Source organism: Neltuma alba, unplaced genomic scaffold (genome assembly GCF_004799145.2).
Source record: "Neltuma alba isolate B1F8T4 unplaced genomic scaffold, ASM479914v2 tig00012343_pilon, whole genome shotgun sequence".
Taxonomy (NCBI): domain Eukaryota; kingdom Viridiplantae; phylum Streptophyta; class Magnoliopsida; order Fabales; family Fabaceae; genus Neltuma; species Neltuma alba.
Genome location: NW_021636852.1, coordinates 77,386 through 221,564, shown reverse-complemented (window position 1 = coordinate 221,564; position 144,179 = coordinate 77,386). Strand labels below are relative to the sequence as shown.

Genomic DNA, 144,179 nt, shown 5'->3' with positions numbered 1-144,179 from the left:
TGGTATGTTAAAAGTGTAATCTCTTTTGATAGACACCAGAAGATAACCATTGAATTAAATGTGCATAATCTTTCATTTGTTTTTTTATTTAAGAAAAAGTTGGTACTTACTCAAGACAAGGCATCTGAAAAGGGCAAATGATAATAGAGCATTTTGACTAATACAAAGTACCTACGAAATCAGAGTATCGACTAAATTGTTAAGTACTTCCAGATACATCCTATTGAAGGTCGTATCAGTAAGTAGCATTTCCATCCTTATCGACATTTAAGCATTCCATAGAGGTACAATGAGTCTGATATAGTTTGAAATAGCTCACTTTCTGATTAGTTTAGCTCCATGCAAGGATGCACCTGAATTTGAATCCGATATAAGTATGAAGATAAGAATATGAAGAGACACATCAGATCGACGTATACAGATGAGATTGGCTGATTCACAAACATAACTCATGATCATTGTTGATAACATGCAATGAATTGAAGAGACTTGTATATAGAAAGAGACTAGCATATAAATATCATGAATTGATGTCCTATGGTGATCAGCTAGAAGCCCATAGGCCTCACTGCTTCTATGTTTCATTTAGCTTTGAGAGGGGAAGAGAGAGCTGCAGAAAGCAAATGGGTAAGGGTGGTGAAACTCATGGAGGAGAAGAAAATAGGGCGCTTGGCTTGTTGGCATAAACACCCTCAAGATTCAACCTTCAAGCTTCCTACTCTGGATATCTATTCTCCCTCACTTGAGCAAGTCTTTATTTTCTTTTGAGATTAATAATATAGCCGATCTTTACTTGTCAGTGAAATTTCATTAACTTACTTCTTTTTGCATGTCGGAAGGTCCCCATGATGTCAGAATTCGAATGAAAGCTGTTGGCATCTGTGCCAGTAATGTTCGCTACCTTAAGGTAAACATTTTTCTGCTGCATCTGAATCATGTCACATAAAAGTATACAAGAAATAATTATTCTATAAATTATCCCCTTCATATATCCAGGTTCTTTCCATTAACAAGTTTTGATTTTATTTATTTTTAGACAATGATAATAGCAGATATTGTAGTGAAAGAACCAATGGTGATTAGCCATGAGTGTGCAGGGATCATAGAAGAAGTTGGTAGTGAGGTTAAGAATCTTATGCCCGGTGATCGTGCGGCAATTGAGCCTGGAATCAGTTGCGCACATTGTGGCCCCTACAAACAAGGTCGATATAATTTATGCCCTGATATAAAGTTCTTTGCTACTCCAAGGTTCCCTTGCTAACCAGGTTTGAAAGAATTCATAGCTCCTCATATTTCCCTAAATAATGTTAATATGGCTCATCATTTATGATGATAGAAAGACATACATGGATGATTATATGCTTAGCAAAGCACAAAATACAATATGTACAATTATCCATTTGATCATATTTTAATATATTCTGGTCCTATTTTCGTATTAATAGAAGTAGTTTGTCATTTGATTCTTAACAGTTTTATGTAAGTGCAAATTAGAGAAATCAAAGGTGTCCCTATTCAGAATAGAGTTGACAATGATACATTTTTCCGATTTAATAGATACAACATAGAGAAGATGGCTTCAAAAAATTTAATTAACTGCCCATGTGTGAATTGTAGCTTGTGTATGATTTGTTGAGGAGTAATAATGAGATTGTTTACTGACATAATTTAGGGACAAAAAACATACTCCTGTATTTACTTACCATTGATCCAGGAAAGCATCAACTGATTCAGTGGTTAGAGTGTCAAATGTGTTCATTTTGGGCCTTTTTAGTTGTGACAGTAATTTTGCTTTTATCTAAGAAGTTATACAAAGGTATAACAAGCAGGGCAAAGTGCCTAGGAGTCAGAACAACATGCTATTGCTGACAGGGTTAAAACCGTCCAACAGTTTAGAAGTGCATATACTGGTTACAAAGGATAAAAATTACTATCTAAAATATTTACGAATAAAAAGTCGAGATTATGCTTTAAGTCCTTACTATAACCTATTTGTGAGGTGTTACTTTATGTGTCTATCCATGCCTGTGGTTAAGTGTGTAAATTTACTCAAATCAAAACCAATGTTTGAGCTAAACTATTCTTTTGGCAGATAGTGTAACCTGCAGACAGTATATATTTCCACCGAATTTAGTTAGGATTTTCCCTTAAAAAATAATGTAACTTGTAAAGATTAAATAACTATTATTTTCATTTTTCTTTGCAATCGCGCTTCTTTCCCTTGTTCATTCATTCGTTTTTTTTTTCCTTTTTAGATTGGAATAAAAAAATTTTAGACATATGTTTGTTCAAGATAGCAAATTTAACTTTGTTAATTTTTATCTTAATTTTAGATTTTTGGAAAATAACTTATATGAAAACAGAATGAATTGTGAAATCATTATTATTTATATTTTAAAAAATATTATTTTATTTTTTTTATATTTTTGCAAGATAATTTTTAAAGATAAGATGCGATTGTGAGACTTTTTTTTGTCGAAAATTTTCAACATAATTTTTATTTTCTAATAAATTCAATAACTTAATCATGACTTCTTCATTTTAGTGAAGTGATTGGAGATGCCTTATAATAGAGAGCCATATATAACATGCTCTGATGTGAGGACAAACTGTAAGGTTAACACTTTATTGTTAAATCAACCAAGAAATAAAAAACCGAACCGAATACTAAACTGGTTGCAATAGTAGTTTATGAATGAGTTGATTAAATAGGGGTCAACTCGGAGTTAAACATGTCATATTAAAATAATATAATTCAGATGAAAATAACAAAATACAACAATATTAATAATCACTACTAACAATTAAGATACAGGAAAATATAACAATAGTTTGATTGTAACAATAATAAAGTATAATAACACTGAGAATTTTAATCCTTAAAATTCATTAATAACTAAAATTAATAATCATTGATACTAAAATCATTATTAAAATTCATTCAAATATATAGTGACTGAGATATTAGAAGCTGAATGGGAAAATATATGACTGATAACAACATAAGTATCAAAACCAATTTATCACCATTCACCCGGATTTGACTTATTCAATACCGGTTTAACTCCTGGTCGGTTCAAAACCTAAACCAAACCAAACCAAATTACTGGTCGATTCACTAGTTTTTCAATTAAATCAGCCGGTTCAGTTTGATTTTTTCCCCCTTGAAATCATCCCAATTAAAGGAGGCAATAGCATGACTCGGAAAGAAAAGTATACTGAAAGTCACAAAATTATTGAAAATACAAAGAAGTGTAATGCCAAAACTGTCCCTGTATCCATTAGAAAGTTTGTAGGCCTTCCATGAATAATTTAATAATAGAATAAGACTTTTTCAGTTGAGATGATGAAGGGAACCGAAAGATCCAACTAAACACCAGAAGCATAAGTGAAAGGCAAGAAACCAATGCAACTCCGCAAGAAAATAGAGATGGGAATATATTTTTTGGGCCCAACAGGTAACATGCATTGATCGTGTGGGTCCTATTTATCGATCGAAACACCGGCCCATTTGGAAGTGAGCCTAACTTGCAGCATGCGGAGGGTGGACCTTTTTTTCCCCCTTAACAATTTTATTTATTTATAATAAAAAATTTATTATTTTACACTTAATTTCAAATATAATCTTATTTTATGTTAGAAATTTTTTTGCTGAGTGCAGATGTCTTCGATGAAAATCCTATTTAAGGCGTTATTGAATGTTAAATGTATACACACTACTAGAGCCTTAAGTAACACTTTCGTGACGTAGGTGCTACCTAAGGTTATAACAAGTGGTGGCGCTTATAATTCCAAGTGCTACCACCGTGTCCTTTTTTTTTTTTTAAATTAAAAAAGAAAGAAGTATTTTTTTTGTTGCGCTTCTGAAGCGCTACCTAATTATTAGGTAGTACTAGTATACGTAGCACTTGAAAAATGCTAGCTATTTGAAATTTTAAATGCTACTATTTAACTTTTATGTAGTAGTGACACCTCGCGAAAATTCAGAGATTAATTCACAATGTTATGAAGAATTAGAATTTTTACCCTTTTTTTTTTGGCCTACAGAACCGTATTATCAAACTTTATGAGAAATTATATTCTTCTTTAGTCCTTCTAAACTACTTTTTTAGTCCTTAATATAAGACTTATTTAACTAATTTGATTAGACTAAAGATGTTAGATAAGTTAGTTAATTATAAGAAATATAATATTTTTTTTCTAAAATACCATAATCATCCTTCTTATTATCCTTCCTCCCTCTTCTTCTTGATTATGATTGAGAGAATATTAGTAGAGGTAATTTAGAAAGAAATTGATAAATATGAGAGATAAATTTTACATTTAGAACTAAGATTGACTTAATAATTAGGTTATGCATTAAGTGCCGGAGGAGTATTACATAGGATTTCCCCTGAGAAATCTGAGTTTCCATTCATTATTGACAACATCAAATTACAATTGCAGACAAGTTCATCAGCAGCAACTTTCACACAAAATTACCCTAAGGATTTCAATAGATTTTAAAGCTCGTCGAAAGAATACATTCTGACACACTGATGTACGTTAATAACCACATATCATGATGTTCAAAATGGATCCTTAGCTTCTCCAAATGAGTAAATAATATCAGTGACCAAGTATGTACGTTTAAGTTATATATACAAACACCTTAAACAATTGACTGCCAACGAGTAGCTTAGCTTGAAAGCGTTGTTAGACACACACACACAATAATTGTGTGGTCATGGTATTTTATTACGATTAGTTACTGGTTATATATACTAACATACATTAGTAAAAATATTATCATAAGCACAATCACCATGCAAAATCACATTAAGAATCTAGCTATAAACATGGCTAGTTACATTAACGTTGGGATTAATCCAGAAGGGAAAAAAGTTAAGCACAATCACCATGCAAAATCACATTATCGAGGCTTTGCAATCAGGATGTCTCTTTGCAGGGGTATTTTTTTTGATAAGGTGGGATTCAAACTCAATTCGTGCCCCTTTGGAATTCAAGCAACATGTACTTTTGCAAGGTAATAATAATGCAACCGAATTTTACATACAACGTATACTGTTAAAGCTCAATTTTTAATCCAATAGAGGATCAACGATGTTAATTCTTCTCATATATATTGTTCGCGGTGCATATGCATCTATATATATATATATATGCAGTTTAATTACATGAAGGTTTGCACGTCTCATGATCATAAATCCCATAATTATGTTTATCTATCTGTTCCTATTCCTTTTACAGCCTTTCAACACAGGATGATATTGAAGCCTCCCGGGGAAGTAGTATGATGTTTGATGTGAGTGGATTCACTTTTGTAAGATAAATTACGCATATATTTTTATTGGGTATAAACAGCTTCAAGTTCATACTTCCATGCATGTAGTTAGTTATGTGACTGTGTGCAGTACATGATATATTTTGGACATTCATATATTTATTATTTGAATAAAAAGATGGCAACTTTTTTTTTTGGGTATAACTCAGATTATCCTGAAGTCATTTTGAATTTAAGACTAATTTCTGTCAGGTAGGAAGCATTCATATTTAAGTTTTTCCAGCAATTGTGCTTTCTAGGATAAAAGATGGCAACTTAAAACTCATACATACATACACACACAGAGAAAGAGGGGGAGGGAGACACACACAAACATGGCATTATGTTTTGGATTCTGTGTCTTGTGGATCTCGTCTTTGATCTCTTTACTTTTCCTCTTTAATTTAACTATTACTTCAATTTCAATTTTGCTGACGTTTGAAGAAATCAAATAGTAGTATAATAAGAGAGGCCAAATTCTCTAGAGTCTCAAGTTTCTTACTGTAAAGTTTTTGTAGAGTTTACAGGAGGAAGTAGAGATCAATACATGAGAATTGGGTAGGAGAAAAGACAAGTAAACTATCTTTTGTATATTCTTACATGTACTTTCACTACAAAAAAATAGATTTTCAGTGATGACAAAATGAGTCATCACTGAAAGTATAGTTTCAGCGGCAATAAAAGTCCCCGTTGATTTTCAAAACCTGTTCCAGACTTTGGAGGTTAAATCAAAACTTTTATACAAGGATTGCATTATAGGATGCAACCTCAGGTCGTCTCACTTAAACAGAGCCTTAGCGTAATGGACCTAAGTTAGCTTAAATGTCATGCAATGCAAACTTGAATATAAACAAGGGGTTTTGGTTTTTCGAAATCATTAAGTAAATTGAATGAATGGTAAACAAAATATTTTTGGATTTTAGAAAAATAAGTGATGAATGCAGGTAGACAATAACCAAATAATGATGAAATTCCTCTTGAAAGTGTGATCAGGCTATCATAGTTCAAAATAAATTGATATAGGAGTAGAAATCACTAAGTTTCAAAATGATAAGCCTTAAAGTACTCTTTAAGTCCATAATCTTAATAAATGAACTCCATTCCTTAAGATTCTGTTAAGTGCTCTTAGTGTGTGTAGAAAGACTGATTAATGCAACAGGTCAAATGCAATCAAAATCACTCAATATCAAAACACAACCATGTTAGAGTAGAGAGAATCAAAAGATTACAACTGACATATATGAAACTTCATATATTTAAGCTTAAGGTTCTACAGAAACCAATCCACTACACAAATGAAAATCCAAAGCTGATTACAACTATAATCAAATAGTTTAACTACAAAATACAAATCCTAAACCTAGAAACTCATAAATTCATAGCTGAACTAGGATTAAACTACTCTCCTTCTTAGCTCATTGAACTCCAGCCATTGCTACACCTTCAAGAGGAAAGAAAACACTTAGCCACTCATAAAAGTCTGAAGCATCTCAACTAGGAATGCATCTGAGCTTCCCATGGTGGAGGTTTGACAGTGAAAATGGAAGAAATTAGGGTTAGATGAGAGAGAACGGAGATGGGGGCTGTGGTATGAATGAATGATGTCACTTACACGAAAATAGGGTTTCTAAACTAGTAATGGGATGTATTGGGTCGGTTTATAAGAGTGGGTAGGTAAAATTTCTGAAAATGGTTCGGGTCTGGGTTGCTAATTCGAGGGGTTCACCGCAACAAACCTTGGGTGAGAGGACTTTTGTTGATGTGGTGTCTTCGCCGCAGCGAAGATAGAAGTTGGCCGCGGCGAACCTTGGCAGAGGCGTCATTGCGTCTTGTGTGTTGGACTTCCTTGATCTTCACTCTTGGCTCTTCTTCTTGAGTGTCCTGAAATAAAAAGAAATGGTTTGAGGTATCGATTATCCCAGTAATTAATTGAATGCAATTAATGAATAAATATGACAATTTTACCCTCAAATAACACTAACTTAGAACAAAGACTCTCAATCTCAATTAAGCACAAATATCATTAAAATGAGCCAAAAAGTGTGACAAAAACATAGAAAATGTCATCAAATAGTATAAACAATTTGAGCTCAATCACCCGTTAAAATACCATTCGGCACTTTGAACACCTTTTTATCACTACTAAAAGTGTCACTGGAGAAAAATAGGACCAACGTTGGCTGCTTGCCTGCTACCACATCATCGCCGACCGTTGCAACATCACCGCCATGTCACTCACCACCTTGCTTATGCCATGTGTCCCCTCCTCATATATCACGTTACTAACTAGATATTATCACCTTAAATATAGTTTTTTCGTGATTCAAAATCCTGGCCTCCTCCTTTTGTGTTCTTTCTTCTTGTCATTGAGTCGAAATGATTTAGTGATAATTATTGTAAAATCAAATTATATAATGGTAATAAGATATTGAAATAGACTTTCGGCGGCAATAAAAAGTCACTGTTAAAGGCTATTATATTAAATATTATTAAATAATAATAATATTGTTAAATATTTATATTTGATTTTCTTATTTGATTAAAATATTTATTTATAATATCAATTTTGTATAAAAAATATAATTCATACAAAATTATTTGTGTTATGTTTTTTTTAATTTCTAATTATTTAAGCTATTATATTATTTATTTTAATATTTATATTTATAATTATAAGATAGGAAAATAGTATATAAAAAAATAAAATTTAATTATAAATTTTATCGTAATTATTTAACTCTCGCACATACTTAATTATAATATCTTACTTTTATACACACACTCATTACTTCCTTCTTCCCTCTCTCTTACTCTTACACACACCATATTATCTTTCTCTCTCTCTAACACAACAACATGTGAAAATACTTTATTTTGTCAGAACAAATTATATTAATGAACAAAATTATTGTCTAAATATGATAGCTTTTTCAAAAAAATTAAAATAAAAAAAAAAATAAAAATAGACTTTCTGAGGTGATATTCAATGTTGTTGTTGAAAGGTGCCCTCAGTGGCGACATGTTGACTCGCCATTGAAAGCTTCATTCAGCAGCAACATAATTAGTCACTGTTAAAAGTCTTACTTTGAAAATTAATATCCAGTGGTGACTCTAAAAGTCGCTACTAAAAGTATACTTTCAATGGTAATATTTGTGGTTAAGATTTTTAGCAACAAATCTTAATATCGCCGCTGAAAGTTTTTTGTTGTTGTAGTGTTTGCTACTCTTTAATCTGTATCACTTTCTTTTCGAATATTACAAAAATATCTATATATATAATCTATGTAAAAAAGGATTAATATTATTGTCAGTTATTGTAATGTGATAATTTTAGTCTTGATCCCTACAGTTTCGTAGTTTTTTTAGATTTGAGTTTAACGAATGGCCCATGTATTTTTATTAAGTTTTGGTTTTGATTCTTCTTATATTTAAACTAAGATTAAGTCCTTATAAAACTACAGAAACCAAAACCAAAATTAAATTAAGCTGTAAGGTTCAGCAACGATATTAACCCTAAAAAAAATAACAAAAGCACGCGTCTAATTTATATACAAGACCCAAAGGTAATGCAACTTATATATATATATTGGACTCAAAATATAATGTACAAGACCTACACATTAGTTTTTTTTTTGGGCCAGAGAACCACACACTAATAGTTGGTTGAGATAGAATTTTGAAAAATTCATCTACAGTCAATACAAAATAAAAATTTAGAGTAGAAAAAATAGTTATTGAAATTGCATTGTCTCCACTTACTTCCTTGTCCACTTCACCACTACAGGAAAAAAATAATATATACTCTTTCGATTCTTAATATAAGATCTATATAACTAATTTGATTAGATTAAAAAAGTTAGGTAAGTTAGTTAATTATAAGAAATATGACATGTTTTTCCTAAAACACCATAATTATTTTTTTAATATCCTTAATTTAGGAAAAATTGGTAAATATAAGAAATAGGTTTTATATTTAGGATTAAAATTAACTTAACAATCATGTCCTATATTAAGGACTGGAGGAGTACTACGTTAATTTTAACTAGCGTATCAACATAGAGGTTTGTGGCAAATAAAAAGACATTGAGGTTTTTTTCCCGATATAAATTTAGGACATATTACAATATTCTTATAAAATGAGTACCTTTTATAAACTCATGGGAAAAATGGTCTAACCGCCGTATTAAATAATGCTTGAAATATAATAAGAAATAAATGATATTTGTAAATTTTAGAGAGCCCCACTCACACATAAGTTAGTGAAAATAAATGATATTTTTTCTAATGTTATTCACGTATATTCTCTTTTTTCTTTAATTTATTTATTGCATCTTTTATTTATTCTCTTTATTAATAATAACATATTTGGACAAAAAAAATGTCTTACATATTTTAAACTGATTTTAACTAATTTTTTAATAAACATAAATGCATAAATTTATTTTACATTTTGAACTGTTCCTCAATTTTCAGAAGACAAGATAATCCTCAGAATGGATTAATATCGGAGATTGCTACAACCATTCCCAGCAAGCGAATCGTCTTCATGTGTTCATGTATTGATGGTCCAACCCTTTACAGCTCACCGACACCTAGACACAATGGGCCACCTTACTTTTCAGAAATATTACATCTTATTTTTAATATATGAACTATTTGACTAGTTTGAAAAAATTTAATAATAACTTAAGTATAGTGTATATTACATGATTTTTTAAAAATACTTATACGTATCAATTATTATATATTGGTTTATAATTAAGTCAGGTAAATTAATTTAAAAAATGATAAATATAAATATTTAAAGTAATTTATTTAATTTTTTTAATCTTTTCAAATTAATCAATCAGCTTTTATATTAACCACCCAACGTAATATATCATAATACAGCCAACCGTTGTGTACTATATGGTAGAAAGGATTGGAGCCCAACAATACATGTCCTAACAATAACAAACTATCATAGTAGAATAGGAAATGAATTAACTTAATAGTACTATGATGTAAAAGAATCTGCCAGTAGGAAAGTAACAAACCCATGTTCATGAAATGCAAAATGGAGAGAGATTTCGTTTAAAGATTTGTGAATAATAACTTGCAACCACCACTATTTAAACCCAAATAATCTTCAAAGAATGCTTATGAAATGATTAAGACTCAATTTGCTCAAAATAGCGAATCAAATACGCAAAAAGGAAAACTTTTGCATTTGTACATTGCTTGCTCTCTAGTGCAGAATTGGCTTAGATTGGTAAGAAATACCTTTCTAAACGCGACATAAGAGCGGCTTGGAAAGTCAGTTAGCTTTTTAGACCGATTGCACAATCAATTTGAAAAAAATTATTTTCTAGACTAGCTGTTACTTCAACTAACCTAAAAAAATGGATACACACATATGCTTTTCTTTCCAAAACTCCGTTTTTAAACACCTATAATATAAATTTGATAGATAATCCAGAAATTCCGATTGTAATCAATATAATGCAATATAAAGTTTGAAAGATTTATGCATTCAGTTCCGATTTCTCAACAATTTAAATATTATATATTCTAAAATCAGAAAACTATGGCTGATTTTGAAAATTGAAAGCACCTTCCGAGTTGGAGTTATTTTGATGTTCCTTTTCCGTCTTCCTCCATTAAATTATTCAATTAATTCTTTTAGCTGCAAACAATTTTTTGTACCCACTACAGAGTTCGAGTTCAATTCCCCGCCATTTCATGGGTGTCAACTCTCAACTCTTTGATGGTAGTTTTCTGAAAACCATCAAATTGCTATAAATTTTTATAATTTTTTAATATAAAAGAAACAATTTGATGCGTTTTTGGCCATACTCAAATATTTACTCACACGTAGCTTATTCGATGATTGAAAAAATAACTATTAAATAAGTCATTGCTCAACCATCACCTTAGGATACTTGAAGCTTTTTTGTTCAATTGATGACAAATATAAAACGTCAAATAAGTCTAATTCCGTAATAGCAAAATTTATTATTCTTCATTGTCACTTTACCACGACATTTTACCATTCACCAATTGCTTTTTATTTTTAACTTAACTATAGTCTATACCCTGTCCTGTTTCAATCACACGTGCTTAATTATTTTTATGATGGAATTTGTATTAATTATTTAAATTCAATTTAAATAGTTTCCTTCAAAAAAGTAAACGCTATAAATTTTTTTCAAATTCCGTATTTATTAATCCCGAAAATATTAAGAATATAAAAGTAAAATAAAATAAATGTGGATAGTCAATTTGGACGATAGAATAAGATGAAGACGCTACGCCCAAAAAAGAAAAAAAAAAAGAAAAGAAAAAGATAATGAAGACCACACTGGAAATCATTTTCATATGCAACTAACATTGCAAAGGTTGGTGTAACATTAATTTCGAAGCACGAAGAGATTCCTTTCTGTGAAGAAAAAGGGGTACATATATCTGTGTGTGTGAATGCTCCACTTTCCGAAGAGAAAACGAAGCTGAAATGGGTTGGAGGTTTCTGCAATTTATTTGGCCATTTCTTACTGGAAGCCTCTTGTTCTTTAATGCCTTCTCTTACTCCGAAAAGGGTACGTCTGTCTATGTATTTTCAGCGAGAGTGATGAATTTTATTCAGTTCGTACTTCTTCATTTTCTCCCATACATCCCTTTCTTTGTTGATTGAGTTTTAATTTATATTTGGATTGAATCTCTTTCCTTAAAGCGCGCGCGTGCACACACACACATATTTATGTATGTATGTATTGTCATCTTTTCAAACTCTTACAGGTTTAAGATAAGATTGAAACACTTTGTATGCACACACACATTGACTTCTAACTTTTAAGATGAGATTGAAATTGAACTTTCTCTTCATACAATGAAATTGGATTGATTGTTCTTCTTGTATAATCATACGATGTTCAGTCATATTTCAATATTATTCGGTTGAATTAAAAGTAGTTCTTCCAGCACGTATGATTATACTTCTTTGCTGATATTTATATCCACCCCCTTATCCTAGTTCAGCTTGTCCCATCTTTTTGTTAGGTTTTGTAATTCAACTGATACTACAAAAGAAAAAAACCGATTAGCAATGGAATTAGTCCCGCAAATTAAAATTACCAGCACACTTTCTGCAGAAAGGTACTACCAACGGAATTTCCAACAGAAATATATTCTGTCTCCAATTTTTTCATTGCTAATTTTATTTGTGATAGAATTTGAAATTCTGTGAGTAACATCCGACGGACATTTCATCATAATTCATTGATGGCTTTTTGATGGAAAGTTTTCGAGATGATTAATTTATTGAAAACTAGACATGTTATAATTCAAAAGTATAGTCTAAACATAGGCCCTGGATACTTTAAATTTCAAATGTCAACAAAAGTCACAAATATTAATAACTCAATTGTCTAATAATAACTCTCATTTCTAAACTTTTACTGCTATTAGAGGACTCAGATAATCTGAACTTGTTGAAAATTTTGTCATTAATTTTTCGACGGAGTTTGCCATGGATTTCCAATAAAAAAATTTTGTGACTAACTTTGTCAGAAAATAAAATTATCGACGAAATTTTTGACAAAATATTTTTGTCAATAATTTCCGTCAGAAGTTCGGTTGGTAATTTTACCAATGGAATTCACCGTGTGTTTTCAGTGAATTTTTCCGACAGAAATTATTCCGCCGGTCATTTAGTGTTTTTTTTTTTTTTTTACAGTAGCGTGACACCAAGAACTTGTGATAAAAGTCTTTTAGGATGAGATTGTGAGTTTGAATTCTCTATAAAAGATACGATGGGTGTGTGAGCTATGGAAAAAATAAACTGATCGGATCTCTTTCTTTCTGACTGTGTAATTTATACAGCCCCATATTTGACGTTCATTAAAGAAGCAAAGTCTGCACCAGAAGTATCAATATATGACTACATAGTGATCGGCGGAGGAACATGTGGGTGTCCCTTGGCAGCAACACTCTCAGAAGGAGCCACTGTCCTTGTTCTTGAACGAGGAGGCTCACCCTACACCCAACCTGACAAAGTCAACCTTAAAAACTTCCTCAATTCCCTCACAGACACCACCCCATCTTCCTTCGCCCAGCAGTTCATATCCACCGACGGTGTTCTCAATGCCAGAGCCCGGGCCCTAGGCGGCGGGTCGGTAATAAATGCTGGGTTTTATTCGCGGGCGGAGCCCGGGTTTGTGAGGGAAGCCGGCTGGGATGAGGGGCTGGTGGAGGAGTCGTATGAGTGGGTGGAGAAGGTGGTGGCGTTTGAGCCGACGGTGAGGCAGTGGCAGTCGGCGCTGAGAGATGGGCTGAAGGAAGTGGGCGTGTTGCCTTACAATGGTTTTAGTTATGATCATTTGATTGGGACTAAGGTTGGAGGCTCTATATTTGATGACAGTGGCAGTAGGCATACTGCTGCTGATTTGTTGACTTATGCTGATCCCGACGCCATTTCTGTCTACCTTCATGCCACTGTGCAAAAGATTTTGTTTCGGGACAGTCCAGGTAACTGATCACAATTACTCCTCCTAATTAACTAATTAAATTAGTTAATATGATTTTTTTTTTTAAAACATTCAAATTATTTTTCTTAATTCCCCCATTAATTATTATTGAGAGAATATAAATAGAGTTAATTTGAAAAAAAATGATAAACACATGAAATAAGTTTTACATATAGAACTAATATTAACTTTTAAGTTAAGTGTTATATTAAGAACAGAAGGAGTATGTTCTTTTTCAAGTTGTGTTTTGTTCTACTCCCTCTAGTTGAATCTTTTGTTCGATATATAAGATTATTTGATATTTTTAATTAGCATTAAATATTTTATACATATGTTATTATTTAACAAGAATAGTGGGAGAGCAGGAATTGATATAATGTTAGAATTTAATGTAGCTAAGAAGAGTAATATTAAAAATTACTTAAATTTTATCATAAATATAATACTTTTAATTGTTTTTATTGGTACATGTGAATAATAAGTAGTAGAGAGAGTAACTTGTTTTGATATGATATGGTGACACGTACGTGCAACAGAACACTTTCAAGTGTCAATGTTTCGTGGCTTACGAGATAATTATGTGGATTTAGACATTTTCCTCTTTACTTTTCTTTTTAAAATCTCTTCTCCATGTTTTAATTTAGATTTAATATTTTGTAAAACTACAATTATAAAAAAATGACATAAAAAGAAATCAAAAATTATAATATTTCAATTTAGGTATCTAAGACTTCAAAATTTAAAGGAAGGAAGTAATGCCTAATTGATTATTTTACAAATATAGTTAAATGACAAAAATACCCTTAAAAAAATTTATTTATAAGTTGAGAACTGGTAATGAGAAATGTTGAATAACAAATACAAGAAATATATTGGAACTGACAAATTTAATAGTTTTTTTTCCCCAAATTTGATATAAGGGCATTTTAATCATTTGATTACATTTACAAAATACCAGATCAGATACCACTTCCTTCTTTGAGATTTTGAATTCTTAGGTATCTGAATTGGAATATTGCAGTTAATTGCCAGCTTCTTTTTTCATCATTTTCCCTTATAAAAATAAGTAAATAAATTGGAACTGTAAATTTGACTTGCACAATTTATATTTTATAAATAGAACAACAATCACTCGTTGGGGCTAAAGTAGTGTAGAAAAATTTAATTTTATAAATATTATAATCATAGTTTTATAAAATATTAAATACAAACTATTCATTCTTTTTATTTAAAGGTGGAGATAATTTTGAAAAGAAAAGTTAAAAATCAATATCCGTTGGTATTGATTGACGAGCTTAATTAGTGTCAAAAAATGGGGATGGAAAATTAATATGTCAGGTTTTCTTGAAAGCCCTTCTATTTATAAAAAAGTGTCAATTTTGCCCGAGATTATGAAGAATTTTGATAATTTTATCCTTTCTTATTTAAAATATTTTAATTCGTAGATTTTTAAAAACGACCATTATTTTTTATATATGTTTAACTGCTAATTCTCTTAAAAATATTAGCCTTCCAGTTTATATCAAGATAGCGTTCATGATTTTGAAAACTCAACTTGGGTCATCTGATTTAGTCACTTTAATTTATTTCTTTCATTTCTTGCTTGTTTTCTATCCAACCTTAAATGGAAAAAAAAAATATTATGATTTGTTCCTGCCTATAATTATCAAACAAATTTAGTCTGAAAATGACCTTTCCATTTTCAGCCAAAATAAAAAATAAAAATAAAATTCCCTTTCCATGATGGTCCGCTCACTCTCCCTCTCCCTTTCCATTTTACATTTTACTCAAAAGTAATCTTAGTCTCTGATATTTAAACAGTATTTTGATATAGTTAAACACACACCAGTAGTGGGGGAAAAAAGCAATTTGAGGATAGTTTTATCATTAACATGACAAACAAAAGTTGAAGTTCCAGGCACAAAAAGTGGGAGGCAACAAGCGTATGGAGTAACATTTAAAGACGAGGATGGAATCACACACCAAGCATACTTGAAAGGGAAGGGAGAGATAATATTGTCAGCAGGTGCGATTGGAAGCCCACAAATACTGATGCTGAGTGGGATTGGGCCAGCCCAACATCTTCAGGCCCATGGTATTAGAGTGGTGTTGGATCAGGCCATGGTGGGGCAAGGCATGGCTGATAACCCAATGAATGCTTTGGTTGTGCCTTCTCCTCTGCCTGTAGAACTCTCTTTTGTCCAAATTGTGGGCATCACGAAGTTTGGGAGCTACATTGAAGGTGGCAGTGGATTGGGCTTGAGGGTTACTTGGGCTCTTGCACTTCAAAGGATACTTGAGACTTTATCCAATAAGGTTAGTATTATGCAATACTCACCAAGTTAGTTCACATACCTTATCTTTAATAATAAATCTAAGTTCTATACAATATGACAAACTAATGTTTACCTTTTCATTAAAAGAGGAAGTCACATTTAGTACTTAATGATATCTCAAATAGATTCTAATAGAAAGATACTTGTGCAGTCAAACAGAAAAAGTCTTAGTCAAAACAAATTTTCATGAATACAAAACCCTAACAAATCAACATAGCATGACCATGCATACATCTTTGAATGGATTCATATATTTTGAAATAGCTTAAGAAGTAAATTTAATAACATGCAATATAATGTATAATTGAATTGCATACAGTTTAATTATGTTTGAAGAAACTAATGGCCTTATAGTTTAGTGACATAAAAGTTCTCTTATAAGTGGGAGGTCATAGGTTCAATTATCCTTGTAACTTTAAACTTACAGTGTCTCCTAAGAAAAAAATTTATCAATTTGAAGTGATAACCTAAGTGGTTCTTATTTGAAGACGGGCCAACCCTCCATGTTTTCCCCTCAAGCAAATGAGACTATGTGGATAAAAACTTTTGGACCCCTTGGGAGTGTAAATCTTAGAGGGGGGTTCATAGTGGAAAAAGTCACGGGACCGCTCTCAAAAGGCCATCTTGAGCTGCATACCATTGATCCAAACGACAATCCGTTAGTCACATTCAACTACTTCAAGGAACCCGAAGACCTTAGGATCTGTGTTGAAGGCATGAAAACCATCATTGATGTGATAAACTCCAAAGCTTTCTCAAAGTTCCGATATAAGAATATGCCAGTGCAAGCCCTAATTGACTTGGTCTTGAGCTTACCAGTGAACTTGAGGCCAAAACATCCAAGTGCTGCTTTCTCTTTGGAACAGTATTGTATAGACACAGTCTTAACAATCTATCACTATCATGGAGGCTGTCTTGTTGATAAGGTTGTGGATCGAGATTATAAAGTTATGGGTGTGGATTCTTTGAGAGTTATTGATACTTCACCTTCTTTAGCGCACCCGGGACCAATCCTCAAGCTACTGTAATGATGCTCGGAAGGTAAAGTACATTATTAACATATATATTCATAGACTTGTGAATCTGCTAGAATGTTTAGGTGTTTATTATTCAATTAAAACATCATATATAGGATGATTTTCTTTCTTTATTTCTTTCTTTCTCTGGGTTTTAGTCATAGCTGAGGATCATCTAATTAAGTTTTTCGAAGTTGCTTTTCATGTAGAATCAGTGAATAAAATGTCTAGTAATTGAGGAACATCTAAATTTAGTCCATAAAATTGTCGTAATTGGAGCTTATTAAATGACTTTTTATTTTTACCACAACTTTGACGCAGGTACATGGGGCAGAAGATTTTAAGAGAAGGATAGCGAAGAGGTTACTTGAGTCCTTGTTTAATGTTTGTCTTTCACTTTGCAATATCTTTCGTATGTGTGTCCAATCAAAGCAATCAGAAATCAATGATATTTAATTCACACTTACTTCACTACAAAAAAACATGGATTTTGTAGCGGTTAAAATATGACGTTTCTAGTGGTTTTAACCGCAATAAATAACATTTGTAGCGGTTAGACAAACTGCTAGAAAACCAAGTGCAAAAATCAGATTTCTAGTGGTTATGAAAACTACTACATAATATGGTCAAAATGCCAGAAACTTTCTAGCGGTTAAAATAACCACTAAAAAAAAAAAGAAGTTGAATGGCAATGAGACGAAATTTGTAGCAGTTACAAACCACTAAAAAGTTCTGGGCAAAATTTCATTTTGCCCTGAAACAAAAAGTTTTATTATGACGCCAAAAATTTCTAGCGGTTAATAATCGCTAGAAATTTTGGAGGAAATTAAATTTTGCCGGGAAACCAAATTTTGGAATTGGCGCCAATAATTTTTAGCGGTTAAGAACCGCTAGAAATATGGTGGCAAATTTAAATTTTACGAAATTTTTCACTCTTTTTTTTTCCAATTTTCTAGCGATTTGGGAACCACTAGAAAGTTTATTCCAGGCAAAAAAAATAAATTGAGATATTTGATTATTAAAAAATATAATATTATAAATTTAAAAACCATTAAGTAGATTATATTATAGAATTTTTGTTAATATGTATATTGACCAATGTATTACATGTTATACATTTAAATTTTGTAATAAATAATAAGTAATTAAATCATGATTGTGTCAAATGAAGTGAATTTAATTTAATAAAATAATTGAATTGAAGATGAGATAGTTTATAATATTGAACCTAAACTGTTATGTTGAGAAGTGCCTGAATCAGTTGAGGAGGGCATGACAAATGTGAAGAAGAAAAATCTGAACGAAAAAGAGAAATAAATATGTTAGTAAATTATAAATAAAGACAAATAAAAGATATTAAGACTTATAAAATGAAAATCACCTTACCATATAATGAAGAAAAAAAACTACCATATCAGAGAGTAAGAAAAAAAGAGAGAATTATAAAGAAGAAAAGGAGAGGAAGGAAAAGAGATGGGGTAAATGAATGAAGAGGTGATATGGTATTTATAGAGATCAGTGAGATATTTGTAGCAGTTTTTTTGCAGAGTTTTAATTCATTTTGTAGCGGCTTTGCATTTTCTAGCGTATAATATAACCGCTAGTATTTGTAGCGGTTTTACATTTTGTAGCAATTATATAACTGCTACAAATTGTAATTTTTTACTTTTTGAAAAACTGAACCAATTTTAATTTATACATATTTATTTATGAAAGACAAATTTTTTGAATGATAAAAGTTTTTGAAACTGTTATTATTGATCATCATCTGGCCTGAAAGGAGATATTAAGAAAAATTATGTTAGAATTATAATATATTTAAAAAAATTAATAATTAGTAGTTAATTATTTAAATAATTTAAGAAAAGACATATACCTGATAATTGTCAAATTATCGTTTCCTTGAAGAAAGAAGTTTTCAAAATTCAGGGGTTGGAAGGGTTCGCTGTCGTAAATAATGTCACCATCACTCATATCATAAAGATCTCGTGGCTTGAGGTGAATGACTATATTCCAGTTTTTATGTTTCTCATCCTCGACATAGTAAACTTGGTGTGCCTTGGAAACAAAAATATATGGCTCATCATCTTCAGATTCCCCTATATGAATAAGTCTAGAGAAATTAACAGAGGTGATGCCCAAGTGGTCAGTAGCGAGGCTCCGTAAAGTTGTCATATTTTCCCAGGAGCACTTGAACAGAGTTACGGTGAAAAGCTAGTAACTTAACTCAATGATGTCAATTAGCTTTTCATAGTAAGTGATGCCTCCAAAGCGCATATCGTCGTCACTGCTACTAGAATAACATCTCGTCCCGAATGTCCCACAAACTCCAGAGTTTTGTGTGAGCAATCCTTGATCACGTCCAACCGTACAGAACTTGAAGCCGTTGACATTATACGCGGTAAACCTTCGTGCATGGTCTAACGAACCAAGGGAAAGAGCTTTGAATTCATCTCTGTATGAGCTGTTGTCATTACGTATTCGACGTGTAAACTAACCAGGAAACTCTCTATGGACTCTTTTATCAATGTCAGCAAAATGCGCACACCCCCGTAGCTGCCGCCTGAGGTAACTTCTAAACTCATTACAGTAAAGTGTAATTTGTTAGAAGAGTCAGTGAGAAATAAATATAAAGTGTAAAAGTTAGTGAGCTTATATAATGCTTACTGCAGCCAAACATGTCTGTGTGCCTGGATAAAGTGTAAAAGTTAGTGAGCTTATATAATTCCATTAATAATTGCGAGCAAATGAAATAACAATGTGAAATTTAAAGAGGCGAGGATAAAAGATAATCTAGTACCTCTCTATAGGGTACATCCATCGATAGTGAACTGGGCCATTAACCTTTGCTTCTCGAACAAGGTGGATAGTCAAGTGAACCATAACAGTGAAGAATGATGGAGGAAATATCATCTCCAAGTGACAAAGTGTAAGAATTATTTTATTTTGTAGCTGATCAAGCTTTTCTGCTATCAAGATCTTCGCACACAACTTCTTAAAAAATGAACACAATTCCACCAAAACCACTGATACATAAGAAGGAAGTGTGTTTTTCAAGGCTAATGGAAGTAACTATTGCATAAGAACATGGGAGTCATGACTTTGTAACCCAATAACCTTTCGAGTCTGCAAATCAATACACCTTAAGATGTTGCTAGAATATCCATCAGGTACTTTTATGTTCTTCAGCGTTGAAAGGAAGATATCCTTGTTATGCTTCATTAAGGTGAATTTAGCTGGTTGAAACTTGTCGTTTTTATCAGGCCAAGCCTCTTCACGAATTCCCCAGGCTCATAAATCTTTTCTAGTTGTGAGATGGTCTTTGGACTTTCTAGCTTCGTTGAGCAACGTATATAACACATTATCGCACACATTTTTTTAATGTGCATAACATCCAAACTGTGTTGTATCAAATTAGATTCCCAACAAGGAAGAGTAAAAAATATGCTTCTCTTTCACCATTGCATAGGTTGCGCATTAGATGTCCCACGAGATCGTCGTCCTAGTCATTCGGGATCTATATTCTTGCCAAACTCGACATTAACATCTTCTAACTACCACAAAATATCCACATCAGACAAAGTAACATGAGGATCTCTCTTCTCCTGTTTCCCATCAAAGCGAATCCGTTGCAATCTAAATCTGTGCTTGGAATCGAGGAACTGTCGATGTCCTATGAAGTACCACTTGGGACTGTGTGGAAGACGACATGGCACGGCATCAAAATTGCACTCAAGATAGGCCAACCCAGTATGCACGTTCCAGTCCGACAAAGTTCTCAAACTGGGAAAATCACTTATTGTCCACATCAAGGCTGCACGGAGATTGAATAGTTGCTTGTCATATGAGTCATATGTCTCAACACTATTCGTCCACAGGTCGATTAATTTGTGTATCAACGGTTGTAGGTATACGTCTATATCATTTCTCGGTGCTTTCTTGCTAGGAATGATCATGGAAAGCAAAAAGGAGCTCTGCTTCATGCACATCCAAGGTGGTAGATTGTATGGAATTAACACCACTGGCCAGATATTGTAACTTGTGCTCATATTTTCGAAGGGATTAAAACCATTGGTTGCCAACACAAGACGTATATTTCTAGGATCACTAGCAAAGTCTAGAAATTTCACATCAAATGTTTTCTATGCCTCCGAATCTCGTGGGTGCCTTAACTTGCCATCTGGATTTTCCTTAATCACATGCCACCTTATGTGCTGAGCCATTTTTGATGACATATACATTCTTTGCAACCGCGGTTTCAAAGGAAAGTATCTAAGGAAATAATGTATTAAAAATTTCATATATCGAACATTTAAAGACTGAACAAGTAACATATTATAATCAATTGTATTGAGAATTTCAAATATCAAATATCTAGAGACGGAACAAGTAACACATTATAATGATTAATGAATTATACCTGAGAATTTTGGCTGGTTTTTTCTTTTGCTTTTTCCCCTTCCGTACCGACTTATAGCGAGACATCTTACATTTCCTACAAATCTTCTTGTTTGCATCATCTCCCCAATACAACATACAGTCGTTTGGGCATGCATCTATCTTCTTGTAGTTCAAGCCAAGCTTGTTAATAATCTTCTTTGCTTCATAAAAAGATGGAGAGAATTCAGCTTGAGGGAAAGCATTTCCCAGTAATTCCAATAGCATGGACATCGCCTTATTAGTCATACCACACAAGCATTTGATATGATACAACCTCACCAAGAATGACAACTTAGAATACTTTGTGCACCTAGAATAAAGAGGCTTATCAGCTTCGCTCATGAGGTCAAAAAATTCCCGAGCAGTTTCATTTCTAAGAAACTTCGGTTAAGGCCCCTCTACTTCATCTTCGTTAGGATCCTCACTTTTGTGAAAGCCAAAAGCATCACGCACAGCATCGTTCATGACATCGGCTTCTTCCACTTAAACTCCCATCCGTGAAACTATTGGAACTGACTCAGCAACTATATCTGGTCGTTCCCATGTAGTTGCCAAAATACATACTCTCGCAAGAAGGGCTTAAAGATCAAATGTTCTCTAACAATATCTCTGGGATGCCACTTCTTGAAATTACATTTAGTACATAGACACTGAATCTTACCGTTTACGGTGGCATTAACGAAAGTAAAATCCAAGAAATAGTTTAGACCAGCCAAGTATTGCAGAGTCGACCGATGCAAGTTGATCCACGACCTATCCATCACTAATGTTGCTCAAATTTCATGAACATATGACATGGGAAGCTCAAAGAGAGGTTAAAATGAAATTTAGATGGAGTTCTTCAGCTTATAAAGGAGGCTACCAACGGATAGATAACAGTCAAATTTTTGTAGCAGTTCTGAACCGCTAGAAATTTTTAACGGTTTTAACAGCTAGAAATTTGAATTCAAAAGGATTTTCTAGTGGTTACAGACTTTCTAGCGGTTTATAATCGCTAGAAGTTTGGAGCCATGAGAGAAATTTGAATTTGCCAACGGTTATCCATTTTCTAGCGGTTTCTGACTACTAGAAATTTTTTTGCCAACAGTTATTTATGTTTTAGCGGTTTACAACCACTATAAAGTTTGAGGGAGGAGGAAAATTTGAATTTAACTATAACGAGTGACTTTTCTAGTGGTTATTAACAGCTAGAAATTGTTAACATTTTCCAGGTTTTGTAGCAGTTTATAACCGCTAGAAAGTATCAGTTAGAATAAATTGATATTTATTAAATTAAATTTTACAAAAATTATAAAATAATAAATAGGTATTAAAAGGCGTCAATAATATGTGTATGCATAAAATTAAAAAAATTCCATGATATGTTAAATACTAAAATACATATTCCAAGAAATAATTTTAATGTTAAAAGGATATATGTTTAGCATGTTTTATATAGTGCAACAATATATTAATTAATACTTGATATAAATAAAATTATAGAAATAAATAATAAAAGTAAACAAATAAACATAAAATTTAAATAAATATCCACATAAAATATAAGATAATAAAATCTAAATCCAAATAAAATCCTACACAAGGAAAACAGGGGAAATTAGGGGTGAGGGGCAGAAGCAGCATCATCGTGATCGTCGGGCGCTGGATCCTCCTGCTGATCATGCTGGGGCTAGACTGGCTGCTGATCATGCTGGGGCTAGACTGGCTGCTGATCGTGCTGGGCTAGACTGGCTGCTGGTCATGTAGGGGCTGGACTGGTGGCAGGCGTACATCAGGGATCTCAGGAATCGAGATGTTTAGAGCGATAGTGATCACCACATCACGCATGGCCATAGCAGCTACCTTTAACTGGTCAAGCTGCAACTAGAACTGACGATCATGCTCCTCCATCCTGGCTTGATCTCCTGTCGTAGCTCGTCTGAGGATGAGGAACCTGGCTACTTCGCTCTTGCGCTTGCCTGAGAGCTCCCCGTAGTGTATGAAGGGCCAGCGCAACCTGAGCAGGCCAACCTAGTCAATGTGGGTCCAAGACCGAGCCTGTTAACTTGACCAAGGTGCTACGCTCAGCCACGACCCGCTAAAAGTGAGGCGGTCAGATTCAAGACAGATCCCTGAGACTTACGCAACTCGGTATTGACCTGAGTCATCCGCGCCTATCAAAATTAATATAAAGATATTAATTAGTATGAAATAATATTTATACTGTGATATGATATTAATATTTAATTAATTACTTACCGCCATCTACTCAACCTCATCTGACGCAGGCCTGTCTCAAGGCCTGTACAGAATCTGCCACATCTCGCCATAGGTGGGCGTGTATCCCGGCTTCTGTCGCGTCTTTTTCCTCTGTAAATAAAATGAAAGAAATTATTAATTACAAATTAAATACATATACACATTTAACAAATTCTTTTCAAGTACTTACAATCTCATCATAGGTGATAGCAAAGCTCCTGGATCCAGCCCTATGATGTATTGTCTGCCACTTGACACTCCCAGTATTTCTCTAGGAAAGAGCCTGAAACAAAATGTAAAAAAATTAAATTAAATTAGTCAAATTGGACACAAAAAAAAAAATTATAATTAATGCAATACTATTATACCATCTGGTCAGTCGACATCCTAAAATAAATATAACTCGACCAGTCTTGCTCTGGGACTCCACTAGGTATATTTGCCAGTATCTCCTGCAGGGGCCTCATCTCGTTACCTTTCTTCTCCTCTCACAGGTCAACCTTCCATGCCACCCCAAGTCTCTTGATCGTATCCGCCCTCAATTCATCTCTTAGTATAAATTTACTCTATAATTAAAAAATAAAAAATTATATTCATTTCGCTAATATAAATAAAAATAAATTAAATAAATAACAAATTATAATCAAACAATTAAGAAATGTAAATAAAAAATATATTTATTTAACTAATTTAAAAATATTCTAAATAAAAAATAAATTACATCAATAACAAATCATAATCAAACAATTAAGTAATTTAAATAAAAATATATTTTCATTCAACTGATTTAAATTATTATAAGTAATAAATTAATGAAATAAATAACAAATTATAATCAAACAATTAAGTAATTTAAATAAAAAATATTCATTTAACTAATTTCAAAATATTATAAATAAAAATAAATTATAGCAATAACAAATCACAATCAAATAATTAAGTAATTTAAATAAAAATATATTTTCATTCAACTAATTTAAAAATATTATAAGCAATAAATTAATTAAATAAATAAAAATATTATACAGTTGACCACCTTTCTTGGTCGGCTGGCCCAATTCATTTAGCAGTACAACCACCTGTCCGCTCGTCGTCATAGACAGCTCTCTGGCTGTGAGCCTCCTATAGGATCTGTTCCCCTCAAAGTCTATAAAATTTAATTAAGAAATTAATTATATATTAATTAATTAAAACAATTTCTATATAAATTAAATAGTTGTCAAATTTAAAAAAGTTAAATAAATACTTACCCTCAAATTCTACTTCAAAACCGGTCTGGTGTCTGGGAGTGTAAAAAACCTTAACCCACAAAACATTATAAACTCGTCATAAAATCACTACTATGGTAGAAAAGGAAGGCTGTTATAACAAACTACCATAGTAGAAAGAAATTTGCATAATTTTTGAAATTAACATTTAAACTCGGTTCAAACTCAAACTCTGTTGCATGCAACTAAAATCATTCATTACAAAAGACATCAAAATCAGCTCATCCAATTAGTTTTCAACCATGTATATTAAAGTTTCACAAAGCACTAGAAATGGCCTCCGGCCAACCAAAATAAGGAGATAACATTTCCTCCAATTTACAATAAGATCAACAATCAAAATATTTCAAAAGGACCCTAAATGTGGCAATATACAGCTAGCCATACATATACAAGGGCTAGAGGCCTAAAGCTAACCAAGCTCAAGCCTCTGCGTCTCTTCCCGATGGCACTTGCCTAGAACCTTCACCTGAAAACATTGTAAACCACGGGGTGAGACAAACGTCCCAGTAACCAACCTTTCCAATTCAAGGTACTACTAAATAGGTGCTCGTGAGGTGTCAAGTGGGGCAGTTCACAAGTCATGTTATAAATGATAGCCACAACAAGTCATGCAAGTGCAATGATGCAATCCCATCAACTATATCCCTCACTTTGGGGGATTTTCAAGAGCCGAACCCGGCCTGTCCCTCACTATGGGGGACGTAAGGAGCCATAAAGGCCTATCCCTCACTCTGGGGGACGTAGGGAGCCAAAAGGCTTATCCCTCACTATGGGGGACGTAGGGAGCCAACCATCATGCATTAATGGAGGCCTTACCACGTGGTAGTAACAATCAAAACTCTCACCAATTCCCAATTCATGCATCATGCTCAAACCATAATCAAAGAGTAAATAATCATTTCACAATTAACTTCTTTCAGTGGCCTATCTTTCACAAGTTACAATTCAATCAATATCAATTTAAACCCCACGAGACGGTTTCCTTTTCAATATACAATATACACTTTGAACACAGTTACTACTCGAAGCACAAAGCATAAATCCACTCACAGTACCACAAAAGCATGTACAAAGGATTGGAAAGTGGTTATCTCTCACCTGAGCAAGGAAAAACAAACCAACAACACGGCCCCGTGCACCAACAAGGCTCACAACTGGTCTACACAAGTACACAACCAACATGTATTAGCTTTCAACTAATAATGTGGCCAAAACAACACTTGGGGACACAAAAATTCCTAATTTCAACCAAACTCTACCAAACTCAAAGGGTATAACCATCAAGGCAACACTCCAAGGTCATAAAAAATCCATTAAAGCCTTAATTCTTTTCTAAATATCAATTAAAACTCATAACCTCAAGGACCCAATATAGGAATTCAACACCCAAACATCCCATTAGAACAATTGAAGTCCTAATAACATTCTAAACCGATTAAACATCCAATTTAACCCTCCTTAACATAACCCAAATCACAAAACTCAAAATCAACCTCTATATTATCATCCTCAATCACAAACCTCCCATTTCCATAAACCCTAGCTTCAAAAACTTAAAGTTCTTTAAATCCAAGAAAACTACATCGATTAAATACTTAGACTAACCCAAAGCAATCAATTAAACTTAAAACAATCGGTCAAAAACCTCAATTCCATAACAACCTAGAAAACTCTAGGGTTTCACCATAAATCCTTAGAAATTCCAAGAAAGAAAGTAGATTAGAGGTTAAAATCACTTACTTGAGGTAATGGATCCTTAGAAATGCCCCCTCCAAGCCAAAAATCCGAAACCCTAGCAAAGCCTCTCTCTCTTCCTTCAGATTTTCTAATTTTTGCACCAACAGACCCTCCCCCGACTATATAGATTCGGCACCTTTCACCGTGGCGAACTAATCCCGAGAGGGATTACTCGCCTGAAAACCTGACTTCGCCGCGGCGAACTCAAATCTTCGCCGTGGCGAAAGCTCCCAGAGAGGAAACTCTCGCTCGCCCAGAAAACCTTCGCCACGGCAAAACCTTCCCGAGAGGGAAACCTCGCTCACCTGAACAACTTCGCCGCGGCGTCCCTATGACTTCGCCGCGGCTAAACCTTCCTGAAAAGACAATCCCCCTGGAACTCCCGGTTCGCCGCGGCGAACATACCCTGAGAGGGGTCTGTTCACCTATTCCTCCAACATACCTCAATTCCAACCCAAACACCAAGATCAACATTAAATCACTATTCTATCCTCAAAATCAACCAAAAGAGGTTATTAAAACCCGATAAAACTTAGGATGTTACAGGGAGCAGGACGCTGCTCACTATGGGGAGTCTCATTCCCCTAAACTTGCTCCTCCTCGTCCTCCTCCTCACCAGCATCACCATGGGGTTGTTCATCCCTCGAGAAATGAGCCTCCTCAGTCCACTGGATATCATCATGCTCCATGAAGCTCAGGATATCCTCCTCGTTCATATTGTAGTCATGAATGCTCAAGAATGGCTCATCAGCATCATGACCCCCACCACCACAATCCTCACTGGGTCCTGCTCTCTCAGGATCAATCGGCTCCTTCCCTGCTTGACGACTCATCCTAATAATAGCAAATAACAATTATAATGAAAAGTATATTTTACAACTAACAATTATTAAAAATAAATAATTATATCAAATAATAATTATTTGTATTAACTCTAAATAATAATATCAAATAATATTAATTGAAAAACATATATTCTTATATTTAAATTTACCGTTAACTCATAAAAAAAATAACTACTTCTATTAACTCCATAAAAACTAGCATATTATTAAAAAAAAATTTCTATTAACTCTAACTAAATTAAGCTACTCTATCAAACTTAATATAAAAAAATATAATAAAATAAATAAAATAAAAATATAAACAAAAATTATTTATAAATAAATTACTATTATTACCTGAAAATATGGATCTGGATCTGGATCTGGATCTGGATATACTTCATGGAAAGAATTCGGCAGAGCTTCGCTTCAAAATTTGCCAAAACAGTGAAAATGACACGGTGGTGGGGTATATATAGGCCGCAATTTTCTAGCGGTTTTCGTGGAACAGCTAGAATTTTCTAGCAGTTTAAATTAAACCGCTAGAAAATTCTAGCTGTTACACTCCGCCACCACTTGCATTCAGCCACGTGTCACGACTCCTCAGGAAAAATAAAAAATTTCTAGCTGTTTCAAGAGAAACCGTTAGAAAGTTGGTTGCATTAGTAGCAGTTTAGAAACCACTAGAAAATGCAACGATGATTTGCATTCTCTAGCAGTTCTAGCAGCAAAACCGCTAGAAATGAAACGCTGGAAATATGGCGCCAACTTTGCACCAAAACGCACGAACAGTTGTTGCGGTTACTTTCTAGCAGTTTACTCCTAACCGCTAAAAATATGTGGGGCCCACTAGCTTTCTGGTCAAAGGGCTACTGATTTCTTACGGTTTGTGTGAAAACCGCTAGAAATGTCTGAATTTGTAGCGGTTTTGTTTAACCACTAGAAATGTACCGCTACTAAATCATCTTTTTTTTGTAGTGCTTGAAAATCAATAAATTGAAATTAAAATAAGCATAAATTATATTGACTAATTAAATATTTCTAACTATTAAGTAAATTACAAGATTATGATGTTAAAAATGCCTTCTTCCTTCTTCTTTTTTGTTTTTCGTTTTTGGACGAACTTTCTTCTTTACACACGCCCGTTTCATAATCCTCTCGTGTATATATATATAAAGGGGCGACACACACATATCAGAGTTACATACCAAGCCCTCGTCTTCTTTTTGCAATAATGCATATTGCATTACCGTACCTTTATTAACAATCAGTCTTTCCATAGTGGTCGGATGATTCTAGTACTCCTCCGATACTTATTATAGGATCTAATTAGAGAGTTGATATTTTTTCTGTATATGAGACTTATTTCACATGTTTATCAATTTTTTTTTCAAAATTAACTCTCTTAATATTCCCTCAACAATGACTAAGTAGGGGAGGGAGGGAACTAATTTAACTAAGATTTTTAATCTATTTAAATTAATTAATTAGTCTTTATATTAAGCACCAGAGATATAATATAAAAGAGCCACATGCATCTATTGAATCCATGTGTTTTGAACTCAAGGATACATAACATATCATAAAAACATCTGATTTACCGTCAGAGCCTAAAACCTAATGGGCACCTGTTATTAACTGGGAGCAATGCAAAAAAAAAAAAACCCTTAGTCCGGCTCGACAGTTCCCAATTAATCCAGAACAAAAACGGAAAAGAAAATAGGTGAACACGGGAAAAAGTAGTGAAAAACCATTGAGTTGGGTGGGTCGTTGGTTTTTTTTTTGGGAGAATTAGAGAGAGACCTGATATCGATGATATTTATTAGAAAGGATCATAAAAATTATAATTGTTTAGGAGGACCAAATACTAAAATATAAATTTAGAAATATTGTTTTGCCCCTAACTAAAACTCCTATATTCTCTCTCACCATATCCAATAATTATCCTTTTTTAAATGAAATAATAATAACTTATTCATATTAATTCAAACTAATTAGAATTACAAAGTCAAAACCAATTCTAATTAATCAAATTAAATTAATGACCAACACTAATTAATTTATTTTTCTATCATTTTTAATCAATAAAACTTTGTTTAAGCTTTCTGAATGATGAACTTATCAAAGTTATACACATCAACCACATTTTTATTTATTTATTTCATAGTCTTTTTTTTTTTACCAAAGTACTCTTATTTTATTTCAGGACATTAATTATAAATTTATAAATCCAACCCTTAGAAATAAATTGAATCATATTGGTTAATAAAATTACAAATTTCAAATAAAAAATAACATATAAAAGTCATTATATCAACAGGTATTTATCATAATAAAAGTGACAATAATAGTTTGAGTGTCAAAATTCAAATTTGAGTCTACCTAAATATAAAAGATAAAATTGAAAGAGCTATCTCTAGTCAGACTTGATAAAATTTGACCTAATGACACCAAATATCAAATATTGAATAAAAAAGCTTTTTATTTGGGTTCAATGTTTATTGTATCTTTTCTCTCTATATTTTTTCTTAATAAATTCTCAGCATTCAATTTCGTATATAAAAAGACTTGAACTTGTATTATATTAATGATATCAAAGTCTAAGAAAAGCATACATGACATGGCAAAATTTACCAAATATATGAAGTGGTAACATTCATTAAAAAAAATTGCTACAATATTTTTTATTTTTATAAGTTATGAATAAGTTGTTTATTATTTAGTATTATATTATTTTTTAAATTTGTAATTGTATTATTTAAGAGGATTCAATTTAATCCTAAATTGGGATTATAACGCATGAGATAAAATAACAGTATGAAATAAATAAATAACCATTAAACTTTATAACTTTAATAGGCTCATTATTCCAAAAATCCAAAAAAAGAGTTTTGTTAATTAAAAAATGATGGACAAATAAATTAATTAGTGTTGATTGTTAATTTAATTTTACTAATTAGAATTGCTTCCTGACTTTGTAATTCCGCTCAGTTTGAATTCTCCATTATTTCATTTAAAAATAAGATAATAATAGGATGAGGTGAGAGAGAATATAGGAGATTCGGTTAAGAGTATATTAGTATTTTTAAATTTATATTTTGGTAGTTGGTCTTTCTAAATAATTATAGTTTTTAAAATCCTTTTCAATAAATATTATCCACAGTAGGTCCCTCTCTCTAATTCTCAAGGTACTGAAAACCGGACCGGCAATTGAACCGGTCAAGGCAATGGGTCAAGGGTCAGTGGGTCAGACCGGAGTCAAACCGGGGGTCAAACCGGTGAGAAATAAAAAAATAAAAAATAATTTAAATGTTCACTAAGAATTAGATATCAATTTCATATCTTGAATTACTAGTAAAATAATTACATTCTTACAATTTCTTATAATATCATACTACTAAAATCACTAAATATTCATCCTAACAAAATATCAAAATGGATATATGATAATAAAATATTTCTCCTTATAATTACTCAATCACTAAGTCCTAATTATCAACAGCTTTTTAAAAAAATCATCAAAATATTTTTTTTTTAAAAAAAAGGGAGACCGGGTTGATCCACCAAACCGGCGGGTCACCCCGGTTCAGTCCGAGTCACCCCGGTTCAAGCCGGGTCACACCGGGTCGCACAGTAACCCGGTTCACAGCTGAACCGGACCGGTTCCCTGGCCGGTTCACCGGTTTCCGGTCTGAACCGGCCGGTCCGGTCCAGTTTTCAATACAATGCTAATTCTTCCCTTTTTTTTTTCATTAAGTTCTTTTTCACTCTCACCTTCTCACTTTTTGCCAGAGAAGCCATGGACACTACTGAGACAAGTGGTAGAAGCAGAGAAAATAATGGAAAGGAAGATCCATTGGAAGTCTGTTATGTGCTGTTTCGAAGCCGATATGCTCATGGAAGAGTCAAAGGCAAGGAGGAAGATAAGTAATAGAGTAGAATGGATGTACGGAGAAGAAAAATAGTTATTGTTTATCGCCTCTGTTTGAAAAAGAAAGAAGGAACTAATTTGAATAAAAGAAAGAGAAGAGACGTGTGTTTTAAGGAGCAAATCTGAATCTGCCATGCTCATTATTCAAGGAAGAGGAGAAGAAGAAAAAGCTAACCTCGTGATATGTGTCATGAAAAATGTTACCGATGGAAGAGAGAAGAAAGAGATAAAATAATAAAAAGAAAGGGAAATTACAATGAAGTCCAATATGAGAAAAAAAAAATTACAAAACAAGTCTCAGAAGTTGTTATTTTCCGTTTTAAAACTTGTAATTATAGGCTGCTCATATTGTTATTAGACCTTTTAGTAGTTATTTCTCTGGCATGGGACTTGATTATAATTCTCTCTAAAAAGAAAAATATTTCATTGGGTAAGAGGGGGATAAAAAGGAGAAAATAGAAATAAAAATAAGCAAAAAGTTTTATATAGATAAATATTTTGTAATATCCTGACAAATATTTTGTAATATGAGCAGCCAGTCGAAAAAATAAATATTGTTTTTTATAATTAAAATATGAATATTTTTACTCATTTTAATTAAATTATATTACTTTCAATGTTACCAATCTAACTCTGATTTGACCCACTAATCTTGAATCACTATTTTGACTAGTTTAGCATCTGATCTAGTTTTTTGTTACTTGATTATGAGGCATTGTACCCATTTGACGTCCAAAGATGCTTACTAGACCCTTCTTTGAAAATATATCTAAAAATTATTATATAATCATATTATCATAAACGACAAAAAAATATTTTAATGAATTAATTAAATTTGAGATTAATACACTATAGCCAAGGGGAAAAAAAACTTGTTTACTTTAAAAATTAAACTAATCAAAAAATACTAGACCATTTATTTTGTAATCTACAACTACTTTCTCAGCCCTAATTTTTGTTGATGGTGGTTTTAAGAACCACCAACAATTGAACACCTAACAATATTGTTCGTGCCATAGTGATAAGACATTAAATGATATGTTAAAAGTGTAATTTCTTTTGATAGACACCAGAAGATAACCATTGAATTAAATGTGCATAATCTTTCATTTGTCTTTTTATTTTAAAAAAGTCAGTACTTACTCGAAACGAGGCATCTAAAAAGGGCAAATGATAATAGAGTGTTATCACTGATACAAAGTATTTACGAGATCAAACTATCGACTAAATTGTTGAGTACTTCCAGATACATCCTATTGAAGGTCATATCAGCATTTCTATCCTTATCAACATTTAATCATTCCATAGAGGTACAATGAGCCTAATATAGTTTGAAATAGCTCACTTCTTGATTAATTGAGCTCCACGCAAGGATGCATCTGAATTTGAAGAGACATATCAGATCGACATATATGGATGAGAATGGCTGATTCATTCACAAACATAGCCCATGATCATTTTTGATAACATGCAATGAATTGAAGAGACTTGTATATAGAAAGAGACCAGCATATAAATATCATGAATTGATGTCCTGTGGTGATTAGCTAGAAGCCCCGTAGGCCTCACTGTTTCTGTGTTTCATTTAGTTGAGAGAGGGGAAGAGAGAGTCGCAGAAAGCCAATGGGCAAGGGTGGTGAAGCTCATGGAGAAGAAAATATGGCCGCTTGGCTTGTTGGCATAAACACCCTCAAGATTCAACCTTTCAAGCTTCCTACTCTGGGTATCTATTCTCCCTCACTTGAGCGAGTCTTTATTTCCTTTTGACATTAATATAGCCAATCTTTACTTGTCAGTGAAATCTTGCTCAATTTCATTGACTTACTTCTTTTTACATATCGAAAGGTCCCTATCATGTCAGAATTCGAATGAAAGCTGTTGGCATCTGTGCCAGTGATGTTCACTACCTCAAGGTAAACATTCTTCTGCTGCATCAGAATCATGTCACATAAAGTATACAAGAAATAATTATTCTATAAATTATCCCCTTCATATCTCCAGGTTCTTTCCACTATCAAGTTTTGATTTTATCTATGTGCAGACAATGAGAATAGCAGATTTTGTAGTAAAAGAACCAATGGTGATTGGCCATGAGTGTGCAGGGATCATAGAAGAAGTTGGTAGTGAGGTTAAAAATCTCATACCCGGTGACCACGTGGCAATTGAGCCTGGAATCAGTTGCGCACATTGTGGCCCCTGCAAATAAGGTCAATATAATTTATGCCCTGATATGAAGTTCTTTGCTACTCCACCAGTTCACGGTTCCCTTGCTAACCAGGTTTAAAAGAATTCATAGCTCCTCAAAGTTCTCTAAATAATGTTAATATGGCTTATCATTTCTGATGATAGAAAGACATACATGGATGATTATATGCTTAGCAAAGCACAAAACACAATATGTACACTTATCCATTCGATCATATTTTAATATGTTCTGGTCCTACTTTCGTATTAATGGAAACAGTTTGTCATTTGATTCTTAACAGTTCTACGTAAGAGAAATCAAAGGTGACCCTATCCAGAATAGAGTTGACAATGATAAATTTTGTCGATTTAGTAGAAACAACATGGAGAAGATGGGCTTCAAAAAATTTAACTGCCCAAGTGTGAATTGTAGCTTGTCCATGATTTATTGAGGAGTAATAATGACACTGTTTACTGACATAATTTAGGGACAGAAAACACACTCCTGTATTTACTTATCATTGATCCAGGAAAGCATCAACTCATTCAATGGTTAGTGTGTCAAAATGTGTTCATTTTGGGCCTTTTTGGTCGTGACAATAATTTTACTTTTACCTAAGAAGGCATGCGAAGGTATAACAAGTCGGGTAAAGTGCCTAATAGTCATAACAACATGCTGACAGGGTTGAAAGCGTCCAACAGTTTGGAAGTGCATATACTGGTTACATAGGACAAAAATTACTGTCTAAAATATTTACGAATAAAAAGTTGAGATTATGCTTTAAGTCCTTACTCTAACCCATTTCTGAGGTGTTACTCTATGTGTCTGTCTATGCCTGTGGTTAAGTGTGTAAATCTACTCAAATCAAAACTAATGTTTGAGCTGAACTTTTCTTTTGGTAGATAGTGTATCCTGCAGACCTCTATTTTAAACTACCAGACAATTTGAGCTTAGAGGAGGGGGCACTGTGTGAACCCCTAAGTGTTGGTGTTCATGCTTGCCGCCGAGCTAGCGTTGGACCAGAAACAAATGTACTGATCATGGGAGCAGGACCCATTGGACTTGTCACAATGCTGTCAGCTCATGCTTTCGGGGCACCCAGGATTATCATTGTAGATGTGGATGAGCATCGTTTGTCTGTTGCAAAAACACTTGGGGCTGATGAGATTATTAAAGTTTCAACAAAAATTGAGGTACAACTGTTATTAATAATCTGCATGACATTTAGTATCTGCTGGTGTGTCGATTGGCAAATAAATTTTGAATATGAATGAAGAAAGATGACTAATCTAACATGCAACTCGATTACTTTGATACGTTTTGCCTTTTTACTCCCAGAAATCTATGTTTTAAAATAGTTACTAACCTTTGCATTAGCAGAGCAAGTAGTGTTGTTTTCACTCGTTTTTTATTCCTTTTGCTTGTACTCGTAACTCCCAATTTTAATATGCCTCTCCACAGTCCAACAACTTGTCATACCATGTCATTAAACACTGATGAAACAAGTAAATGCGCAACCTTGCAGGATGTGAATGAATAAGTTGCACAGATTCATAAGGCTATGAGAGTTAGGGTGGATGTTAGCTTTGAATGTGCAGGTTTCAACAAAACTATGACTACTGCATTGAATGCCACTCATGCAGGTAGCAAAGTGTGCCTAGTGGGAATGGGTCATAGTGAAATGACTATTCCACTCATGCACGCTACCACAACAAGGTATGATTCTTGGTCTGAGTATACATGAGTGAGAGATCAACTTTTTTGCATGAAAAAGCTTCCTTCGGACATGAATGTTTATTACATTGGAACTAAATTTTAACATTGAAGATTGCATATTTTGTTTTAGGAACACTCATTAGAAATGATATTATACTTTAAAAAGCACTTGAATTTCAAGATTTTCTTCTATCTCCTAGCTCATGCTTCTTTAGTACTATCCTTGAAGCTTGTACTTGTAGACTTGCCATTCTAACCAACAATGCTATATGCAGTAGTGATGCCCAACATTTTCTGTTTCAATGATTTTGAGAACATGAGAACAGTAATTCTCAACATTCATTTGGAATGAGGGCAAAGAGTTGTGAGGATCAAAAGTAAAGAGATTACATAGGCATGAAGAAATGAAATCAACAAATGCCATGTAACAATATTGTAAAGTTTTGGTAAACATAGATATCCTTAAATACCAGTATGTCCTTAGCTGTCTAAACTTTGTTTTAACTTTTCTACACACACACACACACATTATAATATTCAAAACTATTAACATTGTTTCGTCCCAAATACAGGGAAGTTGATGTAATTGGAATTTTCTGTTACAAGAACACATGGCGTCTTTGCCTGGAGTTTTTGAGGAGAGGGAAGATAGACGTGAAACCCCTTATCACTCATAGGTTTGGGTTCTCTCAGAAGGAGGTGGAAGAAGCTTTTGAAACTAGTGCTCGTGGTGGCAATGCTATTAAGGTTATGTTCAATCTATAGATGTGTATAGGGCGTACAGGGTACGTACGTATGTTCAATCTGGGAATAACTTAAATATATGTTCATGAACATGTATACTGTCACCAGAGATAACTTGAGCATAGTGTTGTGCCATGAATGTGCCTGGCAGTGATGTAAATAAATAAAACATGGGTAATATATGCTATGTTATGCATTGCTAATTCCTATTATACATGGTTGGTTGATCATGAAAGTTTATAAACTTAATGTGGACTATATGGCATCCCTATATTGCAGCGTCATGCTTACCAGAACATGATCCCCATCACAAATTATGGGAACTTTGGTTCTACAGATAAATAAACAAAGGCAAATCCATCCGTGAATTAATCATTTGACATCACTATTGATCTATCAGAAAAGAAAGCAAGTCAGAGAGTGCAAACCCATACCTGTACGGCTGGTTCATAAAACTCAAATGACAAATATTGCTCTAGGGACATTTGCAATTCACGCTATTTAATCAGCTTCTTCAGTACTTTCTGTTACTCTCGTACATTCGATCCTCGTTATTTGCTTCTCTTCTTCACCCTCTTTATCTTCTCGTTCTCAACCATTATACCTCTCAGTCTTTCGATCTCCTCAGTTGTTCTCTTCTTCTCACTCGACCTCTTGATCAAACTCTCTCAAAAACAACTCTCTCTCTCTCTCTCTATAGGCTTTCAATGTTCAGTTATCTATTCAGTCGATCAATTACCCTGCTTGCTCTGCATTTCAAGAGATTTCACGACGAGATTGAGGAGGCTCTGCACTATGCATCGTGTATGACGGAGAAGGGACTGATTTTTAACTTTGACAAATTATTCGGACCAAATTTATAAAAAAATTTACATTATAAGGATGATATTGAAAGGGATTAGATTTTTTTTAGAGAGAATGACAAAAAAAAAAATTAAAAATTTGTAAATGTCAAATAAGAAATATTAACAAAAATTTGTTGTTATTTAGAAATTTAGTATTGTTATTAAACCTAATTTGAAATTTAGTAATTTTTAACTTTTTTTTTTTTGTTATTCTCCCATTTTTTTACTTCTCCATGTTGAAAAACCTTTAAGGGATTTTTTTTTTGGGACTGAAAAACCTTTAAGGGATTGAAAAACTTTTAAGGGGTGTTTACTACTTCATTTTTTGAAAAAAAAACTTTCTTAAAAGTGTTTTTTCACATTCTTAATATCTCGTAAAATTATTTTTAAAATTATAGTTTAATTTTCACCCATCGTTTTGGCATCTCTAATTTCTTTTCTTTCCTACTTCACCTTCATATCGTAAATTTTCTGCCTTAATTTCAAGTTTTAAAATAATTTGACGATGATTCCAATCTATGAAAGCCATAATCCCAGTGATTGTGATGAAAATACGATTTTTACAAGTTTCCTAATATACAGTCTTATCTTTTTCATATTCTTAAAAATCTATGGATTTTACTATAGTTTCTGTGATGAGAAATTTGTTCTCCACTCTTTCGGCTTCTAAATGGATAAATTTAGGCTCAACTTCAATTTCTTTTAAAATGGTTTTAGAGAGTCGTAGTTTGTCTTCATTTCTTTAATCTCAGGAGCCAAAGTTAACTCATTGTTTTCACACATTGTTTTACTAGGAATTACCTTAAGAACAATCACAAATCTCGACACGTGTGTGTAATCAGGCTTTTTTGGGACAGAGGGAGCGTCTAGGCAAGAGAAAAGAATGAGGGGGAAAAAAGGACCAGAAAGGAAGGGCAGGAAAGAGAAGGAAGACTGAGTGAGGGAAAAAAAAAGGTAAAAAAGAAAAAGAAAAAGAGAGTACTAATTTCTGCTTTTAGTATAAGACCTAATTGATTAATTTAAAAAAATTAAAAAAGTTATTAAATTATTTTAAATTATTTATATTTATCTTTTTTTCCAAATTTATTTGTGTTATTTATAAATTGATATATAGCCTAACGATATGCATAAATATTTTTAAAAGATCATATAATATATGTATAATTAAATAAGAAAAAATTGGTAAAAAAATCCCTGGTTGAAATTTTAATTGGCCAAAAAGATCTGAATTTAAGTAAGTGTAACTATGATTTGTAAGTGTAAGATATCTTTTGTTGTGTGCAATATATCATCAATAATGTGCAACAATGATCAATACGGAAGTTATTTGCACCCAACAGAAGACATGTTGCACATAGCGATAGACATGTTGCCTCACGGATCATAGTTGCACTTACTCAAATTCAGATCTTTTTGGCCAATTAAAATTTCAACCAAGGATTTTTTTTTTACCAATTTTCCCATTAAATAATTTAGTAACTTTAATTGCATAATTTCTATCAATTATTTAACTTACTTTTATATTAAGAAGCCAAGGTGGTATAAAATATAAATAAAAGAGGTTAATGTCTGTATGAGGAAGTGAAGAATGTTGCTAACAATATATTATGGGGGGTATATTAAAAGTGTAGACTTGAACTTAAATTTTAGCATCTATTTCCTCCGGATTTAATTAGGATCTTTTTTAAAAAAAATAATGTAACTTGTAAGGATTAAATAACTATTTTTTTTCATTTTTCTTTGTAATCGCCCTTCCTTCCCTTGTTCATTCATTCGTTTTTTTTTTTTTTTTGAGATTGGAATAAAAAATTTTAGACATATGTTTGTTCAAAATAGAAGATTTAACTTTGTTAATTTTTATCTTAATTTTAGATTTTTGGAAAATAACTTATATGAAAACAGAATGAATTGTGAAATCATTATTATTCATTTTTAAAAATATTATTTTATTTTTTTCTATTTTTGCAAGATAATTTTAAAAGATTACATGAGATTGTGAGACTTGTTTTTTTTCTTTTCCGAAAATTTTCAACATAAGTTTTATTTTCAAATAAATTCAATAACTTAATCATGACTTCTTCATTTTAGTAAAGTGATTGGAGATGCCTTATAATAGAGAGCCATATATAATATGCTCTGATATGAGGACAAATTGCAAGGTTACCACCTTATTGTTAAATCCACCAAAAAGTAAAAAACCAAATTGAATACTAAACTGGTTGAAATAGTGGTTTAATAGCGAGTTGGTTAGACTGGGTCAATTCGGAGTTAAACATGTCATATTAAAATAATATAATTTAGGTGAAAATAAAAAAATACAACAATATTAATAATCACTACTAACAATTAAGATATAAGGAAATATAACAATAGTTTGATTTTAACAATAATAAAGTATAACAACATTAAGAATTTTAATCTTTAAAATTCATCAATAACTAAAATTAATAATCATTGATACTAAAATCATTATTAAAATCATTCAAATCTATAGTGACTGCAATATTAGAAGTTGAATAAGAAAAAATAAGATCAATATCAATATAATCATCAAAACCAATTTATTACTGGTTCACCCTAGCCGATTTGACCTATTTGATACTGATTCAACTTCTGGTGGGTTCAATACCCAAACCAAACTGAATTACTGGTCAGTTCACACCATTTTTTAAGTTAAATTAGCCAGTTCGGTCGGATTTTTCCACCCCTTGAAATCATCCCAATTAAAGGAGGCAATACCATGACTCGGAAAGAAAAGTATACTGAAAGTCATGAAATTATTGAAAATGCAAAGAAGTGTAATGCCAAAACCGTCCCTGTATCCATTAGAAAGTTTCTTGGCCTTCTATGAATAATTTAATAATAGAATAAAGACCTTTTCAGTTGGGATGATGAAGGGAGCCAAAAGAACCAACCAAACACTAAAAGCATGAATGAAAGGCGAGAAACCAATGCAACACCGCAAGAAAACAGAGAAGGTAATTTTTTTTTTTTTTGGGCCCAGCAGATAACATGCATTGAGCGTGTGGGTCCTATTTATCGATCGAAACACTAGCCCATTTTGAAGTGAGCCTAACTTGCAGCACGCGGAGGCTGGGCTCCCCCCCCCCCCCCAAAAAAAACAATTTTATCTATTTTTAATAAAAAAATTTATTATTTTACACTTAATTTCAAATATAATCTTATTTTATGTTAGAAATTTTTTTGCTAAGTGCAGATATCTTCCAATTGATGGAAATCCTATTTAAGTTACTATCGAGTGCTAAATGTATACACCTCTCAAGAATTCGAATATTAGTTCACCACATTATAGAGAATTAACATCTTTACCCTTTTTTTTTTGCCTAAAGAACCGTATTACCAACTTTACAAGAAATTATATGTTTCTTTAGTCCTTATAAACTACTCTTTCGATCATTAATATAAGACTAATTTGACTAATTTGATTAGGTTAAGAACATTAAATAAATTAGTTAATTATAAGAAATATAATTTTTTTTTTTGCTAAAATACCATATTCATTTTCTTTATTATCCTTCCTCCCTCTTTTACCTGATTATGGTTGAGAAAATATCAGTAAGGGTAATTTAGAAAAAATTAATAAATGTGATAGGTAAGTTTTACATTTAGAACCAAGATTAACTCAATAATTAAGTCTTGCATTAAGTGCCGGAGGAGTATTACATAGGATTTCCCCTAAGAAATCTGAGTTTCTATTCATTATAAACAACATCAAATTACAATTGCAGACAAGTTCATCAGCAGCAACTTTCACGCAAAATTACCCTAAGGATTTCAATAGATTTTAAAGCTTGTCGAAAGAATACATTCTGATATACTGATGTACGTTAATAACCACATATCATGATGTTCAAAATGGATACTTAACTTCTCCAAATGAGTAAATAATATCAGTAACCAAATATATCAGTGTAAGTTATATATACAAACACCTTAAACAATTGACTGCCAACTAGTAGCCTAGCTTGAAAGAGTTGTTAGACACACACAATAATTGTGCGGTTATGGTATTTTATTATGATTAGTTATTGGTTATAATCCTCCGATCCTTAATATAGGATCTAATTGTTGAATTGGTTTTGGTCCTAAATATAAGACTCATTTCTCATATTTATCAATTTTCTCTAAATTACCCCAATAGATACTCCCCCAACCATAACCAAATAAAAGAGGGAAGGGAGGTATTAAAAAAGATGAATATGGTATTTTAGGAAAAATGTGTCATATTTCTTATAATTAACTAACTTACCTAACTTTCTTAATCTAATCAAATTAGTTAAATGGGTCTTATATTGAGGACCGGAGTGCTTAAGTTAGTTAATTATAAGAAATATGACACGTTTTTCTTAAAATATCATAATCATCTTTCTTAATACCCCCTCTTTTTCTTCTACTTGATTACGGTTGAAGGGGTATCCATAGGGATAATTTAGAGAAAATTAATAAATATGAGAAATGAGTCTTATATTTAGGACCAAAACTAACTTACCAATTGGGTCCTATATTAAGGACCGGAGGAGTACATTAGTAAACATATTATCATAAGCACAATCACCAAGCAAAATCACATTAAGAATCTAGCTATAAACATGGCTAGTTACGTTAACGTGACTCAAGAACCTAAAATATGTTTCCCATGCTTGGGTTTGGTTAAACTGAAAAGCCAGCCTATAGAAAAGCTATGGGCTAAAGGAGGTAAAAGAAATAAGACAAAAGCATATTCTGTTTAACAGAAAATGGAGAGATTAACTTTTATCCCTTTTGAATTAACCCCACAAGCATATGAACAAAAGTGGACCGAAAGATGCATGAATCAATTTATTTTCTGAGAAATCAAGGGGACACTTCCGGTCATGGATGAGCAAGCCAGACCATGCATGGATAGTGACCACTCGATGCCATAACAGTATAAAGATCACTCTACAACTCAAACCCTAGTATATCCTCGTGCATGCTTAAGTTGATGTGAAAGTGCAGAAGCAAATAGAAGAGATAAGGAGAATAAGCAAAGTAGACATAGGGCTTCTCTTTGCTGGCAGGAAATATAATGACGATAATGATCAGTTCATGAAGCTTTCATGGAATTTCTTGCCAAAGGAGAGCTGCCCTATGACTGCTTTATAGCTTAATGTGCATATATTTTTTCTACAACCCTTTAGGACACCTGGTGTCCGGCACTTTTCCTAGATTTTATTATCAGGTATTCGAGTAACTGTTTAATTCGAATCGAGGCTTTGCAATTAGGATGTCTCTTTGCAGGAGTATTTTTTTTGATAAGGTGGGATTCAAACTCCATTTGTGCCACTTTGGAATTCAAGCAACATATATTTTTGCAAGGTAATAATAATGCAACTGAATTTTACATACGACATATACTGTTAAAGCTGAATTTTTAATCAAATAGAGGATCAACGATGTTAATTCTTCTCATATATATTGTTCGCGGTGCATATGCATCTGTTTAATTACATGGAGGTCTGCACGTCTCGTGATCATAAATCCCATAATTATGTTTATTTATCTGTTCCTCTTCCTTTTGTAGCTTTTCAATGCATGATGATATTGAAGCCTCCCGCGGAAGTAGTATGATGTCTGATGTGTGTGGATTCACTTTTGTAAGATAAATTACTCATATGTTTTTATTGGGTATAGACAGCTTCAAGTTCATACTTCCATGCATGCAGTTAGTTATGTGACTGTGTGCAGTACATAATAAATTTTGGACATTCATATATTTATTATTTGAATAAAAAGATGGCAACTTTTTTTGGGTATAACTCAGATGATCCTCAAGTCATTTTGGATTTAAAACTATTCTCTATCAGGTAGGGAGTATTCATATTTAAGCTTTTCCAACAAGTATGCTTTCTAGGATAAAAGATGGCAACTTACAACTCATATACATACATACACACACACAGAAAGAGGGGGAGGAAGGGACACACACAACATGGCATTATGTTTTGGATTCTCTGTCTTGTGGATCTCGTCTTTGATCTCTTTACTTTTCCTCTTTAATTTAACTATTACTTCAATTTCAATTTTGCTGATGTTTGAAGAAATCAAATAGTAGTATAATAAGAGAGGGCAAATTCTCTAGAGTCTCAAATTTCTTATTGTAAAGTTTTTGTAGAGTTTATAAGAGAAATTAGAGATCAATACATGAGAACTGGGCAAGACAAAAGATAAGTAAACTGTCTTTTGTATATTCTTACATATACTTTCACTACAAAAAAAAATTGATTTTCAGTAGTAACAAGGTGAGTCATCGAAAGTATAGTTTGAGCAGCGAGAAAAGTTCCCACTAAAATACCATTCCGCCCTTTGAAGACCTTTTTCTCACTGCTGAAAGTGTCACCGGAGAAAAATAGGACCAACATTGCTGCTACCACATTATTGCCGACCATCGCCATGTCACTCACCACCTCGCTTATGCCATATGTCCCCTCCTCGATGTGTCACGTCGCCAATTAGATATTATCACTTTAAATACAGTTCTTTTGTGATTCAAAATCCTAACCTCCTCCTTTTGTGTCCTTTCTTCTTGTCATTGAGCCGAAATGAATCTAATGATAATTATTGTAAAATTAAATATATATATATAATAGTGATATATAAGATATTGAAATAGACTTTCAACGGCGATAAAAAGTCAATATTAAAGGATAATATATTAAACATTGTTAAATAATAATATTATTATTAGATATTTATATTTTATTTTCTTATTTGATTAAAATATTTATTTATAATATCAATTTTGTATAAAAAAATATAATTCATACAATATTATTTGTGTTATGTTTTTTTATTTCTAATTATTTAAGCTATTATATTATTTATTTTAATATTTATATTTATATTTATCAAACATGAAAATAGTATTAAAAAACAATAAAATTTAATTATAAATTTTATCATAATTATTTAACTCTCTCACACACCTAATTATAATATCTTGCTTTTATACACACACTTATTCCTTCCTTTTTCCCTCTCTTTTACTCTTACACACACTGTATTATCTTTCTCTCTCTCTCTTTCTAACACAATAACATGTGAAAATGCTTTATTTTGTCATAACAAATTATATATATATTTTTTGATATGATAACAAGTTATATTAATGAACAAAATTATTGTCTAAATAAGATAGCTTTTTCAAAAAACTTAAAATAATAATAAAAAGTTACAAATAGACTTTCTTAGCTGATATTTAGTGTCGTTGCTGAAAGGTGCTTTTAGTGGCGACATGTTGACTTGCCGCACATAACTAATCACTGCTAAAAGTCTCACTTTTGAAAATTATGTTCAGCGGCGACTCTAAAAAGTCGCTACTAAAAGTACACTTTCAACGGTAACATTTATAGTCAAGATTTTTAGCAACAAATCTTAATGTTGCCGCTAAAAGTTCTTTTTTTTTTGTAGTGTTTGCTACTCTTTACTCTGTATCACTTTCTTTTTGAATATTAAAAAAATCTATATATATAATCTATGTAAAAAAAATATTAATACTATTGTCAGTTATTGTAATGTGATAATTTTAGTCTTGATCCTTATAGTTTCATAGTTTTTTTAATTTGAGTTTAACAAATGGCCCATGTACTTTTATTAAGTTTTGGTTTTGATTCTTCTTATATTTAAACTCAGATTAAGTCCTTATAAAACTACAGAGACCAAAACAAAAATTAAATTAAGTTGTAAGGTTTAGCAACGATATTAACCCTTAAAAAAAGCAAAAACAAAAACACACGTCTAGTTAAACGAATTTCCAAAATAAAAAAAAAAGAAGAAGAAGAAGAGAAGAGAAAAAAAGGAAATTGGGCATGGTGTACATGTTGAAGTTACAGCGGCCAGCAATTGATAATGTGAAGTGGAATGGGAATGATGTTGGTGGTGGTGGAACATGACATGGCTATTTATCGTCCACTTTTAGTGAAGATACTTGATGATGATACGGTCACCATTATAGCAAGTGCGATATTCTAATTAACCCCTTTATCACACAAAAATCATAAGAATGTGTATCAACGTGCAAATTTATGAATGATAATAATTTTGGTCCAATTTGAATGCCCTTATTATGTTTTTATCTTGTTTCCATCCAAAATGCTTTACTTTTTTCTTGCCCATAAAGTTCATGTTTAATTTATTTGAAATTTATATACAAGACCCAAAGGTAGTGCAACTTATATAAATATATATATTGGACTCAAAATATAATGTACAGGACCTACACATTAGTGTGTATTGAAGCAAAGGGAGCTAGATTCACATGGTGCAGCCAACGGGTTGAAAGTGACCATGTCAAAGAAAGGTTAGATCGAGTGTTGTAATGTTGAGTTTAAAGAACTTTTCCGAAAGCTCTCGCTATTTACTTGGAACCAATTGCTTCTGACCATCATATGTTTTTGGTGGTTCTTCATTATGATGATGTTAAAACTCCTAGGACTTTCAAGTTTGAAGCGATTTGGCTTTCTCATCCCAATTTCTTAAATAATATTAGGAAGCGTTTGTAGATTGAAGTGGACAAAGGATCCAATGAAATTATATCCTTTGTTAACTGCCTTGACAGATGCAGATCTAGTTTGATCAAATGAAGTAAAGAAGTGTTTCCAATAATAGGAGACTAATTGCTAGTATGACGTCAAAGATTGAAGAGCTAAAAGCTGATATTTATACGCTTGAATCAACGTGTAACATTGAAAGAATTAGTGCTGAATTAGAGGAGGTCTAGAAAACAGAAGAAATCTACTGGTGGCAACGGGCAGGAAAAATTTGTTGCAAGTTGGTGATTTAAGTACAAAATTCTTTCATCGGTCTATAATGGTATGAAGGCAGCATAACCTTGTAGTTAAGTTGAAGGATTAGTCCAATAACTGGGTGGATAAGGAAGATGAAATAGTAAGCTTCATCTCTAATGTTTACTCTTTACTATTCACTAGTAACCCCAAAGACCACCCTGACATAGTTTTTTATTACATTCAACCAAAGATCCTAGATGTCCATAATCAAATCCTAACTTAACCCATCTATGAGATTGAAATCAAGGAAGCTAAATTTCAACTTGCAGCTTTCAAGGCACCAGGCCCCAATGGATTCAATGGTTATTTCTATCATGTTTCTTGGAATGAGGTTAGATTCTCTCTTATCAGAATGGTTAGTAGTTTCTTTGATAATGGTGATTTATTGGGCCCTCTAAATGAAACAAACTTGATCTTAATCCCAAAAGTTGATGTTCCTGAAACTGTTTCCCAGTTTAGGTCGATTAGCTCATGCAATTTTGCTTATAAAATTATAGCAAAGGTTTTAGCAAATAAATTGAAAGTGGTTCTTGATGATTGTGCCTCTGAACATCAAAGGGCCTTTATGCCTAACCAACTTATTCAGGATAATAGTATAATAAGACGTGAAGCTTTTCATTATCTGAAAAACAAAACCTCAAGGGACAAAGTTGAGCTAGCCTTCAAGATGGACATGAACAAAGCCTATGATAGACTAGAGTGGAAGTTTATTAAAGGAGTCACGTTGAAAATGAATTTTTGTTCTAAGTGGATAAGCTAGATTATGAGTTGTATTCAAATTGTGGAATTCAATATTCAATTGTTTGGACGAAAGATAGCTTCTATTACACCCCCAAAGAGGTGTTACATAAGGAGATCTTTTGTCCCCCTATTTGTTTATCCTAACTTCCAAAGCTCTCTCCTCAATGATTTCCTTTAATGCAAATCATGGAACTTTGGCTAGTATTAAAATCACTAACAGGGGTGCTAATGATAACTCAGTCTCTTTGTTGATGATACTACTGTTTTCTTAAATGCAAATCTGGATAACTGTAGTCTTTTTATAAAACTGTTGCAGGATTATTGTAATGTGCCTAGGTAGAGGGTGAATTATGATAAATCAAGCCTCTTTTTCTCAAAAGATACCCTGGATGGAGTAAGATCAGATTTAGTGGAATGTATGAATATTGCTGAAGTAGACAACCCATAGAAATACTTAGGTCTCCCTATCCTCTGGGGTAGATCGAAAAATTCTGCTCTAGCTTATGTTCATGATAAAATGGGAAGGAAAGTACAAGGTTGGAAGAAAAAATGTCTCGTTTTTACTGGCCGAGAGACTATAATTAAAGCTATGGTTAGTGCTATCCTCACTTACCCTATATCCTGCTTTAAATTCCCTAAAAATACTTGTGTAATATCCTAAATTAATTTTTAGGATTTATGTAAAAATATATATAATAATATTTTATTATAAAAAAAATTCAAAAAAAATATTTTATTATTATAATAAAATAATAATATTTTAATATATTATAATTAAAAAAAAAAAAAAAGGTCACAGCTTTCCACCGAATTTGGTGGAAAGCTGAAACGTTGAAAAGGGAAGGAAGAAAATGGGAGGAGAGGAATTTAATGAGGGAAGAAAAAAATGAAAGGTAGTTGGGGGAATGAAGAATAAAAGAAAGAGAGGGAAGCTGAAAATGTGAGTGCGCACTACGCAGGAGAGAAAGAGAGAAAGAGAGCTTAGTGTGTGTGTGCAAGAACGAAAGGAGCATACCGGTGAGGGAAATAATGAGTTTTGAAGATATTTTAGGTACATAAAATTCCTTCTTTTCATCAAACTTTCTTTACAAATATTTCCTGTATATTTTAAGCTTCTTATTTACATTATTACTATAGTGATTAGAGAAAATTTTGAAACTTATATATGATATAAGTATTGAGTTTTGATAAAAGATAACTATAGAAATTTAGAAGTGAATTAGTTGTTAATTTTAATCGGTTAGATTTGTCCATTTGTTGGTTTTTAGTATTTAAATTAATTTCTCTAGTTGAAAAAAATCTGTTATATATGATTTATATTATGTTTTTACCGATTAAATTCAAGTTAAGCAATTTATTTGGATTGTTTGACATATTATTAAGATTTTAATCGGTCTAGTTTTATTTATTGGGTGACTGGAAGTTTTAAAATAATTATTGTAGCTAAAAAATTTATTATTTATGAAAAAATATATATATATATGGTAGTTATACCATTAAAGTTTTGACTATATTATTTAGTTATAAATATTTAAAGTATTATTAAATTTTTAAGAGTTTGATTTTGAGGTTTAAACTTAAAAAGAGAGTTTTTAGAATTTAGAAAATAATAATTTTATATTTAGAATTGTGGAAAATCCTTTTTATTAAGGTAAATAATTTGGAGGTGGTAAATAAATAATTTGGGTTGTTAGAAATTTTAAGTTGTTTCTAAAATATTTAATAATTTTTGAGTTATGAGAGTTGCGGGAATTTAGAGTAAAAATTTAATTAAATTAGAAATTTAAATAATATAGAGAAGTTTAATTAATTAATTAATTAGTTTATATTAATATGTGGTTATATTAATTGTATAGATTAATTATTGGTTGAGCAAAGGATTGACCTTGTGGTAATCCTTAGTATTGCCTTGACGAGAGGTAACCACTTTCCACTTGTTATATGTGCTAATATGTTGTTTGTGAGTATTTTGCTATTTTTGAATAATATTTGTTATTTGGAGTTCGAGTAGATATGTTATATCTTTTGAGCTACGAAAATTGTCTTGTGGGATTTTTGGAATTGTGATTGAGAAGTTGCAAAAGATATATGATTTATATCTTATGGATTATACTGAGAAAAGATTGAAACATTTTTATTATATTGTGAATGATTGGTTGTTATTTGGATTTTGGGATTGAGTCCTATCCTACCACGTGGTAAGGCCGCCATTGGTGCACATTGGTTGGCTTCTTCCTTCGTCCCTAGAGTAAGGGATAGACCCTTGTGGCTTTTTATTCGTCCCCTAAAGTGTGGGATAGGCCTGTAATAAGGGATGGATCTTTGTGACTATTTAATCGTCCCCCAAAGTGTGGGATAGGCCTATAGGTCGGTTTGATCCCCTATAGTGAGGGATAGACTTATGTGGCTTGTGTGTTAGCTCCCGTAATGAGGATTTGGATGATTAAGATTATTGGAATATACATATTTGTATTTTCATTGATATATATATTGAGATTTAATAATTATCCCACTTGACACCTCACGAGTACATGTTAGTATGTATGATGAGTTGGAAAGTTGGTTACTGAGGCGTTTGTCTCACCCTGTGGTTTAACATTTTCAGGTGATAGTTCAGGTGGTGGCCCATCAGGGAAGGCTCCGGAGGCATAGTGTGCTGTTATAGCTTGTATAGCCTCCCTGCTTTTGTTCTATGTGCTAACTTGTTATATATTGCCACATAGGACTCATCTACTATCATGATGTAAAATAATACTTTTAATTAGTACTATCTGGTATGACAGGGCCGCGAGGAGGCCCGAGACATCTTAGACTCTGCATGTAACGCTCCTTCGAAAGTGTTGACTTTTGACTAATGAGCTCTATAGTTTATATTAAACTGATTTATTAGTTTGTATGTTTGAAAATATAAGTTTGGTTTGGGCTAATGGTTGAATGATATTTCTGGACTTTGAAAGTCCAAGGCCCAAGTGAACGATCGATGTGACTCGTAATATAAATTTATTCCTTTTAACCATGATAGCGATTTTAAAATTTTAAGGTTTCTTCTTTTCTATCATGGTTAATCGTTCGAATAGATTGAAAATTTTGATCTAAATGGGTTTTAAAAGAACGGTTGTCACAACTTGTATGGCTCTTAATAGTTTGGTGTCAAATTTTTTCTGGGATAACTCAAACAGTGCTGGAAAAACCCATTGGATTGCTTGGAAAACTTTATCAAAATCCAAGAAAGATGGGGGTTTGGGGTTCAAGGACTTTATGGGATTTAATGATGCATTACATGCCAAAACTGCTTGGCGGATCTTGCAAAATCCTGATAGTTTCTCGGTGAAATTATTGAAAAGTATTTATTTCCCTTATACTTCTTTTATGAAACCAAAAAAGTGTTCTAAAGCGTCTTGGGTTTGGGATAGTATACTCACTAGTGAGAAGTTCTTAAAAGAGAATATGTGTTGGCAAGTTGGCAAGGGACATTATATAGATGTGTGGAAAGACCCCTAAATCCTTGGCATGAAAAATTTTAGAATGCCTATGGGTATCAACTCATCTCAGAATCAAGATATGGTGGTTGCTAAACTTATCCAAGATAGATTGTGGGATCTTACTAACATCTCTGAGCAGGTTGATAACTCTGTGCTGTAGATCCCCCTCTGAAGCACTCCCTGGTCTGATTCTCTTGTTTGGACCCTGTCCAAGAATGGAGTTTATAGTGTAAGGGATGGTTACAGATTAAAACAAGCTACTACTGATGGCAACAATTTGGTTACCCAAGCTTCTACTTCCAAGAAAGTAAAGCCAAGAATCTGTCAACAGTCTGGAAACTAAAAACCATACCAAAAATTAAAAGCTTTCTTTGGCGCATTCTTAACAAAGCTTTAGCTTATAAAGAAGCCTTATTTAAACTTAAGTGTGCTGTAAATCTAGTTTGTCCAATTTGTGGGGAAGATACCAAGACTTTAGAGCATCTTTTCTTACTTTGCAACTGGGTTAAAACTACTTGGTTTGGGAGTGCTGTAGACCTCATTATTACCCATCTAAACATTCAAAACATTTCTTCCTGGCTTGAGCAATTTTTGTTGAAAAATGATGCTAAATTTGACTATGAGAAAGCTTATATTGGAGCTATGTTATGGTCTATCTAGAAATTGCATTGTAAATGTATTTTTGAACATATTATTTTGAGGCCTGAAGATGCAATTAAGATGACTAATTAGGTTATGTATGAGCATTGGGATGCTAATTCCCTATTTCCTATAGCACCAACCTACGTGGAATCTAAAACCTCTTTTAAGTGGGGGAAACCACGAGGAAATTCTCTTAAGATTAATTATGATGGTGCTTTTTGCAAAACTAGTGGCAAAGCTGGCATTGGGGTGATTTGTAGGAATTCAGAGGGATCATTTTCTAAAGGTTGGGCTGAAAAAGTAAATGCTTCCTCTACATTTGATGTAGAGCTTCTTGCTGTCCATAAAGTTGTCCTTCTAGCTGAGCAATGGCAATGCTTTCCTATTATCATTGAGATGGATTGCAAAGACCTCTTTGATTCTTTAATTCAGAAATCATCTCGGTTTTGCCCCTGGCTACTACATGGTTGGCTTGCTGAGATCTTTGATTTAGTGACTGATCGAAGTTCCTTTTCCTTTTCTCTCATTCCTCATGAGGGAAATGATTTTGCTGACCTTTTGGCTTCTATAGCTTCAAGGGAGTTGGGACTTAATGGTCTGATTTTGGAATCTCCACCTCCTTTAGCTATTATCATCCTTCGTGAAGCCACTCTTGCTTAAGATTGCAGTTCTGGCCAGCATAGTTCTAAGGCTAAAAGGGAAGGCGTTGGCTAATTTGTCAACTCTCTAGCTTGTTTGTTGACTGCCTTTTGTTGCTGTCTATTTTTTTCCCTTTTGCTTTTATGTAAAACTGTCTGTTTCATTCTCTTATATTAGTAATTGAAGTATGCTTTTCTAGTTAAAAAAAGGACTTATACATTAGTAGTTTTTTTTTGCCAGACGACTACACACTAATAGTTAGTTAAGATAGAATTTTGAAAAATTCATCTACAATTAATACAAAATAAAAATTTATAGCAAAAAAAATAGTTATTGAAATTGCATTGGCTCCACTTACTTCCTTGTCCACCTCACCACTACAAGAAAAATATATATACTGCATTAATTTTAATTAGCGTATCAACATAGTGGTTGGCAAATAAAAAGACATTAAGGTTTTTTATCCCGATATAAATTTAGGACATATTACAATACTCTCATAAAATGAGTAGCTTTTATAAACTCATGTGAAAAATGGCTTAACTGTCTTATCAAATATGGCTTGAAATATAATAAAAAATAAAAGATATTTGTAAATTTTAAATAGCCCCACTCACACATAAGTTCATGAAAAAGAAAAAAGATTGACAATCACACACAAAAGATTTTTGTCCTTTTCATGAAATTAAATTTGTTATAATCCAAGTGCATGAGATGCATATTGAACCACATCCAATTAGTTTATTGTTAATCTAAATAAGAATTATTTTTCCTCCATTTGATTTAAGAAGTGTGTGTTTCAAAGAGAAGAAATTTTTTGCTGTCATGTGCACGTCTTGATTTGTGGTAAGTCAACCCAATAAGAGTTTTAAGTAATAAACAAGTTGATTGATCTATTTAAATCATCTAGTAGTTAAACGAATTGAGATCTTAAATCAAATAATGTCAAAAAAAATCTCAACTAGCTCGCAAAAACAATGAGTTTATTTGATTTTAGGGATAGGATGTATTTTTACTCCAGAAGTGTTCATGTCGGAGCTATGAGTGTTTAGAAGTTTTTTTGGTCTCAATGTCACCTTGGAAGTGTAAATTTCACAGCAATGTCAACCGGATCTAACTTTCAACTCACGGTCATTTGCCACGTAAGATATATGCCCACATAAGATAACAGGTATGATTTTAGAAATAAAGGGTAGACAAAAAATGGAACATAGGTTAGCCCTCATTAATGACAAATGCTAGGTTAAAAGGAGCAAACCTAGACCAGAGGAAGTCGAAGAAAGAAAGGCAGGTGAAGGATTAAATGAGACAAAGAATTCGACAACATCTGCGACAACAATGACAACAAGAAGAAGGAGGGGTGTCAGATTTGTGAGACAGCATGAAGTAGAGGTAAACAAAGATGGGTTGAGGAGGATATGCAACTGCGGTGTGGAGTCTCCCCTGTGAACTTCTTGGACAATGCAAAACCCAGGGAGGAGGTTCTTCGGATGTGGGAACTATGAACAGGTAAGAGAGGCTGACGAGGGTGTGTAATTGCCGTGTGGAGTCTCTGATGTGAATGGCTTATTTAGATTTATTTTTCGACCTTGTCTCTAGTAAAGTTGTCGAGTTGATTTTTTTTTAATCTTTTCAGGGAGGTGGGTGTGGGTTTTTCCAATGGTATAATGAACAGATAGGGGAGAGGGTGGCGGTGTTGATAAACTAACTAATAGACATTTTGGATAAGATGTTTGATAGAAATGAAAGGTAGAGCATGGCTGATGGCCATAAAGGTCGCCCTGATGTTGAAGTTAAGATGAGTTGCATAACTGAGAGAGTGGAGAAGGCAGAACGAAGATTGAAGATGGCATTCTGTGCACTGGCTGTGACTTGGGTCACGTTATTTACTTTCATATTGACTTAAAATGTGAATAATGTGGGACAGGAGAATGGATATGAATGTTAGGATGACTGACTATTTTGGAGCATGGAATTTAGTTTGACTAGAAAGTGTAAGAGTTAAATATAATGACAATGACATGTTGATATTTTTGTCAATGAAATATAGTAAAGCTACTGATTTATTGTTGGTCTATTTCAATAGATTTGCAACATGTAAGGATAGTTAGATTAAGATAATTATAATGGACAAGAAATCTAGATTAAGATAATTAATTAAACACCTATAAGGTAAGAAATTAATCGATAAGTGTTAATAGAATAAGACAAAGAAGTGATAAGTAATTGAATATAAGATAAAATGGCAAGTTTTGTCAATAGGAAAAATGTGAAATTGGAAGTATATGTAAAATGTCCAATTTTCTTTGTTCATAAAAGTTTAATGACTAATTAAACCATAAAACATCCATTAATGAGTTAATTTAATTGTCGAGAGTATAAAAAAACCCTGAGTAACATTAGAGACATGAGTAACATAAAAATAACCTGAGTAACATTAGAGACATGAGTAACATAAAAATAACCTGACAGTGATTAAATAAGTTGTTCACACAGCATGTTACATCATAGAGAAGTCAACCAACAACTCATATATAATCCAAAATGATCCGATGTTAGTGTGACAATTAGCAAAAGTGCAAACCAATTTTACATGTCCCACAATAGCACAAAATACTACAAATTGGTCCACATGGAACTACTTTCCCCTCCCTATCCTATGAACCATGTTCTTTCAAGAATATGCAACAGACATGGCTTGTTTGTGTGCTAAAAGAGTTGAAGTAGTTACAGCCAATTGTCCTCTCCAAATCAAACCTGGAGGAGTGAATGAGAGGTTAGATGGCGTATGAGGACTTGCACTATCACCTTGAAATTGAACCACCCTTTGTCCTTGCTTGCTGGAAGTAGTAGAGCTACTCTGTGACCTCAGTTTCCTCTTATTAGGAATGAAAAACCGTATCTCCACATCTGCATGGTGAGCCATATAATCTTGTCCTATTTCCTCATGAAGCACAACTTGTGAATCCAACCCAGGCTATATCACAAACAAGGAAAATGGTAATTATAATATGTTAAATGCAACAACATGTTATAAATTAAACCACATAAACATAACAAGTAATACATTATATGCTATCTTTCCAATAGTTTCATCAATCGTAACTCCCATGCCAGTTGCAAGTCGAGTCCTGTAAAACGCTCTTCCACCATGTGGCCTAGAGGTCACTTCAGATTATCGTGTGCTTGGTTGAGATTGTGGGGTTTCTGTGCATTCAGTGATATTAGAGTGAGCCTTCTTTCTTCTTTTGTATATTGTCATTAGGGTGGATTATTGTGGTCTCTGAGAAAAAAAAGTTTATAACAAGTAGTAATTCACAGAATATATGAAGAAATTAGAAAAGTGCCCAAATTTAGTTTTATGATATAGACTTCTTTGCAAGTTGCTCTATTATGGCCTTATTGTCGGCAGATTGTACAATGTGAAGGACCTCTTTTTTTGCTTAACTTCTCTGGTAGAGGTAGAGGCAAATTAGATGCACCCTTACCGCCTTCTCCCACCCCTGGTTGAGAGTTGAAAATATTTCTTCTTCTGTCAATTTCTTCAGTTCAGGTCCTTTTTTTCCTCGGCCTACTAAGCATTTTACAAATAGGGGGTGGCTCTATAGGCTGAAAGTGATCAATCCTCCAAAAACTCTTACCCTTAATAGGTTAAAATTTGATTCTATAACTACTAAGGAAGGTGTCCTTATGGTCAAACCTTCAGATTTAGGTAAAAGGATCAATCTTTATGTGATATAGGGCACAGATTCCATGCTGGCTAAGGTATACCTGTCAAATCCCAAGCCCTACAAGTATACTGTTTTCTTGTTATAAAAACAGTGTGCTTATCGTCACCCTTACATATCTTATACCCATCATCACTATTAAAGAACAATCTAGATTTCCTAGGCAACTCTTGGTTTTGTTCAAACAGACTGATATTTTTAGGACTAAAGTTCCCTCTCCACTTGTCTACACTCTTTTCAGTCTTAGTCTACTTGCTTATTAACTTCACTCTAATTCCATGTATCATCCTAATTATAGGTAGATATCTATGATCATCAATCCGGGCATTGAAACTTTCACTAATGTTATTATCTACCATCCATGACAAAGATCTTGTGCTAAAGAAAGCTCTTACCTGTAATTGTACTGGGTAAGTTAAAAGTGCCCTTGTTGCATCTTCATTTAGTGCTCTTAAAGCCTTCAAGTTGTCATTGAACTCCTCCTCAAACGTGCTCCAAGCACATGTAAAAGACTTCTTCTTTAGCTCCCCACCTCTTCATCTCTTGCTCCAATTTGCATAGATGTGCCTAGCACACAACCTATGTTCTATCTCAAGCAAGACACTAGACACAACCACAAGCAACCCCTACATTCAAGTTAATTAAATTACAACTTAATAATAGTAATTACCTTCAACAATATAAACTAATTTATGACATAATATACCCAAATTCAATCAATATTACCTTTTGTATGTTTGACATGACAGTGACACGTTCTCCTTCTCCAAGATCGAAAGACTTCTTCAACCACTCCAAGAACCACTTCCAATTCTGAGTGTTTTCTTTCTGTGTGATCCCAAAAGCAATAGGATGCAAGCAATCATCAACACCAACTCCAATTGCTATTAACATGATCCTTCTGGTAGTTCCCTTTAAAAAGGTCCCATCAACATATATGATGGGCCTACAACCAGCTTTCCATCCAATCTACCCAATGAAACAATAGAGAAAAATTAATTTGACATTAAAAGTAATTAAAGTAACATTAAAAGTAGTTAAATTAACATCTCAAGTAATTCAACTAACATTATAGGTGCAAAAGTGCATAATTACCTTCGTAGCCATGAACCACACATACATCTTGCTAAATACTCTTCTACCATTTTCAAGTGCCTCTTTGCTCACTTCAACTGTGACATCTGAGCCAAGATTAGATGTCCTCAATTCATCATAGTTAGTTTCAAGGTTCTTGAACTCATCCACGTAGCTCCCTTTCATTTGCTACATTATTAACCTTTTCGCTCTTTTGCACTTGTACATGCTCACAGGGAGCTTGAACTCATCTTTCACATCCTTCTTCATGTCTGCAACCTTATACCATGGCCTTTCTTGAACTTTCCTCTTAAAATATGTTGCCAACCACTTGAATGATGCCCTTGGGTTCTTGAAAACCCTAGTGCATCTATGTTCCAAGCTTAATGTCTTCAATAACAGCCTTGGATTGGCCCCATCTTCATATGTATATAGGACAAATAGACACCCTTTATCACACACGGCCTTCACTCTAAATGGTTTGCTTTTAATGAGCTTTAACTTCACACCCACACTTATTATATATTTATCAATGGCTCCTAATAACTCCTCCTTATTTTCATAGCTCGTTCCCACCATAAAAAAGGGCCTACCATCCAGCCCATTCCCTACTTGTTCACCTCTCACTTTGGGTAAAGGCCCATTTCTTTGCCTTAGGCCCAACTGTATGTCAACATCCTCCCTTCATAGTCACTATCTTTTTCTCCATCAGAAATCAAGAAATCCTCTCCTCTAGGTTCGAATTCCTTATCGTCACTGTCACTATCTTCTTCCCCATTCTCACTATCTTCTTCCTCACTCTCAGTATCTTCTCTCTCCCTCTCACTACTCTTATCTTACTCTTCCTTCTCACCTCCACTTAACACATTATTTTCCCCATTATCATGTTGAATCTTACCCACATCCACATCCACATGTTCATCATCCCAAATCTTCCTCCTTCTCTCTTCTAACTTAGCTGGTTCCTTGTCTAATTCAATAGTTCTCTCAAACCAGTCCTGTTTGTTTTCTTCCTCTACTTCCTCAACAATAGCCTTTCCCTTCTTAGCTCGATTAACTTCAACCTTGTTTTTGTTCTTGCACCTTAACCCAAAAGCATCCGAACTTACTGCTTTAGATTTATGCCTAGACCTATCCACAAGAGCACTTAATGACCCTTCGATGCTTATATACTCACCCTCAATACACCTCCTAGTTTCTTCAATTTGCTTCTTTGTCTCATTAAACTGACTCAACAAACTCTAACATCCCACTTCAACTTATCGAGACCACCTCCACCAGTCGATGCCATCTCAGCCAAATACTATATTAATACAAAAGGACAAAATAATATTGCAGATAACAGCAATAGACAAAAATCAAAAGAGTGATAAAAGGAAAAACACTGTATGACAAAACACAACCTACAAATTTAACTTATTCTTCAAAATAAAAGATTCCTTACCTTTTATTAGATGAATATCTTATCTCTTTAGCATGTGATTCCCTCCTCACATGGATTGCACTATATCTGATATCTCTTCACCTAACTTGATCGCAATGTCAATCAGAGTCCACAAGCTTCTCACTATCGTACTTATTCAATTTTCCCTTGCCCTAATTTCCTTTCTCCCTTTCACACTCCTTCCTTAATCTGTTGCCCTCATTCTTTCTATTCTTTTTTCCCAACTCTCCTAATTCTACCCAATAGAATTTTAACAAGTTTTCATGGTTTTATCTTATTTTTCGTTTACCTATTTCCACCTATTACAGATGACATCATCAAAACATCACCTATGTGTCTTTATTCAATATACCATTGTGTTAGTTTGCCTTACACCATGTAATTTTAACGTTGACTGTGAGTTGAAAGTTAGATCGGGGCGACATTGCTATGAAATTTACACTTTCAGGATGACATTGAGACCTAAAAAACTTTCAGACACCCATAGCTCCCACATGAACACTTCCGGGATAAAAATGTACCTCATCCCTTGATTTTATTGTTATGCTCCTAGAACAATTTTATAAAATAATTTTTAACAATAAGTTTTGAAAAAAAAAATATCTGAATCATTATTTTTAAAAAAATTTATCTAAAATGGTAAGTGAAAGATGATGAAATAGTATGCTTTATTAGTGAACCCTGCTTCTCTCATCTACCATTCCCATCCTCTATCTCTCCTATACTCAAAACTACTCTCTTTTGAGTGCAAAACTACAGGCTGAACTACTTTTTTTTTTAACCCAACATTTTCCACGCTAAAGTATTTTTTTAAGTTGTATTCAATTCTTAAAATTACTTTAAATACATTTAAAATTCCAAGTATTTTGCCAATGGCACCTAATATACAAGCGGCACCCTAAAATATTTTTCAATAGTATTCAATATCCTAAATTAATTTTTAGTATATCTAACACCCTATATTATTTTTTTAGTAACACACAGTATCCTAAACTTAGTTTAGGATACTGAGTGTTACTAGAAAAATATTTCAAAGTGCATCTTGTTAGATACTGAGTGCTACTCACTAAAAATTATTTTAGGATATTAGATACAACTGAAAAATAGTAATGATAGATTATTGATTAAAAAAAATGGTTCAGCTTTTACCCCCAAAATGTTTTGGGTAGATGGGGGTAGAGGATGTTGAAGAATAATTCAAAACTGATGCTCGTATTTTTCTCCACGTTTCTATTTGTTTAATTTATTTTTTTGTTTTATCCTCAAGGCTGTTAGTAATGTATTTAGTGGTCCTTTATTTTCTCCAGAGTCCTTTATTTTCTCAAGTAAGGTGATAGTGTACAACTTAGTGGGTTAGAGGACCGAGATACGTGGGATATTCAATTTGTTCTTAGCCTATATATAGGGACCTGTGATGCTGTCATTTTACACCAAGTCAGAAGCAATACAAAAAGCATTTGTTTATTATTTCTTTGCTTTTCTATTTGTCTATTTCGTCCTCTTCTTTGCCAACAAAACTGGCATCAGAGCCAGGTTGGTTCTGTGGGCAATAGAGTGAGGTTTGGGTCCATTGGATATTAGTGTGAGACACTTTTTGGGTTTAGGCAGAACACTTTCTCTGCTTTTTTGAGTGTCTGTGACCAAGGGAAACACGAGAGGAGAGAGAAAGGACGAAAAGCAAAATGGCTTTCACTGTGAATGCTGGTTCTTCTTCTTCACAACCGCTCATACCCATTTTCACAGGTGAAAAGTATGAGTTTTGGAGTATCAAGATGAAGACGCTGTTTATGTCTCAAGACCTTTGGGACTTGGTGGAATTTGGCTTTGTGGATCACATCGATGTAGATGAAGAGGCTGAGGAAAGATTAAAAGAAACCAAAAAGAGGGATGCCAAAGCTTTGTTCTTCATTCAACAAGCTGTCCATGAGACGATTTTCTCAAGAATTGCAGCAGCAACAACGTCACTGGAGGCTTGGCAGATTTTGAAAAAGGAGTTTCAAGGTTCTTCAAAAGTGATTACGGTAAAATTGCAAACTTACCGTCGTGATTTTGAAACTCTGTCTATGAAAAGCAGTGAACCTGTTCAGACTTATTTATCTAGAGTATCTTCTCTTGTTAATCAAATGAAGTCTTATGGGGAAAATATCTCTGAAGAAATTGTTGTTGCAAAAGTTTTAAGGAGTCTTACTCCAAAGTTTGAACATATTGTTGCTGCGATTGAGGAAGCTCATGACTTGTCTGATTACTCATTTGATGAACTGATGAGCTCTTTGCAAGCCCATGAAGAAAGGTTGCTCAGGTCTAGTGAAAAGCATGAGGAAAAGGCTTTTCAGGTGAAGAAAGAGATACCACAAAACTCTGCCGGTCGTGGTTGTGGTCGTGGCAGACATGGTAGATGCCGTGGAAGAGGAGGAAGAGGCCAAGGAAGAGGACAAGGCAGGGGAGGTTCAAATGAAGAGAAGAAAACCTTTCAATGTCATTACTGTAAAAAGCCAGGTCACAAAGAAGCTTTCTGTTGGAAAAAGCAGAAAGATGAGAACAACCAAGCCAATTTTGCAAACAATGCAGATGCTGAAAGTAAGCTGTTCATGGCCTTATTTTGTGAAAAAGAAAAAACTAATGATGTATGGTTTTTGGATAGTGGCTATTCCAATCATATGACAGGAACCAAGTCTCTATTTAAGGAGCTTGATGAGTCTCAGAAATCAGACGTGACCCTTGGTGATAACAAGCATATTCAAGTTGAAGGTAGAGGTACTGTTAGCATTAAAACCAATCAAGGTAATGCTAAGATTGTCCTGGATGTGATGCATGTTCCTAGTCTATCTCATAATTTGCTTAGTATTGGGCAATTAATGAGTAGTGGATATTCAATTCTGTTTGATGATGATTGTTGCACTATTAGAAATAAGAAATCTGGGCAAATCATTGTTAGAGTTCCTATGGCCAAAAATAGAATGTTTCCATTGGATGTTTCAATGCTTGAAAAATATGCTTTGGCTGCTAGTGGTGATAATGAAACTAGACTATGGCATTTACGATATGGGCATTTAAATATCAGTGGTTTGAAGTTGTTGAATCAAAAAGAAATGGTTTATGGTTTACCAAAACTTGATTCTCTTGACTTTTGTGAAGGATGTGTCTATGGAAAGCAAAGTAAAAAATCTTTTCCTGTTGGTAAGGCTTGGAGAGCCTCTGAATGTCTTGAATTAGTGCATGCTGATTTGTGTGGACCTATGAGTATGGGATCTCTTGGTGGTAGTAAGTATTTTTTACTGTTCACAGATGATTGCAGTCGTATGTCTTGGGTTTACTTCTTAGAAAACAAGTCTGAAGCTTTTGACAGGTTCAAGAAGTTCAAAGCTTTTGTGGAAAGAAAAAGTGGTCTTTTAATAAAGACACTTCGAATAGATAGAGGAGGTGAATTTATCTCAACTGGGTTTAAGAACTTTTGTGATGAAAATGGAATTTGTAGGGAGCTTACAGCACCACATACACCAGAACAAAATGGTGTGGCAGAAAGGAAAAACCGTACTGTAGTAGAGATGGCCAGAAGTATGATGCAAGAGAAAGAACTTCCTACTTATTTTTGGGCAGAAGCAGTTGCAACAGCTGTTTACCTTCTCAATTTGTCTCCCACAAAAGCTGTTCGTAATCAAACACCATATGAAGCTTGGACTGGTAGAAAGCCAACGGTAAGCCACTTCAAAATTTTTGGTTGTATAGCTTATGCTTTGATTAAAACTTACTCTCAAAAGTTTGATGAGAAATCTGAAAAACATATTTTTGTTGGTTATTCTTCTGAATCAAAAGCATATAAGCTATATAATCCCATAAGTGGCAAAATTACCATCAGCAGAGATGTAGTATTCAATGAAGGTGCTAGGTGGGATTGGAATGCTAAGCAAGTGCAACAAGTGATTCCTATAGAAGTTTCTCAAGAGGAAGGGCAAGAGCCACTTACAACAGATTCATCTAGCAGAAACTCTTCCTCAACAACTCTTGAAGAGTCTTCTGTTGCACCAATTCCATTGAGAAGATCAACAAGAACCAAAAAGCCAAATCCCAAATATAGTACTGACATATATAATTGTCAATTTGCTCTTACTGTTTCAGATCCATTAAGCTATGAAGAAGCAACTGAAAAGGAAGAATGGCAAAAAGCAATGGTGGAAGAGATGAAGTCTATTGAAAAGAATGGAACATGGGAGATGGTGGACTTACCAGATGGTAAAAATGCAATTGGCTTAAAGTGGGTGTTCAAGACAAAGTTTGCTGCAGATGGAAGCTTACAAAAGCATAAAGCTCGTCTTGTGGCAAAAGGCTATGCACAGCAATATGGTGTTGATTTTGAAGAAACCTTCTCTCCAGTAGCTCGGTTTGAAACTGTGAGATTAGTGCTAGCATTAGCTGCACAACTACAATGGCCGGTTTATCAATTTGATGTCAAATCAGCGTTCCTCAATGGAGACTTACAAGAAGAAGTCTATGTGGCACAACCAGAAGGTTTTATAAAAGAAGGCAGTGAAACAAAGGTGTACAAGTTGAAAAAGGCTTTGTATGGTTTGAAGCAAGCTCCTCGAGCTTGGTACAGCAGAATTGATGGATATTTTCAGAAAAAGGGGTATATGAGAAGTGAAAATGAACCCACCTTGTTTGTAAAGAAGGAAGGTAATGATTTCATCATTATTTGTCTTTATGTTGATGATATCATTTATAGTAGCTCCTCTACTGCTCTTGTGGATGAATTTAAGTCTCAAATGATGAATGAGTTTGAAATGTCAGATATGGGCTTACTACATTACTTCCTTGGTCTTGAAGTTTATCAAGCTAAAGATGGAATATTTCTTTCACAAAAGAAATATGCCAGGGACCTTCTCAATAAATTTCACATGCTTAATTGCAAACCTGCAGCTACTCCCATGAATATAAATGAAAAATTACAGCAAGAAGATGGAGGAGAGATGGCAGATGCAAGGAGATTCAGAAGCTTGGTTGGAGGTCTAATTTATCTAACCCACACTAGACCTGATATTGCATTTCCTGTCAGTGTTATTTCTAGATTTATGCAACAACCTTCAACTGTTCATTATGGAGCTGCAAAGAGGGTCTTACGCTATATTGCTGGAACTTTGGAGTATGGCATTTGGTACTCTAAAGTCTCTAATTTCAGGTTGTGTGGGTATACAGATAGTGATTGGGCAAGCTCACTAAATGATAGAAAAAGTATTTCAGCTAATGTTTTCACTCTAGGCTCAGGAGTGATCACCTGGAGTTCAAAAAAACAAGCTACTGTAGCATTGTCAACCTCAGAAGCTGAGTTTTATGCAGCAACTTCAACAGCTTGTCAAGCTATTTGGCTAAGAAGAGTGCTTGTAGATCTTCAACAACAACAGAAGGGACCAACAGAGATATTTTGTGACAATAAGGCAACTATCTCCATGACAAAGAATCCAACATTTCACAGCAGAACCAAGCACATTGATATTCGTTATCATTTCATTCATGATCTGGTAGCAAAGAAGGAGATAGCATTGGAATATTGCAGCACACAAGAGCAGCTGGCTGATGTTTTGACCAAGGCTTTATCAAAAGAGAAGTTCTGCTATTTCAGAGAATTACTTGGTGTTTGTAGTTTTGAATTAAGGGGGAGTGTTGAAGAATAATTCAAAACTGATGCTCGTATTTTTCTCCACGTTTCTATTTGTTTAATTTATTTTTTTGTTTTATCCTCAAGGCTGTTAGTAATGTATTTAGTGGTCCTTTATTTTCTCCAGAGTCCTTTATTTTCTCAAGTAAGGTGATAGTGTACAACTTAGTGGGTTAGAGGACCGAGATACGTGGGATATTCAATTTGTTCTTAGCCTATATATAGGGACCTGTGATGTTGTCATTTTACACCAAGTCAGAAGCAATACAAAAAGCATTTGTTTATTATTTCTTTGCTTTTCTATTTGTCTATTTCTTCCTCTTCTTTGCCAACAGAGGATGGGGGTGATGGAGGGGGTGAGTAAAACCAAACTGTAATCAAACACCGAATTGAATCTCATCTCAATTCATTTTTTTTCAGTTTAGTTAATTTGGTTTTTATTTTTTTGGTTATTTTAGTTATTGATGTTTGGTTCAGTGTGTTAAAATATTTCAGTTATAACCAAATAACCAAAAATTATTGGAAAAAACTATTTTTTTATTTTTTAAAAATCTTTCTCTCTATTTTCTTTTTTCTTTGACCAGCCAGCCTCCCTATGTCTCATATACTTCTTCCAGAATTTTCGCTTTTAGATTCCATTTATAATTATATCTGTAATTTTTATATTAAAATTTTATCGATATATTTATATTAAGTATATAACATAATCTAAAGTAAATGACCTCTACATGTTATCTTCTATAAATCTTGTGTTTGAATTTAAAATAATCTAAAGTAAACTATATCTATATGTTATCTTGTAACTGGTAATTTTATTCGGTTAGACTTTTATTATGTTTAAATTTAAATTTGTCATCAATTTGTGTCTTCTTATGGATCTTGTATGCCTTCAAAGTTCAAACAGATTGTTAGTGTTTGGACTTTTGTTTGGACTTTCATTATGTTGCTGTTTGGAACAGAAAAAGCTCAAAAAAGGTCCACTAACCAAATAAACTATCTACTCTAATCAAATTTATTCAGTTAATTTGGTTTAGTTAGTTGTTGCATTTCGGTTTCGGTTCAGTTTTGTAAACATGTACAGTTTGGTTATTTAATTAGTTCAATTATCATTGATAACATAATCGAATAACTGAATACTCAACCCTAAAAGAGAGAAGCAGGTTACTTTATTAATGAGGCTTTAACCAATGAAAATATAACATTAACTATCTCTTTTCTAAATTCTTGTTCCGTGCTTACCATAGAACGTGCTTATCACTATAATACAATTTAGATTATTTAAAATTTGATATGAATATTAAGATTTAATTTAAAATTTTTAATTTGTAATTTTTTTCATTGATAAATTAATTTTTTAAAGAAATATTAGTTAAAAGGTTATTTTTATTTTAAATTTTAAAAGACTATTATGCTACTGATTTTTCGTTGATAAATTAATTGCATTTTTATTTTTTATTTTTCAACATTGTTTTAAAAACAGAAAACCAAACAGGCCCGATATTTCCCAAATGTTTTTCACCACTATTACTTTTTATTATATATACAATTTGTACACTCTATGGAATTTTCTAAATTCGGATAAGGACCATTCTGTTGTTTTAATTTTTATTTAGAAAAAAGAGTCTACCAATATATAACTTGTCAAATTTATGAGTTTAATAAATTGATCCAGTTAATTCGACCTACTTTGATATAAGCATGTGCCAAACACACACCACATCCATAAATGATTTAATCTTCCTAAATTTGATAAAAATTCAAAAGGGAAAAAAAAGAAAAAGAAAAAGAAAATCATTGAACAGCAGTGGCTACAATAATATCCATGTGTCCATTACCATAAATAACTAATCACAAACGAAAGATCCATCTAATTTTTTTTCCTGCAATAATTGAGTTGCGTTTATAACAAAAAACAGACCCTGTCATGCCAGACATTTCACTTACTATATAATTCTAGAAAAATAAGTTAAGTATAGATCATCGGGAAAATATATATGTAGTATATATGAACAGACCTGGTGGCTTAATTAATTAATTAATCAATCAATTAATTCAGAAATTAAACTCGAACCCTAATAGTTATGAGCATAACTGCAATTCGTTGAACCAGAAAAGAACGTATACCAAACTCTACAAAAAAGAATGAAGACATATGACCAAGAGGATACTTGGTGAATTGATGGATCAACAAGATTATAAAGTGGGAGAATTATGTTTCAAGTTTCACCTTATTAAAAAGGTCCCTTGGAGAGAGGCATTATGATCGTAAAGCATCAATATGATTCAGGGCAGTTGGTTGCTAGAATACTTGATAATAGGATTCAAAAAAAATACTCATCCGATCTTTAATATATGATATATTTAACTATTTTGATTAAATTAAGAAAGTTAGTTAAGTTAGGTAATAATTATATACATGGCATATATTTCTCAAAATACCCTCAGTTAAAATTTTTTTAAAAAATATTTTAAATTATTTTATTTAAAATATAAAATGAAAAAATTAGTGTATGTTTGGAAGTAATAAGTACTACTAAATATTAGATGATCAGGAGGGTTATAAAGGAAAAAAGAATGGAGACATATAATATCATCTCACATGTAATGTCACGTTCGCAAGTCAGAAAGAATCATTTTTATTTTTATTTTTTAAATTTTCACGTACACTTCATTTTAATTAATTATACAATCATATGAAGGCAGATAAAGACGGAGGAACAACGCATGTCTGAGATTTTGAGGATGAAATCTTTAATTAATTATTGGGAAAAAAATCCTGTGTGCTTGAAAATATATATTTCTATATATCTAATATAAAATTTAGAGAAAATTAATTTATAAGTTTTATAGTTTCATATTAGTTTTAGTTAGCTCGCCATAGTTTTTTTTTATTAAGTCCCTACAGTGTTTTTTCAATTATAAGCCTTACTTTCTATGCTTATAATTTATTAACTTTTGAGAGAAACAGTATTAATTTGCAACAGAAAGTTACTATCATAATTTTTTTTTTGTCAACAATAAATAAATTTTGATCGATTAATTTATTTTTAAAAAAACTTATTTTATATTTTTATGACAACTTACATGTCACTTAGTCAGTATTTCTATCAACTTTAATTAAAATATTATGAGTATTGAGATTAAAGTCTATAATTGAGAAAACTGCAATACTCCAATTAAAAAGAAAAAATGATAGAAATCGGATTAAAAACCAGTTAATAAAATTATAAGTATCCACAAATTAATTTTCCTTATATAGAAATAGTTTCCAATAAATTGAATTCCTTCTCAGGCCAAAAACTTTTAATTAAATTCCTTTGGATAATTTAAAATTCCCATTAGCCGTGGGAATTTGTTTTTTAAGGTTTCGCAAGTAGATGCTTGCTTTGATCAACTTGAGTTATCAGCTCTCAATAATTGTTTTATTTATTTATTTATTTATTGCGTATGAACAAAGAATTGAAGTACTATAAAAGAATTCACTATAATTTATTTGGTTATGAAAGTTTGACAAAAGCTAACATATATTTATCTTGTGAAAGCTAACTTGATCCTCACGAAATATGTAGAATTTTCTTGTGCCCTTTTTGTTACGTATATTTATATTATTGTTTTTGCATTTTAAATTGATGAGATTATAGAATCAAGATAAATAATTTACGTTGTGAGCTGACTAGAAACAAAGCATATTACATTACTATTATCATTATAATCATTCTTGTGGTCGTTAGTTGCTCTGTCACTTCCATCTTTGTCGCTTCCTACCATTATTTTAAATTATCACCTACTCTATTATTTTTAGTATCATTAATCAATATCAATGGTACATATAATTTGTATATTTAATGATGCTAATATACATAATTTTTCAAAAAAAGCCATAAAAATTCCCAAAATCAATACATAGTTATACTTACTGGCATGGGCAAAGCTAAAAGGTTCATAAGTTGAACATGTCAGCTTGGATGAAATAGTTGGTTTAACTCATTTAACATATATCTATTTTGATATGATTATGATATACTACCCCTGGTCCTAATTATAAGAGCTAGTTGACTAATTTGAGGAGATCAAGGAAGTAAGTTAAGTTAGTTATTTATAATAAATAGTTGTCTTTTTTAAAATATCCTAGTTAATCAAGGGTGTTGGTTAGAACTACCATTATTAGAAGGACAACCTTAGAAAAAAAAAACATAAATATTAGAGACAAAGTGGATTGAAGTCTTATATTTATGACCAAAATTAGAGTCAAACTAGGTCTTATATTAAGGACCAGAGGTAGTATATTTATTATTATTTTAATATTTCATATAACAATAAAAATTAAAAGACACTGGTTTATTTATTAATAAAAGCTACATAGTAAGTTGAGTTATCCTCAAACAATGAAAATAATAATACGTCTTTTCTTTTAATCCCCGGAAGCTATGTCTAATTATTATATGTAAAGACACCTCATGTGTCTTGTTTGTATACTATCGATTGATGTGGATGCAGTTATTAATGTACATGTGAATTTTAAATTTTTTTTATATTATTATCTGTTATCTTGCACTTTTTCTGAACCGTATTTATGAATTTTAAATATTTAATTATTTGTTAAATGGTTCGACCAACCATATAATTTCCCTCAGTGTAACTTAAGGAGTGTTTGGTTATCCAAAAAAGTACTTTTCATAAGTGTTTCCGCACAAATCAAAATAAAACTTCTCTTATTTACTTACTTCGTAAATCATAAAGTGACTTTTAAAATTATGATTTGGTAACACCTTCTAATCATAGTAGGCTGCTTAAATATATTTTAGTGAGAGTTAGTTTACCACAAGTTTTTATCCAAAGCTTGCTTTTATACGTGCCTATATTGTGTTTAATTTATACCGCCTTCTATCTCTTCGTTATAAGCTATCTCTACTCACCTCATCAAAATTGAAAAGAGATTATTAGGTCATTAACTTTGTTTGAAAATAAAGAAAAAATTGCCCATATTTATTACCATCAGTTACACTCAATAAGCCATTGAAAATACAGTTAATGATATTTTAAATAGAATATTCTTTTTAAAAAAAATATAGTTAATGTCTTAGTTATAATAAGAATCATTTTTTTAAAAAAAATGCCTTATAAATTTATAATCCTCTTATCTTTAATATAAAAGCTGCTTAACAATTTGAGTAAATTAAATAAATTACTTTCATTCTAACAAATGTGATCAGATTTCTCTAAAATATCCCCTAATAATACTGCCTCCGATTTTAATATAAGAATTAGATAACTAATTAGTAAATATTAAGAAAATTAATTTAATTATTTATAACAAATGTGTCTTGGTTTTCTCAAACTATTTTGTCTATTGAATCATGTACATTGAAATAACCCATTAATTGAGAATTCCTCATTATAATCATCAGTAATACTTTATATAAATAAAATTATAAATTTCATAAACAAAATGGGATGTGAACTTATATAAAATTGCAAGAAACAAGAATTAATGTTCAGCGAGATTGCGTTGAAACTGATGGTTATATGTAGAAATACCAACAACCTCGCTCTTTCCTTCTTGTTGCTGGAAGCAAGAGTAAATGAAAAAATTAAATGGAGAGAGGCACATGTTCTGTGTTTTACAAGCTCTCAAAAGTCAAAACATTTTCTCTTTTTTTTTTCCGGAATAAATCAAAACATTTTATTCTCTTACAGTGCCAAACACAACTGAACATGGAAGACCAACAAAGGAAGCCCCGTTCAAATTAAACTCAAACCACCTTTACAGTTTACACATCTCCTTGTCATCTTCGGAATTCCATAACCATCTTCACGTATTAATTAGTATACAATATATACATACAAACTCACATCAGGATTCAGAGGAAGAAGAAATTAAGGGAAGCAGAGTGCTTGATATATACATAGCTAGTGAAGATTGGTGGGGGTGATTTTGATGACAAGTCCAGGAAAAACATCATCAGGATCATGAATATGAGGATTTTGTTCTACGATGAACGGGTCGCTGCACTTGTGGCTAATAGAATGAAGAGTCTCGCCTTCTCCGACGACATATATCTCATCGCACGGCCGTTCAAGCAGCTTCTTCCCTCTGATATCGTCGCCGTCGCCGCCGCCACCACTTCTCTCTCTGATACACCCCAATAATATCAAACCCAGAAGTACTGCGCCGCAAAACCACGAAGCTGAATCACCTTTGGTACTGCTCCTGCTTGTCTTCATAGTTCTCGATGATAGTCGTCGCAGCTCTTGAACTAAGCTCAAGCCAGACCCGTTAATGATATGAAGGAACTGGTTATTTGAGAGGTGTATATATATTATCGGTTGAGGCGAGAGATGTATGTTAGAGAGAGAAAGGAAGTTCATGGGTGTGCTTCTGTGGGGATGGGTAGGTTCAACGACTTAAGTCATAGAGAGAGAGAGAGGGGAAGGAAGCAGTCAAATTGGCGTTTGCGTTGGGGAAGATTATTATCACAAGGACGGCGTCGACTAGTATATGTTTGGGCAAACGAATCATCACATAGAGGACTTTGATGGTTCTGATTTCAGGACTAATTACTTAGTCGTGTTGAAGGGATAGATAATGATGAGAACATCGAAATTTTCGTATCTGGTGGAATTTTTCCATTTTGGAGGAAACACGCTTGATGGTACTGTGCATAGCCCATTTTACCCGCCACGAAAAATAATCGAAATTGTACATTGCTGATAAATTAAAGGGAAAACCTATATATTTTTAAAATTTTTAAATTTAATACCTATATATATTTTTTCTCTTTATTAAATTATTATTTAACTTTGTTTTGTTGAAACCGTAACCTCTATGTAGTAACTAACAATGCCAATTGCCAACAGTATAAAGTTACAATAAATACAAAACTAACAAAACACAATTAAAGAGTTTAATAAAGAGGTAAAAAACAACACGGATATCAAATTGAAAATTGAGTGAAAATATAGCCACTTGTAAAATAATTTTACCTTAATTAAATATAAGTGGTATAGTAAAATTTTATGAATGTTTAATGTAATTTTTACAAAAGGAAATGCCCTTCATAAATAATGAATTAGGGAGTACCACTCTATTGCTATTTATAAGTCACTTGGATTCTAAATTAGCTAAGAAATACATTAAATTGATAATTTTTTTTAATTTTTGCCTTTATTAAAAGGAAGGGTATTAAAAAATATGTGTTATATTTTCTCACACCTATTTAAGTTAATAGGGATAAAATTAAAAAAAAACTCATTAATTATCCAACAAGTAATTTATATTTATAAATAAATTATTTTTTCACTTAATATACCGATCCCAAGTCGCACCGACTCAAGGGGAGTGTTTGACACGTGGCATTCATGCTCAGTAATAAATGTGGTGATCCAAATTCCCAATTTTTTTTTGTTAACAAAATTCTCAAGTTTTGACCGGGAAATTGGGTGCCTGAAGTCATGAAGCGCGTAAATATGATCAAAAATTCAAAATACAAGCGGTTATGAATAAGCCTTACTTAAAATAAGAATCATGTCCGTATGTCTATAATACCCATTTTATCCTATTTATTATAAGTTGTTTTCAGTATATTTTATCGTATTTAAGAAAAATTTTAAATTTTGTTAATTCTATTTTGAAACTTAACAACTCTTCAATTTTATCTTGTTTATACACTGCATTTTTCCAAAAAAAAAAATGTATTGATGTATACAATAATAAATAAAAGATAAAACAATATATTTATGTGAAAAATTCAATAATACAATTTATTAATAAGATCAGAAGGGGGAAAGCAGGTTGTTGTACTATTTTTTAAAAAAATAAGTTTAAAAGAGAGGGGCGTTTAAATATGAAAGTTCATAGTCCAACTCGGCAACATAAAAGCATAGGTCGGCATTCGCATGGGGTCATCACTGGTTAGCAATTGATTTGAAGCCGATGGCTCTAATAATAAAAGCGACGAATTTTCAATTATTCAAAAAGTATTAAAATATGTACAGAGGTATATCTATCATAGTCCATCGAAGAGAAACATATAAAAGCCGTCTTAATTGACTACTCTAACAAAAGAAATGCCCTCATATATAACTTTTTTTTTCAATCGCAGTCATCTTTATCTTAAAAAATTAAATGAAAATTCGTTGGCAAAAACATTAGAATAAAAATTACATATACATCTCAAATTAAAAAAAATTAAAAAAACAAAAAATACAATAAAAAAGTTCAATTTTTTTAACAGTTTTACAAATTTAATTTGCAAATAGTGTTATGAAAGTATGATTTGTAAACACACTGTAAATATAACAGTTTGATTTGTAAATGATGTTTTTTTTTACAGATATTTCTTCTAAAATAAATACAATGATATAATTTAGGACAAAGAGAAATTGCCAGCTGCTGATTATGGGGTGCGTGGCTCAAGAGGAGCGACCGGGTAGGTGATGACGAGGCTGCGTGCGCGCGCGCGCGCGCGAGAGAGAGAGAGAGAGAGAGAGAGTTATTTATTAAGTCTTGAGTATCTTTGTTGCCAAGATAAATCATGAATTTTTTTTATTTTCAAAATATTAAATAAAAAAATCCCATAACAAAAGGTTGATTTAATTTAAATCTACATGTATAAAACAATTGAAACAGACAATTCTGTGCATTTTTCTCATTTGCGTACCATGTTTCTTAATAATTTTAGATTCCCGTGTACTAATTAAGTTACTAACCCTGTTGTTCTGCTTCATTTTTAACTTCACAAATATTGATTTTTTTTGGGGTGTAACTTCACAAATATTTTTTTGTTTTGTTATGCACAAGTATATTTCTATTGAAGATAATCTTATTTAAGGTATTGTTAAGCACTAAGGTCTTGTTTGGTACAAAATATTGAAAATAAAAGATTGGGATTTGGATTGCAATTGAGAAAAATCATTAAAATAGTATTTAATATGAATAATTGCTTGTTATATGAGATTAGGCAAACCTATAGGGTAGGATTGGGGAATACCACTTTCCCTGTGGTATTTTCCAATCTTATATTCATAAGTTTGGCTAATCTCTTACAACAAGTAATCTATTATGCTAAATATTCTTTTAGTAGATTTTTCTCAATTCTTTTTTTTTTTTGCCAATGTAGATTTTTCTCAATTCTAATCCCAATCCCTACCCTAATTTTCAGTGCTTCTACCATACCTAAATGTAGATACTTCTTTGAGTGGGATTTTTTTTTTTTGTGCCAGCTCTTTGACTGGGAATTTAAACCTTAATTTTTCAAATTGTGAGCCGCTAACTTTTTTTTACGATTCTTGATTTCACAAATATGCGAGTGTTTTCAAATGCGGTGTCCTTGAAATGAAAGTGATTGGGTCTGTGCATGGTGAGAAAGAGAAACCCACCAATCAATAAGAGCCCAGAGGCTTCTTTTGGGCTTTGATTGTAAATCAACGTGGGGTTTGGGGCACACGCAAAACGGTTTTTCAAATGGGAGTGGCTAGAGATAAAATTATGACGGGCTAATTAAGTATAAACGTGGATGCAAGGGTTTGTGTTAATGGGCCTTGGGCTTAAATTTATGGCATTTATTTGTTTAGGATTAAAATATACATTTGGTTCTTTAACTTTATGTAAAGTTTCAGTTTAGTTTCTTAACTTTAGAAAGTATACTTTTTGTCTTTTAACCCCAAAATTGCTAGTCTTAAATAATAATTTTTTTTATAACATTCATGGTTATTTTGAATATTAAACTTAATATGTTAGTATTTAGTAATGTTTTATTAACACGTAAGAGCTTAATATCATTTTTGTTAACAGTTTTAGAGTTAGAGAACTAAAAGTTTACTTTTGAAAATTAAGAGACCAAAATAAAACCTTGTAAAAAGTCAAAGGACTAAAAGTATGTTTTAGCCTTTGTTTAATTTAAAATAAGAAATTATTTTAGACTATACCTTTGAATAGTACAGAGAATACGGTTAGGCCGACTCTATAAAGTAGGGTCAAACTTGTTACCTTGTAGAAACCCTAATTATTTTGAAATAATGAATCATGCATTTGAAACAATAGATCCATTCAAATCAATGTCAAAATGACAACAATAACAAGACTAGGATAAGTATCATGCATTTGGATAGAATTTGAGATAAGCCATATTATTTATATATAAAATACTCTTTCGGTTTTAAATTTAATTTATACTGCAAAATAAATTTTATATTTGAGACTGAAGGAGTATTATTTTTCTTTATGCTAAACAAGTGGTATTGAACTTAGTTTATTATATACTTCTTATAAATATCAACTAAGTATTGTGAATAGATTGCTCCCAATTGTTCAATTATTTCGTAGCCAAAGTCTTTTTTTTTTGGGGATAAATAGTTATTATGACTTGTGCTCAATAAAATTTGATCAATTTTTTGCCATTAAGGTAGAGAACCAGACCAATACTTTTTTTTAATCATCAAGAAAATCACTGCTATTTTATTATCAATTTTTTTCTAAGCAGTAGACGGCTTTACTTATAAAACTTAGGGCCCTTTCGAAATAGCTTATAAATAACTTTTCAATCATGATTTACAAAATATAAGATAAGTATGTAGAAGGAGTTTTGTTTCAATTTACATGAAACGTGCTTATAAGTGTTTTTAAACGTTATCCCAAACAAGCCCTTAGACTTTTTATATTTTTGCCTAAAGTATATATTTGATCATTTAACTTTATATAAGATTTTAATTTGGTTACTTAATTTTGAAAAGTACATTTCTAGTACTTTAATCTTAAAATCATTAGTCTTAAATGATGACTTTTTATAATAATTATGATTATTTAAAAAAATACACTTAATATGTTACTCATTTGGTCCTATTTTGTAGGGTAGAGAGAGACAATATTTTTTAGTCATATTCATAGGACACTGAGAGAATTTTTTGTATAGATGTACAATTTTACCCTTCATTTATTATGGTGTTGACTTTGTTTAGATGAGATATAATATATATTAAATAAAAATAAAGTTGAAAAGTTATTGAATTTTAAATGAGAATTAATGAAGTTTAAGGTTTTTCTTGATCTTTATGAAATAGGGGTGTGCATGAAGCCTAAATGCTAGCTGAGCCCACTCGAGCCCAAAGAAAAATTGTCCAGTCCAAGTCGAAAAAAAAAGCCTGAAAAAGAATGGGCATGGCATTTCCGGAGTGTTTGGGAAGCATCAGAAGTGCTTCTAAAAAATACTTTTCTACAAATCAAAATAAACTCTTCCACATATTTATTTCGTGTACCGTAAAAGCACTTTTAAAAACATGATTTTGATTTCATCCAAACACTCCTCATGGGCAGGGCTGGGCATCGGGTAAGACATGCTAACCTGCCCATTTGGCCCTGCCCGGATTATATATATATATATATATATTATAATTTATGAAACAATATTAATATATTACATTTCTTTAATCCAAAAAAAGTTATCTTCATCCTCTTTGTAATTTAATTTATTATTGTTACATGTCTATTAATTTTTCATTTTATGGGATCTAATTCTTCTAAAGAAGCAATAATATCTTGCTTTTAATTTGTTCTTCGTGAGCTTTATTGGGCCTATCCTATTGTGTATTGTTATTATAATGTTAGTTATTGATAAGTCAGTCTTTCCCTCTATGCCATTGACAACTTTCTTTGTTAGAGAATGGAGTTCATACATTACATATTTGTATAAATCAACAATTTTGAATATTTATACAAGATAGAAAACAAGATTGGGGTAGGAGCAGGGAAAGAAAATTGGGGTTTAATTATCTTAATTACATGTTTTATTTTTTATTTAATTTATATTTAGTTCTTTTGTATTAATTTTTTATGAACAAGTCATATGATAGAAAGAAGTCTTTTGGTTGTATGGACTGCTAACTGCATTGTATTGCATAATAAATATTTGTATATTAAAAGTGGTTATATTAAATTATTATAAGATTTTAAGATTTTTTATTTTTCTTTTTACAATTATTTTCACCCTATTTTCATATGGTCTATATTATTCCTGTTAGCCTATGGCTTCAATTTTAATAACGTTTTGCAATCCTTTAGGTAACATTTAATTTTTGCTACTTAAATGGCTAATCAAGCTTCTATTACATCGCCATCTCTGACCCTCAATAGAATATCTCAATGTGTCTCAATCTCTCTTCAATTTTTTTAGATGTTTTATTCTTTTCTCAACTTTCTAGAAATTGATACAAACCGTTTGAATTTTAAGGCTTTAATTACAATCTTGAGAGTTGTTTTATTCTAAATGGATTATGAATATTATTTATTTAGATATTTGTTAAGACATGTTTTAAATGATTTCTGAATAATTTCAATGTGTGAAAATATAAAATTATGAAATTAATTTTCAGGTATTAATGAAAGTTTTTTTTACATGTGATATCGGCAGGTCATCACTATTCGAGCAGCAAAACCCGCCTTGCCCAACGCGTCCATGTCCAACCCAAAATGGTTATGGCTTCTATGGACAGGGCTGGGCAGTGGGCCACATTTCATATTTTGGACTGGGTATCGGACAGGGGTCCTGTACTATCCAACCCTGCTCATGTGTACTCCTAGTGTGAAATATACTAAAAGTGATTTATAAATAGGACTAGAGCAGTAGCATTTAAGAATGTTTTATCAATATTCAAGATCTTAATATCATCATTGTTTGTTAATGATTTTAGTGTTAAAGAACAAAAAATATACTTTTTAAAATTAATAGATTAAACTGAATTTTTGTATGAAGTTAAAGGAAAAAAAAATACTTTAGTCTATATTTTTTAACAACGAAATTATATATTGATTTGATCTTATTAAAGGGACCACCAACCTGTTGTCTCCAAAAACAACCTCACATTTTATCTGAAAAATCTCCTACTTGTTTCTAAGCAATGAGGAAGATATTTTTTGAAACGAGAAAAAATCCACAGCTTATTTATAAACTTGTACACCACATAACGCGATATCTTATCATTTTTGTCATTTATTCCTGTGCCATGAGAACCAAAATTCAAATCCGTATATCAATGGCATTGGATCACATAAAAATGTCACATGTCTACATGGGCTATATAATACTACCTCCTGTATTTAATATAAAATCTAATTAATTTCTTTGTTAACATTAAGAAAATTACTAAATATTTTTAAATTATTTATATTTATTATTTTTTTAAAATTAATTTACCTCATTTATAAACTAATATATAATCTAATAATACACGTAAGTATTTTAAAGAGATTATATAATATATATTATAATAAAGTAATTTAGTAGCTTCTTTAATCTGTCCAAATTAATTAGGTTTTATATTAAGGTACGGAGATAATATATATTACAAATAAATGAGCTATTGAGTGTTCTCATCATCGTTGTTGTTGTTTTGATGAAACTTCAATTGCATGTGATCATGTTGTATAACAAGATACTATTTTCTATTCTTAATAAAAGAATTAGTTTGACTTACCAACAGGGATTGAGTTTAGTAAAAGGGGCTAGTCTCTCACAATATAGGAAACCAAACTTTGAATTCCTCTTAAGAGAGGTATCCACATTTAGTACCTGACAGTATTTTAAATAAGATTGCTTCTAATAGGAGGATACCTATGAGTAGCACAAAAAAAGAACTAGTTTGACTTTCAATTTGGTCCTAAATATAAGATCCTAATATATTTTATCTTTCATATTTATCTATTTTTTTAAGATAATTTTTGTAGTACTTGCCCATCTTAAAAGTTTTGTCAAATGGTAGTTTTACCTAATATTCATGGTTGGTAAATGTATTTTAGAGAAAACAACACCTATTTATTACAAATAATTAAGTTAACTAATTTTTTAATCTACTTAAATTAGTCAACTAGCTCTTATATTAAAAACCAGAAGTAATATTAGTTAAGATTTGAAGATGAGTTTAGGCATCAAGTATATGTATATGATACTGTTGTATAACAAACTAATAATATAACTTTATATTAAAAGATGAATTGATACAAAAACCAATTTTCCAAACATGATATCAACTTGATTTACAATTAATCCCGTCAACTTTATGAGGAAAATTTGAAAAAAAAAAAGTTTCCTATTATAAATTATATTAATAAGAAGTACCTGATAAACTTTTATATATAAAAAAATATCCATGCTCTACAAGTTGTGCACACACATTAGTATTTTTTTTCCCATTTATAAAGGAGCTATTTGTTGTCACGATTGAAATTACTTATAAGTACGTTTTACATAAACCGAGATTAAACTCATTTAACATATTTACCTCGTATTTCATAAAGTATGATTGAAAAGCTACTTATAAATTATTTTAAATAGGTCCAAAATTATCAATAAGGGGTTTTTCCCCCTAAACTTTCCAACTTTTAACTCATCCTTCAAAATTTTATAACAAAGTTATTTTGGCATTTATAATTTATAGTTTAAAATAGGTTAGTATAATTTTTTATTTCTCAAATTTACTTTCATTTTAATTTTGTTTATTTAATTTTCAAATCATAAATTTTAGTTCCATCTAAAATATTAGTATCTATAATTTAATAAAAATCTGGATCATTCTATCTTTTAAAGGACCAAGGTGTATAAAAAAAGTATTAGAAATTCACGGCTGAATTATCTTTTCTTGTTCAGGCCAAAAAGTAAGTATTTTCTTCTACAATAGCTAAACAGTTCTGATTCTTATTAGCCGTTTTGCAATTCGGAGGGATATGCGGGCTACTAACTATCTCAATCAATCATTGGATAGATTTAATGGCTCTTCGAATCATTTAGTGCCATGCCTTGGCCCCACAGACGGATACGGCTTATTATTATTATTATTATTATTTTGTTGTCATGTGGCGGATATTTTCTTTGAGTTTGTGCCACGTGGATACGAATGCAGAGGCACGCGCGCCACATTGAATTGGATGAGATTGGCTGACTCATCCACAAAACCCACCGTGCCATTAAGGGTTTGTTTGGTTGGAGGGGCAGGGGAGGGGAGGGAAGGGAAAATGAACTCCTCCCCTTATTTAGTTAAAAATTTTGGAGGGGAGGGGAGTACCCTCCCCATTTTGGCTCCCCTTCAAATTAAGGGTTTTTGGAGGGGAGCCAAATTTTTGAACTGTTATGCCCTTATAGTTTTTTCAATATTCCACTTCTACCTATAAAATATTATTATAATATTTATTTCAAATAAAAAAAATATTATCCTAAGTAAAAAAATAAAAAATATATACATTATTATAATTAAAAATATATTATAAAAAATTATTTAAATAAAAAATTATAATATTATAAAATTAATTTTTTTATAAATATATTATTTATTAAATATATTTTAAAGCTGGAAAAAAAGATAGCCTAAAGAGAATAAAATTTCATTTTTCTTAGAGCATATAAATTTGTTAATTTGATTATTTCAAATATATTATTATATTAATTAGAATAAAAAATTACTGTACCAATTTTTTAATACACATATTAACATGATAAGACTGAATTTTTATTAAATTATATGATTTAAATTAAGATGTAAATTAATTTATATAATATATCAATAAAAAACATAAACTAATATGTAAGGGTAAAATAGTAAATTGATTATTACTATCCCTCCCTTTCCCTCCTTGAACTAAATATCTTTCCCTCCCCTCCTTTTTAATCAAACCAAACAAGGTGAGGATGAAACCTCTCCTATCCCTCCCTCCCCTCAAACCAAACAGGCCCTAACGAGCAACTGATCATCGTTGTCAACTTCGTCGTCTACCCCTTGCTGTGATTGATTTATTGATCACAGCTTCGGTTCTCTTTGCTATCCACTCCATATTCCCAGTTCGCTCTGTCTTCTTCTAGTCTCCTTCATCTATCTGCAATTCTGCTTTCCTGGTTCGTCCTCTCCTCTGGATCCCTCTCCGTGCTCCTCTGTTTTTCTTCTTTTCCTTATGGGATTTTGTTTTTGTTTTCCCTTTTTTTTGGCATGCTTCTTATGGTTTTTACAGTCTATACTTCTACTTTGGGGCTTCCCCTGTGCATTCTCTTATCTGTAAGTTTTGTACTATTTTATCTGGATGTTAACGGATTTTCATGCTTGCTTTGAACATCAGTGATTCTTTTGTTCATTTTGATAAGATATTCACTTACTCGGTTATTAGCTCTGCGCGGTGATGATATGCTTCTTACGAGGTCATCAGGGGAGTTTATGTGGGATCCAAGATCTGCCTTCATAATAGTTATGATGAAAATTAAGGCCTTTATTATATAGTGAACATTTGCATTACTGTTTCTGACTATATTCATGTCCATTTTCTGGTTTTTGGATCTTTTCACCAGATATTTTATGAGAAATTTGAGGGAGGATATATTATGATTTAATGGAGTCATCTTAGCATTTATTTCAAGGACTTGTGCAAACATTCAATTTATATTTCTCCACCGTTTTCTGTTTTCTTAATAATGCATATTTGTCCCGTTTTCCGAGTGATGATTTCAGAAGTTGTTTTCAACTTTTAACGTTCCCATTCTATGCATTGAATATGAAGAAAGCTTACAGGCTTTTGGATAATCCGCCCTTCTCATTTCCTTCCCATTCATTTAGTTCCTCCAAACATAAATTTCTATTTTCCTCCTTTCTCTCATTTTCTTTCCTGACACATTAGCTCAACCAAACAGGTGCTTAGCTTACATAGAAAGGGGAGCAGTCTTGGCTAGAGCAAATGGGTAAAGGTGGGATGTCACGTGACGGTCATGGAGAAGAAGAAAATATGGCTGCCTGGCTTGTTGGTATAAATAGCCTCAGGATTCAACCTTTCATACTTCCTACCCTGGGTATCTATTCTCCCTCACTCAAGTGACTCTTTATTTTAATTCAAGTTTGCTTTTCCTTTCTGCACAGCAATCTTTACTTATCAGTATGAACTCATACTGATTTCATTGACTCTCTTCTCTTTGTATGTGTGAAGGCCCCCACGATGTCAGAATTAGAATGAAAGCTGTTGGGATCTGTGGCAGTGATGTTCACTACGTCAAGGTAAGCATATTTTTTTTGCATCTGAATTATGTCGATTAAAAGTACCTATGAAATAATTTTCCTTGCTTACTTTAATGAATTATCCCCTTCATTCATCTGTATTGTTTCCGGTAATACTTTCTGATTTTATCAATTTGCAGACACTGAGATTGGCAGACTTTATAGTGAAGGAACCAATGGTAATTGGCCATGAGTGTGCAGGGATCATAGAAGAAGTTGGTAGTGAGGTAAAGCATTTGGAACCTGGTGACCGTGTGGCGATTGAACCTGGGATTAGTTGTTGGCGTTGTGATCTCTGCAAGGAGGGTCGATACAATTTATGTCCTGAGATGAAGTTCTTTGCAACTCCACCAGTTCATGGTTCCCTTGCTAATCAGGTTTGAAAGAATTTATAGCTTCCCAAACTGTAGTTCTTTCAATAATGTTAACGTGCTTCATCATTTCTGATGATAGAAACACATGCCGGTTAGAGTTCTTCTTAACTGTAGTTCTGTATGATGGCAGACCCTTCAATCTGTCGTGATCTGATCCTATATCCTTGTTAGAGTTCTTCTTAACTGCAAATAGGTGAAAGGAGGAAGTTTTGAATTCAATCAAGGAAGTTTCAAACTAAAGGAAATTGTCTCATATCATCCAAATATTGGCATTTCTTATGTGTATCCTGAAATGAATTATTAGTATCTTGCTGCTTGCTTCAAATCTCTAATGAAAAGAACATCTTGACAGGTGAAAAACCAAAGGATGACTCCATTCAAAAAATAGAATTGCAGTGATACATTTTAACAATTTAAAAGCTGTGATATTCACTCAAGTGTCAAATCAATTACATGTGAAAATGCTAGAATGGTGTAGGATGAGCGTGAAAATATTAATTTCCCTAGCCCGAGTTACTTGCAAGTCTGGTAAGATTTATTGAAGAGGAATAATGATCAGTCACAACTTAGGGACACAAGAAACCAGTTTTCTTTACAGATCACTGATCTTTAAGGCAATGTTCCTGTGTTTCATCATTTGGGGCCTTTTTGATAATCATTACAAGTAGGTGGAGACTATGCTGTAAGTGTATGTTGACCCATTCGTATGTGTATGATAAGTTAAATAGGATCATAATTACATTCTCAATAATTATTTTCTTGGAAAAGTGAATATCGTGCTCTAATTCCCAATATTGATCCCCTTGTCACTGTGTTAGTGTGTGTACATTTTCAAATTAGAAATCCATGTTTGTTCTGCATTTTTCTTTACGCATGATAGTTTGCATCCCTTTATGTGAACAGTTTGTGAACTTGAGTGTTGCATTGTGGGTCATTTCTAGTGAAATAAATTCACTCTCAATCAAAACTCATGTTTGAGCTACACTTCTGTTCTTGACAGATAGTGCATCCTGCAGACCTATGCTTTAAACTACCAGACAATGTGAGCTTGGAGGAAGGGGCAATGTGCGAACCCCTAAGTGTTGGTGTTCATGCGTGTCGCCGAGCTAATGTTGGACCAGAAACAAATGTGTTGATCATGGGAGCAGGCCCCATTGGACTGGTCACAATGCTTTCAGCTCGAGCTTTTGGAGCACCGAGGATCGTCATCGTGGATGTGGATGATCATCGTTTATCAGTTGCAAAATCTCTTGGTGCAGATGAGACTGTGAAGGTTTCAACAAAAATTGAGGTACAATTCTCATTAATCATTTCTGATATGCAAGAAACTTAGTGGCTTTTGATGCTGTCATGGTTGGCAAACAAAAATTTTGAAGAATGAAAAAAGAATGCTGACCCTCTAGCATGCGGGATCTATTACTTCATGCTTTTACCTTGAACACCTAGAAATTTATGCCTTGACAAGTTACAAATTTTGCGTCTGCTATGCAAATATTGTCTCCACTAGGCATCTGTTCCTTAGCACTGTGAAGATGTGAGCAATTTATGCCTTGACCAAGTTTTATATTTTGCTACTTTGCAGGATGTGAGTGGAGAAGTTGTTCAGATGCATAAAGCTATGGGAGCTGGGGTCGATGTTGGCTTTGATTGTGTAGGTTTCAACAAAACTATGACCTCTGCATTGACTGCTACTCGTGCAGGCGGCAAAGTGTGCCTCGTGGGAATGGGTCATCATGAAATGACTGTTCCACTCACACCTGCTGCTGCAAGGTATGATTCTTGGTCCGCATATGCATCAGTTGGAGATCAACTTTCCTGCATAAAAAATGTTTTCTGGAAATATTGTGACTAATTTGCATTAGTTGGTGCTAAATATAAGATCTAGTTTGTAATGCAATTTACACGGAAAATTATATCTTATATTTAGGATCAGAGGCAGTATTATATTGATGCTTAGTAGGTCAAGGCATATGAACATTTAGATTTTGCTGTGTAAAATCCGGGTAGTTGAAAACATGCGATAATCAACATTGTCATATACTAGCTTTTTCTGATTTATAACAAGCTTCAGGACCAAGGACTCAACATTTGCTATGAGGACGAAGTGGTATGATGGTGAAGAGCAAGAGATTTTAAAAGCATGAAGAAAGTAAAACTGATAGTGCTAAGTAAATTCAAGTTTGCCATTTGCTGTTAGATCGACATAACAAATCTCAACCGGGCATGTTGCATGAGTTATTATGTTGAAGCTTTGAGTAATCATAGTATTAAGGTTAATTATGAGTGATTGTGTGGTTCAAAATACAGGGAAGTTGATGTGATTGGGATTTTCCGTTACAAGAACACATGGCCTCTCTGTTTGGAGTTTCTGAGTAGTGGGAAGATAGATGTGAAACCCCTTATAACTCACAGGTTTGGGTTCTCTCAGAAGGAAGTTGAAGAAGCCTTTGAAACCAGTGCTCGTGGTGGCAATGCTATTAAGGTCATGTTCAATCTGTAAACACTTGGATTTTGCAAAAATTGGACTATGTTTAATCTATAAAGTTAAAGGTTATGTTTAATCGAGGTATCATATATATTGCATTATTATGTAATCATTGTAGTCATGTAGAGTATTCTCAAGTCACTCTGAATTTGAGTCTAATTCCTATGGTATCAAGTTAAGAGTGTTGTCCAAACTTTTATAATAAGTATGTTTTTTGGAATAGGAATGGAGGTGGCAAATTAGTTACTCCTCCAATCCTAAATATTAGACTCCTTTTGTAGTCTAAATTAGACTACGAAAAGGGTCTTATATTTAGAACCGGACGAGTATTATATAATTCATACAAATAATTTCATTATCTCTTTAAAGGCATCCATTTACAGCTATTTTTTAGTGATTGTTACCTCATGAAAGTAAATGGACTAGAGAGGTAGTTCAGTAATGACTGCATTATTAATTATTGTGTGACCATCTCCTTAATATGGAATATGATGCGGATAAGAAAATTATTGATACTTTGATATTTATAATTATTGTTTTTGAAAAATTAACAAGAATTTTCTTAATATTATTGTATGTTTAATGAAATGTGTTTAAAAATTTTAAATTTTAAATATGACATATTAATATAATTTTATTACTCTTTTATATTACTTCTGTTTTTATTAAAATTTCAAAACTCCATTTTTTCTAATTTTTTAAATAGTGCTTGTTAAAATTTTCATTCCTCTCTTCTTCCTTCCATTTTCCTCGTACCAAACACTATCTAAATGGAGAGAGGTACATGTTTTGTGTTTTACAAAAAGAAGAGGGAGATTCAAATTTGTCGCTCTCAACATTTTATTCTTTGTTTTTCCGGAATAAATCAAAACATTTTATTCTCTTACAGTGCCAAACACAACTGAACATGGAAGACCAACAAAGGAAGCCCCGTTCAAATTAAACTCAAACCACCTTTACAGTTTACACATCTCTTTGTCATCTTCAGAATTTCATAACCATCTTCACGTATTAATTACTCCCTCCGTTCCTTATTATAAGAGACACTTGATACTTATGTCATGTTCCTATATATAAGAGACACTTACAAGTTGTCTCTACTTTTTTGTGTTAATTTACTATTTTACCCATATTTATTATCTCCAACTCACACTCTCTCTCCCTTCCACTTCTCTTTCTTTTAATAATTTAATTGTTCTCTCTCATGCTCTCTCTCTTTATTAATGAGGGCATTTTTGGAAAAAAAATTATACTTTTTATACATTAATTGTTCTTAACTAACTTTAACTGTTTTTTTGATCAACGTATTTCGGTTATTTGTCTCTTATAATAAGGAACGGAGGGAGTAGCATACAATATATACATACAAACTCACATCAGGATTCAGAAAAAGAAGAAATTAAGGGAAGCAGAGTGCTTGATATATGCATAGCTAGTGAAGATTGGTGGGGGTGATTTTGATGACAAGTCCAGGAAAAACATCATCAGGATCATGAATATGAGGATTTTGTTCTACGATGAATGGGTCGCCGCACTTGTGGCTGATGGAATGAAGAGTCTCACCTTCTCCGACGACATATATCTCATCGCACGGCCGTTCAAGCAGCTTCTTCCCTCTGATATCGTCGCCGTCGCCGTCGCCGCTCCCGCCGCCACAGCTCTCTCTGATACACCCCACTAATTCAAACCCATTTAAGTTACTCAGTCGACTAGTATATGTTTGGGCAAACGAATCATCACACAGAAGACTTTGATGATTCTGATTTGAGGGGTAATTACTCAGTCGTCGTGTTAAAGGGGTAGACAATGATGAGAAGACCGAAATTTTGATATCTGGTGGAATTTTTCCATTTTGGAGGAAACACGTTTAAGAGTACTGTGCTTGGCTCATTAATTAAAGGTGAAACCTATATTTTTTTTTAAAAAAAATTTTAATTTGATACTTATACATGTTTTTTTTCTCTTTGTTAAATTATTTAACTTTGTTTTGTTGAAATGGTAACCACTATAGAGTAACTAACAATGCCAATTGACAACAGTGTAAAGTAACAGTACTAAAAAAACTAACAAAACACAATTAAAGAATTTAATAAAGATGAAAAAAGTAACATCGATATCAAATTAAAAATTGAGGGAAAATATAGGTATTTGTAAAATGATTTCATCTTAATTAAATATAATTAGTAGATAGTAAAATTTTATGAATGTTTAATGTGATTTTAAAAAAAATGCCTCTTATAAATAATGAATTAGGCACTAGCACTCTGTTGGTATTTATAAATCATTTGCATTTCAAACTCGAAAATTAAAAAATGCGTTAAATTAATAATTTTTTTTCACATAGAAGGGTATTAAAAATGTGTTTTATGTTTTCTCACCTATTTAAGTTAACATAAGTAAAATTTAAAAGAAACTTATTAATTGTATTTTACAAGTAAATTGTATTTAAAAATAATTTTTTCCCTCTATAAATGACTTATGACTTATAAGTAGTAATTCATATGCACTAATTTTCATGACCAAATGGATTGTGAAGTTAAAAACGCCTTGAATGTAGTAATACACCGATCCTAAGTTCCACCCACTCAAGGTGGGTGTTTGACACGTGGAATTCACGCTCAATAATAGTAAGAAAAATTGTACTAAGGCTCCACATAAGAAAATTAAATAAAAAAGGTTTTTAAAAATTATCAAATTATTCTGAAGTTTTAAAAGACCTCATTGCAAAAGACTTTATTTGTTTAATTATTAAATTATCTTTTTTTTTTAAATATGCATTGATAATTAAAAATATTATTATTAACAACTTAAGATGTAATGATTAACAACTATCGCGACAAATATTGACAACTCATGAATTACATTTTTGTGATATGCTGAGAAAATGTATTGTTAATACCTGTTAATTGTTACACCTTAAGTTGTTAATGACTGCTTTTTCAGTTATCAATACACACTTTAAAAAATATAAAGGCAGTTTGGTATTTAAACAAATAAAATCTCTTGCGATGAGATCCCTTAAGACTTTAGAATAATTTAATGATTTTAAGCAGCCTTTTAATTCTTTTGAGTAGGATCTTATTGTAATTTATTTATTTATATATATTTATATATATGTAAATTTATTTATATATATTTATATAATTATTCATTAAGTCTTGAGTATCTTTCTTGCCAAGATAAATTTTTTTATTTTAAAAATATTAATAAAAAATGTTGATTTAATTTAAATCTACATATATAAAACAATTGAAACAGACATTTCTGTGCATTTTTCTCATTTGTATACAACGTTTCTTAAAAACTTTTAGATTCCTGTGTACTAATCTCAGTAATGCTAATTAAGTTACTAACGCTGTTGTTCTACTCCCTTTTTAACTTCACAAATATTGATTTTTTTTGGGGTGAAACTTCTCAAATATTTTTTTTGTTTTGTTATGCACAAGTATATTTTTATTAGAGACAATCTTATTTGAGGTACTATTGAGTATTATATATAGATACTTCTTCGAGTGGAAATTTAAATATTGATTTGCTAAGTTGTGAGCAACAATAGGTTTTTTTTTTTAACTAAAACATAGGTATCCTCCTATCAGAGGTAATCCTATTCGAGATACTGTCGAGCACTAAATGTGGGTACCTCTCCTGACAGGAATTCGAATCTTGGTTCATCATATTGTGAGGAACTAGTATCTTCTACTAAACCCAAATCCTATTGGTAGCAACAATAGATTATTGATTTCACAAATATAGGAGGATTTTCAGATACGGTGTTCTTGAAATGAAAGTGATTGGGTCTGTGCGTGGTGAGGCAGAAAAACGCACCCAGTCAATAACAGCCCAGAGGCTTCTTCTGGGCTTCGACTCCAGATAAATGTGGGGTTTGGGGGCCCAACACATCCCAAACACCCGCGCAAAACTGGTTTTCAAATGGGAGTGGTTAGAGATAAAATTATGATGGGCTAATTAAGTTCAAATCTGGATGTGAGGATTGTCTTAATGGGCCTTGGGCTCAAATTTATCGGATTTATTTGTTTAATTTAAAATAAGAAATTATTTCAGACTATACATTTGAATCGTACTAAGAATAGGGCCAGACCAGCTCTATAATCGGGTCAAACCCATTAGCCTGTAGAAACCCTACTCACTTTTTTTTGGGGCTACAAAACCCTAATCATTCTGAAATAATGAATCATGCATTTGAAACGACAGATCCATCCTTTTTCTCCGTTTTTGGCCAGAAAACAATAGAGCCATTCAAATCAATGTCAAAATATGGCAAGAGCAGGGCTAGGGTCCGCGTCATGCGTTTGGATAGAATTAGAGATGAGCCATGTTATTTATTTGTAAAATACTTTTTCGGTATTAAATTTAAAACTCATTTTATTATATAATTTATATTATAAAATGAGTTTCATATTTAGGAATAAAAAAGTATTATTTTTTTTATGCTAAACAAGTGGCATTGAACTCTGTTTATTACATACTTCTTGTAAATATCAACTAAGTATTGTGAATAAATTGTTCCTACTTGTTCAATTATTTCATTGCCAAAGTAGTTTCTTTCGGATAAATAGTTATTATGAGTTGCGCCCAATAAAATTTGATCTATGTTTTTGCCATTAAGGTAGAGACTCAGACCAATAATTCTTCTTCTTCTTCTTCTTTTTTTCCTTTTATCATCGAGCAAATCACTGTTATTTTATTATCAATTTTTTTTCTAAGCAATAGATGGCTTTACTTATCCGACTCAGGATTCATTTGGAATAGTTTATCAATAAATTTTTAATCATGATTTACAAAATAAGAGATAAATATGTGGGAGGAGTTCTATCTCTGTTTACATAAAATGTATTTATAGGTGTTTTTAAACGCTATTCCAAACAAACCCTTAGACTTCTTATATTTTTGCTTAAAATATATATTCGGTCCTTTAATTTTATACAAAATTTCAGCTTGGTTACTTAAATTTGAAAAGTATATTTCTTGTCCTTTAATCCTAAAATGATTAGTCTTAAAGGATGACTTTTTTATAATAATTATGATTATTTTAAAAATTAAACTTAATATATTATCATTTAAAAATATTTTATCAACATTTAAAATCTTAATATCATTATTGTTTGTTAATGGTTTTAGTGTTAAAGAACAAAAAATATACTTTTTAAAATTAACGGATCAAACTGAAATCTTGTATAAAATTAAAAGACGAAAAATATACTTTAATTTATATTTTTTTTAACAGAGAGATTGGATTAATGAAATTTTGTATAATATTTATGGGATGAATGAGATTTGAATATTTTTTTTTAAAATGTATTGATTTGATCTTATTACAGGGACCACCACCCTGTCGTCTCCAAAAACAACCTCACATTTTATTTGAAAAATCTCCTACTTGTTTCTCAGCATTTGGGAAGATATTTTTTCAAACGAGAAAAAATCCACAGCTTATTTGTAAACTTGTACACCGAATAATGGGATATCATTATGATTTTTATAATTTATTCCCGTCCCGTGAGAATCTAGATTCAAATCCATAGATCAATGGCACTGGATCACATAAAAAAGTCACGTGGCTACACGGGCTACATAATACTACCTCCTCTATTTCGTATAAGATCCAATTAACTTAGGGAAAATCCCAAAAAAGGTCCTTGGAATATGGGAAATACCAGATTGGGTCTTTAAATTTCAAAAATGACAGAATGGGTCATTGACCCAATCTGTCATTTGTGAAATTCAGGCGAATTGACAATTTTACCCTCATTTATTCATTCACTACAATGATTCAAGGAATCACTATAAGAGTTTAGGTGTTACCTAGATTCGTATAACGAATAACTATTCACTTTTTCATAGTCAGGTGTCTTGTTATTAACTACAACTAATGCTGTAATCACTAGAACAATGTAAGCATTACCTAGATTTGTGTAGAGAATAACTACTCATTTTTTCATAGTCAGGTATCTTATTAGTCAGGTACCTTATTATTAACTACAACGAATCTTGTAATCACTAGAACAGTGTAAGCGTTACCTAGATTTGTTTAGAGAATAACTACTCACTTTTGCTCAGGGGCAAAAATGTCAATTCGCCTGAATTTCACAAATGACAAATTGGGTCAATGACCCATTCTGTCATTTTCGAAATTTAAGGGCCCAATCTGGGATTTGATATATTCCAAGGGCTTTTTCTGGGATTTTCCCATTAACTTATTTATAAAAATTAAAAATGTTACTAAATTATTTTAAATTATTTATATTTATTATTTTGTTCAAACTAATTTACTTCATTTATAAATTAATATATAATTTAATGATACATGTAGGTATTTTAAAAAGATTATATAATATATGTTATAATATAGTAATTTAGTAGCTTTTTTAATTTGTCCAAATTAGTCACGTTTTATGTAACATTCACCACTTACTAACCAGAACTAACCATGATAAAAAGGACTAAAACTAGTAAATATATCCTATCATGGTTATTTAAGAGCAATCACATCATTAAGGGGCTAACCATGATAGAAAAGCATTCGACCTTAATTAAAGCTATCATGGTTAGAAAAAGAATAACCTGTATTTGTAATCATGGCAAACATGGTTATAAAACAATATGCTTTTGAATGATAAATTATAATAGCAGTTTAGACTTGACTATTTTAGTCAATACTAGTAATAACTAAACTTGCAAAAATTGCCATTTTCACATCGTGGATCCACAATAATTCAATCACATGCAATCTAAGGGCCTCGGACCCACTATCAACACTCTAGTCTAATATTCAGACAAAATAAACTAAAGATAAAAGGTATAATATGTTCACTAAGTCAAATGATATAAAAATATGAAAAGGTAAAATAAGTCCCAAATAAATGCAATCCTGATGCGTGGCAATATACGAAAAGTGTAACATCCCAAATTTATTTAAGTTTTAGAGTCAGTTAGTTAATATATATATATATATATGAATTACATATATATATATATATATATGAATTACATATATATATGTATAATGTTTGGAACGAGTAAATTTTCCCTTAATATTCAAAAGGTATAAAAAAATTAATTGAAAAAGATAAGTTTGTTAATTGTAGATATGGTAAAATACATATAATATTTTTTTTTAAAAAAAATCGTTTATATGCATATATAAACGGTTTTTACACACACATATATAAGTATATAAATCAAACATCTTTGAATAGGAAGAATAAATAATGATATAATAATATAAGATAGATTGGAATTCAAATTTGAATCTGTTATACGAATTTTAATAATATATATAATTATATATACCAAAAAACAGATTTGAGTTTAATTTAAATTAAAAAAAAAAACTTTGAATGATTCTGGAAGATTTCATATCAGTCGGTTATCTACTTAAGATTAATGAAATTTCCATAATAATAGTAATTTCAATAATAATAGTAAGATAAAGTAATTAATTAATTAAATGAAGATTTATTAATTTTAAAAATATAATAACTTAACCTACTTCCTACCCACTCATTCCTTATCTTTTAGCCGCCACTCAGTTTCTTCTTTAGCTTTTCCGCTACCGTAGACTGGTGGTTTTCAGAAAGCGTTACTCTTGCTTCTACTCTAAACATTCCATCTTCATAAATCAAATTAGATTCAAGGTAAACTTTTCCATTCTTGTTTCTCATCTCTTTTTATATTCCCTTTTTCATAATTTCTCTTTACCTCATTCCTTTCGTCCTTTCTCCTTAGTCCACCGCAGGCCTTCTTATCACCATCGTCTCCAAGACATATATAATTGTTAAGGTGTGCGCCTACTTTTCTTTTACTTTTTCGTATATCTCTCCCTTGTATCATGTGTTTTTGTTTTAGATTCTGCCTCTTCGTAAGACTATGCACATATATATGCTTGATAGAAATATAAATAAATATATGCGCCTCTATATAAATATATATATTATCATCTTCTACCCCGTTTCGGCGTTCCTCCCCTCTAGTCATAGGTGTGTACGTTCATATATTGGTATCTGCAAGTCATTTAGCAACATAGATAAAACAAATTTACCCCCTGTTAGCATTAAAAGATGGGATAATGGCTTAAGAAAAAAAAAACATATATATATATATATATATATATTAAGGACGCATAAGTGGTAGGGATCGGTGGATTTTTTTTAAATGAGTGTCCCCTTAAATCATTTATATATAAAATTATATATATATATATATAAATATATATTCGCATAATAGGTTAAAGTAAATAAATAATGGGAAATTGTGTAAACTGAATATATGTATGAAATTTATGGTTAGTTATAAATAGGTGTGAATTTAGAAGGGTCTCTTGACAGCTTTAAAATAATATTTGAAATCAATAATATGTAAGCGATTTGTGATCCTGAAATTTAAGAAGACTTAATTAGAGGCATGTGGCATAGATTTAAAACTTAAATGGCTTTTAGGAAAAATCTTAGAGTAGCTTTGAGATAAACTTGAATAGCTCAAATTATAATTTGACTTGGTATTTGTATAATTTTGTAGACACTCACTGAGAGCCTTATTGCTTGGAATTTTTGTTTCACTACTGAGGAGCAAAGGGAGTCAGGTAACTTGGGGTTTTTTCTACATGTGTGCAATCTTTATCCATCATGATTAAAATTGTATTGACTCTATCAACTTAATTGTTGCAAATAAATAGATAAGACTAAAAAGGTGAAAGAATAAAATTGTATTATCTTCTATGTTATTTGAATTCTCCTTTAAGCATGAATGTGTCTTGGATATTTTTGATGAAAAATTTATGGTAATTCATTCTCTTTCAAGCATGCTTGCATATACTGGATTTGTTATATATTCATGACATGCATAGGTGGTTGGACTTGGGAGTTTATAATATTGATATATGTGACAAATTGTGACCATGTGGTTTGCCTCCACTTAGTGCAAAGTGGTTGGCCTTTTTAGGGCCCCATTCCTTAATACTTACCCGACCAGGTTTGTAGAGGAGGAATGTGGGACAGTGACACCTCCTGGTTCTTTTAAGGAGGGGAGCCATAGTCTAGGCTTGGGCTCTGTATCTTTGGCCAGATACATCCTAAGTACTGGAGTAGCTTTGGTCAGTCCAGTGTGTAGGCCAGACCGTTTATAAGCCTATGGTTCTAGTCGGCGGAATAAGGTTGGATGGAGCAATAAGGGTGGAAGCATCCATTTCATATGAACATGGTATATTATTGAATTAGTTACATATTTTGCTAATGATTATTTAAACTATTGCAATATCTGTTTGCTTAGCCAATATGAAAATGTTTGGGTAATGGTTGTATCTACATGGTTGAACTCTAGGTTACTGAGACGTTTGTGCTCACCCTAATTATTTAACATTTTTTCAGGTGACAATCCTTATAGGGAGCAAGGGAAGGTACCAGAGGAGTGAGCTAGTAGCTCTTACACTTCTCAAGTACATGCTGAATTAATTTGATTCTTTACTATTTGCCATGACCCTAGAACATCATATCAGTATTTTATTAATTCCTTGAATGGATAGATTTTAGCGTTTCATTTCAAGTTTTATCCACGAGTTATGTTATGTTAGACTTTGAGACTGCAAGCTTGGATATTTATGCTCGAATTGTATTATGGGTTTAATTGCTCATGTTTACTTGTGGTGATTAAAAAGTTGAGTCCTTTAGTGTAAACTTTATTATTGAGATCTTAAGATCAAACTAGTTTTTACATGGTGTTTTAAATAGCTTAGAAAATTTGGGTGTTACAAAAAGACTGCATAAAATAAGGTCCAGAAGCTCTACACTGTCAGCTACAGCTATTGAACCTCAAGAGTCTTCCCCGAAGGTCCCGCTAACGTATTGTTTCCTGAAAATGGTAAAGCAACAGGAGTGAGACAACGTCTCAGTAACTAAATTCCTACCTATCCCACACCCTAGCATGGGCTAGCGAGGTGTCAGGTGGGATACATAGAGTTAATAATAGTTGATAAACATTTATTTAACATTTAAACTCACAATAATTATACAAGACAAATATTTCCACCAATCTCATGTAATTGATACATTTCAAAAGAGATAACATACTTGTCATTTATTTAAAAGATATAAATATCAATGAATATCCCATGTCATATGCAATTCCTGAACCCAAATCTATCCTTATATCCTCCTTATTTCCGCTGACTGGACTCATGGGCTAAGTTCTTTCCATTTAACTGGCAACTCTGACAAGCTCACCACACAAATGATGTGCACCGGCCAAAGACCCCAGAGCACTCGATGGTCCCCTCTCGAAGAACTAGTAGGGTGTTGCAGTCCCTCGAAGAACTAGTGGGACAATAATAACAGCCAACCATAGAGCTCCGTATGGAGGCTAATACCACGTGGCAAGTATATGAATCTCAATAACTCCAATTATCTCCTTTCCCCACCCAAAATAGATGCACAGAATTCAAAATGACACATTTATATGCATAATCAACAGAATTTCATAATAACACATCCTAATCATGATTACCAATTTCTTGCAATACAAACTATGTCAATCCTCTTTAAAATAGCATCCCACAAGACAGTTCATACAAAACGTAATATACTTTTATAGAATTAGTTATAAAATCACTCACCAACTTCATACTAGAGCATGCAACCGATAGAAATTTAGTTACCTGGTCTCCTAGCTAACAGTCAACTACAACCAGAGTCCAACCTCGAAAATGCCACAATAGAGTTTATATCTACAAAAAAAATTAAAATATTATCTCTATAGTATTAGAGTAGGCTACTCACAAAATTCTAGCCTCTAACTCCTCCTCTAAAAGCTTTAATTTTACTCACAACTCTAGCCTAAAAGACATTTCTCTAAGGTTTGGAATGAGAACATACGTATATATATATGATTTAGACTCGATTCCTAAATTTTCCTTACTTAAATATCCTTTAATTATTAGATTATATTATTAGAATCATCAAATTCATAATATAAATAGACAAACTGTAAATTTATAACTTATATTCCATCTTCGAAGGACTTAGACAAATAGACTTAGTACAAACCAATTTATTCTCACTACAGAAGTTAAACCCTTAATCTAACCGTTGAATTTAATTTCCTATCTATCATGATACTATCCTCCAAATTATAGCTCAATCTAACGGTGAATGAACTTTAAAATGCTAATTTACTATTCAGGACTCTATCTGCTAAATCCAAAAGATATGAGTTAAAAGCGTACCTAATAACTTGTAACTCAGAGATCAAAATGATAATCTAACCATTGAAATTAACGATTTGGATGTTCCAAAAGGACTGACCAAATTTCAGTCTGATCCAACGGTTAATAAACTCAAAAATGGCACTTTTCTGAGACTACCTCAGATATGTGCGAAAATTATTTACTTACTTCAAGCTCCACTCACTATCTCCTATATATAGGCTCCTCAAATTCCTTTACTCTAAAGATTAGTCGATGTGGGACTTCTATACCATGGTATAATTTTCTAGTATATCATCCACACATACACAATTACCCACAAAAACATTATTAAAATAATAATAATAATAATACTTTGCCTATATCTAACTTTTCTTTTTTTTAAAACTTACTACAAAAATATATTTATTTATAAATTTAATTAAATACTAGATAAAAAAAATAAGGATGTTACATTTTATGTTTTATATTAAGGCACAGATATAATATATATTACAAATAAATGGGCTATTGAGTGTTCTTATTATTGTTGTTCTACTTGATTGCACATGATCATATTGTATAACAAGATACTACTTTCTGTGCTTAATAAAAGAATTAGTTTGACTTACTAATGAGGGTTGAGTTTAGCAAAAGTGGCTAGTATCTTACAATATGTGAAACCAATGTTTGAATCTCTGTTGAGAAAGGTGTCTATATTTAGTGTCTGACAGTGCCTCTAATAGGATTGTCTCTAGTAGGAAGATACCTATGTGTAGCACCAAAAAAACCAGCTTGACTTTCAATTTGGTCCTAAATATAAGATCTTAATACATTTTATCTCTCATATTTATCTATTTTTTCTCAAGATAATCTTTGTAGTAGTTGTATGTGTTAAAAGTTTCGTCAAATGATAGTTTTAACTAATATTCATAGTTAGTAAGGGTATTTTAAAAAAAAACAATACCTATTTATTACAAATAACTTAGTTAACTAATTTAAGTAATCTACTTAAATTAGTTAATTATCTCTTATATTAAAAATCAGCTGTGGTATTCGTTAAGATTTGAAGATGAGTTTAGGCGTCAGGTATCTGCATATGGTACTATTGTATAACAAACTAATAATATAACTTTATATTAAAAGATGAATTGATACAAAACCCAATTTTCCAAACATGATATCAACTTGATTTACAATTAATCCTGTCAAATTTATAAGGAAAATTTGAAAAAAGGTTTCCTATTGTAAATTATATTAATAAGAAGTACATGATAAACTTTTATATATAAAAATATCCATACTCTACAAGTTGTGTACGCACATTAGTAATTTTTTTTCACTGACAAAATTAATAACGGGGATTTTCCCCCTAAACTTTCCAACTTTTAACTCATCCTTCAAAAATTTATAACTAAGTTATTTTGGTATTTATAATTTATATTTTAAAATAGGTTAATATAATTTTGGCTAAAGCATACCATTGATCCTTTAATTTTGTACAAAGTTTCAATTTGGTCCCTTAATTTTAAAAAGCATACATTTGGTCTTTTAATTCTAAAATCATTAGGCTTCAATGATAATTTTTTGTAACAATCATAGATATTTTGAAAATTAAACTTAATATGTTAGTACTACTTCCAGTTATTAATATAAGACCCTGTTTAACTTTTATTTTGAAATATAAGACACTAATCTACTTTGTCTCTCATATTTATACATTTTTTTTTCAAAATAGCTCTTCTAACAATAATAGTTCTAGTCAATACACTTGATTAATGAGGATATTTTAGGAAAGACAACACCTATTTAGAACAAATAACTAACTCAACTTACTTCTTTAATCTCCTCAAATTAGTCAACTGGCTCTTATAATTAGAACCAGAAGTAGTATTTGAGAATATCTTATCAACATTTAAAATCTTAATCTTATCATTTCTTAAAAAAATTTTAGAATTAAAAGATTAAAAGTATACTTTTTAGAGTTAAGGGATCAAATTGAAACTTTGTACAAAATTAAAGGACCAAATGTATACTTTAGCCTATAATTTTTGATCTCTTAAATTTATTTTCATTTTAATTTTGATCTTTTAAATTTCAAATAATAGATTTTAGTCCCTTAAGTACATTTCATCTAAAATATAGATGCCTATAATATAATAAAAATCTGAACTACACTGAACTATCTTTTCTTCTTCGGGCCAAAATGTAAGTATCTTCTTCTACAATAGAAAAACAGTTCTGATTCTTATTATTAATAATATTATTATTTTTTGTTGCCATGTGGCCAATTTTTTTTTTTCTGGGGGCCTTGGTGCCATGTCGCGGATATGAATGTAGAGGTGCATGCGCCACATTGAATTCGATGAGTGGCTGATTCATCCACAAAATCCAACGTGCAATTGATCATCGTTGTCAACTTCGTCGTCTACCCCTTGCTGTGATTGATTTATTGATCACAGCTTCGGTTCTCTTTGCTGTCCACTCCATATTCCCAGTTCGCTCTGTCTTCTAGTTTCCTTCATCTCTCTGCAATTCTGCTTTCCTGGTTCGTCCTCTGGATCCCTCTCCGTGCTCCTCTGTTTTTCTTCTTTTCCTCACGGGATTTTGTTTTTGTTTTCCCTTTTTTTTGGCACGCTTCGTATGGTTTTTACAGTCTATACATCTGTTTTGGGGCTTGCCCTGTGCATTCTCTTATCTGTAAGTTTGTACTATTTTATCTGGATGTTAACGGATTTTCATGCTTGCTTTGAACATCGGTGGTTCTTTCGTTCATTTTGATAAGATATTCACTTGCTCGGTTATTGGCTCTGCGCGGTGATGATATGCTTCTTACGAGGCCATCAGGGGAGTTTATGCGGGATCCAAGATCTGCCTCCATAATAGTTGTGATGAAAATTGAGTCCTTTATTATATAGTGAACATTTGCATCACTGTTTGATAAATTCTGATTTTATATTGATTTTTCATATCTTATTTTAGATTTTTATCAATTAAATTAGGTTTAATTACATTTGTTATAATTAATTTGGATTAATTGTGATTGGATGAAAATATTGCTAAAAAAAGTAAAAATATCATATTTTTATGATTTATTTTAACTGATTGATTTTTTTAAAAACAATATAATATCATAATATCGTTGGGGTTTTTTCGAGGGGAGGGGAGTTAAATTTTTTCCCCCCCTATCGCTTCCCTTTCTCCCTCTCCCCTCGCAAATTGGGGGTTTTTAGAGGGGAGAGAATTAATTTGCCATTTCCTGACTAAAATAGCTTTCCTGTTTTTTCAATATCCCAATATTATCTTGTACTTCCCCTTCAGTGGTTTCTTCCCGTTCACGCATTGTTGCCTCTGATTTATCAGTTTCTTCAATGTTCTTCATTCTTGTTTTGTTTTCTTCTAGATTATGCCGTGAAGGTCTATATTTTATTGTTTGTTTGTAATCTTCTTCCTTCCCTTCAACCGTAACGAGTAGTGAACAGCCCCCCAAAATATTCTTGGTAGAAAGAAGACTAGTGATGGAAGAGGACATGCGATTTTGAAAAGAGGAGTTGGCGGCGGCTGCTGGTGTGCGAAGAAGACAATAATACTAGAAAGAGAAGGGGCTGTCCAAGTATGTGGCAGGGGATGGAAGATGATATAATAATGAGGGTTTTTCTTGTGTTTTAATTTGGGCTCTCATATTTAACAAGAACAAACAATAATATTTTTTTAATTAAGTATTTTTTAATTTTTTTTAATGATATTTCTCTACCACTACACATATATGCCATCTCTGGTCATAAATATAAGAGCTAATTGACTAATTTGAGTATATTAAAAAAAAAGTTAAGTTAGTTATTTATAATATATAGGTATTGTCTTTCCTAAAATATTTTTTAACTACCTTGAAAAAAAATGAATGAATATGACAGTCAAAATGGATTGGAATGTTATATTTAAAACCAAAATAAAAATTAAACGAGTTCTTATATTAAAAACCGGAGATAATATTACATTACAAAAAATTTTGAAAAGAAAACGTATTAAAGTTAATAAAATAGTATGTCAATATTAATAAAATTATTATTTAAAAAATATATAAATAATTTTATCATAGTTAAGTGATGAAACAAACTTTTGAGATTCTGATTAATTAATAAACATATTTAGATCCATATAAAAATATTTTATCATATAAAAATAAAATAAGGATAAAATTGTCCATATAAATATTTCTTCCCTCCATTAATGAGATAGAATGTTAAACTTTTATCATATTTCCTAATTTTTTTTAGTTTTATCTTATCACATGTAACTGAGATAATTGGTTTTTTTTTTTGAAATCGATAAATTAAGAAATAATAATTTTAATATAAATATTGTAATAAAAGAATAAAGTAGTTTAAATATAGAGATAAGTGCATATTTTTTAATTTATAATTACCTCCCTTCCCCTCCCCTTATGAACCAAACAAGAAATCTCTCCTCTCTTTTCCTCTCTTCTTATGAACCAAACAAGAAATCTCTCCTCCTTTCCCTTCCCTTGTAACCAAACAAAACCTATGATCTCCCCTCCCCTCTTTTCTCCTTTCATACACTGTGTTTGACTCAACGAAAGGAAAGAGAGGGGAGTGATTTCAATAGAGAAAAGGGAAGGGCAGGGAAAGCGAAGAGAGAGATAAGGAAAAGGGAGGACATGGGAAGGGAGGAAAGATATAAGGAAAGGGGAGGGGAGGAGAGGAGAGGAGAGGAATTTTAAGAATCCTTTGTTTAGATTGATCGGAGGGGAAGGAAGATGAGGCATTTCAAAACTTAACTATTTTACTCTTATAAAATTTAAATAAATTTTTTTATTTTATCAATATGTATGAGGCGGTTACCTTATTTTACCTAAGAGGGGAAGGAACGAGAGCTATTCAAAACTTAACTATTTTACTCTTATAAAATTTAAATAAATTTTTTTATTTTATCAATATGTATGAGGCAGTTTATCAACTTGAAAAAAAAACATTAGGTTATGCTTTTGCCACAAGCACAACTTATTGAGAAGAACAAAACAAAAAAATTGAAATCAAATTTCTTTCCATAATGTTATTTATTAATTCTACTGGGTTTAAAAGAAAAATTACATTTTTACCATTTTTTATGTTTTATTTCTTTATTTTTTGATTTTTAACTAATTAAAAGATTATAAGATTCTTATTATCTATCTTAAGTTAATATTACTCTATATTGACTTTTTCAAAAATGTTATAATTCTTTATTGTTTCTTTTTTTGTCCTAATGATTTTTATAATTTTATTTGTTTAGCAAAATTTTAAGTAGTTTGATTTTTTTTAGTTGAATAGTTAAATATAGGTTGAGTTGACAAGAGTTATTAAAATTGTAAGATTAAAAAAGAAGATAAAAAAGAAATTATATTATTTTACTAAAATTAGTTATGAAACTAAATAATTTTTTTCTCATCTTCCTTCCGAAAACTCTACTTGTAAAGGAGAGGTTAAGAAAACAAAAAGAGAGAATAAGAGCCTCTTCTCTCCTTAAAAATTACTCCAGTCAAACGAGGGCAAGGGAGTAACTCCTTCCCTCTTTTAAAAAGTGTTCTAGCCAAATGATTTCCCTCCCCTCCGCTCTGAAAATCCGTAACAAAGTGTTAATTAACCTCCCCTCCCCGCCTGCGGCACTACCACATCACAGAATCATCATCATCATCTTACAAAACCATCACAGCCACACACCAAAAATCCATCCACGCAGACGCGACCTTATTCCTTTCCGCCTTCATCACCGTCTTGAACCATCATCACCATCCATCCCCCTTCTCCAAATGTGCGTGCCGCTGTGATGATGCTCAGAAGGTTTGAGGAGCTCGGTGGAGCAAACCAAACTACCATGAGCAGCTGAATCTGATTTCCCCAAGGAGCAGAGAGAGAGAGAGAGAGAGAGAGTTGTGCCAGAGCTTGGGGCAATCAATTAGGGAGTTTTGATAATATTCTTATCTCTAATTTTAGTTTTGCATTTTGGTTTATCTTAGTTAGTTAATTGGATTGTGATTCTGGATTTGTTACGTTACAGTTGTAGTGTAGTTTGGGATTTGAGTATTGAGTTTGATAGCTGTGCACTTGGTTTGCATTGTTTAATTCTTAACTTGATTGCTTGATATTGGATTCAGTTAATTTAATATTAATCTTTTGAGTTAAGTTTCTGGTTCAATCTTGCAGTGTTAAGATTGTTGAATTTTGATTGTGCAAAGTTATTAATCTCTTCCAATGGAGTTTCATGAGGGTTGTTAATGCTGTTAAGAACTCTTTTAGTTAAAGGGTTTTCATTACAGGTTAATTAATCTAAGTTTAAGTGGTTGCTTGAACTAACTGATTTCTTGGAAATTAAAACTCTATAAATCTTTTGAAGCAAGGAAGGCGTGGTTTAAAACTCTAAAGGGGAATTCATTTGAATTGTTGTATCTTTAATCAAGTATCCTTCAATTTTTAATTTTAATTTACCTTTTCACTCTTTTTATTAAAAAAAAATCCAAAAAGAAGTATTTAGAATTATTTTCAATTTATTTTGCAAAGTACTTCTTAATTAAAAAAAAGAAACCAACAAAATTCGCATTTTTAAAAGTAATTTTGATTTTTAGTTAATTTAGGACCTAATCAACTTTGGCTCCAATAAGAGAACGATTTTGGTTTGCATCACTATACTGCATTCTAAATCAAATTTAATTTGACCCCAAAGCGACATTAAGGATCACTGTTTCTGATTATATTCATGTCCATTTTCTGGCTTTTTAATCTTTTCACCGGATATTTTATGAGAAACTTGAGGGAGGATATATTATGATTTAATGGAGTCATCTTAGCATTTATTTCAAGGACTTGTGCAAACATTCACTTTATATTTCTCCACCGTTTTCTGTTTTTTTCCCCTCTTCAACTGTTTTCTGTTTTTTTCTTAATAATGCATATTTGTCCAGTTTTTTGAGTGATGATTTCAGAAGTTGTTTCAACTTTCAACGTTCCCATTCTATACATTGAATATGAAGAAAGCTTACAGGCTTTTGGATAATCCGCCCTTCTCATTTCCTTCCCATCTTTCATTTATTTCCTATCAAACATAAATTTCTATTTTCCTCCTTTCTTTCATTTTCTTTCCTGACACATTAGCTCAACCAAACAGGTGCTTAGCTTAGAGAGAAAGGGGAGCAGACTTAGCTAGAGCAAATGGGTAAAGGTGGGATGTCACGTGAAGGTCATGGAGAAGAAGAAAATATGGCTGCCTGGCTTGTTGGTATAAATACCCTCAAGATTCAACCTTTCATACTTCCTACCCTGGGTATCTATTCTACTCAATTGACTCTTTATTTTAATTCAAGTGTGCTTTTCTTTTCTGCACAGCAATCTTTACTTATCAGTATGAACTCATACTGATTTCATTGACCCTCTTCTCTTTGTATGTGTGAAGGCCCCCAGGATGTCAGAATTCGAATGAAAGCTGTTGGGATCTGTGGCAGTGATATTTACTTCCTCAAGGTAAGCATATATGTTTTGCATCTGAATTATGTCGACTAAAAAGTACCTATGAAATAATTCTCCTTGCTTACTTTAATGAATTTTCCCCTTCATTCATCTGTATTCTTTCCAGTAATACTTTCTGATTTTATCAATTTGCAGACACTGAGATTGGCAGATTTTATAGTGAAAGAACCATTGGTAATTGGCCATGAGGCTGCAGGGATCATAGAAGAAATTGGTAGTGAGGTAAAGCATTTGGAACCTGGCGACCATGTGGTGATTGAACCTGGGATTAGTTGTTGGCGTTGTGATCTCTGCAAGGATGGTCGATACAATTTATGCCCTGAGGTGAAGTCCCTTGCAACTCCACCAGTTCATGGTTCCCTTGCTAATCAGGTTTGAAGGAATTTATAACTTCTCAAACTGTATTTCTTTCAATAATGCTAACGTGCTTCATCATTTCTTCTGATAGAAAAACATGCTTGTTAGAGTTCTTCTTAACTGTAGTTCTGTATGATGGCAGACCCTTCAATCTGTTGTGATCTGATCCTATATCCTTGTTAGAGCTCTTCTTAGCTGCAAATAGGTGAAAGGAGGTAGTTTTGAATTCAATCAAGGAAGTTTCAAACTAAAGGAAATTGTCTCATATCATCCAAATATTGGCATTTCTTATGTGTATCCTGAAATGAATTGTTAGTGTCTTGTTGCTTGCTTCAAATCTCTAATGAAAAGAATATCTTGACAGATGAAAAACAAAAGGATGACTCCATTCAAAAATAGAGTTGCAGTGATACATTTTAACAAATTTAAAAGCTGTGATATTCACTTAAATTGTCAAATCAATTACATGTGAAAATGCCAGCATGGTGTAGGATGGGCGTAAAAATATTAATTTCCCTAGCCTGAGTCACTTACAAGTTTGGTAAGATTTATTGAAGAGGAATAATGATCTGTCACAACTTGGGGACACAAGGAACCAGTTTTCTTTACAGATCACTGATCTTTAAAGCAGTGCCATCCTTTGTTTCGTTCACTTGGGGCCTTTTTGATAATCATTACAAGTAGGTGGACACTATACTGTAAGTGTGTGTTGACGCATTCGTATGCGTATGATAAGTTAAATAGGATCATAATTACATTCTTAATAATTATTTTCTTGAAAAAGTGAATATCATGTTATAATTCCCAATATTGATCCCCTTGTCACTGTGTTTGTGTGTGTACATTTTCAAATTAGAAATCCATGTTTGTTCTGCATTTTTCTTTACACAGGATAGTTTGCATCCCTTTATGTGAACAGTTTGTGAACTTGAGTGTTGCGTTTGTGGGTCATTTGTAATGAAATAAATTCACTCTTAACCAAAACTCATGTTTGAGCTACACTTCTGTTCTTGACAGATAGTGCATCCTGCAGACCTATGTTTTAAACTACCAGACAATGTGAGCTTGGAGGAAGGGGCAATGTGCGAACCCCTAAGTGTTGGTGTTCATGCTTGTCGCCGAGCTAATGTTGGACCAGAAACAAATGTGTTGATCATGGGAGCAGGCCCCATTGGACTTGTCACAATGCTTTCAGCTCGAGCTCTTGGAGTACCGAGGATCGTCATTGTGGATGTAGATGATCATCGTTTATTGGTTGCAAAATCTCTTGGTGCAGATGAGACTGTGAAAGTTTCAACAAAAATTGAGGTACAATTCTCATTAATCATTACTGATGTGCAAGAAACTTAGTGGCTTTTGATGATGTCATGGTTGGCAAACAAAAATTTTGAAGAATGAATAGAGAAAGCTGACCCTCTAGCATGCGGGATCTATTACTTCATGCTTTTACCTTGAACACCTAGAAATTTATGCCTTGACAAGTTACTAATTTTGCGTCTGCTATGCAAGTATTGTCTCCACTAGGCATCTGTTCCTTGGCACTGTGAAGATGTGAGTAATTTATGCCTTGACCAAGTTTTATATTTTGCTACTTTGCAGGATGTGAGTGGAGAAGTTGTTCAGATACATAAAGCTATGGGAGCTAGGGTGGATGTTGGCTTTGATTGTGTAGGTTTCAGCAAAACTATGACCACTGCATTGACTGCTACTCGCGCAGGCGGCAAAGTGTGCCTTGTGGGGATGGGTCATCATGAAATGACTGTTCCACTCACACCTGCTGCTGCAAGGTATGATTCTTGGTCCGCATTTGCATCAGTTGGAGATAAACTTTCCTGCCTAAAAATTGTTTTCTGGAAAAATTTTGACTAATTTGTATTAGTTGTGCTAAATATAAGATCTAGTTTGTAATGCAATTTACACTACAAATTATATCTTATATTTAGGACCAGAGGCAGTGTTATATTGATGCTTAGTACTGATATATGAATTACAGAGTAAGGATGATGATTAAAAAAATTGAAAGCAAGGAAAAGTTAGTCTTCTCGACAAAAACCTATTAAACATGTTACAGTAGGTCAAGGCATATGAACATTTAGATTTTGCTGTGTAAACTCTGGGTAGTTGAAAACATGCGAATCAATATTGTCATATACTGGCTTTTTCTGATTTATATCAAGCTTGAGGACCAAGGACTCAACATTTGCTATGAGGACGAAGTGGTATGATGATGAGGAGCAAGAGATTTTATAGGCATGAAGAAAGTAAAACTAATAGTACTAAGTAAATTCAAGTTTGCCATTTGCTGTTAGATCGATATAACAAATGTAAACCAGGCATGTTGCACGAGTTATTATGTTGAAGCTTTGTGTAATCATAGTATTAAAGTTAATTATGAGTGATTGTATGGTTCAAAATGCAGGGAAGTTGATGTGATTGGGATTTTCCGTTACAAGAACACATGGCCTCTCTGTTTGGAGTATCTGAGTAGTGGGAAGATAGATGTGAAACCCCTTATAACTCACAGGTTTGGGTTCTCTCAGAAGGAAGTTGAAGCAGCCTTTGAAACCAGTGCTCGTGGTGGCAATGCTATTAAGGTCATGTTCAATCTGTAAACACTTAGATTTTACACAAACTAGACTATGTTCGATCTATAAAGTTAAAGGTTATGTTTAATTGAGGTATCATATATATTGCATTATTATGTAATCATTGTAGTCATGTAGAGTATTCTCAAATCACTCTGAATTTGATTTTAATTTTTATCGTATCGAGTCGAGAGTATTGTCCAAACATTTATAATAATTATGCTTTTTGGAATAGGAATGGAGGTGGCATTATTAGTTATTATATAATTCATACAAATAATTATCTCTTTAAAGGCATCCATTTATAGCTATTTTTTAGTGATCATTACCTCATGAAAGTAAATGGACTAGAGAGGTAGTTCAGTAATGAGTGCATTGTTAATTATTGTGTGACCATATCCTTAATATGGAATATGATACGGATAAGAAAATTATTGGTACTTTGATATTTATAATTTTTTTTTTGAAAAATTAACAAGAATTTTCTTAATATTATTGTATGTTTAATGAAATGTGTTTAAAAATTTTAAATTATAAATCTGACATATTAATATAATATTCTCAAATCTATATCATTTCATAATCTTATACTTTTAAGTGAAAATATTTATTTTTGCAAATGTTCACTATAAAATAAAATCTTCAGCCAATGTATGTGCTTTATTTTTTTTTCCTTCTTTAGATACTTTTATAAACATATAATTACTGATTTCTTTAGAGTAATTTTATCTTCTACTCCCCCCCCCCCCCCAAATTAAAGCAGGATCTACTCAAAATCTCTTTTCCAGAATCTCATGGTCATGTTTTCCTCTCTCCATTTTTTTTTAACACTGACGCCTAAGAGCAACAAATTTTTTTTTTGGGTAAAAAGACAATTTTATTTAATATAAATAAAATGTGAACAAATCCAAATAAACCAAATGAAAAGGCCGGCCGAAACATTTAAAATATATTGAAAAAAAAAACAGACAACAACCAACAAAAGAAAAACTAATAATAGAAAAACACTCAAGACACCGTCGCGTGACGTATCCATCAAAAGCCTATTTACCCTCTTCTGACACTAAAATCACAAATCTTTGCACGAGACATCTAACTGATGCTGGAGAAAATTCAAATGTTGCTGAGGGATTAAATAATGGCACTTGGATTTGACTCGGCTTGCTAGATTAGTTCCAAATGAGATCATAAATAAGCTGTCAGCCGTTATATATACCTCCAAACAATGGTGTTAAAAACGTGATTTAACTCGCAGGATCGTCCTTTTTTGTGTGCTTAGGCGTCTATATCGTGTTAATTCTTGAACAAAATCGGAAGTCAGCAAACTCGGATGAAACTCGCATGGAATCGTAGTTGGACAATAAAATCGCGAGTTATTTGGCGTGTCTACGAGTTGTATTCCCACATTAGTATGCTGGAGTTTGTAAATGGTATAAATTTTTTTATTTTAAAAAAATTTGTTCAAGTACTTTAATTGTAAAAATTTTAATTTATTTAAATAAAGAACTAAATATTAAATTTATTTAAACAAATCCCATTTGTTAGATGTATGTTGGCTCGGTATTAAACATTTATTTATATTTTTATCATAATCAACTAAATATAAACTGATTATATGTATGGTTGTAATTGGTATTTAACAATATGATAATATTTTTAAGCTAATTTTTAACAAGAGATAAATTCTTACAATTTTGTTTTACGAGTTTGTATGATAAATTTATCCTTTCATTATTAATTTATGATAACTTTGGTTGATGGATTCAATTTTAATGATTTGAATTTGATATATATCTAAAATAAATTATTGTCTTCTTATTTTAATTATTTAATTATATACTTTTAATAATTATTTATTAATAGAAGTAAACTCTTATGAGTTTATAATCTGAGTTTATATTCTTCTCGCGAGTTTACTTAAACTCGTGAGTTTGATAACATTGCCTCCAAGACTTGAGCATGATAATGATATAGTAATGTGGAATGGAACTTTGGTGGTGCATTTTCTATTAAAATTGTCTACCATATGATTGAAAAGAGTGATGAGGCGCGTTATGATCCAACTCTCAAACTGATATGGAGATGGAATAGATTCTTCATGTGGCAAATTTTTCAGAATCGATTACCCACCAATGAGTGGGGGAGCCGATGGTCTCAATGTTCTTGGTTATGTGATCGGGATCAAAATGGAGTAGAGGATGTCTTTCACATATTGAGGGATTGTATATAGGGTAAAAGTGCATCCAGTACGATGATTTTTTTTTTTTAATAGTTTACCTAGCACCCTAATCTTATTTTTCTGATACATCCAGCACCCAGATGTTATTCTTTTAGTTATTTTATTGAATTAGGGTGTTCGATGCACTAAAAATAAGATTATAGTATTAAATGTTTCTGGAAAAAATAATGAGGATGCTGGATGCACCTTTACTCTTATATTTACACTAGAACATTACGGGATTTACTCATAAAACGTGCAGTAGCTCAAAACAATTCTATGCAGCGTCATTGTCTGATTGGGTTCACATGAATCTCAAGGGGAATTTTGGTTCTGATATGACTGGTGATTGGGATCTCACTTGAGGTGTGGTAGTTTGGAAATTATGGCAGTGGAGAAATGACTTTAATTTTAAAAATGGTTTTCATTAAACCACACATGATCCTTCACCTGTTGTCTTAGCAACTGGATTCTCATAAAGCATCATCGTGCGGGCGTGTTCTTCCAGATCATCATGGAAACTGGATGATTGGTTTCTCAAGCTATCTTGCTGACTGTACGTAGTGCTTATGAACCTGATCGAGGAATGGGCTAAAATCTAGTTTTTGAAATGAGATTCAGAGACTTGATTGTTGACACTTGGAAAGTTAAGCTTCAATTTGTTCATCCTGAGGGTAACAAAATTGCAGTTGCAGATGCACTAGCAAAACATGGTCTTACAGACTTCCCCTATATTTGGCATGGCGCCTCAACACATGAGGACCCTGGTTTAGAAAGATGCTTGGAATGCCCCAAGCTTCGGCTTGTCTCTTTGTTCACAAAAAAAAAAAAAAAAAAGAAAGATGCTTGGAATTGCAATCCCCCATGTTTCAATTTTTTCTATTTCTTTTACCTCCTTTTGTACCCAAAAAAAAAAAAAACCTATTTTTTACTGTGAATTCAAACATAACCTCACTTTCGAATAAGCCACCACTTCACATTTCACGTTTTTTAGGGCATATTTTTTCGGAAGCTCAAGAGGTTTATATAATGAGTAAGTTTGTATAAATAAATAAGATTAAACATTTAAAATTATTAGAAAAATAATATTTTAGAATTATAAAATTAATTTAATCAATTAATCAATTTAATAACATAACAAAAAATTCAAAGATATATTAAAATTATTTTTTGGGAACGATAAGTAATTAAGTGATTGTTAATTAATATTTATGTCAAAGGTTCATGATGGAAACAAAAGTTTAGCATTATATAACATATATTTCAATTTCAAAAGGCATTTATAAAAGTTTTCAAAATAAAAGACAAGACCCTATGGTTTCGATTAAATAAAGGGGAAATCAGTGTATTTTACTCATATTAATAACTACGTTTTTTCAATATAAAGTGTCAAAATTTCCAGCTGGGGAAAAAAAAGAGAAATTATCTGTTTTAGTTTGACATTAGTTAAACGACGTCGTTTTATTTAACGGTCATATGTATAAAATCACGAGCCAGTTGCGGTGCGCATTGATCTCTTTGGCAACGGGCAAAGTTGACCAGTGACAAGGAAAGTCCCCATCACATCGTCATATGGATGAGAACGGCTGAATCATCCTCAAACACACGGTGGCTGCGCATGATATATCATCCAGAAGAAAGAGACTTCTTCAAAAAAAAAAAAAAAACTACAGTAACTTGGAAGTTAAATTCATCTTTAACCGATCACTGAAAAAATATGTAATTTCAAAGAGCAAGACAAAATGATCACCAAAAAAAAAAAAAAAAAGAGCAAGACAAAAGATCTAAAGGAGCATGAGACTCGCATAGTCGCATTCCAAGCTGTGGCACTCTATGCTATCCATTCGTCTCACTGTTTCTGTGTTTCATACAACCTTGAGAGAACAGAGAGAGTTGCAGAGAGCAAATAGGTCAAGGTGGGATGTCGCATGAAGGTCATGAGGAAGAAGAGAACATGGCTGCTTGGCTTGTTAGTATAAATACTCTCAAGATTCAACCTTTCAAGCTGCCGCCTCTGGGTACCCATAATTCTCCCTCTCACCAGTAGCTCTGAATATTTCCACTGAGAATGATATTCTTTTCTGTAAAGTAATCTTCAATTACCTGTGAATTCCTACTTCTCACAATCTATCTCACTGCATATTAAAAAGGCCCCCATGATGCCAGAATTCGAATCAAAGCTGTTGGTATCTGTGGCAGTGATGTTCACTACTTCAAGGTGATAACCCTTTTTTTTTGGGCTTTGCCTCTGAGTTATATTTAATAAAATGATTTATCCTTGCCTGGACCAGAAAATACCCCTTGTATTTATTTATATTCTCACCAGTAATGAGTTCCAATTTTCTTTGATTTTGCAGAAAATGAGGAATGCACATTATGTAATGAAAGAACCCATGGTAATGGGCCATGAGTGTGCAGGGATCATAGAAGAAGTTGGCAGTGAAGTAAAGAATGTGGTACCTGGTGACCTTGTGGCAATTGAACCTGGAATTAGCTGCTCACATTGTGACCTCTGCAAACAAGGTCGATATAACTTGTGCCCCAATATGAAGTTCTTTGCTAGTCCACCAGTTCATGGTTCTCTTGCTAATCAGGTTTGAAGCATATCAAAGCATAGTTCTTTCACTAACTAGATGGGGCCTCTCGCGCCAGATCTCTGGAATGATCTCTATTATTGCTTGTGATTGCTGTGGATTTTATATTTTGCATTCAAAATTCATTGACATTGATGTCAATGTTCCTCGTCAGTTCCAACTGAGGAAGACATGCTTTGATGATTCTATGCCTAGTCGAGAAGAAAGACAACATGTCTGGTTATTTATTAGATTTGTGTTTGGTGGTGGACCCTTGAATTATTCATGATTTGATCCCATATCCTTATTAATGGTAGCTGTGTTTCACTTGATTCTTTGACAGTTCTTTTCCGTTTAACTGATCTCATGATTTGATCTATTGGGAACTTTTCCATTTTACTTTCTTGACATGGTAAGCTCTTCTATTGGAAAAAAAGAAATCCTCATAAACCAGAGGAAGCACACTGGTAGAATTTCAGGAAGTACTCCACCTTGTCAAAAAGGATAGCTGTGTTAAGATGATGAAGCTACTATAACTGATGCTAACTTCTATGTAAGTGTTATGGCTAGGATGCTTGCTATATTTCAGAGCCATAAGGCTCAATATTATGCATACATATTGAAATGCTGCTGATATGAACGGACATTAGGCTATTCTTCACCTTTACCTGAAGAATGTATGCTGGATCACTAGAAAGCAGGATAAAGTGGCTCAAGCCAGAGCCAAAGAAGAGTTCATAGCAGCTGAACATGCTTTGACTTAAGCACTATAGTTAATGCAGTGGCAGGTTGATTGAAGTCTGCATCAAAGGAAGCAACAACGCCACTATGTAACCACAAGTCAGCAAATGACTCCAGGGAAAAATATAGTTATAGTACATTAAAATTAAGTATCACTTCCTTAGGAAAACAGAAAAGGAAGATAGGTGATTATGCTAGCGTTGTTGTCCTGATATTCATATAAAATAATTGCCCCAGGTGAGGTTGAAAAGCTCAAATCAATGCACAGATAAGGAGGAGTGTAACTAGTGGTTAGTAAATTAGTGCAGCTTTATTCCATAATTTTAGCAGGTGAATCAGCTTATACTAAAAAGATAAGGATATTTATTTTAAATATATAGAAAAACTTTCATTGTTTGAGTTTTGGCGCATGTCAAAATATTTTATAGGATGGAAGAGGAAAGAATGATTTGTATCTATATAAATGGAATATACACGAGAAGAACTTCATTCTTCTTTTCATGTTTTTCTGATGTTCTTCATTTTCTTTCTGCTTATTTGATTACAGGTTATCCTATAGTTCAAAAGCACATATTATCTTAACTTGTGTAAGAGGATCATAATCACAGTTTCAATTAAGACTGAATGAAAAAGTGAAGATCATGTAATAAGTCCTCACCTTGCTTGTGTGTCTATGTGCTGTATGAGGTGAAATACGTTTACTCCAATACAAACCCATGTTGAGTTGCCCCTTTTCTTTTGACAGATAGTGCATCCTGCAAAAAACCCATGTTGAGTTGCGCCTTTCCTTTTGACAGATAGTGCATCCTGCAAACCTATGTTTCAAATTGCCAGACAACGTGAGCTTGGAGGAGGGGGCAATGTGTGAACCTTTGAGCGTTGGTGTTCATGCGTGTCGCCGGGCTAATATTGGACCAGAAACAAATGTGTTGATCATGGGAGCAGGACCAATTGGACTTGTCACAATGCTCTCAGCTCGTGCTTTTGGGGCACCCAGGATCATCATTGTGGACGTGGATGAGCATCGTTTATCTGTTGCAGAATCTCTTGGTGCAGATGAGACTGTTAAAGTTTCGGCAAAAATTGAGGTAACCTTGTCATAACTGATCTGCATATCATTTAATAACTTTTTTATGTGTCCTGGTAAACAGAATGAAGAAAGAAAGTTGAATTTGTGATAAACTTGTTACTTCATTAGGATTTTATGTTTGGAAGACAAAAATTTAAGTTAGATTTCGGCATATTCCCATGATCTTCATGGTTCAACAAGTGGTTACAAAGATACTTATAAATTACTCACCAACGGGATTTGGGTTGCATCCTCTCTAACGGGGCCAACTTCCATTGGCTTTAATGGCCTTGTTATGATTTTGCCTTCAATGCCCGCAGATCTATGCATTAAGACAAATACTAATTTAAACCACAAATTTCATTGGCTTTTAACTGGACCAGGCCGGCAACTAGAAATAGTTATCTGATCCTCTCTTTCGTTCAGTCGTGGCATGCCATTCTTTATCACTGAACACCACCTAAGCCAAGCTTGAAGTGCACACTGACTTTGCAGGAAGTGAGTGAAGAAGTTGTAGAGATACAAAAGGCAATGAGAAGTAGGGTGGATGTTAGCTTTGATTGTGCAGGCTTCGACAAAACTATGACCACTGCATTGAGTGCTACCCGTGCAGGTGGCAAAGTGTGCCTCGTGGGAATGGCACAGGCTCAAATGACTGTTCCACTCACGCCTGCTGCTGCAAGGTATAATTACTGTGCTCTGTCTGAGTACATGTGTGTGTGTGTCTCTGTGTATGGTAGAATCACTTTTCTGCTTGAAAAGTTTTTGCTGACACATGATTTTCTGTTATATTGGTTGTTACTCACTTGAAAGTTACAGAGTAAGTACAGAAGAGAGAAGATGTACTCCAAGAGAATTAGTTAAACATGATGCTACACTTCAAAACTCATACGAACATTAGGGTATAACTTGTCTAGAGATTCTGAGTGCGTGTTTGGAAAGAGAGGTGAAGGGGGAAAAGAAAAGCTTTTGTTGCATTTCCATGTTCATGCTTCATTAGTAGTAAACCCCGAAGCTTCCTGTAATTGTAGACTTGGCAGCATAACCAGCATTCCCTTACTCTGCATTATATATATTTTTAAATGAGTAATTGTATGGTTCAAAATACAGGGAAGTTGATGTGATTGGGATTTTCCGTTACAAGAACACATGGCCTCTGTGTCTGGAGTTTTTGAGGAGTGGGAAGATAGATGTGAAGCCCCTTATAACTCACAGGTTTAGGTTCTCTCAGAAGGAGGTTGAAGAGGCCTTTGAAACCAGTGCCCGTGGTGGCAATACTATCAAGGTTATGTTCAACCTATAGCTACGAAACTGCATAAACAGCAGCCAAAGGCACACTCCCATTGTTATCAAATATAAGAAACAATTTGCTAAGATTTTTTGTAATTTCAATAAATCAAAAAAATTAGCCTTTGAGTATTCTTGATGGTATAATGATAAACAAATTCAACCCCTTTTTTACTAATAAAAAATTTTAACTGGTTTTTTTTATCTCTCGTTGAATGGAAGAAACTCATATATCCGTCATGCTTAAAACTCGCAACCTTGTAAATAAGAAAGATTTAAAAGATGTGCGTAGCATTATGAGGCCTTTTCCTTTAATAAATAATAATCATATTTAATGATGTTTGTGTGTTTTTTCAAGCCAATTTTGACGTGTGTATTAAAGCTTGTACTTTTTGACCTAAATATATTATTATATTAATTCATATAACGTAGAATTCACATATTAGATATAGAATGACAGAAAATTATTTACGAAAAATTTAAAAATAAGAAGGGGGGGGGGGAGCCAACGCAATTATGTTTGTTATTAAGGGGGATTAAAAATCTATAGGCAGATAACCAAATTTCCATTAAAATATGGTATATGTATATATATATGTGGCTGGTATGATTTGACAATTGTGTGGTGCATTTTTCATAATTTTTTCCAAATAGATTGATAAAATTTTTGAAATTTCCGTATTCTGATATGTACGGTGTATAAATAGGTATAGAATCTCAATCAAATAAGAATACAGAACCGTGATGCTAGCTTAGAAGATAGGGAGCAATAATAACACAACCGTATCACACATAATCAGGAATTTAACGGAGAATTGACTCCCAATATTGATTGCAGATGTTTAGGAGGTGTTTGGATGAAACCAAATCAATAATTTTTGAAAAATAGAATTTGAGAGAATAGCTTTTGTGAAGAATAGATTTTGTGAAAAAGTAATTATAATAAAGTGAGAATGTTTGGATAGTTGTTATTAGAAACACTTTTTACATGTGCAAATTACTAAAAAAGACATAAGTTAATATGATAATTACATAAAATATAGATTTTATAATATATTTTAATTTAAAGCAATAAAATTGTTAATAATATTTTTTTACCAACATAATTAATAATATATAAGAAAATATAATTAATAAATAATTAATATCTATATATATTTATAAAATATGAGATTAAAAATGTTTATGTAAAAAATGAATTTTTTTACCAACAGAAAAATATTATTTTATTTTAAAGATTATAAATATGAAATACCATGATATTTTTTTGACAAAATTAAATAAGCACACATTGAGACAATTTATTACTTATTATAGTAATTAACGATAAACACATAACACATATATATGATTCTCTCAGGCTCTCTCTCGTACTGCATTTGGAGCAAGATACCATCCTCCACGCTAACAAGCCACGCAAGACGCAACCGAGTCAAGGGGCATTTTTATGCCCAGATAATGTTGCTGACCTTCTGATACCTTGATGATGCATCTGTCATTAAAGCACTTAATTAAACTACGTCCTAATTAATTTGTAGTTTATGATCAACCTAAGTCATTACTTCTAAGGAGCAAGTTATGGGTCTTTTTAGGTAAAAATTTAGGTGATAAAAAAAAATTGGACCTAAACTAAAATGTAAAATTCTAATTCTAAATGCAAGATGCAAATGTCCTAAAATCTATATGAAAATTAAATTAAACTAAATAAATACAATGTAATTTTTGGGGGGATTTTTTTTGAAGAAAAAATTAAAATGATAAATAAGGAAAATTGACTAAAGAGCAAAAAAAAATTAACAAGTAAAAATTGAGAAGTTTCTCTTCAAGTAAGGTAGAGGGGACAACTTAGGATTAGCATGGATTTAACCTTCATAACCTTAATCAATTAATTAGACCAAAGGAAAGTGATAAGAGAGTAGAATTAATAAATTTAATCACCTATTTGAAACAAAGGGAACCCTTAATTTCAAAAACCCTTAAACTATTAGAAAACTTATAACAGTATAAGGTTGGTTAATTAAGCTTACTAAAACCAATGAAAATAACTTAAATTAATTCTGAAAATTATGTTTGAAATTATCCAATTAAACAATTTGACAATTAACCAACTTAATTAAACAATTAAAAGGCAAAAGAACCTAAATTTTGCAATTCAAACCACATTGATAATTAAATTCATAATGAAAACTCAATTATAAATTCAATTAATAATACAAAAGTTCATAAACATAAATTCCATCAAATGTCTCAACACAAATAAATTCCAAATATCAATCCAATCCAAGAATAAAAATGACAATTTAGAACTAAATTGTCTCACAAAATTACAACTCAAAATTGTTTAAAATTAAATAATCTTAAGTCCTTGAATTAAAAAGATAAATGGAATATCACTCCCTTGTGGTCTTCAAATAGTAGCCCAAGGTTCAAGTTTCCTCCATGCTCCTTCCAAGTTGTCTCCTATGCAAGCTCAAGCTGCCATCAAATTGATCTTCCCTCCAAGCTCCATGAAACTCACGGTCATGATGACTTGTGAATGATGAAGGGTGGTGTAGGTGAATGTGTGTCTAAGGAAGGGAATTAGTTGAATGGATGATGATGACTAATGGCTTTGTATACGTGAAGTGAATTGATAATGGTGAGAGATGGTAGTGTATTGTGAAAATGGGATGAAGGAAGATATGGTGCAAGGCATCAGGCTTGAGGGATCACGGTGAAAGAAGAGAATTGATGTTAAATGGTGTCCATGCAGCTGAATGGAGAAGGAAAAAGTGATCTTCGGTGTGAATTTTCTATATGGAATGAGGGGAATATTTTAATGGGAGAAGAGAAAATTTTTTGTGGATTCAAAGCTCAAACCCATTAGTAATTAATTGACCCACTTGATATTAACCATTATATTGTGTTTAAATTCCAAGAAACAATCTTGTACCATTGGGCTCCCTATATGCTCTTTTTTGACCTACAAGAATTCAAATGCATCCATTAATGTAGATTATATTCAAATATAATATAATCTATATCAAAATTAAATATTAGATATGCACAAAAATTAGGCAAGAAATTGCAAAACTTTCTAAAAATAATCTTTCTAAAAATATAAGACTTGTTTCCAAAGAAATAGGAAAAATTAATTCCAAGTAAAAATAGGAAATCACATAATATTTATATTTTTAATCCAAAATCTCAATTTTTATGCAAAATCCAAAAATCAACCAATTAATTCAATAATACATAAAAATCCATTTAAACCCAAAATTATCATTTAAATCCTGAATTAATGTGGGATAAAATGTATAAAAATTAGGCTTTATCAATTCCCCCACACGTAGCCTTTACACTCCTAGGCAAAGCAAATGAAGACCAAAGAGTAGTAAAAGAATAGACAATCAAACAAAAGTTAATGTTCCAATCACAAGCAAAAAGCAAACCAAAGGATTCAACATCTTTCTTATCCAAGTAATCTTCTCATGAATCAAGAAAACAAACATCAAGGCAATTTACTTGACAAAAGGGAATCTGAGTCAGAAATCCCTCACCAAGTTTAATGTATATGTCACTCATCACTCAAGAGTGTATTGGCTTATGTTTACACTCAAAACCATCCTATCCAATCCTCTTTCCATAGGCTTAACAAGAATCTAAATTCTTCACCAATCATAAAGCAATCACAAGTATAAATCAAAAGGACTTTTATTAGGTTGTAATAGGTCTAAGGTAAAGAAAGAAAGGATATAGTGTTTGGGAAACTAAAGTTGAACATCTTAGGAAATGAAGAGAACTATTGAAAAGATATAATGGAATGCAAGAAACTAAATTAAACTTGAATTGGGTCATTCTTCTTCTTCTTCTTCTTCTTCTTTTCCACTTCCTTTTTTCTTTTTTACTTTCTTAAGCCGTTATGTATATGCTCTTTTGACGTGAACCTTCATATTAGTGATACAAAGGCCCGGTTACTCAAGCACGGATAACTTATTGACACTAAGATGCTACTAGCACGCTCATAGCCCTTAATGGCTGTTTGACACGAAGATCGACATTGGTGACGAAGATCCTCGGTTACTAAGCACAGCTTAAACTAGAGGAGCGGAATCTTATTACATATTCTTTTTTTCCTTTTCTTTTTTTTCTTTCAAATTAACCCAAACCATGACTCTAAATGTGTTCTTCCATCCCAAGCACATGTAATTTAGTACTCTGCAACTCCTAAGATATTCAGAAAGGGTAGGATTTTTTTTTTTGGCTATGGGTTAAGGAAAAAAAAAAATGATGAAGGCTTAAAAGGGGTTAAACAAAAGATAAATGCATGAAAAGGGTAGACTTTTGGCTTATTTAACTAGAAAAATAGAAATGAATGCCTTTATCATCTTTATGAATGCAGATGCACAAACGTGGTCTCAAACAAGATTCAAATCAAGTTCTAGATCGAGAAAAGAGATAAGAGTATACACACATGAAAAGAAGAAATGCATCAGGCTCAAAACCTCACTAGGTACATGATTACTAGCTTACATTCACCTAAGTCAAATCCATTGCCATTTAGTTTATCCACTCAAGACATGATCAATCACTTTTCAAATCAAGAATGTATCATACTTGAATCACTTCAAACTTGTAATCTTCACATTCAAAACAAAACAAAACATTTTTTTTTAGTTTTTTTTAAAGAGGAAACTAAAACAAAAGTAAAAACATAGGAAAAAAACTAAAAGAATGAAATCCCTCCCCCACACTTAAATAATGTATTATCCTCAATGCACAACACATAGGGAAAATCACAAAAATAAGTAGTATCCACCACAGCCCAGCTCAATAATATGACAATCCAAAGCAAAAAGAGTAAAGGGAAGGAATACAACAGTGCAACATCCTAAGTTTTAATAGCCCTTTAACTCTGATTTTTGAGGATAATTAGTGTTTAAATTTGAATCTTGGTGTCTAGTTTGGGATCAAAGTGAGTTGGAGGAGCAGGTGAACAAATCCCTCTCAGAATTTGTTAGTCGCGACAAAGTGAAACTTCGTCAAGGCAAAGCAGAGAGTTTTGGGAGAGCTTACTTTCAGGAATGGGTTTTCATCACGACTAAGTTAAGGGGGAGTCATGATGAAAGGTGTCAGGTGAGCAAGAGTTCCTCTCGGAAAAAAGTTATCACAGTGACGAAATGGGTTTTTGGCCATGACGAACTTGGGTCTCTAGGTTAGAAAATCCCTCTCGGGATTAGTTATTCGCGACCAATTACTGGGTTCACCACGATGAAAAGGTCGTGTCTTTAAATCCGAAGGAGGGGTCTGATATGCGAAAATCAGATTTTTTAAAGGTAGGAGTTGGAGCTCTGCTAGGGCCTCGCGTTTTTAGCTTGGGGAAGGTGTTTCTAAGGGTCCATTGCCTCAAGTAAGTGAATCTAACCTCTAATCTACTCTTTCTCTTGGGATTTTTGAGGATTTTGTAGAGGAATCCTAGAGCTCTCTAGTTTCTGATGAAATTAATGTGTTTGACTGATTGTTTTGAGTTTAAATGATTGTTATGGGCTAGTCTAAGTATTTAATCGGTGTAGTTTTCTTGAATTTGGAGATTTTGAAGTTTTGGGAATTTGGGGTTTATAAAAATGGAGGTTTATGATTGAGGATGATAATGTAGTGGTTGAAATTGAGTTTTGTGAATTGGGTTATGTTAAGGAAGGTTAAATTGGATGTTTAATCTGTTTAGAATATTAGTAGGACTTGATTTTGTTCTAATTGGATGTTTGGGTGATGAATTTCTAGAGAGGGATTTGAGTGTTTGAATTCAATTGAGGTTTTGGAAGGGAAGCTAGAGTATTATTAGTCTCTTGTGGTTTTGGAGTATTATTGTGATGACTTTTGGCCCTTGTGAGTTGGATAGAGTTTTGGTTGAGGCTAGGAATTTTGAGTCGCCAAGTGTTATGTTGACTATTTTATTAGTTTGAAAGCTAATACATGGTGGTTGTGTGTTTGTGTGCTTGTGTAGACCTGTTGTGAGTATTTGTTGGTGCACAGGGCATCATGGTGTTTTTGTTATTCCTTGCTCAGGCGAGAGGTAACCACTTTCCAATCTTTTGTACATGCTGTTATGGTACTGTGAGTGGATTTATGTTTTGTGCATCGAGTAATAACTGGTGTTCTAAATGTATTTTTGTATATCAAAAAGGGAGAGTTTTCTTGTGGGGTTTTTGTACAATACTTAATGCATTGGGAATTTACTGAAAGATATGCCACTGATTGAAATTACTTATGGAATGGTATATTTACTCTTTGGTAAAGATGTTTGAGCATGATGCATGTGTTGGGATTGGTGAGAGATTGCATAGTTACTACCACGTGGTAAGGCCTCCATTAATGTATGATGGTTGGCTCCTTAGTGAGGGATAGGCCCTTGTGACTCCTTACGTCCCTCATAGTGAGGGATAGGCCCTTGTGGCTTCTTACGTCTTCCACAATGAGAGATAGGCTGGGTTCGGCTCTTTGAAATCTCCCAAAGTGAGGGATATGTTGATGGGTTGCATCATTGCACTTGCATGGTTCTTTGTGGCTATCACTTACAGTTTTACATATAACTGTCCCCACTTGACACCTCACGAGCACCTATTCGTCTGTACTCTGTATTGGAATGTTGGTTACTGGGACTTCTATCTCACCCCGTGGTTATAATGTTTTTAGGTGAAGTTTCTAGACGTACGCCGTCGGAAAGGGACGCGGAGGCTTGAGCTTAGTTAGCTGTAATGCCTCTGGCCTGTGCTTTATGTATTGTTGGATTGTATATTACCACTCATAGGGCCTTTTTGGAAATATTTTGTTGATACAATAGTGGTGTAAAACAGAGACCCTTTCGATTCCTTCTCTGGTTGGCTGGAGGCCACTTATTGTGTTTTATGAAACTTTGATTTACATTGTTGGAAAACAATTCGATAGGCTTATGTTGATATCTTTTGTTATCTAGGCCAGAGGCTTGGAGGCCCAGTAGATTTTAATGAATGATTTGGTTGCTTGCAACAGATTTGTTGAGATTTCAGCCCACAGGTTTCGATGTTAGTTTTAAATGTATGCGAAATTCTTTTCTATTATAGTGGATTGTCATAACGGTTTTCCTTTTTCTACCATAGTAGGTTTTATATCAAGCTTTATAATGTATTAGAGAAGGAGTTTTTACAAACTAGGGCTATGTGGCGTCTCGTAGTGTGATAACCTCTACGTCTTGGGCAGAAAATCTCTTGTAGTAAGGCTTCAAGTGATGACCATTGACTGTGAAGCATCTTCCAGTTGGCTTTCTCTTAATCTCCCTCTCTCGTAATCTCTACAGCTCCATAAGGAAAAACATTAGTGATAATGAAAGGTCCCTCTCATCTAGAACAAAGCTTACCAGGCATGAGTTTAAGTCTAGAGACATAAAGTAGAACTTTTTGGCCTATATGAAACTCCTTTCTCAAGATGAGCTTGTCATGGATGGCCTTAGTTCTTTCCTTGTAAATCTGAGCGTTCTCATATGCTTCTCTTCTAAGCTCTTCAAGTTCTTGCAATTATGACTTTCTTTCAACACCAGCACTAGCAAGATCAAGGCAACATCTTTTGATAGCCTGATATGCCTTATGCTCCACCTCTACTAGCAAATGATAAGCTTTACTGAAGACAATTTGATATAGAGACATGCCAATTAGGCTTTAATATGTTGTACGATATGCCCAAAGTGCATCATCCAGCCTCTTGCTCCAATCCTTTCTGTTAGGTTGCATTGTCTTTTCAAGAATGAGCTTAATTTCTTTGTTTGAAAGTTCTGCTTAACCGTTTGTCTGAGGGTGGTATGGAGTAGTCACCTTATGCATCACACCATACTTGCTAAGTAAGCTCTGTATACTTTGATTGCAAAAATGAGTACCTTGATCACTAATGATAGCTCTTGGAATTCCAAACTTGCAGAAAATGTGAGACCTGACAAAAGAAACTATTACAGAAGAGTCATTAGTATGAGTGAGAATTGCCTCAACCTATTAAAAGACATAATCCATAGCAAGCAAAATGTAAATATAAGCAAACAAAGTAGGAAAAAGTCCTATGAAATCAATACCCCAAACATCAAAAAGTTCACAGAACAACAAAAGTTGTTGAGATATCTCATGCTTCCTAGAGATATTGCCAACAAATTGGCACCTAGAACACTTCTTACAAAACTTGTGGCCATTATGGAATAGAGTGGGCCAAAATAACCCACTTTCTAAAACCTTCCTAGCAATACGCTTAGTACTAAAGTGCCCTCCACAAGCAAGAGTATGAAAAAATGTCAATACAGATTCAAATTCACTATTAGGAATGCATCACCTAATAACTTGATCATTGCAAATGTGCCACAAGTAGGGATCATCCCATATATAGAACCTAGCATCACTCTTAACTTGTTTAATTGATGCTTATCATATCAGTTGGTAAAACAGATGTAGCCAGATAATTAACAATATCAACATACCACGAAACAATCATATCAACACCACAAAGTCTATTATCAGGAAAATTATCTAAGGGTAAAGAAGATGTTACCACAGGAGTCTCAATCCTATTTAAGTGATCAGCTACCATGTTATCTACACCGCTCTTATCACAGATCTCCACATCAAACTCCTATATCAGCATTACCCATCTAATCAAGCGGGGTTTGGAGTCCAGCTTCTTGAATAAGTACTTAATAGCTGAATGATCTGTAAAGACAGTCACTTTTGTGTGGAGGATGTAAGAACGAAATTTCTCAAGCCCAAACACAATTGCAAAAGGTTCTTTCTGTGTAGTTGTGTAATTAGCCTGGGTGGCATCCAGTGTCTGTGATGCATATGCTATGATATGTTGTCACTTTTCTATTCTCTGAGCAAGAACTACACCCAATGCATAATCCGAAGCATCACACAAGAGCTCAAAGAGATGGTTCCAATTAGGTGGCTGAATGACAGGAGGTGTAGTGAGTTACTTTTTCAACTTATTCCAAGCACACCTGCAAGCATCATCAAAAATAAAGCCCACATCTTTCTACAGTAAACAAGATAATGGTAATCCAAATTTACTGAAGTCCTGAATGAATCGCCTGTAAAATCCAGCATGTCCAAGAAAAGAGCACACATCTTTCACACAAGAGGGATATGGAAGAGACAAAATAATGTCAATTTTGGCTTTATCAACCTCAATACTATTATGTGAAACAAGATATCTGAAAGCAATGCCTTTCTTAACCATAAAATGACATTTCTCAAAATTTAGCACAAGATTATATTCAATGCATATTTCCAAAACCCTATCCAATCTAGCTAAGCATGCATCAAAAGAATCACCATAGACAGTGAAATCATCCATAAATACTTCCATGCAATGTTCAAGATAATCAGAAAATACAAAAACCATGAACACTAAAAAGTACCAGGTGCATTACATAAGCCAAACAGCATGCATCTATATCCAAATGGACATGTGAATGTGGTCTCATCTTGATCCTTAGGTGCAATAGAAATTTAAAAATATCCAGAAAAACCATCCAAAAAGCAATAATGGGATCTACCAGCCAATCTTTTAAGCAATTGATCTATGAAGGGAAGGGGGTAATGATCTTTTCTGGTCACAGAATTCAACTTCCTATAACCAATACATACCCTCCAACTATTCTGGACTCTAGTTGGAATAAGTTCACCTTCATCATTATGAATAACAGTAATACCAGTCTTTTTTAGAAGTACATGAACTGGACTAATCCACTGGCTATCAGAAATAGGATAGATTATACCTGATCTCTTGTCGTTCAAAGGCCAAATTTAATACTCTAGATTAGGTAGGAGATGAGTCAATTAGAGGTCAGTCTCAAGGAGCCTTAATGTCTTTTAGAATTAAACTAATTAGAAGTTACAAATTAAACTAACAGAGAAAGAGGTAGCTTCTGGAATTAGTTTCTTTCATGAATTGTTATTTATGAAAACTGATTTTCAAAAGGAATGAGAGAAGAATAAGATGCAGGAAAGAGTTTGAAATAGATATCAATGAAGTGAATTCCCTTGGATTTGTGATTTCACCTTCCTTGCAACCTAAAATCAGATTTCTATTTCTCTTAGGCAATTCATCAAACAGTAGGTCTGTAATCAACTCTAATGATGTAATTAGATAATTTCCAAGATGAAGATTAACCAATTCACCTCAGATTTATCACAAAAATTAAGTTCCAGACTTGATCAAATTAGAAACTGAATTGAAGCTACTTAGAAAAAGCAAATTATAACCTCTAAACACATCACAACTCAGAAGTAGCAGAACCTAATGAAATCTAAGATGAGTTATATATCTGAATTTCAAACAAAGATTTATAACAAGATCCAAATCTGAAACACCAATACAAACTCAAGAAAAATGAAATCTCCTTGACAATCAATGCTCTGGATCCATCACAGCTCCTCAGGAATCAATGGCTTAGTTGCTCATGTTGATGGAGGAAATCTGGCCAAATCTCCTCTGAATCTCCATGGCAAAACGCAAGAGAAGAGAAGAAGATGAAGAAGATGAATATGGAAGTTGAGAGAATCTGGAGAAGTGAAGAGAAGAAGAGAATGAATGAGAATGCTAGAATTCAGTATTCAGATATGTTTTTCTAAATTTACTACATTCTGTTTTTAAATTTTCCCTCCGCCTTCTCACATCATTATCCACCATTTAGATGCTTGTAATGTTGTATTTTGACATGTGAAACTTCCCTACCTTCGGCTGTGTGTTTTACTAAAGCCCAGGACATGTGTCACTCTCTTGAAACTTACTGGCCATGGAGCTATGCGTTTTACTTAAAGTTTTTCCTCATAGAATGCTACACTAGACCACACATGATTCTAGCTCTTAACCAGATTCAAAACACTGCGTTTTAACTCCTAATTCAAGATTTTTGCCTACATCTTTCCAGATTTTGTCCATTCTTCACTAATACTTCCAGAATTAGAGAAAATCCCTTTTAATCTTGCAATGATACATCAAATTCTCACAGCATCATTTCTTATCAAATATTGGAAATCTAAAGTTAATTCCACATGAAAGCATTTAAATTCAATGGGAAATCACATTATTTAGTTGATCAAAATGTGGTTCATCAAATTCCCCCACACTAGCACTTTGCACTCCTGGGCAAATATGATCAAATAGTTCCTGAAATCTCATCAACAACCAGCTACAAATTGAAATAGTATCTAATTATGATTCTTCATCTCAACCCAGTACTCAAGAGAAAAACCAGCATAATAAGGAATCAAATTGTCAATAAAAAGACTAGGAAATGATCTTAATTCAGCAAATTGCACAAGGAAAAGTGGAAGTATTCTCTTGGTAAGTGTTTCACTCTCCTCACCATTCCATTACAGGGTCATTTCACTATTCTCTTTTAGCCTAGGCCCTACCATAAGCTTGACGAAACTCTAATATCTCCACCACTGAGTAGCATGAGGTAATTTTGCATCAAGAGGACTTCCCTTAAGGTTGTAATGTTGGAAAGGCTAAAGGATGGAATCTGGCCACTTGAGCAAGAATGCATGCATGCTAAAAACAAGATAGAAAGAATACAAACAACTCACAAATGAACTCCTCAACGCAAGCCATGAATGCAAATGCTAATGTATAGCTCTTACTGGAATATTGGAGTTATGAGATACTAGCTATAATCTTGTTTATAATTCTTTGCTTGGGCTTTTCCAAAATTTTTTTTTTCTTCATTTCTTTTTTCTGCTGCTTATTGGCTCTTTTTTTTTTATATCCTTTTTTTCAATTTGTTTTTTTTTCAACTGCCTTTTTCTTTCTTCTCTTTTTTTTCTTTCCCATTTTTTTAATTTTTATTTTCACAGCTAGCATCCTAAGATAGAATTAAACAAAGGTAATACAAAATAGATCCTAACAATGAAAAAGCATAAAACTTGATGACCAAATGCAATGGGGTCTTACTTAAGTTGGCCAGTGTGATATGAAAAGAATGATGAATGGCTCAATGGGGTTAAGCAAAAGTCAGTATCAATGGTTTGTGTTTGGAGTAAACTGGGTTTAGAATAGAATGCCTCTTTCATATGCAATTTCCCAAAGCAAAAATGTGGCCTCAATTAAGAGCTAGGTCAAGTTCTAGAGGGTCCTAGTACTAAGGAGATTGCACTCATAATAAAAGGAATTTAGGCTCAAACAAGACCTTCCAACATGGGTTATTCTTCCCAAATCCAATGTAACAGCTGAATAAAATCAATTCTAACCTTAATACAACATTTCTCAACCTCAAATGCTGAATCTTCCCAAGAATAATTAGGTTTCAATGAATTCCCAAATTTCTAAATGTTCAAGTCAGAAAGTTTTCAATATGATTTCAGAAAATCAAGCTTAGAACCAAAGAGATTTTTGGAGTAGCAAAGATTTAGTGCAGCACAACTGATCTAGAAAGTGGATTATGCATAGACACTCAAAGCAAGGGACATGAGTGCTAAGTCATATCAGTAGTACACAATCTAAAACCAAGAATTTCAAAATCATCAAGATATTATCCTTCCCCCACACTTAAATTCAGTATTGTCCTCAATACAGTCTAGAGCACATGAAAAATCTAGAGTAAAAACAACAAAAGAAAAGAAAGGAAAACAAGTAAAACACTTTTTTTTTTTTAAAAAAAAACTACTGAAATGACCTCTTCCCCCCACACTTATTCTCAAATCATTTAAGCATAAAATATCACCAGCAAGACACAAAAATGAAAAGAAAACAATAGAGAAAAGAGGCAACTTGATATTCAAGGTGGCTGGGAGTTTTCATGATAGAGCTTAAGCAAATGTCCATTGACCTTCAATGTGCAACCATTTTGCTCATCCAGAAGTTCCAACATACCAAAATCATGCACTTTGGTAACTGTATATAGACCATCCCATCTTATATTGAGCTTCCCTTGTTTAAACTTGAATCTGGCCTTGAATAAGAGAACATGATCACCCTCCTTAAAATGTTTCCTTAAGATGTCTTTATCATGAATGAGCTTTGTCTTTTCCTTATACATCCTTGAATTCTCATATGCCTCAAGTCTGATTTCTTCTAACTCTTGTATCTGCATTTTTCTTTCAATTACAGTAGCTTCCATGTCTATATTGCAAATTTTTACAGCCCAATAAGCTTTATGTTCAAGTTCTACAAGTAAGTGGCATGCTTTTACATATACTAGCCTATAAGGAGACATCCCAATTGGGGTCTTGAAAGCTGTCCTATATGCCCATAAACCTTCTTCTAATTTAACACTCCAATCCCTCCTTGTTGGTCTCACTATCTTTTCAAGAATCTGTTTAATTTCCCTATTTGAAAATTTTGTTTGGCCATTAATTTGAGGGTAATAAGCTGTGGACATCTTGTGAGTTACTCAATATTTAGCAAAAAGACCATCCAACAACCTATTACAAAAGTGTGTACCTCTGTCACTAACCATAGCTCTAGGAATACCAAATCTGGAAAATATATGAGACTTAATGAACTTGGCAACAGTGGCTACATTATCCTTTTTGTTGGTATTGCCTCCACCCATCTTGAAACATAATCCACAGCTAATAGTATAGGGAAATTGCAAATATCCAATTTATAAAATAGCTATTAGGGACCTTGAATTTGGAAAATAGCTTCAAAGGACCTGGTCCCAAATTGCAAATATGAAATGATGGTGGAATGTCCAAAATGCCCTTTATTTTTTTCTCTTTCTTCCTCTCCAGATCATCTTCTTCCCGACCTTTCCTCCTTATTTTCCTCTCTCTCTTCGTTCTCTCTTTCCGCTCCAACTTTCCTTCCCTCTCCTCACTCCTTTCTCAGAGTATATGGAACTCACAATGTCCTTCGGTAGTCCTCTCCTCATTGTCAGCCCCCGTCACTTTCTTCTTATCTTGCTTAGCTGCTCTTTCGTTGACAATGAAGCCTCTTCCATCATTCTCTATGTTGCTATGGAAGGAGAGGAGAGTGGGGAGTTTGAGAGAGAGTGACAGTCATTTGCAATGCTTGTAATGTTTGCTTGCAATGTGTGCGATGATTGCTTGGTGCTGAGACAACACCCAACAAATATGGATTTTTATTCTTCATTTCTATTTTGATTTTCAACTTGTGTTCATAATTGAAAATAACAAGTTTGATAAGTTGTTGAAAATAACAAGTTGACAAGTTCTGATACGCACTTCATGACAAGTTCAATGATGAGAATAACAAGTTTAGCAAGGCAAATAACAACTTCTGATAAGCAATTCATAGAAATTTGAGTTTCTGTGTTAAAATGATAGCATTTTTAGATTTCTTTAGCAGATGACAAGTTCTGATACACAATTCATGTCAAGTTTAGTAAGGCGAATGGCAAGTTTAGTAAGGCGAATGGCAACTTCTGATAAGCAATTCATAGAAATTTGAGTTTCTGTGTTAAAATGACAGGTTCCCATTAGGTTTTCATACTTTTTCTATTAAAATGACTGGATTTCCACATTGATTTATCAAATGACAGGTTCATAATAGAAAATCACAAGTTTCCATAAGATTTTTATACTTTTTTTGCTGGAATTACAGTTCGTACATTTCTGATAGCAATCACTTCTGATAAACACGAAATGACAAGTTCACAATGAAAAATAACTAGTTAAGTATGACAAATGACAAGTTCTCATAACGTTTTCATACATTTTTATACTTTTTCTGCTAGAATTACAATTTACACATTTCTGACAGCACCCACTTTTGATAATCGCAAACAAGCTCTAAATTGTGGAAATCAAGTATGATGATTGTATTTCGGTGGATAAATTGATCAAGGTGTGAGATGTGAGGAACAAACGAGCCCTAAATACAGTGCTAAACGAATAAAGTTTTTGCTTTATATGTAGAATTTGATGGTTTCTTGTTCATATGATATGACAATTTACATTTGGGATTTCATGGTTGAGGATGCACTTGTGAGTGGATATAATCATCGTAGTGCGTTTGCCACTGGTGTTGATATGAGCATGCTTCTTGAGGGGCTTATAAGAGTTCTGGTGCTATAGTTTTATACATTAGGATGAAATGAGAGGTGAAATTGATGATGAAAGATGTTAATCAGAAGTGGTTGCTGTCAGAAATCTGCACATTGTTATTTCAGCAGAGAAATTTACATTTGTATGAAAACGTGATGGGAACTTGTCATTTTACATACTTAACTTGTCATTCGTTATTATGGACTTGTAATTTACTGTTTATCATAAGTGTTTGCTATCAGAAATCTGCACATTGTTATTTTAACAGAGAAATTTACAATTGTATGGAAATGTTATGGGAACTTTTCATTTTACATACTTAACTTATTATTCGCTATTGTGGACTTGTCATTTACTGTTTATCAAAAGTGATTGCTATAAGCAATGTGCAAGTTGTAATCCCAGCAGAAAAAGTATGAAAATAGATGAAAACGTTATGGGAACTTGTCATTTGCCATACTTAACTTGTCATTTTCCATTATGAACTTGTCATTTCATGTTTATCAAAAGTGGGTGCTATCAGAAATGTGCAAATTATAATTCCAATAGAAAAAGTATGAAAATGTATGAAAACATTATGGGAACTTGTCATTTGCTATACTTAACTTGCCATTTTTCATTCTGAACTTGTCATTTTGTATTTATCAGAAGTCATTGCTATCAGAAATGTGCAAACTGTAATTCCAGCAAAAAAAGTATGAAAATATATAAAAATCTTATGGAAATTTGTCATTTTCTATTGTGAACTTGTCATTTGATAAATCAATGTGGAAATCCAGTCATTTTAACAAAAAAAGTATGAAAACCTAATGGGAACTTATCATTTTAACATAGAAACTCAAATTTCTATGAATTGCTTATCAGAAGTTGTCATTCGCCTTACTGAACTTGTCATGAATTGTATATCAGAACTTGTCATCTGCTAAAGAAATCTGAAAATGCTGTCATTTTAACACAGAAACTCAAATTTCTATGAATTGCTTATCATAAGTTGTTATTTGCCTTACTAAACTTGTTATTCGCATTACTGAACTTGTCGTGAAGTGCGTATCAGAACTTGTCAACTTGTTATTTTCAATTATGAACACAAGTTGAAAATCAAAATAGAAATGAAGAATAAAAATCCAGATTTGTTGGGTGTTGTCTCAGCACCAAGCAATCATCGCACACATTGCAAGCAAACATTACAAGCATTGCAAATGACTGTCACTCTCTCTCAAACTCCCCACTCTCCTCTCCTTCCACAGCAACATAGAGAATGATGGAAGAGGCTTCATTGTCGACGAAAGAGCAGCTAAGCAAGATAAGAAGAAAGTGACGGGGGCTGACAATAAGGAGAGGACTACCGAAGGACATTGTGAGTTCTATATACTCTGAGAAAGGAATGAGGAGAGGGAAGGAAAGTTGGAGCGGAAAGAGAGAACGAAGAGAGAGAGGAAAATGAGGAGGAAAGGTCGGGAAGAAGATGATCTGGAGAGGAAGAAAGAGAAAAAAACAAAGGGCATTTTGGACATTCCACCATCATTTCATATTTGCAATTTGGGACCAGGTCCTTTGAAGCTATTTTCCAAATTCAAGGTCCCTAATAGCTATTTTATAAATTGGAGGGTCTTTATTTGCAATTTTCCCTAATAGTATATAATGATAACCAAAAGATGGAGGGAATGGCCCCATAAAATCTATCCCCCACACATCAAATATTTCACAGAAAAGCATTGGAACTTGGGGCATCTCATGTCTTCTACTATTTCTACTAAAACGCTGGCACTTATCACACACTTTGCAATAATTGTAGGCATCTTTAAAGAGTGTTGGCCAGTAGAACCTTGCTTCCAAAATCTTCCTAGAAGTCTTTTTAGCACTAAAATATCCACCACATGCCCAAGAGTGACAATCATCCAAAATTCCAGTGACTTCTTCATTAGGGACACATCTCCGTATAATCTAGTCATTACACAACCTCCAAAGAATAGGTGGATCCTTACAATAGTATTTGGCTTCACTCTTTAATTTTTGGGCCTGAAAGTAAGAAAAGGAAGGTGGAATTAAATCTGTAACAAGGTAATTCACTATGTTAGCATACCAAGGTTCATGTTTAGTCATAGCCATTAACACAGAAGTAGGGAAATCATCACAGATTAAGGAAGAATCAGAAACTCCCTTTGTATCTTCAGGTAGCCTACTCAAATGGTCTGCAACAAATTTTTCAGCACCACTCCTGTCTCGAATTTCCAAATCAAATTCTTGTAGCAATAGAATCGATCTCAATAACCTTGGCTTGCTATCTGTTTTCTTAAAAAGAAATTTCACAGCCGCATGGTCAGTATAAACAATAACATGAGAATTAAGAAGATAAGGTCTAAACTTGTCCAAAGCAAAGACAATTGCAAACAATTCTTTTTCAGTTGTAGTATAATTAATTTGGGCACTGTCCAATGTTTTGGATGCATATGCAATTACCCTAGATAGTTTACCCTCTTTTTGACCTAACATTGCACCTACTGCTGTATGAGATGCATCACAAGCTAGCTCAAATGGTGAATTCTAATCTGGTGCAGTGAGTATCGGTGGTGAGACAAGCATTGCTTTTATAGTATCAAATGCATGTTTGCAGTCCTCATCAAAGTGAAAATCAACATCTTTTTGCATGAGTTTAGACAAAGGAGAAGCAATCTTGCTGAAATCTTTAATAAACCTTCTGTAAAAACCACAATGGCCAAGAAAAGATCTTAGTTCCTTTAAAGTCTTAGGATAAGGCAGAGATGAAATGACTTCTATTTTTGCTTTATCTACCTCAATGCCCCTTCTAGAAACTAAATGACCTAGTATTATGCCTTGATTCACTATAAAGTGACATTTTTCAAAATTCAAAATCAAATTTTTCTCTATGCACTTGGCCAAGACTTTATCAAGACTCTCTAGACAAGCAGAAAAATTATCCCCATACACTGTAAAGTCATCCATGAATACCTCTATGGATGAACCTAGGAACTCACTAAATATAGCCACCATAGCCCTCTGAAATGTTCCTGGTGCATTACATGGCCCAAAGGGCATTCTTCTATAAGCAAAAGTTCCATAGGGATAAGTAAAGGTAGTCTTATCTTGTTCCTCTGGTGCAATCGGTATTTGGAAATATCCTGAAAATCCATCAAGAAAACAATAATTATTTCTACCAGATAATCTCTCAATCATTTGATCCACAAAGGGTAATGGAAAATGGTCCTTTCGTGTTGCATCATTTAGTATTCTGTAGTCAATGCACACACGCCACGCATTCTGTATCCTAGTTGGTATCAATTCATTTTTTTCATTTTTAATAACAGTAATGCCACTTTTCTTAGGGACCACTTGTACAGGGCTGACCCATTCACTATCCAAGATGGGCTATATGATGCCTGCACTCAGGAGCTTAGTAACCTCTTTTTTAACAACATCTAAAATCAAGGAGTTAAGCCTACGTTGAGGTTGTCTAATTGGTTTCATCCCATCATTTAATAATATTCTGTGAGTACAGATTGAAGGATTAATTCTAGGTATGTCTGCCATAGACCAACCTATTGCTTTTTTATGTTTCTGTAAAACAGCAATTAATTGTTCCTCCTCTGTAACAGTGAGTGAAGTAGCTATAATCACTGGTAATTTATTATCTTCAGCAAGATATACATATTTAAGATTGGGGGGGTAGGGGTTTAAGTTCTAGTTCAGGGGGTTTCACCATAGAAGGAACCAACTCCTTAAGCTCCAGAGCTCCAACAAAATGCTACTACAAGTCCTCACTTGATTCTGGATTTTGTGTCCTGTCAGAATAGCAACCAGAGGGTAAACAACCCAGATGATAATGTACAGTACGTAAGAATTTCATAAATTTAGCATTGAACTCTTGTGCAGATTCTTTGTTTCTGAACACTTTTTGAGCTTAATCTTGATTACAAGTAACTTGCTGCAATGATTGAAGTTCTCTCCTGCATTGTTCAGCTTCTGCAGAAAACGTGGACAAAAATTCATGAATATGCTTTAACATTTGAAAAGGATATGAAGAATAAAAGTTATCTACAGCGTTGGTTAATGCAACATAAGGAGAATTCTGATGTAAATTATCCAAAATTGAATCAGATTGCAACTTTAATTTCTTAAAACAGTGAGCTGGTGGAATATGGAATTTTTGTTCCTCAGCATAAGCTTGTCCAATGACCAAATCTCCTTTTTTTCTTCATCAATATGCATTCTTGATGTTTCCAACGTTGCTATATTGGTACTGGCTCCATCAAATGCAGATTTTGCAATATTCTTAGCTTCTGCAAAGTTAGAAAGTATACCTTTCCCAAACCCATTATTAGAGATTTCAGAAACAAAATCATCATCAAAAGAAGAGAGTTCAAAAGAAGAAATATCAAAAGAAAATGTTTGCAATGTGGAAAGTGAGCTATCAACTGAATGAAAGTCAACACTACACACCTCATCATCACAAACAGAAATATCATTGGGGCAGAAGAAGGAATTCATTACTGGCAAATCTAAATCAAATGTGGTGAGACCATACTCGTTCATGTTGAGAAGGGAAGGTTCACATTCAGCTACAGAGTCTTCTATGAAAGCATCAATGGCACTTGCGCCCAACAATGAGTAATCTTCATATGGGTGTTTCATAGCTTCATAAACATTAAAACTGATCATGTGATCACCCACTTCCATCGTGATACAACCATCTTTCATACTAATCACTGTGTTGGCAGTTCAAAGGAATGGTCTCCCTAAGATCAATGGTCCCTCAATGGTTGATTCATGGGACATATCCAAGACATAGAAATCTGTTGGAAAAATCAAGTCCTTAACCTTGACCAGAATATCTTCCAATAGCCCATGAGGTCTTCTAATGCTTCTATCGGCCAACTGAATGATCATACTAGTGTCTTTTATTGAATTAATACCCAAAGATGTATAGATAGACAATGGCATAACATTTATAGCAGCACCCAAATCTAGGAGGGCAGTAGCTATATTCAATTTACCAATAGTGCATGGAATTGTAAATGATCCTGGATCAAAACACTTCACTGGTAAATGTGGCTTAAAAAGTGCTAAAACACTTGAGCCTAATTGAACCAATTTATTAGGTTTGCATTTCCTCTTGTTAGTACACAGCTCCTTCAAAAATCTCACATACTTAGGCATACTTTTTAGGAAATCCAATAAGGGTACATTAACTTCCAGCTTGCTAAATAGATTTAAAGCATCTTTCTCAACTTGTTCATTAGACAATTTCCTACTAAGAAGAAATGATTTAGGAAAAGAAAGCTCTAAAATCTTTACCTCACTCTTACCCTTCCTTGATTGCTTTTGAATTTCTGGAAGTTCCTCATTTTGTTTACCAGAAGGAGTTGGGACTGCTTTGGGTACTTCTTGCTGTAACTCCTTAATTCCAGAATGCTGAGAGTTTACAGCCCAGGTTGCATCATCATCATGTGTGGAAATTGATTCTTTCTCTTTTTTCCTTGTTGACAATAATTTCTTCTCATATTTGTTTTTAGATTGAACTTGAGGGGTCACCACAGAATTATCATTTTGTTGCATATTATCATATTCTTTAAGTTGTTCATCATCCTCATCCAAAGTAAAATTGACTTGTTTTCCAACTTGTCTTCCACTCCTCAAAGAAATGGCATTCAATGACTTTGGATTAATCACTATATTTGAAGGTAGAGAACCTCCACTTCTTGCTTGCAGATCGTTAAGTGTATTAGACATTTGAGTGACAAAATTATTCAGATTAGCAGACTTAGTTTCCCACTGCTCAATCTTCTGGTCCAATGCACTCATCCTATAATTGGTCAAAGAATTGTTGTTGGCTATCTCAGATTTCATTTCCTTCATACATTGAATCAATTCAGCCATACCATTGTCATTTTTGGAGGAGGATGCACCTTGATGCTGTACTAAAGTTCTGGTATGTTTAGAATTCACTCTGTGTTCCTGAAACTTGTTTTACATTGTTAGAGGTTTTTCTGATCTTCTCTCTACCTAAAATTTTGATGATCCCTCCATCCCTTATTATAGGTATTAGAATAAAGATTTCTTTGTGAAAATTATCCTAATCTTCCTTGATAAACAGCAGAAAGTTCTTCAATATAAGAGGGATAATTTTCGCTTGTATGCATGGGTGATGCACAAAAATCACATGAAGGGGCCACTAATGCTTGGGAAGTGCCCACTGAATTGTAAGGCTTTGAATACCTCTCTTGTTCCAATCTCTTCATTCTTTTATCCATTCTATCTGTAAGTGCCAGCAGTTGTGCAAACAAGTCTTGAGAATGATGAGAAGACATCTCCTTGACTCCTTGTGTTTCTCTTGTATGAAGCTGTTGAGTATTGTTGGCCATTATTTCTAAGAGTTCCCAAGTATTTTTAGGAGTAAGCTCCAAAATGGACCCATTAGCAGCTGCATCAATTATGCTTTTGGTTGAGGACAACATCCCTTCATAGAAATACTGCACTAAGCTAGATTTAGTGCACTCATGGTTAGGACAACGGTTAATCAAGGTCAAAAAATGTGTCCAGTACCCATACAGAGTTTCTTGCTCTCTTTGAGTCACATCATATATTTCTTTCTTCAATTTTGAGGTTCTAGATGCAGGGAAGTATTTGTCCAGAAAAGACTTCCTTAATTGCTCCCATGTGAGAGTTGAAAAATGTTGAGGAAGTGTGTGCAGCTACTCCCTTGCATTTCCTTCCAATGTAAAGTGAAAAACCCTCTTTAAAACATCTTCAAGAGCTGCTCTAGGTGGTTTCATTGCTGAACAGACTGAATACATAGTATCCAAGTACTGATAGGGATCATCACCTGTAAGTCCATAGAATTTTGGTAAGGAACTAATTAAAGCACCTTTGATTTCAAAGTTAATATCCTGAACATAAAATCCTCTTGGTGGACAATTAATTGTAGAATTATTAATTTCCTTTATGCTCCTATTATCATCATTAGGATTCTGAGGTATATTATGATTAACATTTTCAGCATGATCCTCTTCATTATTTACCCTATTTCCTTGATTCACATTACCAACCCCATTATTCCTTGTATTAGCTTGATTACCTTGGTTCTCCATCACAAAGTGATTATCAACAAACTCACCCTCAACAGGTTCAGAATCAGAAAGAGAATCAGGTACACTACTAGAAGATGCAGTGGAGATTGACTGTGCAGAATGCTCTGAATGTGTGGTACTTGTAGCTACTTGTTGTTTAGCCTTTTTAATCCACCTAAATATCCTATTAATCTCTCTATCCAGTGGATAAAACTCACTATTGTTGTTCATCTAATGCAGTGACAATTGTCCAGATTTAACAAGCAAATATCCAAATTCAGGAGTAGAGTCCAGTCAGTAAAATACAGATGGAAGATAAGTGAATTACCTTCAAATTGCAGCCTTTTTCAATTTGGAAACACAGCAGGTAGCAAATTCTTTGTTTTGATTTTCATATTTTCCAGAAACCAAACAATGATGGAGTAATGAAACAATGACAGAAAATAAACTACTGTAAAATGAAATCAAACTAGAAAGCAAACACACCCAAAACATTGTAATAAAAAAACAACTAACTAGCTAAAAACCAAGGAGACAAAGCTCGCGGGCAACGGCGCCAAAAATTTGATCTCTTGTTGTTCAAAGGTCAAATTTAATAGGGAAAATTACTGTAGAGTCCCAAGCAAGAGATTTTATCACTCTAAGGTCCCTGGAAATGCTAAAATGAATCTGAGGTCCCAAGGGACTTAATTGTGAAAAATTCCAATTGTGCAATTACAAAATTACCCTCATTCATTTGAAAGAAAACGCTGAAGAAAAATATGAGGGTTCTTTCATTCGCACAGTTCCGTCGCATCTCGCCTCTCTTCCTATCGCGTCTCGCCTCTTTGACTGTGATATTCTGCTCTGCTCCTCGCCTCTCTGACTCCGTCTCTACCTCACACCTATTGCTTCTCATTGTCACTACCAACTTTCTTGTTTTTCGCTTCTCATTCTGTGAAGTATAAAATGATGCTCTGTTTTTCGCTGGTTCATGCTCTGTTTCTGCTGAAAATAAATGAATATGACAGTGTTTTTTTTGTTATAATCCCTGTAATGCGATGGTTCAATGTGTTGTTAATGGATACATCGAAGGTTGTCAATCTAACTATATGACTTATCAATGACAAGTGATTGTGACAGGTTGATATGAAAAATGGCAAGTTCAAGTGGGAAGCATTTGTTCTGCTATATCCATCCAGGGAGACAATTTATTAATGATGTAGAAGATGAAATGCAATATGTTGGAGATGGTAGCATATATAGCGTTTTGTTTTTTCATTTGACAATATAATGACATCTAAATGTAAAGTTAAGTTAATGTGTATTGATATTATTTAATGGTTACAAAGTTTTTTTAATGCCATTTATGTGTATTGATTAGCATGAAATTCTTCATTAATATCCTTATCGTGTCTAGAAATGATAAGGGTATTAATACTAAAAAAACGAATGCTAACTATGATGACATGATAGGTACATATCACAGTCTTCTCTGTCAGATCTATTGACAACCTCAACAGTGAGTGTTGACAACCTGAGGAGAAGTCGTTGACAACTTCAACAGTGTCGCTAACAACTGACTCTGTGGGATAACACAGCCTCTAATCAAATAGAATTATTATCATATATAATGACTTTAACAATAAAATGGGAAGCTCTTTCAAGTCATCAATAGCTTTAAGTGAATCCAATTTGATTATAGCAGAATTTTATTGCAGAAATTCATTAACAACCTCAATAACGAGTGTTCACAACCCAAGAAGAATCTGTTGACAACCTCTGCAGTGTCACTAACAACTGACTCTGTGGGATAGCACAGCCTCTGATCAAATAGTATTATTATCATATATAACCACTCTAACAATAAAATGGAAAGTTCTTGAAGTTATTAACAACTTTAAGTGAATCCAATTAGATTATAACAGAATTTTGTTGCAGAAATGCATTAACAACCCTAACAACAAGTGTTGACAACCTGAGGAGAAGTCGTTGACAACTTCAACAGTGTCGCTAACAACTGACTCTGTGGGATAACACAGCCTCTAATCAAATAGAATTATTATCATATATAATGACTTTAACAATAAAATGGGAAGCTCTTTCAAGTCATCAATAGCTTTAAGTGAATCCAATTTGATTATAGCGAGTGTTAACAACCCAAGAGCAATCTGTTGACAATCTCAGCAGTGTCACTAACAACTGACTTTGGGGGATAGCACAACCTCTATCCAAATAGCACTATTATCATATATAGCAACTTTAGCAATAAAATGAGAAGCTCTTTCAAGTCATTAACAGTTTTAAGTGATCCCAATTGATTACAGTAAAATTTTATTATAGAGATTCATTGATAACCTCAACAGTAAGTGTTAACAACCCAAGGGGAATCTATTGACAGCCTCGGCAGTGTTGCTAATAACTAACTCTGTGGGATAGCACAACCTTCAAATAACATTAAATTATAGCTAAATAATATCATATCATAGCTTTAACACTAAAATCATATGTTAAGAAATCATGAAACATTGCAAGTACATGAAATTGTCATATTATACCAGTAACTTAATTCAGACTGTCAATGACAGCCTCAACAGCATGTGACAACAAGTCTATGGCAATCTATTGACAAGTACATCAAAATAGAAATATGATATTATATCAGATTACTTCCAAATATAATTTATCACTTTATATATATGTATACAATTTAACTACACCAAATTCACAACCCACTTAAAAAAGCATATTGGTTGCATCTGTACATAATGATCAAGAACTTGAGGGGTGTGTAATGACATTTACAAAATAATATTGTCACATACATTCAAAAAATCCTTCCACTTTTTTTAATTCATTTTCGAAATTGGGGTTGGTATCATTTGTGAACCACATGACAATGATAGTGAGTCTTCACTAAACACATTGGATGAAGACATGGACAATGCATTTGAATCTCTGAGCAAATCTTTCATCCTGCATAAGAGGACAAGTCATGGGGTTGTTAATGACAACCTTTGATCATTGCAATAATAATTTAAGCAGAACAATTGATAATTGATGCTACCATTGTTTTAAAATCTTCATATGATGTGCCTTTCTTTATCATTCTTGTTCTCACACCACCTTCAACTATTGCATTTCATCTTCTACACCATTAATAAATTGTCTCCCTGAATGGTTGTCAACACTCACTGTTGAGGTTGTCAATAGATCTGACAGAGAAGACTGTGATATGTACCTATCATGTCATCATAGTTAGCATTCGTTTTTTTAGTATTAATACCCTTATCATTTCTAGACATGATAAGGATATTAATGAAGAATTTCATGCTAATCAATACACATAAATGGCATTAAAAAAACTTTGTAACCATTAAATAATATCAATACACATTAACTTAACTTTACATTTAGATATCATTATATTGTCAAATGAAAAAACAAAACGCTATATATGCTACCATCTCCAACATATTGCATTTCATCTTCTACATCATTAATAAATTGTCTCTCTGGATGGATATAGCAGAACAAATGCTTCCCACTTGAACTTGTCATTCTTCATATCAACCTGTCACAATCACTTGTCATTGACAAGTCATATAGTTAGATTGAAAACCTTCGATGTATCCATTAACAACACATTGAACCATCGCATTACAGGGATTATAACAAAAAAAACACTGTCATATTCATTTATTTTCAGCAGAAACAGAGCATGAACCAGCAAAAAACAGAGCATCATTTTATACTTCACAGAATGAGAAGCGAAAAACAAGAAAGTTGGTAGTGACAATGAGAAGCAATAGGTGTGAGGTAGAGACGGAGTCAGAGAGGTGAGGAGCAGAGCAGAATATCACAGTCAAAGAGGTGAGACGCGATAGGAAGAGAGGCGAGATGCGACGGAGCTGTGCGAATGAAAGAACCCTCATATTTTTCTTTAGCGTTTTCTTTCAAATGAAAGAGGGTAATTTTGTAATTGCACAATTGGAATTTTTCACAATTAAGTTCCTTGGGACCTCAGATTCATTTTAGCATTTCCAGGGACCTTAGAGTGATAAAATCTCTTGCTTGGGACTCTACAATAATTTTCCCAATTTAATACTCCAAATTAGGTAGGAGATGAGTCAACTAGAGGTCAGTCTCAAGGAGCCTTAATGTCTTTTGAAATTAAACTAATTAGAAGTTACAAATTAAACAAACAGAGAAGGAGGTAGCTTCTGGAATTAGTTTATGTCATGAATTGTTATTTATGAAAACTGATTTTCAAAAGGAATGAGAGAAGAATAAGATGCAGAAAAGAGTTTGAAAGAGATATCAATGAAGTGAATTCCCTTGGATCTGTGATTTCACCTTCCTTGCAACCTAAAATCATATTTCTATTTCTCTTAGGCAATTCATCAAACAGTAGGTCTGTAATCAACTCTAATCATGTAATTAGATAATTTCCAAGATGAAGATTAACCAATTCACCTCAGATTTATCACAACAATTAAGTTCCAGACTAAGCCAAGTCAGAAACTGAATTGAAGCTACTTAGAAAAAGGAAATTATAACCTCTAAACACATCACAACTCAGAAGTAGTAGAACCTAATGAAATCTAAGATGAGTTATATATCTGAATTTCAAACAAAGATTTATAACAAGATCCAAATCTGAAACACAAATACAAACTCAAGAAAAGCAAAATCTGCTTGACAATCAATGCTCTAGATCCATCACAGCTCCTCAAGAATTAATGGCTTAGTTGCTCATGTTTATGGAGGAAATCTAGCCAAATCTCCTCTGAATCTCCATGGCAAAACATAAGAGAAGAGAAGAAGATGAAGACGATGAATTTGGAAGTTGAGAGAATCTGGAGAAGTGAAGAAAAGAAGAGAGTGAATGAGAATGCTGGAATTCAGTAATCAGATCCGTTTTTTTGAAACTTCTGGATGTCCAGTTCTGTTTTTAAATTTTCCCTCCACCTTCTCACATCTTTATCCACCATTTGAAGGCTTGTAATGTTGTATTTTGACATGTGAAACTTCCCTACCTTCGGCTGTGCGTTTTACTAAAGCCCAGGACATGTGTCACTCTCTTGAAACTCACTGGCCATGGAGTTATGCATTTTACTTAAAGTTTTTCCTCATAGAATGCTACACTAGACCACACATGATTCCAGCTCTTAACCATATTCAAAACACTGCGTTTTAACTCCTAATTCAAGATTTTTGGCTACATCTTTCCAGATTTTGTCCATTCTTCACCAATACTTCTAGAATTAGAGAATATCCCTTTCAATCCTACAATGATACATCAAATTCTCACAGCATCATTTCTTATCAAATATTGGAAATCTAAAGTTAATTCCACATGAAAGCATTTAAATTCAATGGGAAATCACATTATTTAAAATGTGGTTCATCATACCTGCAGAAAGAAGTTTAGAAACCTCTTTCTTAACCATATCAAGAATCAATGGGTTAAATCGCCTCTGTGGCTGGCACACAGCTTTGGCACTATCTTTTAACAAAATCCAGTGCGTGCATACATTAGGGCTAATTCCAGGAATGTTTGCAAGAGTCCATCTAATAGCTTTCATCCTTCTTTTCAGTACCTCCAGGAGGTGAATTTCTTCATCGACAGCTATGTCACTAGCTACAATCACTAGCAATGTCTCATCTTTCCCCAAATAAGCATATTTCAGCGAATCAAGAAGTGGCTTTAGCTCTAAAGAGGGAGCTTGCTCAGTTGAGGGTATAAGGCACTTTAGATCAATGTTTGTCAAACTAGAAACCTACACTAAAGACTCAAAAGCAGAAGAGTAGACTTTCCTAACTTGGGAATCATTAGTAGGAACAGTAATAGCAGAAGAATCAGGTAATACACTATAATTCACAAAAGAAGTACCATCAGTAGCACTTATGTCAGATGCAATATCGGGGTTAAAATTAAAGATCTCTGTATCAGAGACATAATCAATATTAACTAATAGCTCAAAATCAGGTAATGAAGATGAATCAGTTCCATTTATAGCATCAATCATACTAAGTAATTGAGAGAGTCCATGTGAATCAACATAAGTACTAGATGAGAAATCACTAAAAGTGCTAAGGCTATAGACAGGCATAGAAGAATCAAAACTAGAATGTCTAACAATCTCAATGAAATCAGTGAAAACATCAATATCAACAGCATCTATACCAGTGTATGTATCATAACTACCAATTTTAGAACATGAACAAGAGATAGAATCATCTAAGCCAACAATATCACATGATCTAGTTATCATACTATCTCTAAAATCTATGACAATATTATCAGTGATAACATTAATAAAACTAATATCAATCTCAGCACAGCTATCAAGTGGATGTCTCATAGAGTCAAGCACATCAAATCTAATGATTTTACCAGCAAATTCCATAGTAAGAGTATCCGCATGCACATCTATCATAGCCCTAGTAGTCTTAAGAAAAGGCCTGCCTAAAATCAAAGATGAATGCCCTTTTTGCTAAATCTAACATTATCTATATCAAGAACATAGAAGGTAGTAGGAAGTATGAGATCCTTTACCTTAACCAGGACATCCTCCAAGACTCCTTCTGGAACTACACAACTTCTGTTAGCAAGGGAAGCAATTAGATTTGTAAGCTTGAGATCCATACCTTGTAGTTGAGCAAAAACTGATTTCCGCATGACATTGATAGCTGCTCCTAGATCTGCTAAAGCATATCAAAACTCAATGTTACCAATAGTGCACGGTATGAGAAAGCTACCATGATCCTTGCACTTTGCTGGCATTGGCATTTGATAAAGAGAAGAGACAACTGCCCCTAAGTCAACTTTGCCATCATGCTTAAGCCTTCTCTTGGTGGTACACAACTCCTTCAAAAACTTTTCATACTTGGGCACTTGTGTAACTAGATCAATTAATGGAACATTGATCACCACCTTTTTGAAGATATCATATACCTCTTTGAACATCTCAGCTTCTTTCTTTCTCCTTTCAGCCTTAATTACCACTGTAGGAAAAGGTAAACTTGCTTGCTCACATTCTTCCCTTTCTCATCACTTCTTGTTTTTCTTGCAATGCCACATGTGGTTTTGATAAAGTTGACTTATTATGTGATGTGGAAGTAGGGGGAGAATCTTTAATGATAGCTTTCTCATCCGTTGAAGCATAGGTAGTGACAGGGTCTGCGAAGGTAATTGAATTTCCGCTTCTAAGAGATATAGCATTAAATCCACCAATGTTAGGATTTTGCAGGGTGTCAACATTAGGGTTAACTACTACCTGAGATGGCAGTTCCTTGAGCCTTGACTTTGCATGTTACTAAGTGTATTAGATAATTGCCCAATCTGAGTTTGAAGATTTTGAATTTCTTGGCTGTGTTGCAAATCCTTTTGTTCAAACTTACCCATTAAGAGTTTCATCATGCCTTCTAACTTTGAACTCTCGTCTTGATTTGGCATAGTTTGCTTAACTTGTTGGAACATTTTACCACCAGAAGAGTTTACACCTTGGTTGAATTGTGATTGTTGAGGCTGGCCACTCCCATATCTGAGATTTGGATGGTCATGCCATCTAGGGTTGTATATATTTGAGTAAGGATCATATTTCTGGCCACCTTTAGTCATAGGCTAAGTGTGGTATATTGCATTACAAGAGTCAACTCCATCACTTTGGTCAGGGCAAGAGTCAGTGGTATGAGTAGCTAGATGGCAAATAGAGCAAAGTGGCCCAATTAGAGCTGTAGAGTCAACTTGTGGGATAAAAGGAGAAGAAGATCCCATAGAAAGAGCCATATTCTAGGAGTTTTTCATCTGAAATACAACCATTTTCTCCATAGCAGATGCTAACTTATCAATTTTGCTCTCAAGGCAAGACTCAGAATAAGATCAATGCAATCCAACTTCATTTACTCTAGCTTGCTACCTAGTAGTAAACTGTTGGCTATTGTCAGCTTTATTTTCAATCAATCTCCAAGTAGCTTCAACAGTCAAGTCAAGGAGAGCACCTCTAGCAGTAGAATCTAGTAAATCTCTCTCAAAAGGCAAGAGCCCTTCATGAAAATATTGAATCAACAATGTATCTGAAATTTGGTGGTGAGGACAACTGGATAACAATGCCTTAAAGCGCTCATAATACTCATATAAGAACTCCCCAGACATTTTTCGACAACCACAAATATCTTTTCTAATGGAGGAATACGAGATGCTGGGAAATACTTTTCCAAAAACAACCTTTTCAGCTGGTACCATGAAGTAATGAATCCAGGAGGTAACCGAAGAAGCCAATTCTTTGCAAAACTTTCCAAAGAAAATGGGAAGACACGCATCTTAATCTGATCCTCAGACACACCAGTAGGCTTCATAGCGTACAGATTATATGAAAAGTCTTCAAGTGATTGTATGGATCCTCGCCTGCAAGGCCATTAAATTTTAGAAGTAAGTGAAGCAATCCAGACTTTAACTCAAAATCAGTGTCAATATCAAGATAATTAATGCACCAATTTTGGAAATGCAAATCAGGCGAAACTAATTCCTTGATAGTCCTAGCAGGATTAGCCATGCTATTGTCAGAATTAGAAGAATCAAGAGAATTAGAGGAATCAGCAGTTAACTTAACAGAAGAATCACTTCATATAGGATTACTAGCTTGAGCTCTCCTTTGTTGATAAAAAGTCCTCTCAATCTCAATATCAAATTCAAACAATTCTTTACTAGAGGATCTAGTCATGTACTAAGCAACTATCACAAATCAAAGTAAAAAAAAATGCACCAAAAAACCAAAAAAAAAAATTTAGATAAAATATGTAAGATCACCTAAAACTCAACCCAAAATCTAACCATTGCTCCCTGGCAACGGCACCAAAATTGATGATACCTCTATTGTTAAAGCACTCAATTAAACTAGGTTCCAATTAATTTGTAGTTTAGGATCAACCTAGGTCATTACTTCCAAGGAACAAGTTATGGGTTTCTTTAGGTAAAAAGTTAGGTGATAAAAAAAATGCAATAAATTGGACCTAAACTAAAATGTAAAATTCTAATTCTAAATGTAAGATGAAAATGTCCTAAAATCTATATGAAAATTAAATTAAACTAAATGAATACAATACAATTTTTGGGGGGATTTTTTTAAAGAAGAAAAAAAATTAAAATGATAAATAAGGAAAATTGACTAAAAAGTAAAGAAAATTAACAAGTAAAAATTGAGAAGTTTCTCTTCAAGTAAGGTAGAGGGGACAACTTGAGATTCACATGGATTTAAACTTAATAACCTTAATCAGTTAATTAGGCCAAAGGAAAGTGACAAGAGAGTGGAATTAATAAATTTAATCACCTATATGAAACAAAAGGAACCCTTAATTTT

The 144,179-nt window shown here is 32.9% G+C and overlaps 6 protein-coding genes and 2 pseudogenes across 9 annotated transcripts; 6 read left to right on the top strand and 2 right to left on the bottom strand.

Annotated features, from left to right (window-relative positions):
- The first annotated feature begins 11,813 nt into the window (after positions 1-11,813).
- LOC114726139 (protein HOTHEAD-like) lies at positions 11,814-17,613 on the top strand (annotated as a pseudogene).
- A 15,532-nt stretch (positions 17,614-33,145) lies between these two features.
- LOC114726187 (sorbitol dehydrogenase-like) lies at positions 33,146-36,334 on the top strand (annotated as a pseudogene).
- A 14,556-nt stretch (positions 36,335-50,890) lies between these two features.
- Positions 50,891-51,457, top strand: LOC114726154 (uncharacterized). The gene has a single exon (XM_028912720.1). It carries the CDS (start codon positions 50,891-50,893, stop codon positions 51,455-51,457), a length of 567 nt encoding a protein of 188 aa, XP_028768553.1.
- A 17,785-nt stretch (positions 51,458-69,242) lies between these two features.
- Positions 69,243-69,557, bottom strand: LOC114726153 (uncharacterized). Its single transcript, XM_028912719.1, has one exon. The coding sequence runs from the start codon at positions 69,555-69,557 to the stop codon at positions 69,243-69,245; it is 315 nt and encodes a 104-aa protein (XP_028768552.1).
- A 9,568-nt stretch (positions 69,558-79,125) lies between these two features.
- Positions 79,126-83,429, top strand: LOC114726183 (sorbitol dehydrogenase-like). Its single transcript, XM_028912751.1, has 7 exons — positions 79,126-79,207; positions 79,991-80,146; positions 80,281-80,348; positions 80,489-80,725; positions 81,723-82,013; positions 82,305-82,492; positions 83,030-83,429. Exons 2-7 carry the CDS (start codon positions 80,035-80,037, stop codon positions 83,220-83,222), a joined length of 1,089 nt encoding a protein of 362 aa, XP_028768584.1. The 5' UTR covers positions 79,126-79,207; positions 79,991-80,034; the 3' UTR covers positions 83,223-83,429.
- LOC114726184 (sorbitol dehydrogenase-like) lies at positions 79,130-105,122 on the top strand. 4 transcript variants are annotated; one of them, XM_028912755.1, is made up of 8 exons: positions 93,084-93,094; positions 96,278-96,285; positions 101,560-101,715; positions 101,845-101,912; positions 102,054-102,290; positions 103,293-103,583; positions 103,875-104,062; positions 104,695-105,122. In XM_028912755.1, exons 3-8 carry the CDS (start codon positions 101,604-101,606, stop codon positions 104,885-104,887), a joined length of 1,089 nt encoding a protein of 362 aa, XP_028768588.1. In that variant the 5' UTR covers positions 93,084-93,094; positions 96,278-96,285; positions 101,560-101,603; the 3' UTR covers positions 104,888-105,122. The 4 variants fall into 4 exon arrangements, with proteins under 4 accessions (XP_028768587.1, XP_028768588.1, XP_028768586.1 ...); XM_028912754.1 differs by lacking the exons at positions 93,084-93,094; positions 96,278-96,285 and adding an exon at positions 79,130-79,207 and having other exon boundaries at positions 104,695-105,120; XM_028912753.1 differs by lacking the exons at positions 93,084-93,094; positions 96,278-96,285 and adding an exon at positions 96,837-96,946.
- Positions 105,123-108,884: 3,762 nt separating this feature from the next.
- Positions 108,885-112,939, top strand: LOC114726185 (sorbitol dehydrogenase-like). The gene is made up of 6 exons (XM_028912756.1): positions 108,885-109,096; positions 109,229-109,296; positions 109,436-109,672; positions 111,190-111,480; positions 111,957-112,144; positions 112,572-112,939. The coding sequence occupies exons 1-6, from the start codon at positions 109,000-109,002 to the stop codon at positions 112,762-112,764; spliced, it is 1,074 nt and encodes a 357-aa protein (XP_028768589.1). The 5' UTR covers positions 108,885-108,999; the 3' UTR covers positions 112,765-112,939.
- Positions 112,940-132,487: 19,548 nt separating this feature from the next.
- On the bottom strand, positions 132,488-133,615 carry LOC114726152 (uncharacterized). Its single transcript, XM_028912718.1, has one exon. It carries the CDS (start codon positions 133,613-133,615, stop codon positions 132,488-132,490), a length of 1,128 nt encoding a protein of 375 aa, XP_028768551.1.
- Positions 133,616-144,179: the final 10,564 nt, after the last annotated feature.

Bases quoted from the DNA above. Each gene is read 5' to 3' on its own strand.
- LOC114726154 (XM_028912720.1), top strand. From the start codon at position 50,891: ATGTATGAGCATTGGGATGCTAATTCCCTATTTCCTATAGCACCAACC.
- LOC114726153 (XM_028912719.1), bottom strand. From the start codon at position 69,557: ATGAAGACAAGCAGGAGCAGTACCAAAGGTGATTCAGCTTCGTGGTTT.
- LOC114726184 (XM_028912755.1), top strand. From the start codon at position 101,604: ATGGGTAAAGGTGGGATGTCACGTGAAGGTCATGGAGAAGAAGAAAAT. The intron at 101,913-102,053 runs GTAAGCATATAT...ATCAATTTGCAG, and splicing joins GTGATATTTACTTCCTCAAG to ACACTGAGATTGGCAGATTT. The intron at 103,584-103,874 runs GTACAATTCTCA...GCTACTTTGCAG, and splicing joins AAGTTTCAACAAAAATTGAG to GATGTGAGTGGAGAAGTTGT.
- LOC114726183 (XM_028912751.1), top strand. From the start codon at position 80,035: ATGGGTAAAGGTGGGATGTCACGTGACGGTCATGGAGAAGAAGAAAAT. The intron at 80,349-80,488 runs GTAAGCATATTT...ATCAATTTGCAG, and splicing joins GTGATGTTCACTACGTCAAG to ACACTGAGATTGGCAGACTT. The intron at 82,493-83,029 runs GTATGATTCTTG...TTCAAAATACAG, and splicing joins CTCACACCTGCTGCTGCAAG to GGAAGTTGATGTGATTGGGA.
- LOC114726185 (XM_028912756.1), top strand. From the start codon at position 109,000: ATGTCGCATGAAGGTCATGAGGAAGAAGAGAACATGGCTGCTTGGCTT. The intron at 109,297-109,435 runs GTGATAACCCTT...TTGATTTTGCAG, and splicing joins GTGATGTTCACTACTTCAAG to AAAATGAGGAATGCACATTA. The intron at 112,145-112,571 runs GTATAATTACTG...TTCAAAATACAG, and splicing joins CTCACGCCTGCTGCTGCAAG to GGAAGTTGATGTGATTGGGA.
- LOC114726152 (XM_028912718.1), bottom strand. From the start codon at position 133,615: ATGAAATCTGAGATAGCCAACAACAATTCTTTGACCAATTATAGGATG.